The sequence below is a fragment of the Diospyros lotus genome, chromosome 15 (assembly GCF_014633365.1).
Source record: "Diospyros lotus cultivar Yz01 chromosome 15, ASM1463336v1, whole genome shotgun sequence".
In the NCBI taxonomy this organism is placed as follows: Eukaryota; Viridiplantae; Streptophyta; class Magnoliopsida; order Ericales; family Ebenaceae; genus Diospyros; species Diospyros lotus.
In genome coordinates, this window is record NC_068352.1 from 2,485,810 (window position 1) to 2,629,988 (window position 144,179).

Here is a 144,179-nt window from a genome sequence, read left to right on the forward strand (position 1 = left end):
TATTCACCCATCGGGGCGTGGATTCATCTTATTTTTTTTTTTAAAAAAAATAATTTCCTAATCTACTTACTTTAAACAAAAAAAAGATGTTTTTAATTCATTATTTTTAATTTATCAAAACAAAAGAAGTATTTATAAAAAATAAACCAACCGATTATTCTACCATGAAAGGTAATCTACCATGAAAGTGAGGCATGAGTTGGTAGCTCCATTATTTATTTAAAAAATATCTTTCCTCCTTTATCTTTCATGATTTAATAGTGCTAACTCTCTCTATATATAATTTATAAATTTAATACTAAATAAAAATTCGAATCAAAAGAAATGCATAATTTGATAAATTAAAGTAAAGCCAAACTCAAATGAACAAATTTTTGGACAAGCTGATAGTATCCCTCGTCTGTTTCTCCATTTGGTTAAAAAAAATTAAAAAAATACAACTTAATCTCTATGTACCACATTCGATTATTTTTTTAAATTTTATTTAATATAGATTTAAAATATATACACATTAATAAATATCTAAATTCAAATAAAATTAACAACAAGTGCTTACCATTTCATAAACTGACTAATTTCAATTCAAAAATTCACAAAATAAATACAAACTAATTCAATTTATTAATATTTAAATTCCAACCAGTTCAATTTAATCTTAATCTTTATTCAAAGATCACAAATTCAATACAAATTCAATATTAACTTCAACATCTCCAATACAAATTCATAATTAAATATCAACGTTTACAATATAAATTAAATTTATTACAAAAGAGAATATGTAAATATATATAAATATATATATATATGTATATACAATTAGAATCGCCGCCACCAACCACCGTCGGCCGAAACTTTCCACGATTAGAACCTACAATTAGAAACATCAAGTCAAGAGAGTTAACATACAAAAAAATAGAACAAATTTAACGGTTAGATTATTTTAGTAAATCTGATTTTTAATTTTCGGCCAAAGTTAAAAATACACTGCCAGTCACCTCCGGCCACCGTTGCCGGTGGTTTCCGACGATCAGAGGTAACCACCCGATACCCAAGGCTCCATCGACCAACATACCCAAAAACTGATATTTTACTCTTGATAATAAAATAGTGGTTTTGATAATGACTATATAAAAATCAATCTCTAAATCTTTATGAGTAAATATTTATGGATAAGTTTGTGAAAAACAAATCTCCTTGAAGCAAAGTTATGAAAATGTATATAGAAGAAATATTGAGTATGGTTGAGAGTGATTTGAAAAACTTGCTTGTTGAGAGTGATTTGTTTCAAAATATACTTTTGATGATCTCAACTTGCTTTCAAAATAATCAAAATGAGGATTCAAAAGAATCAAATGAGGATTTGATAAATTTTCAATATTTTCAAAAGGATAGTCGACTATGTTTTTCATTCTGTTGACTATGCCTCAAAATAGTCGACTATTTTGGTTGTTCTATCGACTATTCAAGGCATCTGTTGACTATTTTAGCATCTGTCGACTATCGAGTAAGGATAGTCGACTATCCCTTTTGGTCTGTCGACTATTTTTGTTTATAAGTTTCAAAATTTTCTTCACATTTTTGCATCTATCGACTATTGGAATGTGTCTGTCGACTATTGAAAATTTGTGTTATAAGATAGTCGACTATTCGTTTTGTCTATCGACTATTTCTTGCTTTACTTGTAAAAATAGTCAACTATACATTTCTTCTGTCGACTATTTCTTTTTGCAGAAAGCTCCAACGGCTATTTTTTCAAATCCCAACGGCTCCAAACGGCTATATTTCTCTTCAACTTTGTGGGACACTTATATATACATGTCATAGATGATCAAGAGAAGGCTAATGGATGGGAATGAAATTATTTGAGCTTATTGTTATTCTCATTTGTATTTAAAATCGTCTGTGCTTTAATTTTATCTCTTCAAGGCTTCGATCTTCACTTGTAATTATTTACTTCAAGCCTTGTATCATTTTTGAGAGATCATTGTAACTAAGAGTTGTACTCTTAGATTCTCTATTCGATTGTTTGTATTTTTCCTAGCAATAGCTAGAGGACCCATTAAATTGGGAGGTTGTATTTTTCCTAACAGTAGCTAGAGGGCCCATTAAATTGGGAGGTTGTATTTCCTAGCTTGTGTAGCTAGAGGGCCTACTTGTGTAAGTATGAGGTTTTAGTGAATTGGTTTAAAATCCTTAGTGGGAGCTAAGGTAGTGGATTAGGCTTGGTTTAAGCCGAACCACTATAAATCCTTTGTGTCTTTTATTCTTCTTGCTTTACATTTATTATCTCATATGTTCTATGTTTTAAGTCACTAAAACCTCAATTGGGACAAAAAGTTTTCAAGTTTCTACCAAGCTTTTAATAATACCAATTCACCCCCCTCTTGGTGTGTGCCATAGCATCTCCCGTTCTAACAATTGGTATCAGAGCCTAACTCCTTGTTTCAAGGTCTAACAACCTAAGGAGAGATCCATGGCTCTTAAGGAAGGGTATCCTACTAATGTCGCACTTTATTTTGATGGTTCTTATTATGATTTTTGGAGAAAAAAGATTTGTATTTACTTGCAATCTATTGATTTTAATTTGTGGTATATTGTAGAAAAATGATTTGTTTCAAAACCAAAATCCGTTTGGAGTGAAGATGATAAAAACAGTTTTGTTTTAAATTTCAAAGCTATGAAAATTTTGCATCAAGCTTTACTTGAAGATGTTTATGCAAAAATTTCTAAGTACTCTAGTGCTAAAGAGATATTGAGTACTCTTGATTCATTATATCTCTCTGACAAGTCTTGTGAGCATGTTGATGAAAATTTACAGGTTAAAAATCAATTGAATCATCAACAAATAGAGGAGAAAGAAAGTTCCCATACCTCTAGTGAAGAAAGCTCAAACACGTGCCTCATGACAAATGAAGAAGAGGAGGTAACCTCTACTTCTACTGTCGATTTTAATGATTGTAATGATACTGAAAATGATCATGAGTCTGGTTCTTTGAATGCTAAAAATAATGACCATGATTCTTTTACAAATAAAGAGTTGTTGAATGCTTTGAAGGATTTATATAAAAATTTTGAAAAGCTATGTTTGAAAAATAAAACTATTCAAAATAAATTAGACTTATTGTCAAAAGAATTGGAAGTTTTAAAATCTAATAATGAATATTTGATTACTTCCAATACAGAATTTTTAAAGGAAAATTTTTTGGAAGAATTTGAATTGAAATCCTCGAACAGTGCATTAAATGAGAAATCCATTTTAAAAGAGGAGATTTCAAATTCTTGTGATCATGAAATAGGGGTTCAAAATTTTATTAGTCAAAAAGCTAATGTCAAAAGCTCACCTTTACACACCTCTCATGATATTAAATGTTTTTATTGTTGCAAGAAAGGCCACATTGCATTTTGTTGTCCTTTTGAAAGGAAATCAACTAGTGGTCTTAATTTGAAATGGATTCCTAAGGGAACTAAGGTGTTTACTGTTTCCAATATTAAACCTCAAGGATCCGAGCATGTTTTGATACCTAAAAACTCTCATTTTAAGAGGAATGTGCATAAGGATAAGAAGCAAACAATCGTCATAAAAAGGAAACAAAAATCATTTGCTTCACATTCTAGCTATTGGTATCAATTTAGAAACAAAGGCTTTGAAAGAAATAGTCCACATAGGTTTAAACAAATTTGGGTTCCAAAGAGAACCTTCTATGTTAACAATGGTGATCCCAAGGTGGTTTGGGCACCAAAGGCTTGTGGATAGTTATTTGTGCAGGTTGCTTGACATCCAAATGAAATTTAAAGTGAAATCCTTGCGGATGAATCAAGCATGAAAGAAAAGGGGGATGAAGGAGAAAATCAACTCCAATAGATTCTCATTTTACCAACCAAGAGTAAGAGATATTTGAATTTCATCCTTGGTGGTATATTTCTTTCCCTAAACTCTCTGTTTATAAGTTTTGATGATCTTGAGTTATAAGTGTGGCTTTATGATTTTGTTAAAAACTTATATTGATTTCTAAAATTAAGAGAGAATTATAGTGTTGTGATATATGCATTGACTAAGGGGGAGAATAACATTTGTTGATATGTGCTGAAAAATGTGTTTGTGGTAAATGGCCTTAAACATATCTTGATCATTGTTACCGATTATGTGATATGAATCATAATAAATGCATTGATGCTAATTCTTGTAAGGTTACATGCATAAAAACAAATGAGACATACAGTATGCTTTAATGTCAATTTATGTGAAGTATTTTGTCTCAAAACAAAGGAAATAAAGATTATAAGAAACTGGATAGAAATTGTGCATAGACTTATTCTCATCTAGTATAAGAGAAATGCCTAATATCATTCATCTCTCATCTATTTATCTATGGAATAATGAACTAAGTCATGCAAATATAAATATGCTTCTATAATCTATCCAAACATGATCTTGTTGAGAAATTGCCTAAAGCTTAAATATGAAAAATATTTGTGAGGCATGCATGAAAGGCTAACAAATAAGTATATCATTTAAGCCTTCAAATAAAATCTCAACCTCTAGGTCTCTAATCTCAATCTATTTAGATCTTATTGGACCTATGAGAACCCAAAAGCCTAAAGTGAAAAACATTTTATCCGTGTCATTGTAGATGACTATTCTAGGTAACTTGGGAAATATGTCTTGTATCTAAAAGTGAAATATTTAGCCCATTTGAAATATTTTCAAAAGATAAAAGTATGTGTATTTCAAAAATTAGAAAGTGAACATGGGAATATTTTGAAATGAACAATTCAAGCACTATTGTGATGAAAATGGTATTGATAATAATTTTCTAGTGCTAGAACAAAATGAGGTACTTGAAAAGAAAAATAGATCTTTACAAGAAATGGCTAGAATTGTGTTATGTGATAAAATTCTTTTTTAGTCTAAGCCATTAACACCTCATGCTATATGTTGAATATGATTTCAATAAAGCCTATCTTAAAGAAAACCCCTATGAGTTATATAGAGAAAGGAAACCAAATATTTCATATTTTCATGTTTTTGATAGTACATATTTTATGCTTAACAATGGTGAAGATACTCTAGACAAATTTGATGGTAAGAGTGAGCAAGGAATTTTCTTAGGATATTCTACTCAAAATAAAGCATAGAGTATTTAATAATATGACTCTAACGGTAGAAGAATCTATTCCAATTATAGTTAATTATGTAAGTGTTGAATTTCCAAAACCTATGGAAGGTGGTGATGAAGAATTAGGATAAAGATCTGAAAAATTCTTATTAGATCAAAAGGAATCAAATCTATCAAAGGATAATATGCTAATATATCTTATGAAGAAAGAGAATCATCATTTCTAAGAGAAATATGTGCAAGGTAATGAGATCATAGAAGATCTTTTTAAAGAAATAAGAACTAGATCATTTATTTAGAATGAATGTCAATTTGCAACTTTCTTATCTCAAATAGAAACATCATAAACAAAACTTCTATTTCAAAATCTTCTTATCTATATTTCAAAACTTATCTCTATGCATTTCAAATCTAGGTTTATTACTTGCAAAAAGGGATTGTCTTTACACGGTTGATACCTCATCGTGCCATTTCAAGGTCTTGAGGTTTAACAAAGCCGTGGCCTTCACCGGTGACATCCTTTCATTTGAAAAAGAGTTTTTGAAAAAGAGATTTTTATTTTTCCAAATTCAATCCTCTGTTATGGAAATTCTTTTTACTATTCTCACACCAAATGCGTGTTTAGGAACAAAATGGATGAAAGAGGAATAAAGCTAGATTAGTAGTATAGTCAAGTAAAAAGGGGAAGATCAAAATGAAACCTATGCTCCCATAGCAAGACTAGAATCCATAAAAATGTTGTTGGAATTGCATGCCACAAATCCTTTAAGCTACATAAAGAATGTTAAGAGTGCATCTTTAAATGGTTATAAATGAGAAAATGTGTTGCTTTATTTCTCAAATAGAACCCAAGAATATTTAGGAAGCTCTAATGGATGAAAATTGGTTTATGACTATGCAAGAAGGGCTAAATAAATTTGAAAGAAGTGGTGTATGCAATTGGTTCCAAGACCTAAGGATCACCCAATCATACTAACCAAAAGGGTCTTATAAACAAAATTAGAATTAAATCTAGATTAGTAGCTAAAGGGTACAATCAAGAAAAATGAATAAAGTATAATGAGTCTTATGCCCTCATAGCTAAGTTAGAAGCATTGAGAATATTATTGGCATGTGCATGTCATAAGAAGTTTAAGCTATTTCAAATGAATATTAAAAGTGCATTTTTGAACGGTTAAAAATGAGGAAGTATATGTAGATAAATTCTCTTGGTTTTGAGAATTCTCAATGAAAGGATCATATGTTCAAATTTTCAAAGGAAGTATATTGTTTAAAACAAGCCCCTAAGTCATGGTATGGAAGTTCTAGCAAGTTTAGTCTGGAAGAAAAATTTAAAAGAGGTCAAAAAGATATATCATTGCTTCTAAGCTTTATAACAAGAATGTTTTAAGAGTTCAAATCTATGGACATTATGTTTTGGTTCTACAAATAAATCCCTATGGAATCAATTTGTCAATCTAATGCAAAGAGAACTTAAGATATAAAGAAGATGATGCACGGGCAAGAGAGAGACACAATCGGAAGGGGAAGAGGGAAATGGAGCGCGTGAGAGAGAGAGAGAGAGACACACACAGAAAGGAATGAGAGGAAGGGTCAAGAGAATGAGAGGAGTGGGAGAGAAGAAACTGAGAGGGAGGAAAGGTGAATTGAGGGTATATTAGTAATTGATTCAATGGCTAAATTTGTAATTTTCTCTTGGGTGGCACTTCGGATGGCATTGTGATGGGCCGAATAGCATTACTCTTTTGATTCTTTTGTAAATATTTCTGTAATATAAGTTCTGTACAAATAGCATGACTCTTTTGTTCATTCCAGAAGATAAGGTTTCTAGGTACATTGGAATTTGAGCCGCAGGGGAGAAACCATCAGTTGGATAATATGATTCATTATTATTATCAATATATATTACTATGAATTGTAATAGAAAAAAATATTTATTGCATAAACTTATTCACATATTTTGTTGGGAATACAAAAAAAAAAAATCTAAAATAAATAATTACATTAGTAATAATTATTATTATTAATAAAACTTTCTAAAACCATTAATTGACTTTTCCACTTTGAGGATGAGTCAGATCACAAAGACTTAAACTTTGTTTTAAGTCTTCGCGAAGACCCGTCGGGCATAAGACATATTTATATATATTGATGCAGAACCAAGCAGAACATTGATGCAGCACCAAGCAGAGGATTTCCAGAGACAAGGAATAACAAGAAGTGAAATCCACCACCAATTTGGAATAACAACTCAGAATAATTCCATTTAAAGCTGACATTAAATTAATGAAGAGGAGAATATGTTTAAATACTATATATTAGCACTCCTAAAACCCTAAAATAAATATAAAACTGAAAAGATAAAAATGAACATAAATTAAAATACTATTTAACTAATATTATAAAGGTCATTTTGGGTTTGAGCACATATATATATATATATATTCAGAATGTCCTCTTCTCTGCTCTCTTAACATTTCCGCACTCATATAGTCCCTTCGTCCCACAATCATGGCGGTGGCCCATTTCAGTGGAGACGACGCCTGCCCTGCAAGAAACTTGAGGAGCGTCGGCCTTCATGTCCTCACCGGCCGGTGGTTCATGGTCTTCGCGTCCCTTCTCATCATGTTCGTTGCGGGAGCCACCTACACGGTCCGCCTCAACTACAGCCACATCAAATCTTCCTTGGGTTACGACCAGACCACTCTCACTCTCCTCAGTCCTCAGCTTCTTCAAGGACCTCGGCGCCAACGTTGGCCTTCTATCCGGCCTCATCCACGAGGTCACCCCGCCCTGGGTAGTGCTCCTAATCGGCTCCGCCATGAACTTCTCCGGCTACTTCATGATCTGGCTGGCCGTCACCGGAAAACTGGCTAAGCCCAGCGTCTGGCAAATGTGTCTCTACATCTGCGTCAGCGCAAATTCCCTGTCCTTTTTCAACAACGGCGCTTTGGTAACCTGCGTCAAGAACTTCATGGAGGACCGAGGAATAGTTTTGGGCGTCTTGAAAGGCTTCGTCGAACTTGGCAGCGCCATTCTGACGCAGCTTTATCATGCTATCTATGGCGACAATTCCAAGCCCCTAATCTTGCTCATCGCCCGGTTGCCCGCCGCCCTTTCCTTCATTTTCCTTTGGACCATTCGGATCATGGAGACCGTTCCCCAAACGAATGAAGTCATGGTTTTCTACAATCTTCTGTACATCTCTGTCGGCCTCGCTGGGTTCCTTATGCTCAGAATTATCGTTCAGAATAGGGCCAGCTTCTCCAGGATCGAATATAGCGCCAGCTTCGGAGTTGTGCTGGTTCTTCTCTTCGCGCCGCTTCTTGTCGTCGTGCAAGAACAACTCAAGTCATGCAAGGCCAACAAACAAGTGTTGATTGGCTCGAGTTCTCAGGTATACTATAGGTTTAATTCATTCAAAACAATGCTATATATATATATTGTTTTTCCTTCTTATAGTACGTCAATTCTCAGGTACAAGAACACATTGAGAACCCACCGCCACCGGCAGTGGAACCAGAGCTATCGACTAGGCCTGCCGGAGACCTAAAAAGCCCGAAAAAGACGGATTCTTGTCTAAAGGACCGAGGAGAGGACTACACCATCCTACAAGCACTCTTCAGCATCGACATGATAATTCTCTTCGTTGCCACGACATGCGGCGTCGGAGGCACGCTGACAGCGATAGACAACCTCGGCCAAATCGGCCGGGCCCTTGGCTACCCCGCCTCCACTGCCCACCACCTTCATCTCCCTCGTGAGCATATGGAAATATCTCGGTCGGGTCGTCTCCGGCTTCGCCTCCGAAACCTTCCTCTCCAAGTCCAAATTCCCTCGCCCCCGAATGTTCTCTCTCGTGCTCCTCCTCTCTTGCTTCGGCCACCTCCTCATTGCCTTCGGCGTGCCCATTTCTCTCTACGTTGCCTCCGTGATCATTGGCTTCTCCTTCGGAGCTCAATGGTCGCTGCTCTTCGCCATCATATCGGAGATTTTTGGCCTCAAATACTACTCCACTCTGTATAATTTTGGAGCCCTAGCAAGCCCAGTTGGAATGTTCATTCTCAACGTGAAGGTCGCCGGCCAGTTGATTTTTTGATTGCTAAAGTGGTTTTGGGAAAGGTACGTTTTAACGTTGAATATCAGTTCGTATCTGTATCTGTCAAAAAATGGCAGCTGGAAGAAAATAAATAATTGTTCTTTTCCTTAAACTCATCGAATATGTGGCGGCAGGAGAAGCATTCAATATAATTCGGTCCCAGAGAGGATCCAACTAAATAGGAATAACAAGAAGTTCAGTTTCTGTACTTTCATGTTATCCTTTCCTCAGTGCAAGTCTTTGTACTTCGTATCTCACTTTCCTCGTTTCCATATTAGGTTTCAAATTTCTCGTCTTCTTCCCTCGAAGTTTGCCTTTTTGGAGTGAATACTTGTTGTCAATTACCGAGCTAGCGTTGATGCAAAATTGAATTATGTACTTAAAATTTGATTCTTTTTTATATTTTCTTTTTATCAAATAAATAATTATGTGTTAAAATTTGATATATTATTTGCATGCTCCACTTGTTACCATTTTATACGTTGTAGAATTAAAAATCTGATACATTATTTATCTTTACATGTCAAATTTTAATTTCTTTTCACTAGTTCTCCGCATGTAGTTGATATTATTTCATTTCTAGATTGAGAAAATATTTGTTCATTTATCTTTCAAATAATATTTATTTTTTTCTTAATTTTTAAATAACCTTTTTACTTATGGTTTATTCCTCGTTTCAACACACTTAAGGTGTGTTCTCTTTATTATTTTTAAGTCATTTTTAATTTTTATTTTTTTAAAATAATAAAAATACGTTTACTTTGTCATTTTTAAAAATAAGAAAAGAATTTATATAGAAAATTCAAAATAAAAAATGTTTTTTTATTATTTTTAATCAAAATAATCTCTAAATTCAAAATATGAAAAACACAATCTAATTTTCATGTTTTGGCTCTGAAAAAGAAAAGAAAAAAAAAGAAGGAAAAAAAGAAAAAAATTATTCATAAATTTGAAAAAATAAATTTATATATTTATTTAAAATTTTAAGAATATAGTATATCTATATTATAATTAAAAATATAGGATAATATATAATATATTATTAAATATATTACACGTATTATGTATAACAATATTTAATATAAATTATCACTCAAATGTCAGAAATTTATTAATCAAATTTATTATTTATTTTAATAATAAAAATTTATTAAAAAGAGTTAATTTTATTAATTAATAATCAAATTAATTAAATAAAACATCATAAAGTAATTTTTCTTAAAATTCTAAAATAAACACATTTTTAATTTTCTGTTTTAAGAAATAATTTTTTAAAATGATGAAAAGAACACATTCTCAATTTTTTAAAAATAGACTATCAAAATAAAAAATTAAAAATAAATTTAAAAATCAAAACTAAAAATAAAAAATGCAAAGAGAACGCAGTCTTATGATTTAAGTTCCTTTCAGCTTATTAGGCCCATTAGCTGTTTTTAAAACAATTTGGGCCTATCTTAGGCCCAATCCAAATCGTTTAATTCTTATTGGGTTAACATAAAATCAACCTCTCTTTGTAAATATTTTGGGCCTACTAAAGCGCACTAGGCTCATTATAAAACACTTGGACCTATTTTGAAGCCCAATTTATTTCTTAATTATTTTTCAACCTGTTATGCCCACTAACTTTATTTTAAATCTTAAGCCCATTTGGAAACAAAAAAATCTTTTTGGGCCTATCAAGCCCGATTTTCATCATCTAAAACTAAAATTTCTCTAAAACTCTTTTAGCCTTATTTATCATTTTTTCTATGCCTTAACTGATTAGAAGACATCCTTTCCTAACTATAAAAATACTTTTGTACCTAAAGAGCAAGGATATATGAATCGTTATAGCAAGTTAAAGCTTGGGATAATTACGAGGTCGAGGGCATTTCCCCTCAATAGAACTAGATCCGAAGGAACAAAATGCAAGAGGCATCGATTTATCTTGATTCGAATCATCAAAGTAACTGATGATCCTATATATGTCCAGACTGAAAATAGAGGCCAAGAATTCATTATTTTTGAACGATTGATACAAACGGCTCCACACAAGCTTTCTCACATAGATTACAAAGGCTATCAAAACTAGATTTTTCTCTCTTGACTTATACTCGTTTTTTTCCAATGCACAAAAAACGCATAGTGGCGGATTTTACAAAGCACATAACATCTGGTAGTTACCGTTGCTCCTAACTAACGCCTTGAAGCTTTTTCTTGCTTTATTATTTAATTGTAATCATGGTAGGCTTTAGACTAACTTAATGCAAACTTAAACCAACAAAAGTGTAAGGTTTTTTTTTTCTCATGTTTCCTAAGGACATATAATACTAAACAAAACTGTTCAGTTATGTATTCCTTCAGGGCTGAGTTCTACTAGTTTTTGGGATTAATATTTTGGTCTTTGGCTTCTTTCTTTATGCCATTTGTGGATTTTATGGAGGGAGCATAGTGGCAGGTGATGTGAAGGGATTGAATTTAACATTGCTTTGCTTTTTTATAGACAGACCCTATAGGTTTTATAACGTAACCTATTAACCTATTAGTCAGTCAAACAATAGATCAAGTGTAATAAAAAAAAATATAAACAAAAGATTGTAAATACAACTCACACACACAAAATAGCGATATAGCGAGATACGTGTTCGGATCAAAATAGATCATACTCACGGCAGATGCTCCGCCTCTAGTCAATCCACTAATATCTCAAAGTTACAATTGATTATAAGATCTCAAACAGAAGTAAAACAATATTGCATAAACAATAGCTGAAAACATAATCCAAAACAAGAAAAAATATAAATCTGTTCAGACCGATCTCACGATCAAGGTCAAGGATTTGCTCTATTAGTATATCAATCTCTCACGCCTCAGGCGCTTAAACACAATAGAGATTAAAATAACACCTTACTTACCAAACGATCTTACCATAGCAACAAAACAATTGATCGAACGAGAGAAGGATTCACAAGAAGTGTCTCGCTTCAAAGACGTTGATTTAGGGTTTCAGAAAGTGAAAGAATGCGATATATAGAGATTAGGGCATCAGACAACCCTTCTATAGCAGCGACGAATGGGACTAAAATTGAGCTGGGCCAACAACTGATTACAACATAAAAGGCATATGGATCTGGGCTCAGCCCAAAGTTAATCTCAACTCACATAATCAAAAGCCCACACGATATATATATCAACAGAATATATATAATATTTAAATTCAAATAAAAATGAATATAAATGAATCTCAATTTTATATAACGGCATGCAATCATATTTGAAAATCAAAATATAAATGAAAAATCATTTAAGTAATTTTGAATCACACAAATCAATAAATTTCACTTTGATTCAAAAATGAATTAAATAGTGAATTTTTTACTAGTGACCCCTGCATGTCTTACACAACAAATTCCACAATTCCACCTTGAGTTGTTTATTTACACAAGACTGTCAAGTTCCCAAAAATTGAAGTAACGGGTTTATGATTGATGATACACACATACATATACATAGGTATACATATATACATACATATGCACACACGTATACGCATACACAAATATGCACACTTACATGTATACATATATATAACATACACATGCAAACACAAATATACATAGACACACATATATACATGCATATGTACATAGATACATATACATACATCTATACACGTACATTCAGACACCTATACATTAAACCTTAAGGATGTATTTAATTGCAAGGGTGGAATTTAGGTAGAAATAAAATGAATTTCAAGGAATTAAATTGTAAGGAAAATGAATTTCTAAAATTGAAAGTTTAAACTGTTTAATTGGTATAATTTTTTACCTAAAAAATGATATTATTTTCTATCTTTTGGTATTTAATTGGTAATATTTTCTATAAAATTTGGTCATTTTCCTGACATTTCGTATTTGATAGGCATTATTTTTTATGAAAAATGATACATTTTTTCATGAAATTCAATGGTGAAAATGTATTGAAAAACATTGAATCTTGTACAGAAAAATTAAAATAATAACATATTTTAGGTTAATTAAATCATTTTTCCAAAGAAATAAAATCACAAAATTAAAAAATTTTGTTTTCCAAATTTATTAATTTATACATAATTTTTTATTTTTATACATTTGTATTTATTATTTTTTTTAAAAATGTATTATTTTCCAAACCCTCCCTCATTCCCCTGCCCTTCTCCCTTATTCCCCAATCGCCACCCACTCCCCTACCTTCTCCCTCTCTTGCTTCACTCGCTACAGTCGCCCACCCCCTTGCCCTTTCCAGCTTTCTTGCCTCTATTGGACGACTTGAATTGTCGTTGACTCACTCGCCTCGTTCAATCGCTCTTACCTCTGTCTGGCTCCGTCGCTCATCGACGCCGACTTGGCCTTAGCTTCGTTCTTGCCACCTCCCCAGTCGTCCTCCTGGCCTCCTCGCCCTCGGTCGTCGCTCTCCCTCACCGGCTACCGGCTTTCCCCTTAGTCTCTCACTTACTGCTTCTTTGGCTCTCTTGCTCAATAAGTTGGTTGCTTCAATTGCCAACAAAATTCCAACTCCCCCCCCCCCCCCAAGGAATTTGGTTTTCGTGATTTGAAGGAAAATCCAATCATGTGACCATAAATGAGAAAATGAGTTGCTTGAAAAAAATTACTATCAAACGCTACACAAGTAAAAAAGTAGGTGGAAAAAATGCATTTTTCTTGAAAAAAAAATGATTATCAAATTGGGCCTAAGAGTGATGTGCAAGCAATAAAGTAGGTAGATCATTGCCATTTTCAAAACTATAAGGGTATTTTTTTTATTTTTCATTAAACCTTAAGAGTGTTAGGGTGTAATTTGACAAAAATCATAATAAACACACAACATCAATCAATTGTAAAAATTTATTTATACAAAAAAACAAATTGAATGTTTGAATGTTTGATCATAACAATCATACGATTTGATCATAACAATCATGAAAATCAAACATTCAATTTTTCCCTTGAATGATTGTATCACAACTATTTTTATACGTCTGGCAGTGGCCGCGACTTTATCATTTTTCTCAATTCTTCTTCTTCTCAATTTTTTATTTATCCATTGTCACTGGCATCTGCCATTAATCTGCGCAACCGTAGGTCCTCAATCTAACTAATTTCACAACTATGTCTTTTATTCAGCGACTATATTTTCGTCCTCATCATTCCATTTCAAGTGGTAGTCCTGTATATATATATATATTCAACTAACCTATTTTTTGTTTGAACAATCGGTATTGCAGCTATATATATATATATTCATGCATATCTTTTTCTCTACGATCATAACAATCATACGATTTGATTTGGTGAGCGAAAATCGTATCGAACCGCATCGCAAAATGCAATGCGATTCGGTGTGGTTTCCATGATTTATTGAATGTTTGATTTTCACAATTTGACGTGATTTGATTTTCATGGTTCGACACGATTTGGCGTGGATCTAGAAACTCAATTTTTATAAAATTATAGTAATTTATAAATTTTGAACTCTGTGCACATATAGAAATGGGACCTCATGTAACTAAAAGCCAAATATGAATTACATAGAAAAATCTCAACTACAAAAATGTGCATTCGAGTGAGCATGTTTTTTACATATGTCCAGTAGATTGCTCCAAGACTACAAAAATGGAGAGAGAGAGAGAGAGCACAACAAATGCGCCAAATTATATAAGACTCCAGCTAATTGAAGCATAGTAAATAGAAGAAAAGTGGGAGCTCTATTCCTGATCAACTGCAAAAACTAAGATAAATTCCCAAAAATGAAAACCCTAATTCTCGAATTTCCTTCTACATGTACATTTTCCCATTAAATAACCAATCCAATAAATGAATTTCAAGACAAAACCCATTTTTTTCACCCCATTCCCAAACCAAACAGGAATAACACTACAAGAGGTTCGATTTTTTTCGGCAGTTAAAAAATTGCCAGAAAAAATAAAAAAATCGCTTGTAAAAGTTTTATCGGCAATTTTCATAAACCATTGGTAAAAATAATCATTACCGGTGGTTTCTGTAAACCGTCGAAAATTTTCGACGATTTAGGAAAACTGCCGGCAAAAGTATTTACCGATGGTTTAAAAATCGTCGGCAAAGTTATGAATTTGCTGGCGGTTCAAATAAATCGCGGACAAATTCATAACTTTGCCAGCGAATTTCAGAAACCGCCAGTAAAGGTGAACCGCCGACAATATTAAAAAAAAAAGATTTTTAAAAACCATATATATACCTGTATAACATTACTCAAATGTATAACAATCAAAACTTGTATAACAAAAAATCACCAACAATTTTAAAAGATTCACCCACTACACACAATAAGTATAATAATTATATACAATAAATCTATTTAAATACAACACATTTGATCACTTAGAAAGATCGATCTTGTCTCGTCTCATTACACAATACCACTTTTACACATACAAATCAACCCTAAACTAAAACATGTTCAAGTGACCTCAGATAACCCTTGATTACGCCACCATGCTGCTCCAACCAAAATTGCATATCATATTTTTTCAATCTGCATTAAAAAACAATAAATCTATTTAAATATGTACATTAACTATGAAATTGCATAAAACATATTCAAAATTGCATAACAACTGTATACAAAAACACTTACATCATAAACCCTCCATGGTATCGTAGTTTTACTATTATTAGCATCCCTCAAGACACGCATCCCAGAAAATTGTTAAGACAATGGATATAAAGGCTTCAACACTTTTTGAATACTAATTTCAACAAACTCATTACCTGGCTCTACTCCCTCTACAGACTTGGTCGGATCAATGGACACAATAATTGCCTCAGCAACAACGTGGTAAGGTATTCGTCCATTTATCAAGTGAACAAATTCACTAATATGTCATATCATACAGAATAATAAGAATTACTTTTTTTCTTGTATGTAGGAAAAGTGCTTTCACATCTACAAATTGAAAAGAACAAAAAATCCTAAAGTCTATTTCAAAAAGGTAGTTCCTAAAAAAATTATGAGTTTTGGGCTATAAATTCATAAATCTAAATCATAAAAAAGATGAGGGATTAATAATGAGAGTTGAAATAGTTTCTGCACTCTGGCCCTCTCACACGGAAGCAGTAACCTATATACATATCTAATTTCGATTAATTTGAGAGTGCATTTTTATGTATGAAAATGTTCGTAAAATGTGTCAGATGATTATGGAGAAGAAGAGAGGGAGGCCAGTGGTTATCTCTGTTAATTATGTTTATGTATCGAGAAAAGATTTAACTTAAACCTAAATATATAATTTAATTATTGGTTGTTTCTTATCTTCTTTGAGAATAAATTGATTCACAAATTGACAATATCATTTAGATTGTGTAATTACAAAAACCTACCTAAGGTTTTCTATCATTAACTTTCCTGTGTAAGTTAAGTTGTTGTTCGTTAAACTATGTACTGACAGTTTGCATATTCATTTTTTAGCTGGAGTACCAAAGACCCATATAGTAAATGTGGTCATTATGCATTGCTCTTTCATCTAGTAAATGTGGTCATGGTAGGATTCAAATTTTGAACCATGAACGATGAACTGGTTTCAGTTGATTAATTACTTCATTTATTTTATCCATAGTAAAAGTCCTTTATTGTGTCTAAAGTGTGTTAAACATATTTGGTTGTCTTGTTCACTTTTGCTTTCCCTGAAATCACTATATTGCTTTTTCTTTTTTCCTTTTTGGCAGGCATGGCTCACTACAATCTCTCTAGCTATTTGTAAGGTTGGTTTTATAACTTTTTTGTGCTTTATACACGAAATTTTCCATATTGACTATTTTTAGAAGTTCACTACAACCGTTTGCCATGAAATCATGTTATAGGCTTTTGATCTTCTGGAGATGTTAAAGAAAGAAGAAGAGATGCTTTCAGCTATTAAGGAAACGCAACTACAGGTATACTTGCATTTAAGTTGAGGCAGCACAAATTATGTTTATGCACTCTTGTTTTTCCTGATGAGGTACGTTGTTTGTGAATGATGAGGTTCCTTGTCTATTTTGAGCTATTGTCAATGAACAAGAGTCAGTTGTCACCAACTAAACATTACTTTTAGGTTTTTTTAATGAATACAAATAGAAGCCAAGCAGTTCTGGCTTAAGCAAAGATGCCACGAGAATAGGGTTGGAAAATGTTAGACAGTATAATCTAAAAGATTACAAAACCAATTTAACATATTGCAACATGGTTTTGCTTCTGGGGATTCCTTTTGATATTGTTGTTACATTTATTTGTTTCTTGTTTATTGTTGCTCCATCTTTTTTTCTCCACTGTTATTTTTCTGATTTTCTTCTTGAACAGCTTAACAGTCTCTTTCTATGTAATCATGTATACTATTACTAAGTGTTGCAACACTATCTAGAGTTTCAACCTAAACTGACAGAGATCTGCATAGGCTTTCTGCAATCTAAATTATATAAACTTATTAAAGTTGTTTAGAGAGACATAGAGCTAGCAATCTGAATTGCAATGGCATGCTTTGAAGTTAACCTAATTTTAGTCATGGTTTAAATGCTCCAACAACAACGAATCTAAACAATGGATTGGGAATTTCAAATTCCAAATGACAAATGATAGGGTCAAATAACCTTATCCAAACGCAACCTAGCTAGGTTAAATTGAATATACTAGACTTTTCCCACAAAAATTATGAGTTTTGGGCTATAAATTTATAATGAGAGTTAGAAATAGTTTCTGTGCTACCAATGGATCCTCCTTTTTACTTGGTCAAACTTGTTATGTATTTTGAATTGCTAGATGCAAATACTTTTAAATCACGAAATGACATAAACTAAGTTTAAAACAAATACTTAAAAATTAAATGATTTTGAATTTTTAACCTGCATTCAAATAACATAAATTGCTAGATGCATGTGCATAGAATATAAAATAAGTTTGTCTTAATCAGCCCAAAAACGAAAAAAAAAAACAAAGTAATTTATCTTTTTTTTAACAATAGATGTAACATGCAAGTGTAATGATTTTAAAGTATATTAACTATTTGGTGACAAATTACCTCTAAATAATGGCCACATTCTTGTGTCGATAATCCAACGCATTCAGCTTCGGGTGATGGTGTGCTTGCATGTGCGATAGAAGTACTAGTATGTGAGGATGGCTATATTTCAAAATAGTTTAATTAATATATATAGTAAACATATAATTTTAAATCACGAAATGCACTAATAGAACGACATACTTGTCTCGGTTGTGGTGTATTGTCTGGAGCCGGTGGTGTATGTCTCATTGCCTCAAGTATTGCACGAACTTGCATTTGAACTTAACTTTGGATTTGAACTTGAAATTTTTCTTCTAGCTCGGCAATAATTTGCGCACGCATTTGATCATACTGCTCTTGGGCACCTGATACTATTGTCTTTGTCTAACCTTAGTTGGGCATGTTCCAAGTCCTCCCATCCTTACCCTGCCATGTCCATCTTTGCCTAGTATTTGAGTAAAGACATCCTCTAGCGAATCTGGGGTTGTTCATCAGCAAGTATTTGTGACAACCTTTCATCCATTTGTTCCTCAAGAAACATTTCACAAGTTAGTTACATAAGTCGATAAGTAAAAGAAACAAAATATATCTACAACTTTCAAATTTTTGAAATACATACGATTATATATGAAGATGTAGAGTCTATTATCTCTCTGCTCTTTTTGGTGTGTGTCTTTTTAAAAAGCTTGATTCTATCTGGCTCATCTCCACTTTCAATAGTCATCTAAAAACATATATAAGATATGAAATACATTAAATATTTAAAGTTTAGGCATTACTAATTAAATTATCAATAAATATATATAACTAATATCCATTCTATTCTTACCTGGTGTCTAACTTGAGGATGTGATCGCCTACCGCTGGTGTGACCCATCTTTTGCTTATCTCGATTGGCACGATTTGTCGCACTACGTTCCTACTTGTAATATGATATTAGAACTAGGTATAGATAATCCATCTGATATATCTACCATACATAAATCATACATACCTGTGCTTGCTCACATCCTCAATACTCCACAAGAACCTTCCACTGTTCTGGCTCCACCCCAGGTGGTATTTTTGACAGACGAGTCGCATCTGTCTCATGGCAATCATAATGTCTCTTCAAGGTGGCTTTGTACTCTCTCCACTTCTTGGAAGCATGTTGCAAGCAAATTGATCTCCATGTTGTGGGTACATCAGTGTTATCATGCAATGATACACTTATTAGAGTATAAAAGTTTAGGGTCGGATAGCTAAGAATCAGAGACGTTATTTACTCACTAAGACCTCTTGCCAGATGCGCTCCTTATATGGTTCCATCCCTGGCGATCTCCAATTAGTAAATGTAAGGGGAGCAATACTCCTTGCCATCACACCTAGTTGGGTTTCCAACTTAGTTTCCATCTTTCCAACTTGTTGTCCTTCAACATCAAATTCAATATGAATCTTTTTCTTTCCCCACTTTGAAATTTGTCTTAATATTTCTCTTCCTTTCTTGGCAGTAGATGACATGGAGCTTGTACCTGCTAAAACATAATAACACAATAAATTCACATTGAATTAAGAAATAATAGTAATTTATTATTGTTCATATAATTTTTTGGTATTTACCTTGCTGACTATGTGAGTCTTGGGGGTTGGATTGTGAGTGGATCAAGTCCTCTTCAGGATGCTGGGGATGTGACGGGACTGGGTTTGGGGTTGGATGATGGGATGGAACTGATTGTGAATCATTGTGGTGTGAATCTGTACTACGTGACATGAATCCAATTGGTCAACGAGTGTGCCTCTTAGGTGTCATCAGTGTAATTGACTATTATTGATTTAAATGTAAAAAATAATCTGTTAGCATATCAATTTAGATTAAACAAAAATAACAAATCAAAACATAAAAAGCTAAAAACATAAACATATATACATACCATATCATTAAATATTATGCAAGGAAGACATATACATGCCACTTCAATATTAGAAATCATTATCATCACTATGTGCAGTATAAGGAATGGAATTATCGTCGTCATCTGATATATCAACTAGCATACCATCCTCATCAAATTCTCTACAAGAGTAGTCTTCATCAGATTCTCCTAACTCTGCATGTAAGGACTGATCATTGTTGATTTCAACATGATTACTAATTAAAGCATCTTTCTCGTCACAGCTCCCTGCCACATTTCTTTGACCCATGTTATACAAATCTCTAGGTGTCATCTTCACGACAACGTGCCATTCTTCATCAAGAGGATTAGCCACATATCACACTTCTGATGCTTGAGTTGCAAGTATAAAAGGTTCGTCTGTTGGTTTATTCTCTTGATACATTAAACAATTAAAATTTACAGTTATGAAATTCAAACTGTCAACCTTCATCCCTCTGTTATTGTCAACCCAGTCGCACTTAAACAAAACAAATTTGAATTCGTTAGAGTACCGTATCTCGACAACATCTGTTAGAACTCCATAAAAGGTAACATCACCACTGATAGAACGTTTATCTTTTGAACTAGCATAATTTTTAGTATTTACAGTTAATTATACTCCACTGTTTTGAGTCATTCTTCTCCTTTCTCGACGCCTGATGTGGAATTTGAATCCATTTATGATGTACCCAGAATACTTCCATGCCCATGAGTGAGGCCCAACAGCTAATGTTTTCACTTCATTGGGTACATTGTGACCACTTACTTACAATTCATAAAGCTGTTTTGTAATATGTTTATAATTCGTTACGCAAATAAATATATGCAAATTCTAAAATGGTTAAACATGGATGTTTAGGGTGTGGTGGCAGCACTACAAAAAAATTGATTTTTTACGGCGATTCTAAAAACCGCCGCAAAATAAGATTTTTGCGGCTGTTTCTTTAAAATTTTGCGACGGTTTCAAAAAACCGCTGCAAAATTCAGTAAAACATGTTTTTTTGCGGCGGTTTTTAAAAAATCGTCGCTAAATTTAAAAAATAATTAAATAATAAAAAATTAAATTCTTTTTCGCGTTCAAAAATCGCTGCTAAATTAAAAAATAATAATTTAAATTAACATTTGCGGCGATTTTCAAAAACCGCAGCAAAATTAAAAAATAAATAAATTTAGCGGCAGTTTCTAAAAAACTGCCGCTAAATTTTAAAAAAAAAATTAAAATTAAAATTAAATTAACATTTGCGGCGGTTTTCAAAAACCACCGCAAAATTCAAAAGAAAATAAATTTAGCAGCGGTTTTTGAGAAACCGTCGCTAAATTTAAAAAAAATTAAATAATTTAAAATTAAAATTAAATTAACATTTGCGGCGGTTTTCAAAAACTGCCGCAAAATTCAAAAAAAATTAAATTTAGCGGCAGTTTTTGAGAAACTACCGCTAAATTTAAAAAAAATTAAATAATTCAAAATTAAAAATAAATAAAATAAAATAATTCATTAAAAATTAAATTTAGCGACGGTTTTCAAAAATCGCCGCTAAATTGAAAAAAAAAATTAAAATTAAAATTAAATAAAAAATTGAAATATTAAAATTCATTATTTTCATTAAAAAATTAAATTTTCCTTAAGAAAATAATTAAAAATTAAATAAATATAAAATCTTAAAAATAAATATAAAATTGCATTTAAATTAATAGCAAAATTCATTAAAAATATAATTTAAAAAAATAAAAATAAATTTAAAAACATTTTAATATATAAAATTTTAATAATTTTTAAAAATATATAAAATCTTTTTTTTTTTATTTTTAATCAATTAATTTATTTAATTTAACTCAATTAATTTATTTTTAATTTATTCTATTATTCTTTTAAAAATAATCAATTAATAAATATTTTTAATATATATTAAAAAATATAAAATATAATTCTGAAAATTAGTTGTTAGATTAGTATATAATATATATATATGCATATATGTTAAGGATGTCTTCGCAGATCAGGCGGTTCACGCGCGTGCCCGCGCATAAGCGGTCTCGGGTTCGAAACTTGGGGAGAGTATGGCTGGATTTAATTTCTAGCATCACCACGTGGCGCGCAGGGGCGGGGCGAGTTGGGTGTGGAGCGGGCTGGCTTGTGCGGGCCGTAAAAAAATAATATTTTAATTTTAGTGGCAATTTTAAAATCGCCGCTAAAATTAATAATTTAATTTTTTTATTAAATTAAAAATAATATTTTAAAATTAAAATATTATTATTTTTTAAAATTTTAAAAAAAAATTAAAAAAAATTAAAATTTTAATTTTAGCGGCGGTTTTGAAACCGCTGCTAAATGACTTATTTAGCGGCGATTTTTAAAACCGCCGCAAAATTTAAAATTAGCGGCGGTTATTCCAGCGGTTGTTGAAAACCGCCGCTAAACGCTTTGCGACGGCTGATTTAGCAGCGGTTAAAAATCGCCGCTAAATGCTGATTTTTTTGTAGTGCAGCATGTTAAGATATCACTTACATGTTTTTCAAACCATGATGGGAAGTTTTCATGGTGCTTTTGTGTAATTTCACGATTGCTAGCACCTCTTCTTTCCAATCTAATGAATTGTAAGTGTGTACTGCATTGTATGCAAATGATAGGAATTATGAAATTAAAGGACAATTTTTATTTTTTTATTATAAAACAAAATCGATCAACCAGATTAGGTTATAATAATCTTACTCTTGATAAGACGAAATTATACTACAATTTGCTAGCACATAAGATGGGCTTGTTGCAATGAAATCTCATCCAATGTGATTAATTTTTCTTTTTTTGGGATAGGTTGACCATGTACACCCTCATAATTTTGAGCCAGCCTATTAAACTTTATTTTCACATCATCCAAGTACCTTGCACAAAAGGTCAAACACTCTTCTGTCAAGTAACCTTCAGCAATAGATCCTTCTGGATGACTTCTAGTCCTTACATACTTTTTCAATGTCAATAAGAACCTACATGATAAGTTACATTGTCAAGTAAATCCACAATATTTACTTAAAAACGAACAAACAAATTCACAAATAAAAAAAATCATGGCTTAATACACCTCTCGATTGGATACATCCACCGAAACATTACTGGTCCCGTAATTTGGACTTCGTCAGGGAGGTGAACAACTAAATGCTCCATTATATTGAAAAAGCTCGGTAGAAATATTTTCTCGAGGTGACAGAGCACCAATATAATGCGTGACTTTAATTGGTTACACTCGTCTACTGTAATGTTTTTAGAACACAACTGTTTAAAGTAATTGCATAGTTCAATCAAAGTTTTACTGACATATTTCCTCTTGAACGCCCTCCTAATTGCCAATGGGAGCAAATGTTGCATTAATACATGATTGTCATGGCTCTTAAGTCCACTCATTGTGTGTTCTTTGAGTTGGACACGACGTGATATGTTTGATGAGAATCCATCGGGTGATTTTATACTTTTCAATACTTTTAAAAATATATGTTTCTGTTCTCGATTCAACGTGAAAGATGCAGGAGGTAAATACTTCTTCCCACCTAAACGATCTTCAGGATGCAACTTTTTTCTTATCCCTAGTTCTTTCAAATCAAAACGTGCTTTCAGGTTGTCCTTTGTTTTACCTAAAACATTTAATAATGTCCAAATTATGTTGTCACAAATATTTTTCTCAATGTGCATGATGTCAAGATTATGTCGGATCAAATTGTGTTGCCAATATGGAAGCTCAAAGAATATACTATGTTTTTTCCAACCGCCCATTCCTCTTCCAGCACTAACGCCAAAATTCTCACGGTGTCCATACATCTTCTTAACAAATTCAATATCTTTGAATACATCATAGCCAGATAACTGAGGAGAAGTAACACGATTGTCAATAGTTCCATCAAAATTCTTCTTGTCTAACCGAAAAAGATGACTCATGTTTTCCAAGAATCTACGGTGACCCATATAACAAAACTTACCACCATGTGTTTAACCATTTGGACTCTGTCTCTTTCATGCAACAAGGACAAGCAACTCTTCCTCGAGTACTCTATCTAGATAAATTAGTAGACGTTGGAAAATCATTAATCGTCCACAATAATGTTCTATGCATGTGAAACGTTTCTTTTCTTGAAGCATCGTAAGTTTCTATCCTCTCGCTCCATAATTCCTGTAACTCTTGAATCAACAGTTGTAGAAACACATCAATATTGTCTCCTGGTACACGAGGTCCATCAATCAATAAAGAGAAGATAAAGTAAGGTTGTTTCATACACAACCAAGGCGATAGATTATATGGCATTAACACAACTGGCCAAATGCTATAGCTAATGGTCATTGTTCGAAATGGATTAAACCCATCAGAAGCCAAACCAAGTCTAACATTGTGACTATCTTCAGTGAATTTCGGATGTTGTTCATCAAAAGATTGCCAAGCCAATGAATCAGCATGGTGCCTCATTATACCATCCTTTGTTCTACCTTCTTCACGCCACCTCATTAACGATGTTGTTTTATTAGACATAAACAATCTTTGCAATCTTGAAATCAAAGGAAAGTGTCATACTTGTTTAGAAGCTACTTTTTTCACCTTCGTTATATCGTCGTCCACATGCACCTCGTATTCTTTGTACCTTGACTCCCCAGAAAAAGTACATCTATCCAACTTTGATGTATCTTTCTAAAAAAGCATACAATTGTTAGGGCATGCATCGTACTTATAGTACTTAAAACCTAAATCCTCACTCAATTTCTTAGCCTCCCGATACAATCGTGGCAATGACACTCTTTCTGGGAATGCCTCATTCAACAACTCAAGCAACATATTAAATATTTTATCCGACAACCCATCTAATACCTTCAAGTGTTGTAAACGAACAATAAACGGTAATGTCGTGAAGTTTTTACAATCAGGCCATAACTTTGTTTCTGCGTTCTCCAACAATTCATAGAATCTCATAGCTTCTTCACTACTTCCAACATTGTGGCTGGGAATTCCATGTACATCATGTATCATTCCCACCATATCATTTCCAATATTACATTCCTGATTTTGAAATTCTTCTCGACTATGACGAGGCACATATAGCTCTCCATGAACCATCCATATTATGTAATTAGTGTCAAACCTATTCAGAATGAGGTGTTCCTCCACAACATCTCGTTTACAAAAATATCTCTTAACACATTTAATACACGAACAATATATGCTTGCCCCAGGAGCCTTATGTTTATAGGCAAACTGAAGAAAATCCTGAATTCCTTGTTCGTATCGAGGATCTAGCCTATTCGATATGTTAATCCAACTCTTATTCAGCTCCATTAGAATAATTTATATATCAAATTAATCTGATAAGAATAAGGATTCAATTAAATAAGATAAACAACTTGAATTAAGAATAAGGATTAAATTAAAATAACTTGAATAATTTATAAATTATTCAAGTTTAAATGCCCAAGTTTCATTCCTATCTAAAGCTTACAAATACAGTTCACTAATTTCTTCTGCTTGGGCTGAGAAACAAAATCTTAAGCATTTTAATGTGTAGAAAAAGATGAAAGGAAGGAACAAATAATGTAATGCAGAAATTGTGTTTTCTGTAAAAAAAAAATGTAGGATGTTTATGTTAGAAATTAAAATATAAACATGATTCCTGCTTCAAAGTCCTATCCACATTTCTACAACCCTATCAAACCAAAATCTGTTTCAGTTGATGTACGCAAATGATTAGGGCTTAATTTTTTAATTTGTCCAACAATGTGAGATACCATATTTACTTCCTGTTACATCCACTTTTCAAATTTCTGCTTTTGGAGAGAAACTCTCGCATATCTTCCATACATCCTTTAATAGATCGGTGCAAATCTTGAGAAATTAGTGTAGTTTAATAAATATTTAAAATTCGAGTAATATGACAAAAAAGTTCTCAAATGAAAAGGCAAACCTTATTTGGGGAAAATCCCAAATGAGGCTATAAACGAGTCATGTATGAGCCCATAACTGAGTACTTAATATAACTAAATAAACTAGTCTAAATTGAATTAAATCATTCAAAAGAAAGGCTCTTTTGAAGTTACCTCTGCTGCTATAATTTTCAAACACTATAGATGCGTGACCTAAACCACTGCAATGATGGCACACACCAACATTCTTGGATTCACACATCACCCACTTTGTGGTGAAAATGAGTACTGGCAGTCAACTGAATTGGTTTTAAATTCGAAGAGAATTTATTTGATGGCCATTTAACAATGATTGTTTTCAAATCAATTTATTCCAAAGTATCTTACTTTTATGAATTAATGAAACGATCTCTTCACTGTTGTAAAAAATTATTGCAGGAAATATGTATGAAATTAAAAATGTTTTATCAAAGCTTTTAGAATTTTTGGCCCTAACATTATAAAATTAAAAAGAAATTAAAAACGAAAATCGTGTCCTGTTATATCCGGCACCAAATCTACTCCGCTCTTATGTACATGAGAAAATCAAAAACAAAATCATGAAAAGTAGTTATTAATTATCAATCTTTTCGTAATCAGGTTGGAGATCGAATTGAAAATGAGAGTGATTTACTTCGAGGATTGAAAATTAAATTTAGCACAAATAAAAGTTCAAGTTCCAAATTCCCGATAACACAAATAAAAGTTGATAATTCAAACTCCATATACAACCATACATCAACCAATAACATCTAAATTAAAATTTATCTTCAAGACAATCACAGTGAAGTTGCCATACCAAATGGAGCAGCAGGTAGTAGCGATCGAGCGAGACGAGAGCGAGGGCGGCGAGTGAGCAAGAGCGATCGAGAGGCAGTCAGGCAGCGAGGGCGAGCACGATTGAAAGTGAGCAAGCGAGGGCGAGGGCGAAAGCGACTGAGAGTGAGCGAACGAGGGCGAGGGTGGGAGTGACTGAGAGTGAGCGATTGAGAGTGAGTGAGCGAGGGTGAGAATGACTGAGAGTGAGCGAGCGAGGGCAAGAGCGACTGAAAGTGAGCAAGTGAGGGCGAGGGGTAAGAGCGATTGAGAGTGAGCGAGCGAGGGTGAGCGAGGGCGAGGGCGAGCGAAACTCAGCAGCGAGAGCGAGCGAGAGAGACACAGCGAGGCGCAAGCGAGAGAATGTTAGGGTTTGCAGAGGGGAATTTTGGAAGAGAAAGGGTGAGGGGAGGATTTGGGTGCGGGCGGGGGGGAATTTTGGGGGTGTTATATATAAGTCGTATCCCTAGTGGTTTCCAAACCGTCGGGGATGGGTCTACATCACCGGCGATTTTCAAAACCGTCGGGGATGGGTTAACATCACTGGCGGTTTATAAAAACCGCCGAAGATGTATATGCCATAGCCGACGGTTTTCAAAATCACTTGGGATTGTGTTAAATCCCCGGCGATTTTGTAAACCGTCGGGGATTGTGGTGTTTTCCCTACAGTTACTCAAACCACCGAGAAAATTTCACCGGCAATACTGTTTCTTCTTGTAGTGTAACAAGCCAATCAGCCTTCAATTATTTCACTTGCTTTTTCCTATCTTATGGATAATGCTACTTGTAGAGAATGGTGTAGAGAAACGATTACCAAAATAATTAAATTTAATTTTGATTTATTTTTTTAATTTACCCATTTTCTCTCTTTCTCTCTCCCTTATTTTAGCGCTTTCTCTCTCTTTCCCACACACTCTCTTTCTCAAACCCACCATCGCCAAGAGCACAGACCATCGTCCTCCCGCTTACCCTGCTATCGTCGCGAGCACTGCTGTCGCACCCCTCACAACCGCCAACACCTTTCACCGTTTCCCCCCCCCCCCGACGCGAGCACCACCTGCCATCGCCCCTTTCTCTGTCGCTCACACCGTCTCGCCACAGGCCACCGTCGCCCCCTGAGCAAGTCGCCCTCGCCCATCGGTCCCCCATCGTTTCCACTGCCTTCCGTCGCCCCCACTCGTCGGCCCCTCCGAACCACCGTCACTCATAGGTTGCCCCTACTGCCGTTTGCCCCTACCCACCGTTACTTGCACCACACTGCCGTCGCCCCCCTCCCCGAGTCGCACTTACTGTGGCCCCCCTTCCCGACCATTGCACCCGCCTATCAGTATATACTTTGATTAAACTTAGGCTTGCATAGGAATTTGGGTGTTTTCATAAGTTTTTATTTATTTTTTGTTACAGATTTATTAATTGTAAGGAAAGTCCAACTCACTCATTTATTGGAGAAAAGAAAAGATAGGCATCAAATTTTGTTATTTGGGTGTGTAAATTTAATACTTAAAAACTAGAATTCATATAATATAATTAATTTCATATTGTATAATAAAAACTTAATACGTTGTTTTTGTTATGTAAGTTTAGCTGCATATACTATACGCTATAGGGTTTGACTATTTGTAACGTTTTTTATAGAACCACAATCACTTACAATATATATTGTCTCAATAACTATGGCAAATAGAGGTAATAATGTTGGTTTTTTTACATTCCACATTGTTTCTTTTTTCATGGAAAATTAATTTTAGCAAAAGATTTATTAGATTAACACGTAGATGCACTATATAAGAATAAGAACATAAACAAAGATTTAAGATACATTAACAAGAATAGATGGATGAAAGTTAAAAATTTGACTTGGATAAAGCTATTGGATTTGCAATATGTAATAGTTTTGTGTGATTAGCAAGATTTTGGTTTCTTCTACTTTGTTTAACAAGTCATAGAATTGTTTTTTAATTTTTTTGTATCATCTTATCCAGGAAACGTAGTTCATAGTTCTAAAGACGAATGTTTCAAAGTTTGTGACAATTTGCTAGTCACAAAAAATTATGATGTGTGCAATGAAGAAATATTAGTAGAAAATAGTCAAATTGTCTCGGAGGTTGGGATGAAGTTTAAGGATGTTAAGGAAATGTTTAATTTTAACAAAAAATATGCTTATACATAGGCTTTCCAATTAGAAAAAGAAATTCGAAAAAGGGTGATGATGGTATTATGAGATATGTGGCATTTGAATGTAGTCGGGGGGTAGTAGAGTTGGTAACACAAGCACTTCTTTGAAACCCCAACCAACAATCCAGACAGGCTAAAAAGCCAGGATAACAATTTGTTTGGATATCAATGGTCTTTGGCATATTAACAAAGTACATCTTGAGCACAATCATAAAATAAGTCTGTCTAAATCCAAGCTTTATCGGGATTCCCTTACACAAAAGTTTTAACTCGGCTGTTGTTGAAGTTGGTGGATATGACCAGTTGACATGCATATAAAAAGATTGTCAAAATTACGTTGAAAAAGTGAGGCGACTACGACTTGGGGAAAGAGATGCTATTACAATACAAGCCTACTTTTCGAAAATGCAAACAAGTTGTCCTGGTTTCTACTTCAGTATGGATTTGGATGAGGAATGTCAGTTAGAGAATGTATTTTGGGTTGATAACAGGTGCAGACAAGCGTATAAGGAGTTTGGAGATGTTGCAACATTTGATATGATGTACTTGACTAATAAGTTCGACATGCCTTTTGCCCCTTTTATAGGAGTAAATCACCATGGACAGTTATTGACACACATTTTTGTAACACCCTACATCGAGCAATAGGAAGGATCGAGACAACTTACCCTGATGGATCTATGCGAACTTCCTAGAGGGTCACCTATCCTTGAGTCTCCCAAGCTCAATCATGCTTAACATGGGAGTTCTTTGCCTGCATTCAGCCCAAAAAGTATCCAGCTAGTGTTGTTCCTTCCTTACTTGTCCTCGATGTATACTACCCTCTTCTAGGCTCTTAGGGTATTACACATCTTGTCATCATGGGTCCACAGCCACGGATCAACTCTCAACTCTCACCTTTCAAAGGACAAGAACCCCACTGCACTTATGAGCCTCTCAGTCCCTCTGGGCGATCGATGTGGGACGAACCCAGTGCTAACGCACCACCGCCAGAGCCTCATGATAGCCCCCCAGCGTGGTTTCCATAGTGACCCGCATGGATTTCCTTGAGTACCGTCTGGCAATCAGGGTTGTCGAGGCATATTAACAATGGGGTACCTCTCATTCTAGCGCCAAAATGTCGACGTTCAGAAATGGTCAACCAAGATTCGTCGGCCCGTACTGATCTAGTAATCACGAATACGAGGGGAAGAAAACAATTACACCATCAACAAATATTGCGCAAGAGTTTTTTACATGGTTCGACCGGAATGATGCCTAGTTCACGACCGTTCTCTGATTATTTTGGCAGAGTAACAGTATGTATATATTTTTTAATTTGTGTACAATGGCTTTTTATCCCTATTTATAGTGCGGGGTGTTGACAATTTGCACAAAATTCAAAGTAGTGGAGTCACATTGTGAGGGACAATGTGGCCTTATTATCCCCATAAAACAGGGAGTGAAAGTTCCGCACCATGTGGGGTTTGGCTTTCCACAAATAAGGACAGATAGACATCAAATCCAGTTATTCTACTTTGTGGTCTTCTTTGCGAGCTGATCGGGTTGACCAGCTAGCTAGAGCCATCGCCAGGAGCTGGCTTACTATCGTAATCAGAGCTCGCGCTTTAACAATTATGCAACCTCGTAGAATCATTTTCAATCTTGGGCCCATTGGACTCCGAGAGGTTGGGCCTTATCATTGGACCATTCCCAGCCCAAAGCAGTCCTGTCAATAGCCTAAGACAGTTCAAGAAATGCCTGTAACAATAGTCAACTTTGCTCGGTTGTGGTCTATTGTCGAATGAGGATACAGAGACCTTTGTTTGGATTTTTAGGACATGGCTTCAATGTCTACATGATCAGGCTCCTGGTGGAATAATTATTGATCAAGATAGGGCCATGCAAGCAGCAATTGCAATTTTTTTTCCCAATACGAGGCATAGATGGTGTTTATGGCATATACTAAAGAAGTTGCCTGAAAAGTTTGACTCATTCGTGTAAGGGATTGATACTTTCGACAGTACATGATCTAGTGTATGGCTCGCAATGTCAAGAAGAATTTGAGCATGGTTGGATTGCGATGGTTGATGAGTTTGATTTGTATGGAAATAACTAATTGTCCGGATTGTTCGAAAACAGAAGTCGTTGGGTTCTATACTTTTTGAAAACTACTTTCTGGGTAGGGATATCAACAACTCAACGTAGTGAGAATATAAATGCATTTTTTAATGGGTATGTTCATTCCAAAAATTTCCTCAAGCAATTTGTTGAACAATACTAGCAGACACTAACGAGTAAGGTTGAAAAAGAGTTCCAAGCAGATTTCAAATCATTCTCACAAATGGTCCCATGTGCTACTAAGTATCCAATTGAAAAGCAATTTCAGGAAATGTACACAATATCAAAATTTAGCGAATTTCAAGATGAATTTATTGGAAAAGTATATTGTGAAGTTATATCTTCTGATATGGGTTGTCCGGTGCCAAGGTACGATGTACGAGAAGATGTCATGCTCGATGAAGGAGTGAGGAAAAAAATGTTTATAGTTTCATTTCAAACAGAGACTTCTGAATTTGTTTGTAGCTATCATTTATTTGAGTTTAGAGGAATAATGTGCAGGCATGCGATATCAATTTTGCTCCGTAATGATGTTACTGCGCTTCCGGAGAGGTATATCCTCAGGAGGTGGAGGAGAGATGTGAGTAGACGACACACAAGAGTTGCAGTTAATTATGATGGTTTGATCAGTACTCCTCCTCAAGTAAGATTTGACAAAATGTGCACTGCCTTTGCTAAGGTAGCAAACCTGGCGGCCAATGATGAAGACAAAGTTTGTGGGATAATGGAATGGATCGAATTTCAAACAACTCAGCTTTCCATTTCGCAAACCATACATAGCAATGGAAATAATTTCCATTCACAATCAAGTGCACAGGTGGCCCCTGATTCTCAAGCAATAGAATTCGTAGGAAGACGGAATATGTTGGATCCGAAATGCTTGAGACTTAAAGGAGCTCCGAAGAAACTACTAAAAAAAGGTCCATTGGAAAAGATTTCTAAGAAATCCAAGGTATGCAAACCAATTGAATTTGTGATTTGATTTAAATAGCTCAACTATGCTTATGTTTGTTGGTAAATGGTAAATTTAATAGCGAGCACTGGTTGACGTATGGATAGTTCTGAGAACAGATAGAGGCAGAATAAGGGTTCAAAGCAACGCACAACATAGTTCACTATTTAGTGAAGGCACACAACCATCACAGGCCTCATATTCACCTTCACCTTAGTATCCCATATCTTGGAAAGATCAGTCACTGGTAAATTCTAAATCATTATCAACATTTTTACCTAAACATGACATTGTAGCGAAATCTATTAATCTAGAGTTATGAAATTAGGGGCTTATAAAAATACACATTTTTATGGATTTTTTTTTCCAGTTGCAGGTGTAAACTCAAGGGTATACAAGAAGTAGTTTCCAACCATTTGGAGCACCTTACATACATCAACATGTACAATATGTTTAACAGCTATCACCATCACCCCTGAGCCCTACTGTATTTTCCAATATTGCATTTGATGCTTAAGTATTTCAACACTAATTTCAAAAATATGTTATTTCAATGTGACAGGAAGTTGTCCATTAAATTTTTTTTCTTGTATGCAGGTAACGCAGTACAATATGTTAATCAATACTTGCAGGGACTCCCGAGAGCGTGAGTTTTATAAATCTCACTGCTACACCAAGTGCGAAGTTAAAGATCTAACATTTTAGCACCCTTGGAGATTTCATTATTGTACTTTTGATTTTGGAAGTTGTGTACTCAACAATCAGACTAATTTTCCTAAAGAATTTAGTTTTTTAAAACATATTTATTAGACTTTGCAGATTGGTTCAAATTTATTTTAACAATATTTAACTTGCTTGTGTAAAACCTTTATTCATGCAAATGATGGTTGGAGCATTTAGGTACGTGTCGATGTCCATTTTATCTCGTTGCATTTTGGAATTTGATTTTGTTCTATTGTCAGGAAATTTCTATCTTTTCCATATGATGGTTGCTCGACTGGCAGCTAATGCCAAAAACAAGCGTTGAGGGGAGACTTCCAAGACATTGAATTGAATAGAGAATGGAGTAAATGCCTCTTGAGATCATATGATGGCATAAAGTGTCGTCGTAACTTGCAACTATATGTGCTTTAATATTTGACTATGATAATCGTCTCTTATTTCTTTTTCTACGTCGTGAAGAAAAACAAAGCAGGTTCGATAATTGTAATATCTCAATAATAACTGAAACATCGCAGAATTAAGAAAATACCATAATACCTCAACATCTAGAAATCCATAGATTTTGTACAAATACATATGCAATGGAAGCCATAGTAGTTATCACTAACTACTTTATTAAGAATAGCAAATACGTGCCCCAAACTACACAGATACAAAAAAACTCCTTACGCGTACATCAACTTAATACAAACTCACAAAAGATAATGTTCCTTCCTGACCAAGAGAGGGCGATTGGAGGTGGGGAGAAGGCTTCAGCGATGAGTCCGTCCGGGGGTGGCTGACACATGCAAGCACTCCGACGGTCGAGTAAGTAAGAGAGTAAAAAAAGGCAGTGTATCAGTAAGTCAGAGATCAAAACATATCTTGGCTCTGAAGAGAGCTGGTTGATATAAAAGGAGGAGATGTCCTCCTGCATGCATGCGTCGTGCGTTTGCAGGTGATAAAACTAGTTATTTGGCGCTGGTGAAGGTTCCCAAGTGGTAGCATGGTGGCGACAGGACCCTCATTAATATGGATGGGATCCGCCATTAATGAGGACAAAATTTGGGACTGGCACAGGAATATCCAATGAGATAGTAATGATGCTGTGGCAGGTTGGTGTCGGGCCAAGGCAGGGTCCAGAAGGGAGACCAAGATTGGGCCTAAAGAGATGGCCGAGATTGGGCTTAAGGAGAGGGTCGAGATCAGGCCTAAGGAGAGAACCGAGATCAGGCCTAAGGAGAGGGCCGAGATTGGGCTTGGACGGTCCACAGCACCCCAGGTCGGAGGCTCGAGTAACGAGCGTTCGAGCTAGAAAAGGGAAGCCTGAGCGATTTTTATTGTATGTGCTAGTTTTGGAGAGAAGGATTAGGTAGGACCGAGGCAGTCGATCGGGCCAATTTTGTATTTGCTGGGATAGCGATTCTGGAGTCATTTCGAGGTCGGCTCGAGATGACTAAGCAGGGCAATATTCTCTATGCGTCGATCCGTGTCGTGTGTGGCCTCAAGATTCGAGGGCGCTTTTCCTGGAGGGTAAGGGTGATATCTGGGTGGCGCTGGGGTGTGAAGGGCGGCTAGCCACCTTGATTGTGTGTCAACGGGGTCTCATGCCACTGGGGCGCATTCGGGGTATGGTCGAGTTCCTACTCATGTGTCCTGTCTAGGTTTGGGAAGGAAAGGTCGCGCTTTCCCTGGTGAGGTTTTGGATATCTTTCTGGGGTTCTAGCAATAGCTGGACTCCGATTCTCCACGAGGTGGAGATTAACCCTGACAGCGGGGGGAAACTCCTTTAATGCACATATTGCACGGGACTTTGGGATATGGAGCATTACACCAAAAAGGTGCGTCATCGTAGGAGTGCACGACGGGTTCTGATTTCCTTGAGAAACTTAAATGCGTGATAGGGTCATGATAGGTGGCCCGCCTTTATTGCCCTGTTAAGCATCTTATGGCATTTTGCTTTCTTCCGGACACCACATGCGGGACAATATAAAAGGTGTGTTCCCTTGCTTATGTGTTTTTCACTGTTTCTTTCTCAAAGACTCGTTATTTTCCTAATCTCTTTCCTAGGTAGAGGCAGTTCCTTGTTTTTATAGAAGGATGTTGAAGGTTAGCCCTATTGGTCATCGAGGGAATGCTAGCAGCAATACCGAAGAAGGATCTACTTTCCTGATCATCGGTCTGATAACCTTCATTGTTAGGCCCACTCTTTCGAATGCTCATGATGAAAGGCGTCCACTGAATGGGAAGTGTCAGAGAGGTGCCGGGAAGGCTGAGTCATCCACTGGGGTGCCATTTGCGGGTGTGTCCTTCGCCTCTGGGATAGTCAGGCGGTGTACTGCCCAATGGAGCATCGGGTTTTTGGGGTTTTGGCTACCATCAAGCGATCACATCGACAAGAGGTGGAGCGTATCCAAGAGGCGGCGAAGAGCAAGATGAGGGAGAGGGTAGCCAAGGAGATGGCTGACTTGTGTCAGCGATTGGAGGAGTCGTTACCGTGAGGTCATAAGTCGTCTTGGCCGCCAACATGCGGATGCCAGGGCAGCGCTCCGTGATTCAAGGGTGGAGGCTGCTTGTCAACGAGCGGCACTCGGGGCTACCCAATCGATGGCAGAGGCTGGCAGCACTTTGGTGCTGGAGGCCGCGGATGAGTATCTGGAGGGCTATGAGGAAGCTCTTCTGCACGTTCGGACTTTGTTCCCCAGCCTAGACCTTGGTTGCACTCTCACCCCGCAATTAAAACACAAAACAAAACACAATAAAAATTTTATATTTTTTTTCTTTATTTAGGTGAGAGGTTTATACTCGTCAGTGTACGAGTGCAGTTGTAATCCAAATTTAAATTTATACTTTCTGAATGAGTCCAGGTCGTCCACTAAGAGATTTATTTATGGCAAAAGAAAAAGAATGTCACACATACGCACACGCATTTAGACGGATTGGTAACAAGATTTTTTTATGGTTTTTTTAGATAACAGATACTAGAAAATAAAGTAAGGCAGAAGTTGAAATAAATACTGAACGTGAGAATATGAAATTGGATAGTACTTGAGTTAAGACAATTTCAACACCAACCCATTGATTCCCAAATTTTAGTATAAAAGATTAGCAACATTAATTTAATTTCAGATATGAGGGTTTGTTATTAAATGCAATTAGAGATGATGATAGTTCTAGTTTAAGCAATCCCCATACATGATATGCGGGATTCTAATTTAAGCAACTACCATAAATCCAATTGCAATTAATACATAAAATAACTAAATTAATCATCCGGGTTTGGGTATGATAGCGTTTCCAGTTCTAGTAACTCTCATGCGTGACATGAAAGCTCTAAGTTAGGCTTACGCTCCAATCCAAATCTAGTGATTTCTCAATAATTACGACACACTCATACTGAAATTTAAATTAATATTACTCATTTAAAGCGCAACTTTCTTTGGGAATCATTGGCGTAGGACACTGTCCATGCCTTAACTCAAGATTAGATTTAGCTACTTATCTCCATTTGAAAGTTAATTGACAGGAATTTAAACGACGTAATTTAAATAACAGAATTTAAATGACAAAAATTAAAATAGCAGAAATTAACCGGCCATTTAGGCGGTGGATAATTAAAAGACAAGAATTAAAATTACAAAAATTTAAAGGTAGAAATTAACCGGCCATTTAGGCAGTGGATAATAAAGTAACAATAAATGACATAAGAATTTAAAAGAAGAAAGAAAGGAAATAAGATCACAAGTAAAAATAATAGAGAAAATAAGAGAGAACAAAAGCAACTCTCAAATAGAGCATTCTAAGAAAACAACTAAACTTTTATTCAAAAATAATAATCACCCTTACAAATGCAATCAAGTGAGATATTTATAGCCCACAAAATGCAATACAAACCACACAATTTTAATTATTCAACTAGACAAAATTATATCTAATGGGCACTCACACACTTAAAATTAAATAGATTTTAGCTATAATGCACATCTAATGTTAAATGAATTTTAACTAAAATACACATCTAATAAAGCACTCATAAAGTTAAATGGATTTTAGCTATAATACACACCTAATAATTAAATGAATTTTAACTAAAAAACACACTTAATAAAGCACTCATAAAATAAATAAATAAAATAAAAATAAATTTCTACAATTGGGTTTTTGGTCTTCATTAGGATTAAAAAAATGCTTGGGTCTTCTCCAAATGATGTCTTCCATGAGTTGCTCAAGTTGGGCCTTAATTTTTCATAGATTTTAATTCTTCATGGGTTTAATTCTTCATAGGCTTTAATTCCTCATGGGCTTTAATTCTTCATTCTTCAATCCAATTTGAGTCTTCAAGCCCATCTTCTTCATGCCTACAAACAAGCAATTTAGTGTTATTAATAAATTATATATTATATATATATATTACATGCACACATGTGTTGATGTATATGTATTATATATATTTATATATGTATTATTATTATTATTTTTAAATTTTACTTTAGAACTTCATTTCATTTATTTTTCAATTTAAACTTGCATATAACCATAAAATATGTGTTGATATATAATTTAAGCCAATTTTAAAATCAAAAGAAGGGTATAATTATAACAAAATTTTTACAAAATTAACCACTAATCATACCCCCCAACTTAAATATTGCTAGTCCCATAGCAATTAGACTATACACCTGCCAAGATTTATTCACAATAATCGTATGAATGTAAAAATTTTAAATTCGAAATCTAAATGCATAAAATCGAATAAGTAATTTAGTATTTGTAGTGCCATGAATAAAAAATGGGATAAAAGAAAATCAAAAAAAGAAAGAAAATTTAAAGAAAGCTGCCAGCTGGCAGCCTTGCGGCTGCCTCGCAGCCGCAAGGATCAGCAGCCGCGAGGCACAGCAACCTCGCGGTCGCACGCCGTGAGGCCCAGCCTCGCGGCTATTTGCCGCGAGGTGTTTCGCGGCTGTCTGCCTCGAGGAGAACAGCTGCCTTGCGACAGTGTTGGCCGCAAGGCACACTGCCGCGAGGCCCAACTGCCCCGCAGCCACATCGTAGCAGCCTTCCCCATCTTTTTGGATTGGTTCTGACCCATTCAGCGACCGCCACGTGTCGACACCAGCCACCCTTGAGAATCGTGCCCTATAAATACCTAGCTATAGGACATTAATGAGGACTTCCAATTTTCGATAAAATCTGGACACTTTGAATACACTTTTACTGTTTTCGTGAATAGTCATTGGGATCCGAGACTGACTTTGGCATCGGAGGGTCTTCGTTGGAGAAGATTCCTGCGAGCCCTCTAACTCGTTTTCTGAGCATCAACAGGGTTAAAATCCTTGTGGCAAACCTAGCGGGGAAGGCAAAAGCTTGTGGCGAGACCTAGTGGCGAGAGCTAGCGGCAAAAGCTAGTGGCAAGAGCTAGTAGCGAGAGCTAATGGCAAGACCTTGTGGCGAGACCTAGTGGCAAGAGCTAGTGGCAAGAGTTAGTGGCGAGAGCTAGTGGCAAGAGCTAGTGGCGAGAGCTAGTGGCAAAAGCTAGTGGCAAGAGCTTGTGGCAAGAGCTAGTGGCGAGAGCTAGTGGCAAAAGCTAGTGGCAAGAGCTAGTGGCAAAACCTTGTGGCGAGACCTAGTGGCGAGAGCTAGCGCCAAAAGCTAGTGGCAAGAGCTTGTGGCAAGAGCTAGTGGCGAAAGCTAGTGGCAAGACCTTGTGGCGAGACCTAGTGGCGAGAGCTAGCGGCAAAAGCTAGTGGCAAGACCTTGTGGCGAGACCTTGTGGCAAGATTTTGTGGCGAGACCTAGTGGCGAGAGCTAGCGGCAAAAGCTAGTGGTAAGAGCTTGTGGCAAGAACTAGTGGCGAGAGCTAGTGGCAAGACCTTGTGGCGAGACCTAGTGGCGAGAGCTAGCGGCAAAAGCTAGTGGCAAGACCTTGTAGCGAGACCTTGTGACGAGAGCTAGTGGCAAATCCTTGCGGCGAGCATCCTAATGGCAATCTCCCTTGAAGCGACATCTCTTACGACAACCTAACCTCACCCGACAACAAGCTCAAGTGGACCCCACATCATAAATTTTAATTGTTGTATTTTGGCAACAACAATTTGGCACCGTCTGTGGGAAACGCAACAAATAGCCAGTTTCAGCACAAAATGCCGAGAGAGACAAGATCAGCCAGTTGGACAAGCCCGCCTAACCCCACCCGAAGGAGCGCTCGTACCAGGACGGGAGCCACGGAAAGCTCCCACCAGGTGCACTCTACAGTACTAGAATTTTCAATAGATCACCCTAACAACGAAGTGCATTCCGAGAACTTTCCTGTGCTCGAATGCAACCATACCACCGAACTAGGGGGCATGGAGCATTCAGAGCAAGGAGAAGCACACATAGCAGGATTGAGGAGATACGCGACAGGGCGAGAGGAACAAGTCCCCATGCAGTGCCCACCAGTCAGGAACCACGCTCATTTGGATAATCTTCAATTCCAAATGGAAACCTCGTGGGAACTTTAAGAATAGCTCCACCCATGGTCTTACTCTCAGATTATGAACTATTGCGGAAGAATTTTGAGGAGCTGAAGAAATAGAATGACGAACTCAAAATGTCCAATGAGGAGAATATGAGAAGACTATAGGAAGTCATTGCTTTGTTACGTGAATTAAGGCCGGACATTCACATTCCCCACATGGGACAAATTGATACAAGGGTAGAACATCGGAGATCCCAAGGAAACCCTTCAAGAGCCCCTTGACAGGGGATAAGAATCAGAATTTCAGGGCTGAATAGTCAAGTCCCAGAAGTAACGGACTCGAGAAGAAAAAATAACAGGAGGGCAAGAAAAGCTCCCACATATAGAGAGACAATAGAAAATACCTACTCGGGAGCGCCTTATGACCCATCTCTCGGCCTAAATGAAGGGAAGCAAGAAACACTTAGCGTGTCCTACATTAAACGCCTCATAGAAAAAGTGCTAGAACAGAAACAGGTAATGATGATACCAAAGGTAACTCCCTCGAAAGGGTTCCCTCTATCTGAGGAACTCCAAAGGCGACCAATGCAACCAGGGTTCGAGCTGCCGCACCTTTAGATATACTCAGGAAGGGAAGACCCCAAGAAACATTTACAACATTTTGTCGCAGTAGCTGTGCTACATGGATGGAATGAGGTCACGAGGTGCAGGGCATTCCCACTCTCCCTTATAGGACAAGCTCAACAGTGGTTCACCGAATTACCAGCAGGGCATATACAATCATTCAAACAGTTGAAGAAAGAATTCTTAAATGCATTCTCCGTCTATCTCCCGAAGAAGAAGAATGCAATATATTTAATGAGCTTACAGCAAAAACCAAATGAATCCCTGAAGCAATACATCGAGCGATTTAGAGCTACGACGCAGGAAGTAAGGGATCTCCCAGTCGGGTTAGCGGTGTCAGCCCTTCTAAACGGAACTACATACGCCCTGCTTAGAAGATCCTTAGCTTTCTCCGAGCCAAATTCAGTGACTGAGTTGTTCAACTGAGCAGAATAGTTTGTCACCCAAATGGAAATTTTGGATGCAGGAGAAGGCAATAGAAGAGGAAGGGAAACCCAACCTGAAGTGCGAAGGACCTCACAAAATCCAGAAGATGATAAACCCCAACAGGTACACACTATCAACGCCACAAAGCGAGGCGATAGGAAAAGCTTAGAACACCGTGCACCTCGAGAGGTACTTCCCGGCTTTAGCCCCAGAGGAAGGGACAAAGCACGAGACATAGAGTCAAGCCTATCATCAGAAGCGTTACTTGACCCGATTAGAGGGCGGAATTGTCTTTAAATTTTCCATTGTAATAACATCCCTCGATAAATAAAAGAATATATCCCATGTATTCCCATGGAGTAGGCAAAAACTGTAAGCCGAACCACGTAAAATCTGCAAGAGCCTAAATTATTTGTATGTGTCTTGCAGGTATAGCGGCTCAAGCACAGCTCGCTTCCAATAGATCAAGTCGCCTAGCGGCAATCTGGTGCCGACGACCACGGGTTGGCCCGGGATTACCAGAACATCTGACGCCTATGCCCGCAGACTCACCCGGATCCCTCGTTTGAGTTCAGTGCTATGCATTTTTGACTAGACCCCACTCCTTGGTTGATCTGGCACCTAGGTCTCCCGGTAAACTCGAATGTCTGGTAGGAATCCCGTGTTGGACCACTGGCCAAACCTAGATTCCCTAAGGTAGACTAGCCCTAGGAAGGAGGAAAAGAAGTGAAGTGATCACCTGATAGCTCCAGCATAAGACCGCTCCCGAAGATCAAGTTGCCTAGTGGCAATCTGGTGCCGATGACCACGAGCTGGCCCGGGATCACTAGAGGATCCGATGCCCATGCCCGCAGACTCACCCGGATCCCTCGTTTGAGTTCGGTGATATGCCTTTTTGGTTAGACCCGACTCCTTGGTTGATCTGGCGCCTAGGTCTCCCGGCAAACTCGGATGCCTGGTAGGAATCCCGCACCGGGCCACTGGCCAAACCCAGATCCCCTGAGGTAGACTGGCCCAAGGAAGGCATGAAAGGACAACAACCATGTGACAATTCTGCCATGACCCCGCTTATGGGAGTTGAGTCATCCAGTTGCAATCTGGTGCCTATGACCACGAGTCGGGATTACCAGAACATCCGATGCCTATGCTCGCAGACTCACCCGGATCCCTCGTTTGAGTTCGGTGCTATGCCTTTTTAGCTAGACTCGAATCCTTGGTTGATCCGGTGCCTAGGTCTTCCGGCAAACTCAGATGTCTGGTAGAAATCCCGTGCTGGATCACTGGCCAAATCCAGATTCCCTGAGATAGGCTAACCCCGAAAGACGGACATGGAGAACACAATAGCCAGAGTGCTATGATCCATCATGGGATCACCAGATGCTCCGGAGACTGTGCCCATAGGCTCGTCGAAATCCATTGGTTGAGTCCGATGCTATGCTCCCGAGCTAGACCCGACTCCTTAGCTGATCTGGCACCTAGACCTCTCAGCAAGCTCGGACACTCGACAAGAATTCTGCAGTGGAATCTACCTATCAAGGGTATGGATGCCTAAAGATAATCCGGTACCTATAGCCCTTGGCTGGCGTTAGATCTTGGGGCATCATGGAATCTTTGGTTGAGTCAAGGTGCTAAACCCGACTCCTTGGTTAAATATTTTACTCTTCAATTTTGTTTAAAGACAAAACAAAAGAGTAGGGGGCAATTGTAGTGCCATGAATAAAAAAGGGGATAAAAGAAAATCAAAAAAAGAAAGAAAATTTAAAGAAAGCTGGCGGCAATTGTTGCCGCCAGCTGGCAGCCTTGCGGCTGCCTCGCAGCCGCAAGGATCAGCAGCCGCGAGGCACGACTGCCTCGCGGCTCGTGCAGCCTCGCGGCTACATGCCGCAAGGCACAGCAGCCTCGCGGCGGCACGCCGCAAGGCCCAGCCTCGCGGCTATTTGCCGCGCGGTGCCTCGCGGCTGTCTGCCGCGAGAACAGCTGCCTTGCGACAGTGTTGGCCGCAAGGCACACTGCCGCGAGGCCCAGCTGCCCCACGGCCACATCGTAGCAGCCTCCCCCACCTTTTTGGATTGGTTCTGACCCATTCAGCGACCGCCACGTGTCGACACCAGCCACCCTTGAGAATCGTGCCCTATAAATACCTAGCTACAGGATATTAATGAGGACTTCCAATTTTCGATAAAATCTAAACACTTTGAATACATTTTTACTGTTTTCGTAAATAGTCATTGGGATCCGAGACTAACTTTGGCATCGGAGGGTCTTTGCGGGAGAAGATTCTCGCGAGCCCTCTAACTTGTTCTCTGAGCATCAATAGAGTCAAAATCCTTGTGGCAAACCTAGCGGCGAAGGCAAAAGCTTGTGGCGAGCCTATTGGCGAAGACAAGAGCTTGCTGCGAACCTAGTGGCAAAGGCAAGAGCTAGTGGCGAGAGCTAGTGGCAAGACCTTGTGGGGAGACCTAGTGGCGAGAGCTAGCGGCAAAAGCTAGTGGCAAGAGCTTGTGGCAAGAGCTAGTGGCAAGACCTTGTGGCGAGACCTAGTGGCAAGAGCTTGTGGCAAGAGCTAGTGGCAAGAGCTAGTGGCGAGAGCTAGTGGCGAAAGCTAGTGGCAAGAGCTTGTGGCAAGAGCTAGTGGCGAGAACTAGTGGCAAGACCTTGTGGCGAGAGCTAGCGGCAAGAGCTTGTGGCAAGAGCTAGTGGCAAGACCTTGTGGCAAGACCTAGTGGCGAGAGCTAGCGGCAAAAGCTAGTGGAGAGACCTTGTGGTAAGACCTTGTGACGAGAGCTAGTGGCAAATCCTTGCAGCGAGCATCTTAACGGCAATCTCCCTTGAAGTGACATCTCTTATGGCAACCTAACCTCACCCAACAACAAGCTCGAGTGGACCCCACATCATAAATTTTAATTGTTGTATTTTGGCAACAACAGCATTCTAAATCAGATTTTTGGTTAAAGGTCATACAATCTCAGGAATGGAAATTAGGATAACCAACACACAGACTTATTTGCTCGAAGTTTTAACTTTAAACCTTACTATGGATTTTTCCTCCAATAAAAAGGATTCCTCAGGTGTACACACAAGGGGGTGCACCGTTATAAGATTAAATGCAAAATAAGTTCAAAACTCGGTGTCATCCCAAATACAAGGAACGTATTTTCAAGAAAAAATAGGGAAATTGACATAATTTCATGACTGGAATAATGCCATAAATGAATAGCTTCTGAATTTAAACATGATTCCCTACTCCAAATTTGAATTCTGAGATCACATGATTTATAGCATCAAGAGGGACCAGATTGGGTTGTAATGGGGTTATGAGGTTAATACGGGTTGTCAAAGAAAAGATAGAGTGTGCAAAGGATGTGTCGGGATTTTTTTTTTTTTTAGTATTTATTTTGAAATAATTGTGCTGAATAGCTAAGAGAATTTCCCATTTTTTTCACTAATTTTTTTTTAAATATGAAAATAGCTAGATAGACTAATTTCCAAAATCACACCAGGTTGGACAAAATTCATATGATTATGGGTTAAATGAGGATAACGAAAGAAGTTGTACTACAATTGGCTCAAATGGGCTAACAAGGGAAGTTAATGTAAAGAAAGAAAAAAAAGTTAATAAGCCCAAAATGAAATAAATTGATCCCCCTATCATATTTCTACAAAACGATGTTACTCAGTCATCTAATTCAAAATTTGAAATCAGTCAAATTCATCCGCTATCATACTAGACATTCAAAGCGAATTGATGTTTTGAAGCCATTAAAAAGATAAGATAAACAATAAACTATATTTAGAGTAAGTGTTATTTCACTCAGAATTAACGGTTATTAGGCTCAAACACTCACTTGGGTAATAGTCTCCACTTCTGTTGAGGGATCATACAGTGTACTAATCATCTAATTACTATTACTTTTAACTTTATGACCGATAACCAATTTCTAATTTTGAATACCCGATGAATGCAAATTACTTGTTCTAATGCATATACGTTTTCAAATAAGAAATCAATACATTCATGTTTCATATTGCAAACTTAACCGACTATCAGTGCATAACTCTAAAGCTTTAGGAATAACGTTATTTAAAACACACAATTTTTTTTTAATAAGAGCAGATAAAGATAATCAATTCACACAAGACTACAAGCAAGTAATAGCAAACGCACAGTTAAACATGAACTAGATAATTCATAACTAGACCTTACACCCCTCAACCTGAATTACAATCATAAAATAGAGTTGTTAGGAATACTTAAAACTCCACAAGTCCATAGATTTATTGTGAACTGCTAAAACTCAAACAAACAAATGAGCATATCATATAGATATGTATTTATATTTTCACAACAAAATAAAAATTTCATGTAAGTAATAAGATAAACAAAATGCATCTCAAGATTACAAAAAGTACTCCTTACTCAGCCATCATAGACTTGCCTAACAACATTCCACAGTTTTTTCTCTTTTTTTTCTAATTAATTAATTTTTTTTTTAGGAACACAATCAAGAAAAAATCCTACAAATTGTACAATAATTAGATGTGTCTCAAGAGTACAAAAAGTAATCCTTAATCAGCCATCTTAACAAAGAGCACTCTTCACAGTGATAAATCTAAATTAATCAGACCCCTTTGGCGCTTGTTACTGATTGCCTTAGACCAGTCTATCCGAGACTCATGAGGATCGTACTGTGGAACATAAGCGTATAATTTCTCTAGCAGCTCTTCAATGGTGGATGCGGAAATGAGAATCTTTCTTGCTGAAAGAGAAATGAACTTTTGGTCCACAGCCTGATCAAGAAAAGAGAGCAACCCATCAAAAAAATTATTAACATTTAAAAGTCCAATGAGTTTTGCATGGAGATTACTCTTGGCCTAGGAGATTATACAAAAGATTTCTTCAACTATTCCAAAACCTCTTGGTAAAGCAATGAAGGCGACTAACTGATAAATCTTACAAGCCATGCGCTCAGACATAGAAGTCGTTTCTATAAGTTGACCGCGTGTAATCTCAGAAATATGTGGTTCAGCCAAAGGGATTGGCATTACACCTACCACATATGAATTTCTAAGATGTGCAACTTGTAAAACATAACTATTCAATCCACGACTTGCCCCTCCATATACCAAATTAATTTTTTTCTCTCCTATTTTTTTGCCTAGTTCGCTTGCTGCAAGTGCGTAATAAATATCGCTCCCAAGTTGAGAGCCACAAACTACACATATGGTATTGATTCGAAGAACCAACTTGCCTTCCATATTTGTTCCTTTTGTATGCCCTGGAAAGAGGTTTGTCGATCAAAAGTAACTATACAAGAATTCAACAAGAAATAAATACAAACAAAAATCATGCATATGTACAAGTAGTTGTGATTGTGGCTCACATCTTCCTCTGATTTTATGTCCAGAAACGGCTTAAACACTTTCTATGAAGTGGGGATAGGCTTCCTATCCAATTTTCTTATAGATTGGCAAACAGGGTCATTTTTAGTCAGATTCCCAAAACTATAGTGTTGGTGGTCACTTATGAACTGGATCCATAAAGCAAAAAGTTCTCTTTGTACTATTCCACATGGATGCGTCTCAAGAGTCAATCGGATATCATCCAAAGATTCCTTACTCAGTCCATCATTTATGAAACTAATTTTATCTTCTTGATTTACGGATGTGAACCCCACAGATTTGCATCGTGTGTTACAAGTCCATCGAGCACATTTGTAACAACCATTCACTCTTTTCGCTCTTCATTTCTTCGCAAAACTACTCTTTCCCAAGCCTAGAAAGTGCTTAAAATTAGGTGAAATTTCGCCAGCTAATCGAACTTTTGCTTCGATCTGCCAACGAATATCTTCAGGGATGTTATTACGCATCAACAGCCTAAGTCTTTCACACCTACCGGCATAAATTTTTTTAAAATCATTCTGCTTGAGAGATGGATAATACTTGCGAATTTTTGAGAGATAAAGATCCATTTTTTTTTTTAAAGACAACTATAATAAAAAAGTAAACAACTATAAACTTTACAAAAGGGATGAGAGTACCTGATCGGAGAATAACACAAAGGAGAGAAGACTGAGCTCAAGAAGGATGGTTTGCCTCATACAGATATTGAGTCTCTTATAGAGCAATGGGCATCACTATTCTACACTCGACTCGAGGCATGTCATAATTGCACCGTCAGGCTTGGCATTGTCTAGCGTCTCATTTTTCAACATTTAGCAGTGTGCCTCTTTTTTCAATGCTTGGCGCCTCCTTTTTCAATATTTGGCAGTATGCCTCTTTCTTTATAGGGCAGTGTTATTGTACTACCCAAGAAAAATGGCTACTACCAATGTTAAGTCTATCTCCCTCTTTTCTCTATCTTTTATATATATATATATATATATATATTTATTTTAAAAAATAAATTTTTATTTTATTATATATTTTTATTTTTTTTTAGAGTTTCTTTTTTTTTTTTTTTTCTTCTAGTTAAGGATCAAATGAGTGGTTGCCCACCTAATCATATAATAATTCCCATTCATTACATCACTTTTAAAGTTATTTTCAAAATTATGTAAATTGATTTTTCTCATGAATGCACATACATATTTTGAAAATATATCATCCGGAGGTGTTGGTTTTATTACATCAGAGTATGGCACATTAATTCGTACAAACACCTCACACATGTTTGGTTTAATTTGATCCCCAATAATATAGACTAGCCTAAAAGATTGAAATTTAGGCTTAAATGTGGATAGACATATAGCATCTTCACATTTTGGCTCTCGAATTTTATCCTCTTCTTCCTCCCAAGTTTCTTCTTTTCTCACATCATTTTGGTCCAATTTTTCTGCTATGATTGCTTGTACCATCCTAGGTTCATCAGGTCCTTCAATTGGCTCATCATTCCTAAGGATGGATGTAAATTGGATCAACTCTTGACCTATGGGTGCATTGAATGACGATTCTCCCCCTTCGAAATTTTGATCGGGTTGGTTTGGAAACTCGCCAGACTCACTCACGCTCGAGGTCTGTGTAAACTCGATCAATTGTTCTAAATTGTCACCCATGGCCCTAGTGGTTTGTTCTTGAAATTCGGCCACTTGTGCATTAAAACTCATTTGACCTTGCATAAACTCCTGAAGGATGTCCTCTAAAAAATTTTCATACTGAGGTTGATAAGTTTCAAATCTAACCCCTTGTTCTAACTCGAATTGATGAGATACTGGAGAGAAAGGTTCATGAGATTGGAACAAAGAGTCATCGTTCCAAGGATAATTCCAATGGCCATAGAAACTGGGGTAATTAGTGTAAAAATCCGGATCGTAACCTGACAGATAAGAATTCTCCCTCTGACTCTAGTTAAAAGAAAACCTCCCCTCATTGGATCGGGATGACCAATTGCATTAGAAGACACATAAATGCTAAAATACTAAGACATAAAGAATATGAAAATGACAATTCAACGATAGATAATGATGCTAATGAATCAATTAATGTTTCAATAATCATACCTGACCATAGTCTCTTGCACTGTTTAGTAACTAATAGTTATCTAAATATATTTTTTATTTAATTTTTTAATTTATAATTTTTTTCTTTTGTGTTTGCCTCAATCTTCCCGGCAATGGCGCTAAAATTTGGCTGCACTCTCACCCTGCAATTAAATCACAAAACAAAACACAATAAAAATTTTATATTTTTTTCTTTATTTAGGTGAGAGGTTTATACTCGTCAGTATACGAGTGCAGTTGTAGTCCAAATTTAAATTTATACTTTCTGAATGAGTCCAGATCGTCCACTGAGAGATTTATTTATGGAAAAAGAAAAAGAATATCACACACACGCACACGCATTTAGATGGATTGGTAACAAGATTGTTTTATGATTTTTTTAGATAACGGATACTAAAAAATAAAGCAAGGTAGAAGTTGAAATAAATACTGAACGTGAGAATATGAAATTGGATAGTACTTGAGTTAAGACAATTTTAGCACTAACACGTTGATTCCCAAATTTTAGTATAAAAGATTAGCAACATTAATTTAATTTCATATATGAGGATTTGTTATTAAATGCAATTAGAGATTATGATAGTTCTAGTTTAAGCAATCCCCATACATGATATGCGGGATTCTAATTTAAACAACTACCATAAATCCAATTGCAATTAATACACAAAATAACTAAATTAATCATCCGGGTTTTGGTATGATAGCGTTTCTAGTTCTAGTAACTCACATGCGTGACATGAAAGCTCTAAGTTAGGTTTACGCTCCAATCCAAACCTAGTGATTTCTCAATAATTAAGACACACTCATACTGAAATTTAAATTAATATTACTCATTTAAAGCGCAGCTTTCTTTGGGAATCATTGGCGTTGGACACTGTCCTTGCCTTAACCCAATATTAGATTTAACTACTCATCTCCATTTGAAAGTTAATTGACAGGAATTTAAATGACGTAATTTAAATAGCATAATTTAAATGACAGGAATTAAAATAGCATAAACTAACCGGCCATTTAGGCGGTGGATAATTAAAAGACAAGAATTAAAATTGCAAAAATTTAAAGGCAGAAATTAACCGGCTATTTGGGAGGTGGATAATAAAGTAATAATAAATAACATAAGAATTTAAAAGAATAAATAAATGAAATAAGATCACAAGTGAAAACAAGAGAAAAATAAGAGAGAACAAAAGCAACTCTCAAACAGAGAATTCTAAGGAAACAACTAAACTTATATTCAAGAATAATAATCACCCTTACAAATGCAATCAAGTGAGTTATTTATAGCCCACAAGATGTAATACAAATCACACAATTTTAATTATTCAACTAGACATAATTATATCTAATGGGCACTCACACACTTAAAGTTAAATGGATTTTAGCTATAATACACACCTAATGTTAAATAGATTTTAGCTATAATACACACCTAATAATTAAATGAATTTTAGCTAAAAAAACACACCTAATAAAGCACTCATAAAACAAATAAATGAAATAAAATAAAATAAAAATAAATTTCTACAATTGGGTTTTTGATCTTCATTATGATTAAAAAAAATGCTTGGGCTTTCTCCAAATGATGTCTTTTATGGGTTGCTCAAGTTGGGCCTTAATTCTTTTAATTCTTCATAGGTTTTAATTTTTCATGGGCTTTAATTCTTCATTCTTCAATCCAATTTGAGTCTCCAATCCCACCTTCTTTATGCCTACAAACAAGCAATTTAATGTTATTAATAAATTATATTATATATATATGTATTACACATGGCACATATATATATATTAGATTATATTATATATATATATATATATTACATGCACGCATGTATTGATGTATATGTATTATATATATTTATATATGTATTATTATTTTTAAATTTTACTTTAGAACTTCATTTCATTCATTTTTCAATTTAAACTTGCATATAACCATAAAATATGTGTTAATATCTAATTTAAGCCAATTTTAAGATCAAAAGAATGGTATAATTATAACAAAATTTTTACGAAATTAACCATTAATCAGACCTGCAGCCCTGTAAGCCGTATATGAGGGTCGAGGGCGGCCGTCTTGTGGACCCAATCGAAGGGACGTGGGTTAGGACTTCAAGGGATACTCCAAAGGTGGGTCGAGCTGGGAGGGTGCTGCCGATGATGCTGAATCCCTAGCTGAGCTGGGCTAATTCGCTCATTCATTGCAGTAGTGTAGGTTTTTAGTAATATTTTCTTGATTTTGTTTGGTCTTGTGTTATTATGACTTTTCATTGTCTTTTGACTTGCCATTCATGATGGAATGTTTCATTTCTCTTTCCGCAAGGTACCCTCTTTGTTTTTGTTATGTCGTACTCTTTTTTTTTTTTTTTTTGGTTAAGCTAGGGCGCTTGATTGTAGACCATGTGGCTCTTTGAGTTGGATGGTTGGTGCCCAATTCTAGGACTTGGGGTGCCAACTCCATGAGTTTGGCAAAGGGTTGGAGGGGTTGCGCGTGCAGCTCAAGCTTCGAGGTTATAAATGAGGCGACATTTCGGTGCCGAATGTATTATTTTTTAGCGGAATGCTTTGTCCTTTGGGCGTTTTTATTAACACGCGGGGGCGTTGATTGGTCAGGGTGGGAGTGGTGTGGTTTTTTGTTTTCCGTGGTAGGGATATGATTGTATTGATGGCGTGATTTTTCAGAGCCTGACTGTATTTAATTTTTTGGGAGATGGTGGGGGGTCTTCTAATCGTTAGGCGATCGTGCTTATAAAAGGGGAAAGGAAAGCTATGGATTTCTTTCCATACTATCCTTGCTTGTTTGCATCTTCGTTCTAAGAGACTAAGGAAATGTGGTTAGTGTTTGACGGAGGGAATTTTGCACCCAAGTGTGGTGCTTTTGTTGATGACCCTGCGAGTGGCAACTTCCTTAATGGTACAGCGGGGACCAAGAGGTCTGTGGTTGAGTGTGTTGGGACGAGGGAAGTACTAGGATGGGTGATCCATGTCGTGTCTAGAATAGATCATGTGGTTTGTCGGAGTTCAACTCTGGTGGAAGTATCGTGTTCCGGCATCCGAGGGTTGGGGCCATTAATGTCGATATTATCAGGCTGGGGTTAGGGATCGTCTGCCAGCTCCAAGGTTGAAAGTTGGAAATGTCGGGATCACCTAGGTGGCAGGTTGTCCTGTATTTTCATTAGGATCAGCGGCCATGTTGGCAAAATTCGACCCCTTTGAGGGTAGGATGTCAGGCAGTACAAAAAGGGTTCCATCCATTCTTAAGCGGTTTATGGGGAAAGCGATTGCTAATGATCTAGAGAAGTGCATTCGACAGCGACTGTCGTTTAGCCTTTCTTTACCCATTTGCCTATCTTCTGTTAGGTCTCCAAGCATTTGTATAGCGTGGCAGTTGTAATGTGATAGGCAAGTGTAACGTAAAAGTGTTGCAGATATGAGGCTTGTAATCAGATGTAAAATTTTGTAATGAAAAGTAAGTATCTTCTGGGTACCTTGTTTTCTGTTGTGTCCTAATGTAAGATATTCTGGGGTTGGATCGAGGGAAGCCCGAGGTCCCGTGTGCCTGTTTGTTATGAGGTATGACTTTGAGGTCAGACTGATGGGAGCTCGAGGTCCGACGTGCCTATTTGTTTCAAGGCACGACTTTGAGGTCGGACCGAGGGGAGCTCAAGGTCTGGGGTGCCTGTTTGTTTCAAGTCACGACTTCGAGGTCGGACCGAGGGCAACTTGAGGTCCAGCGTGCCTGTTTATTATAAGGCACAATTTCAAGGTCGGACCGAGGGAAGCTCGAGGTCCAGCATGTCTGTTTGTTTCAAGGCACGACTTTAAGGTCAGACCGAGGGGAGCTCGAGGTCCTATGCGCCTGTCTAATAGAAGGCGTGGCTCGATAGTGTAACGCCCAGCTTTCCCGGGCGTGTTAATTCTTGGGACAATTCTAGGACGATAAATTTTTTTTTCCTTTCGAACTAATACTAAATCGCATCATTCCTCGCATCCATCCCAAAATTTTCCTGCGTTAATTTTATCTCTAAAGAGAGACATCATATACATACCTCAATTGCGGAAGCTAGAATCGAACGTGACATCTTACTTTAACGTAAATCATAAATCAAATCTTTATATCATCGTTTCTCGAACTTAATCCTCACCACAAGGCTATTCATCAATGACTTAAAACATAACATAAGTCTCAACTAACATCAACACATACCATACGTTCTTACTAACAAGAACCCTAAATGGGGTTATACATCATCGTCATTAACCACACGGTTATACATCATCGTTCATCAAACATCAATCATAACTCACATCTTACATCATGGTCTTTCAAATCGTTCAGATTTCAAAGTAGCAGGACTTAAACACATGGGCTACATTACATACATTCATCTTATCATTCATTCATCGTGCACTTTGCTAAGTGTCATTTCATGCCTCATTCATCCTCGTACCTGCTACAATCTCTATCTGGAACGTTTGAATATTCCAGAGGCAAGGCCCAAGTTAAATGATGAATCATCTAAGTGACAGCATAATAAATCATTTTTCGTGCATGAATGCAAAATGTCTTTCCTTTCATTTCGATTTGAGCCGACCGTTCCTTATGCTACTTTCCATTTTTACAGCCTCCTTCCCAGGGCGAGGTGTATGGGTGCACCCTTGAAAAAGCAGCGGCCCCGGCCCGTACTCCCAAACCCTTATGCGGATGCATGTTCAATAATCTCATCGTGTACATATGCACATCTTATCATAACATGTAATGCAATCTAGGTGATGCATAGCATATTAAGGCATGTCAACATGGTATAAAATCATTTTCATGAAAATCAAGCTTAGGGTAGAAATGCTCGTAGTAAATCCAGTCCTAAAAAAATTATCACATTTACCAAGGTTTAAAAATCAAGACACACATATTGAATCAAGTCTTTGGTATGAACTACGCACCTTTGACGAATTAGATTTTCCTCGAAATAAGCTTCACCTCGATTTACGTGCAAATCCTCGAAACTCGAACCAACACCCAAATTCAAGCCGTAAGGCACCCTTAACTTAGCCTCAGAGGCTACCTCAGTATATGTGCCCTAAATCTCGAAATATGTGATCGACCTCGATTGTCGTGCAAACTCTCAATTAATACGCACTACCTCAATTTTTGTGCATGTCTCAAAATACGTACCCGACCCATTTTTCTGGCAAAAAAACTCTGAAATATTAATAAGACTTCTTTTCCTTTTTTTTGGGGGGGGGGGGGGATTTTGGGGAGCTTCCTCACAATTTTCCCTTATTTTCTTTCTTTTATTTTCTTTTCTTATTTTTCTTTTTCTTTTCTATTTTTCTTTTTCTTCTCTCCTATTCACTCATCTTCTTCACGCAGCCCCTGCAACGCCCGAACTGCCATGCTCCCTCAGCCATGCCCGAGCTGCCGCCGACGCTTGCAGCTCTGCCCTTCGCCATCCTCGCTGCTACCGGCTCCGCCATCGCCGGCACCACCAACCGCACCGCGCCTCCAGGCGCTGCCATCGCGATCGGCCAGCTTCCCCTGCCCCGTTCGTCACTGCCCGCGGCCATTGCCGCACCTGGTTGCTGCAACAGTAGCCTTGCGGCTGCTATGGCCGCGACCCCGGTCGTCTCTGCCACTGCTCCGGCCTCCACCGCTCTCTTCTTCTTCACCCAAGACCTGCGCATAGCGCGCCAACCACCTGCTTCTTATGAGCTTGCGGCCATGGCAGCTTGGAGCTTGCGGCTATGGCCGCTTGCCCCTCTCAGCATTGCTCTCTTCCCCCACTCTCTGATTTGGCCCTCTCCCAAGCCCTCTTCTCTCTTTCATTCGAACACTCTCTCCCTCTCTCATCTCTTATCTTCTCTGTTTCGGCTACTACAACTCCCTTCATTCTTTCTTTTCTTCATTTCCCCTCCTTCTTCTCTCCCTCCCTCTATACATATATCCAAGGAAACTTGGGCGCCAATCTCCCTCTCGACAATTCTCTAAAAATTCCTTAACCCAAAATCTCAATTGAAGAACCATGATAAAGGCTAATTCCCACGCCTCCCTTACGCGTGCATTGACAAAATCTGGAAATTCCCAAAACCCCTCACGCCTATACACGCATGCTCCCCCCTGCCATGCGCAAAAAAAGAAGTCTTGAAGCCTTCCACGCGTGCACCTTTATACATTATATAATATATATATATATCCTATATTCATATTACACAATTAATCCCCATAATCCCAGCTTATTACACTTAGAAAATTTCTTAAATTGCCTATACACCCCCAATGACCAATTAAAATTGCATTACGATTATTAAAACCCATAATTAATAACTTCAATTATACTCGATAAGGACGATTCTGCTCCCGAGTCCTTACTGGGCCCTTGATTCATCCCGCAACCATTAAAAAGTTGACCCTTACGAAAAACCGAACCCCCCTCAGGGTTCCGTTGGCTTCCCGGACGTCCTATACAATAATTCAGTATTTCAGTTTAAAACGAAGCTGTATTTTAGCTGTACCGAAAATCATCTCAATTCCAATTTCTTTTACTTCCATAAATCTTATCTTGGAACGCTCATCGAGATTATACCATTTTTCATAGTCAATTACACTTCGGGGCATTCCTTCCAATCGATTCGGTGATTTATTTTACTATCAAGCCCATTTTCGGTATTCAAATCTTGCTTAAATGACGTGGCGACCTTACGCCGAAATAGGGTTTTACAAATAAGGCTGAGATGAGCTCGAGATGCCTAGAGCAATGACGGGACTGTGCTCGAGGTCCGTGCTTGCATTACAAAAAATTAGAGTTTTAGCGACAGAAATTTTCGTCACTAAAACATTAAAATTTGTCGCTAAATTTTTTAGCGATGGGGGCCTACCCATAGCTAAAGTTGGCGTCGCTAAAATTCAGCGACTAAATATAGCGACAGAGGCGTTTTGCGACGGATTCAGCGACGAGAAGAAAGCCCGTCGCTGATCAGTGACGGACCTCACACCTGTCACTAGTCAGCGACGGGCCTGATACCCGTCGCTGATCAGCTATTTTTCTGAAAAAAATAAATTGCGACGGGTTGTTTAGTCGTCGCTGATGCACTGTAAAAAAAAAAAAATTAAACGTAAATAAAAATTTTAAAATTATTAATAATTTATATAAATACAAAATTTTAAAATGTTAAAAAAAATTAAATTATTTTATATAATAATTTTAAAAGATAAAATAAAAATAAAATTTTTAACATAAATTAAAAATAAAATTATAAAAATTTACAATAAATAAAAATATATTTATAAAAGAATTCATATTTAATTATTATTCAATTTTTTTATATTTTATATTTATTTAAAATAAAATTTATATATATATGAAATTAATGATAATTAACAATTTATTTTAATTAATTATTATAAATTAAAAATATATTATTTAAAAAAATTAAAATTCATATTAATTATTAAAATAACAAAATTGAATTTGTAAGTCAAACTGATTAATTTATAAATATTCAGTTACAATCATTATCATTTTGTTCCTCATCATCAAAAAATTGATTACTCGGTCCTGATTGAATCGACGGTCCAGGTTGCTGATAAGACGAGCCAGGTTGTTATAACGCCATCATTTGTCTATTCATCTGCTCTTGCCATGCTATTATCTGTTACTGCCACTGACGCAGCTGCACATTCTCATTTCTCACCTCTGTCACCTCGGTTCGAGCATAATGCAACTCCGCATTGATCCGAGACTCGGTGGATTGTAGCTGATTTTCCACCTCGACGACCTTGGTTTGAGCAGAATGTAACTCCTCGTTCATCTGGGTGACCCTCAATCTCATTTGTTCTAATTCTGACCACAAACCATATGAACCACTGGAACTGCTATCGGATCTAACCAGGAAGGACTCCTTACCTTGAGAGTCGAGACCGTAGACACGACCCTTCTTGTTCCTACTAGAGACAGCTTGATAAAAAATCTGACGTTCATCGATTGTAGGTGGAGAGGACGACTCACTACTACCGGCTGATGCTAAAGATGCCTCTGCACTTAATCTCTCAAACGCCTCCTATATGAATTAAAATATTGACGTTGTCAATTAATAAAAAAAATCGTTAAATTGTAATGTTAATTAAATTGTACAAAATACAATTACCGCGACAACCTTTGATCTATTATCAACCCACACTTCTTGTCCTTGATTATTCTTTCTAGTGTGAGTTCTCCTAAAAATCTCAAATTCATTGAGCTCACGGTCTAATTCCTTTGCCTAAATTTATAAAATTTATATTTAATTAGTAGAAAAACTAATTACCATCCTTCTTAGGTTCTCTGTGAAAGGAATGGATCCATCTGTGTGGACTGACCCACCAGTCTCGGATACACGATTCTTTTTGTTTTATTCTACTCTCTTCTTTTATTCATCTTCATCCCACTTGGTCTGTAATACTCACCACAGCATCGGATCCATTCATTCCCCCTTATCTGCACCTTCTTTAATTTTGGTCAAATTATTTCTAAAACTTCTCCGACTAGATTTATTCCAAGTGATCCATATACGATCACTCTCATCGGGTTGCCACTTAAACTCCTTCTACAAGAAATTAAAAATGAATAAATATGTATACAATTTTAAATTAAAACTTTCTATAATTAAGAATTGCAATTAAACTTACGTTAAATTCATCTAGCCACATCCATCATGTTAATTTAGGCACATCATCCCAATGACGCCAAGCTTCAGTGTACCGTCTCTTCCAAATCTTGGACTATAGACCAACCTCAGGGAAAAAACTGTAAAACCAATATTTATCATGTAAGAAATTGCATTTATATGTAACACAATAACAAATAATTAATTAAAAATAATATATATAAGATACTTATTGATCACAGTTCTGATTGCAGGATAACTCTACTCGGTGATTAGCTCGGTCGGTATTAATTGGCTTAAATAGAGTCGGGTCAACATTCTGCGCAGGAAAATATGTCGAAGGATATGCATGTGGTGTCGACATAAATGAGTATGGATATAAACCTCCTATGGGATGAAAAGTAGACCCAAAATAAGGGATAGAATGTGGTGCAGTCTTAGGTGGGTGGGATGTGGGCAAAACTATAGTATAACCCATATGATATAGCATAGAGGGGAATGGTTGTTGGAACTGAGGCATGGAAACGAAAGCATGTGGATGTGATAGCTGAGGATATAAAGGAGTAAATGGAATAGCATATGTGGAGACAGAATGAGAAGACTGTGAACCAGCATTACTAGGATCTAGGGAATGTGTGTCCCTATAAGATCGACATCTTCCTCTACCCCTACTACCCCTACCCCTGCTTGGTTTGAGAGATGAATGTCCTGACATCTGTTTTTGAAATTACACGAAACAAAAAAACACGATAAAACGTACAAGGTCACAGACATTAAAAAATACAAAAGATATTATATCATAATATATATATATATATATATTAAATTCACATGTATTCATAAAAATATCAATCTTCTTCTACAAATTCATCACTATTTATGTCATCAGACAATAATCTTTCTTCGTCGTCTTCTGATATAGATTCTTCCTTTGCATCATCATCTTCTTCTTCTTGTTGAATAATATTTGAAACATCTATTTTCTCGACCATCCCATCTAAATCTTGTAAACTACTTCTAAGGTCATCATTTTGATCAATTTGCAGGAGTTCTAGTATTTCATTCTCCTAAAAATGTTCTTCCATATTAGCCACAAGAGCCGTTATTGTAGGTCGTGCCTTTGTTTTAATAACAACCATCCAATCATGTTTATCACGACAAGTGATGGGGTACGACGCGTAATACACTTGTTCAGCTTGTTGAACAAAAATGAAAGGATTACATTTCTTATACCTTCTTGATGATCGAACCTCGATAATACCATACTTTTCATAGATTTTGGTTCCCTTAGGACTTGGATTGTACCATTTATATTTGAACATAACTACCCTTTTGATTGGTAGGCCTGCATATTCCAATTCAATAATATCTAAAATTTTTCCGTAATAATAGGTCTCTGGGGATCCAACCCCTATCCCAAGCACGCAAACACCAAAATTTTCAGTAGATCTACTAGTACTCCATTCAACTGTATGAAATTTATATTCATTCACGAAATACATTAGCCAATATTGCACGTTTGGAGTCGGTCCCCATCTTATATTTTGAATTAATGGATCTGTAACCACTTGAGTATTCGAATTAACTTGAGAAAATATTTGAATCACTTAATGTATTTTTAAATTTTAATTAAAAAATAATCTAATATGAAGTAACATACTTGATGATGGAATCACTTAGGAAAATGTTTCTCGATTTTTTTGTTTATTTCTGCGTCAGTGATATTTGAATATAGCTGACGCAATAGATTGGTGTACATGCTGAAAAATTTAAATGATATATCAATCATTCAATATGAACAAAGAATAAACTTATAAATATATTTATTTAAATTTTAATTCTTATTCGATATAAAGTTCGACCTTTGGAGTATTCAACAAGACATATAATTTGGCGGTTTCAAACTCTTTCTCATCCATCCACCTGATTTTCATTGCTCCCGCAGTACGACCTGGATAATTGAATACGAAAATTTATGGATATGAAGAATCTCCCCCATCGTCATTTCTAGGGACTCTCGTTCTTCTTGATGAAACATTTGGTGCAAAATAATATGAACCAAATGTGGACGTCTGCTCAATTAAATATGCCTCATATATAAATCCTTCCACTACAAAAAAAAAGAGTTTTAACGAGGGGAAAAGTGGTCATTAAAAGTCAATTTCCCTTCGTTAAAGAGTTTTAACGACGGGAAAAATTCCGTCGTCGCCCTTCGTTAAAGCTTCCGCCGTTAAAAGTATTAACGATGGAAAAAAAATATCGTTGTTAATTTAAATAATGAGGGGCATAAGTCCCATCGTTAAAACTCATAATAACGACGAATATTCCCGTCGCTATAACAATGTGTGTGATGGTTGATAATAATATATATTTACCAATCACTAAATATAATATCAACGATAGATATTCCCGTCGTTATTGCAATGTTTACCGGTCACTAAATATAATATCAACGATAAATATTCCCGTTGTTATTCCAATATTTACCAGTCATTAAATATAATATCAACGATGAATATTCTCGTCGTTATTACAATATTCACTCGTCACTAAACATATACTACAAAAGATTTCCACTGTAAAGAATCAGTTGGATGCCTCATTATTCCATCATCTACTCTTTTGTCATGGTGCCATCTCATAAAGGACGCTATCTTACTGGACATGAATAGCCTTTGAAGCCTCGGCTTTAAAGGGAAGTACCGTAATATTTTTACGGGTTTTCTTTTGTCATTCCTTCCAACTTTGATTTCTCCATTACAATTATCATTTTTCCATCTTGAAGCTCCACATATACTACAAAAGTCAGACTTCTCATCTTTCTTCCAATATAACATACAATTATTGACACATGCATCTATCTTCTTGTACGAGAGTCCAAGATCTTGGATAATCTTCTTTGCCTCATAATATGAATTTGGCAAAGTCGAACCATCAGGGAGTAATTCATCTTGTAATATTTGTAATAACATAGTAAATGACTCATTACTCCAGCGACCAAGGCTCTTGATATGTAATAGCTTGATTATAGTAGATAATTTTGAACTCTTAGAACCTTCATATAATGGTTGCTCCAAATCTGTCAATAGCCTATAAAATTTCTTTGCTTCATCATTAGGATCCTCTTTTTGCACATTATGGCTTGAGCCACCAAAATCTGCTCTATTTTTGTTCAAAGCATCTAAAGTAGGAAAGAAGTCCCTCATAATTCCATGAATCTCTTCCTCTCCTATGATTTCTAATACATCATCTTCTTCACCCTCGCATTCAGATTCACCTTTCCTTTCTCCATGATGATACCAAAATGTATAATTTTAGACTATGCCATAAACTGTTATATGGGTTTCAACCACTTCATGACTTCTTTCATAAGTGTTATTACACTTGACACATGGACATCGAATTTCACAATCTCCCAACTTTTTTGAAGCATATCTTAAAAATTCCTTAATGCCAAACTGATATGTTTCACTTAGTCGATCATTAACAAGATTCATCCACTGCTTATCGGGTGCCATTGCAAATATCAACAATGATAGTAAACTGAGAGTTCCAACATCAAACAAAAACATAATGAGTTTTAATATATCAATAAGAATCAAATGTGTATATAAGTATGTCTAATTCAAATATGCCAGCAATCTAAAAAAATAGTGTTTTCACTAATTTATATTCAATTCCAGAAAGCAGAAACCTTTTAGTATGGGAATGTACGTACATACGGGCACATGGTTATAGATGCATAAAGAAAGAAAGAAAAGGACAGGTAGAGATGATCATGATTCATGCTCGGTTCAAATTGAAATTTTTCTACTGTAACGCTGCTTTCATTCATTTATTCACATTTAATGCCTCAAAACTATTTAAAAACGTATATCACACTAATATTTTATATTATTATTAATAGCAATATATATATGCCATAGTATAGTATCATGCATGTAATATTCAGAATATTAACAAACAAACAGTAGATATTAATGTCAACACTATAATGTTCATTATGATAATCTATCTAATAAAAGGTTAAAATTAAAAACACAAAAGGAAATTAAAGAGCTAAAACAGAATGTTACAATATTGGTATTAGACTAACATTTTGAGCCTTACACCTAACAACAAAATCCTTCAGATTGTCCGCCATCTCTAGCTTTTTTTTTTTTTACCAATATTTTATAACATATTATAGCAACCAACTTCTCTTTCACCCATCATCATCTTACATTATATATATATATATTATTGTGTATGAGTACATTACTGGGTTGCACATGGAACGGCAGGAAAGAAGAATGGAGAAAGAGGCTCTATCATTACAATATATTATATATATTCTAGACACATCTCACAGCCTCCATCTTCCCTTTACTTACATTCACATACAAATATCTTATTCCATATATGTATTTACTAAAGCAATAAAATCCAATATTATATATATATATATATATATATATTGCATTCGCCAATCCTCACTCACCCACTTTTCCATTCCAATTGCAATTCCTCTGCAATGCTATTTATTTATTTATATATATATATAATATCGGCAATGCTATTTATTTGTACATGAAACAAAAACATTCTGCACATACAACATAGCACTTTGACACGATACATACACTTTTTCCTTTAATATTCACACCATTTGCGGCGCTATATATGCAATTTAAACCATTCAAAAATGCAACGAAGATGAAATAAACGAAAGTAAATATATATATAAATACCTCTATTATTTTTCAAAACTTTTGTTTCCTTTAAAAAAAACAGAAAATAAATAGCCAACATTCTTTATCATTTCCATAATTTTGAAACAAAAAATAGAAACTAAAATCAAAGGTGCAACCAAACACCCTTCTCGACACTTAAATTATACCGCTTCAGACCTATGGGTAGAGTAATCAAGACTCGCAAAGTCTTTATCCAGCTGCAAAACAAATGTTATCACTGTCAACCTCACAAGCAAGTTAAAGAATATTACTACGAACTGAGAGCAAGCACCTATTAAAGCATAAAGCTTAAAGGCAAAGAGAATGGCCTCATCACCCCAAATCTGCTTCAATTACTGTAAAATTGAAGATACATCGAATAGCTGTGTAGAACAGGGAAAAACTATGTCCATGGCTGACGAACTCTATGGTCAAAAGCAAGCTAAAACTGAAAAATAAGTTTAGTTTCTCAGGATCTAAAATTAACAGAGTGCAGAATAGTATAGACTTTAGGTATCTTATTTTCCCAGCAACCAAACAGAGAGCATAGGAAGTGAAAGCAACAGAGAGCGGAAATGAAACTTCTTATGATGAAGTCGCCAAATATGGAAATAAATCAAAACGAATCTAGGAAGCAATATATATTTCAGGATCCAATGGATAGCCCCGCCAAAAAAAAAAAAAAAAAAAATCTCGAAATCACCTTCAATCGAAACCTCCAAAACAAGAAAACTTTTCTCAAATTCTTCAAGAACAAAAACACACCAGAGATCCACTATTAAACACAAATCTGATAACAAATCTTAGTTATTATGCTCTTATGATATAAATACTTCAAAAGTAAATCACGAAACGTGATTACAAATGCAATCCGATTGACGTTAACCACAAGAGAGTTCAATACATCCAAAACAATTTTAAATTTCTCAAATGCAAGACTTCAGATTATAATAGAACATCGTTGAACCTTAGGTCAAGAAGAATTCATAAAAATATATAAATATGCATTGATGTAAATAAACAGCTCGAAATGTACCTACCTGGAAGAGAAAAGAGTTCAACCCTTCGCCTTCGATTTGAATATTTGTCAAAATTTCTGTGTCTCCGTAAATACGAGAGAGTGGCTGTTGAATCGCTGGCCTGGTAATAGTTTGAAGCTCAAAGAAATAGGCAAATTTGGATTGACAGGAGAGGCAACTTCAGATTTGGATTTGGTAGCTAGGGATTTGGTAGCAAGGGAAAAGATGTGGGGATTAGGACACAGGAAGAGGCTGTGAAGGAAGATTTTTAACGTAATGAAGATTATGAAAAAAGAATATTAAGTGCAAAGAGAAAAATTAATAAAAAATATTATCTAATTAGAACTATATATATATTTGGAGGGAAATATTTTTGTTGATTTTTTAAACTCAATAACGACTGGATTTTTAATTACTAGTGAGAAATTCAGAAAATTGTTGTTAAAAAATTAATTTTACACCACATTTAGCGAGAGTGTAACTAAGTTCTCGTTATAATTATGAAAATTATGCTTTTAACGACGGGGTATTTGTCCTCTTGCTAATTTTCTCTCGTTAAAAGCCTTTTTTTTGTAGTGTTCTACATGAGCTTTATTGCGGACCTTCTTCTTTAAAGTGTTGAGAAACCTAAATTATTCGAAAATCTCCTCAATATAAAATAATTTTATTATCTTTAAAAATTAATGATTCAAATTATATCAGACATACCTTTCAAATGAATACATTCATCTGTATTATACTAGTTCCCCCACCTTTGCTTCGTAAACTAAGTGCACTAGGAGATGCTCCATTGGGTTAAACCATCCGGGAGGAAATACACGCTCTAATTTGCATAAAATGATGGGTATATTTTGTTCCATGACATTTAGGTGTTCAATCCTTAATATTGTTGAGCAAATATATTTGAAAAACTGGCATAATTTAGTGACCGGATTCCAAATTCGATCTGGTAATGCTGCAAATGTTGTTGAAAGTAATCACTCCATGAGAACATGGCAATCATGACTTTTCAACCCAAATAACTTTGTGTTTCTCATATCAACGCACTTACCTAATCTGGAAACATATCCATCAGGGAGCTTAAGTTCTTTTATCCACGTAAAAACACTTAACTTTTGTTTCCTTGTAAACGTGTATTGGGCCTTAGGTTTCCAATATTTGCCCCCGCCACGGTCTATTAGTTCAAGTTCTTTGCGCCTACAATATTTTTTAAGGTCTATTCTAATCTTGGTATTATCTTTAGTTTTTACCTTTCAAATCCATAATTGTATTGAAAAGATTGTCAAAAACATTTTTCTCAATATGCATGACATCTAAGTTATGTCGGATCAGATTATCTTTCTGATATGGCAATTCCCAAAAAATCCTTCGTTTTGTCCAATTGTGCTCAACACGATACCCAAGCATCGCACAGTTTTGTAACTGGATGATAGAAGAAAAATTACAGACTCTCTGAAAAATGGTATCTCCAGTTAACTGTGGTGGTGGAGAAGAATTATTGACTCTATTTTTTCTAAATGCACTTATATTTCTCCGGAATGCGTGATCCATAGGCAAGAATTGTCTATAACAATCAAAAAATGACGTCTTTCCACCATACTTTGAGGTTGAAAGTTTTAGTTTTCTCCATAAAATATGGACATGCTAATCGATCTGATGTTATCCAACCAGATAACATTCCATAGGCAAGAAAATCATTGACGGTCCACAATAGAGCAGCCGTCATGAAAAAAATTATTTTTAATTGATATATCATAAGTCAGTACACCTTCATACCACAACAATTTTAGTTCATCAATTAAAGGCTGTAAAAACACATTTATCTTGTTTTTCGAATTTGATAGATCTGGAATAATAGAAGTCAAAAAAAGAAACTCTTTTTTCAAACATAATTCAAGAGACAAGTTATATGGCGTCACAATAACCGGCCAACAAGAATACGGCCGACCTGAATTACAATATGGAGTGAATCCATCTACACAAAGACCAAGCCTCACATTTCTAGATCGGCGGAGAAGTTAGGATATTTCTAATCAAAATGTTTCCATGCTTCCCTATCAGACGGGTGAGACAAGACACTAGGCTCCCTCCGACTTTCATGATGCCATCTCATGCTCGCAACTGTAACCGTAGAAGCATATATTCTCTGCAGTCTTGGTATAAGAGGCAAATACCATAATTTTTTATAAGAAATTTGTTTAAATTTTCCTTTTCCACTTCTTACAGGTTTAAAACGAGAATGGCCGCAAAACTTACAACTCATCTCAGATTCATCATCCTTGTAATACAACATACACCCATTTGAACAACAATCAATCTTCTGATTACCGAGACCAAGCTGGGAAACCAAATTCTTGGTATGATAAAAATCAGTTGGCACCCAATTACAAGTTGGCATTGTTTGATGCATGATTTCACTATATCCACCTTCGGGAATGTTGTAATCAGACTTTATACTCAACATCCTAACTGGAGCAGAAAGTTCACTTTCTACTTCACAGTTTGAATACAATGGAGCTTGTGCAGTAGATAACATGTCATAAAATGCTTGTGCATTTTTATTCGGTGATTCATTTACATTGTAAGTCTGATAACCACTTCCAGTACCAGTCTCTTGCATTATATATGGCGCATTTGATGGCTCAGTTGCATCCATTACCATCTGTTCATAGGAATTAAACTGATATCTAAAATTGTCTTCTCTATAATATTCATTTTCAACAACCGAATAAGGCACAATGGGCACTTCTTCACCATCGTAAATTGAATGAACTCATCGACACCCTCATAAAATTCTCTAGTAATCCCACCCCTTCTTGGGTTACACCTATTATCAATCCACTTACGATGCAACGGAATTTCTATTTTAAATTAAATAATATGTATGACAAAAAAAACTATCCTGAAAATTCACAAAACCATCATTTAGTACGTAATTTATAATTGCACTTTCAAACATACACTACTTTAAATTTTTTACTAAATAACAAAAGTTTAACCAAATAATAACATTATATTTGTAGTTATAATTTTAAAATTGTATTAAATAAATAACTAACTCGACAACTATATTATCGGACATTCAACTGTTATATTTAAACATATTATTTATCTTTAAATTAATCATTTTTTACAATTAAACTAAACTAGACCACAAGTTTTTATTTATTTCAATTATGTATTATTGTATAATTTTGTTAAAATTAGTCTTCATTAAACCTAAAGTTAAACTCTGCTTAAATCTTGAAACCCACCAATTATTATTAAAAAATTAAAAACATATATTTAATATTTTAAATTTATAATATATAATTAATAAAATTAAAAAATTAAATTATTTTAATTTCTAATAAGAGATTTAATAAAAAATAAAGTTAGAAAATTAGGCTCTATTCTTAAGAACAAAACTAATACACAATTTTTTTTTTTGTGAATAATTATTTTAATTAAAATTAAAGTCAAAATATCAAAATTAATTAAGAAAATATTGATTTGGCCCTAAAAAAATTATTTAACAACCAAATTTGTAGTAATATTAATAACTTAATAAAAATTTAATATAAATTATTTTACAAATTTAAATTTTATTCCAAATTTATAATTAACCAAACTCCTGTGAACCAAAGCCCTAGCCACACCACCTTTAAAACCCTAATTTTGATTATTATTAATTTAATTAAAATTATATATTATTATCTTATTTTATTAAGATTATACATTTAAAACCTCCATTGTGCAAAATAATTTTATTTAATCCTACTAAAATTATTTAACTATATTATTAATATTAATAAGATAAAAATTTATAATTAAAATTTTATTTAAAATTTATTTTTAAAACACTCACCCATCTGAACCCTTAACCGGCCCCATTTTATTATTTAATTATAATTTTTAATAATTAAAATTAAATTTATAATTTAAATTTAACATTAATTAAATCTCATATATCTTATATATCCCAAAACATGAGACATGTAAGAAAATTATATAACTCTTCAAACTTTGCCATTAATTTTTGGCATCGCAATTCATTAGCATTGAAAAATATTGAGTATGAGATAAATTAATTTGATACCTCATAACCTTCACAGTCACATGTCAAACATAAATAAAACTTCACAACTAATGTCAAATATAAATTAATTTATGAATTTTCTGCAAGCAATTGCAATTATAATGGGATCAATATGAAATATTCCATAGAATTATTTCATGTTTGATTCCAATGCTTGTCGTGCCAGTGGCTAGAGCATTGAATTGAATGATCACATCACAAATTAAATCATTTTTCAGTTACAAATTAAAACACATCATAAATTTTAAATTAAAACATTTAAGAATCCACTCATTTAATGTTTTCATTTTAGTTCTAATGTTTAATATTTTGATTTCTCTTTAATTCTAATTTGCCCAAATAATATTGATTAAACTTTCAACGAGTTAAAAACTAAACAAAATCACATAATATACATATATTATTAAAAATTAAAAGTCCTATTCTTATTATTCATTCTATGTGTCAAAAAAATGAAATTAAAAATAGTTTCATCCACAAAAAAATTTAAGATAAAAAAAAATCTGTTTTAACTTGGAAACAAAATAAAATTTCAGACGAAATTTTACTAAAAATTTTAATTTTTTTAAATTTGTTTAAAATCATTATAAAATTTATATCTATTTTTAGATTGAATAATTATTTTTGATATTAAAAATAATAATTAAAAAAACTCTTATATTTTTTGATTTACAATTTTTTTTATCTATTTAAAATATTATCTACCTATTTTTATTCATTTCTCATCTTCCTTATAATCTAAAATCTAACGTATAAAAGGCACAGAAAGAAGAAACTCTAATTTTTCCTCAGTTAAAACTCTTACTAATTATTTAAATTCTTATATTAAAACTCCTATTTTTATTCATTTATCTTATTTTTAATCATTTCACTAATTATTTAATATAATATTTTTTATATTAAACTTCTATTTTTAATTTAACCCCCACTGCCCGTCCCCCACAGTCACTAAGTTTTTAACTATATATTATTCTAAATTTAATTTATTTATTCAAATCACAGAATACATAATAATAATTTAAACAAAATATATCATAACCCCCGCCTAACAGCTACCCCACCCCCCACACAGTCACTAAGTTTTTAACTATATATTATTTTAAATTTAATTTATTTATTTAAATCACATAATACATAATAATAATTTATACAGAATAATATCATAATATATATAATATATAACAATAATAAACATTCAATATTGTAATTTACTACTTAACATAAATAACAGAAATAAATAACAATAATTAATATTATAATACCAGTTAATTAATATTATAATAAATATTAACATTAATGGTTAACAAAAATATTAACGTTAACAACATTAATAGAAATATTAATATTAATAACTATTTACAACTTAACAATTAATCAAATAGTAGCTATTATGTAAACAGTTAAAAAAAATATTAACATTAACAATATTAAGAAAAATGTTAACATTAACAACTATTTACAACTTAACAATTAATCAAATAGTACATATTATGTAAGAAACATTCAATATTGTAATTTAAATTTTAAATAATTAACAACTAAAAATAAAAAATACCTTCAAATCTTGATGAGTTTCGAATGTAAATCACACTAAAATAAAACCACTATCGCGATTTCAATGAGAGTTAGAGTGGGAGAATGAGAAACGGAGAAGAGATAAAGCAAGAGGAAATGAAATTAGGAGGAAAAGATCACACTTGGAAGAAATTGCAGAGAAGAGATGGAAAGGATTGGAGGGAGAGGGGGAAGTGATGTTCTACCCTTGTGTTTAGTTTTGATGATAAAAAATAATACCTTGTTTTATCCTTAAGTCATGAGTCAAGTCTATGGTTTTCAACAAAAATCAATTTCAAGTACTTTGTTAAAATGAAATCCAAAAGATTTATGATTTTCTATAATTAGTTGGAAATTTGCAAAGTCAATTATTTAGTCTTAAAAGAATATCTTAAAATGATTTTCAAATTAGCTTTGAAGTCGTTGGTCAACATAGAGCTAAAATTGTTCTAAGGCAAAAAACCAACTTGAACATAAATGTGTTTGATGAAAATCCAATCTTAAGTATGAAAAATCATTTATGTTAATCTCATACTTCAAAATAAGCTTTCATATTTTGAAACGTGTATGAAAGGTTTTGCCTTGAAACTTAATCGTATGAAAAATCATTTAGTTCATGCATCATGTCTTGAAACTCATTTTGATAACGTTTCAATATTTTTTCTAAGTCTGGAAGACTAGCACCTTATAAGGAGACATATATGAAAATGTTTTAGTTTTAGAAAACTAACTCCCGATAATTCAATAGTTAACATTCATTAGTGATAAAATGATTTTTAACAATTTTTTCAAGAAATAGAAAGTGTAATACCCCGAGAGCCCAGAAAAGTTAGAATATATCGAGGATAGTATAAGAAAGGAAACAATACCAGCTGGATACCTTTTGGGCTGAATGTTGGCAAAGAACTCCCAAGTTAAGCGTGCTTGACTTGGGGCAATCCATGGATGAGTGACCCCCCTGGGAAGTTCGTGTAGGCCCATCAGGGTAAGTTGTTCCGGTCCTTCCTATCGCTCGAACGGGATGTTACAAGTGGTATCAGAGCCGACCCTTGGTGAAGGCGGTCCAATGAGGGCGGGGAGTGGCGCCGGGGCTTGAGGGCCTGTACAAGGAGCGGCTTCTGGCAGGCTTCTAGGATGGCAGCCCCCAAGGGGAGAAGGTCTGGGACCAGTTGTAAGGTCGCATGACGAGGACGTCATGTGCTTAAGGGGGGGAGAATGTAATACCCCGAGAGCCCAGAAAAGTTAGAATATATCGAGGATAGTATAAGAAAGGAAACAATACCAGCTGGATACCTTTTGGGCTGAATGTTGGCAAAGAACTCCCAAGTTAAGCGTGCTTGACTTGGGGCAATCCATGGATGGGTGACCCCCCTGGGAAGTTCGTGTAGGCCCATCAGGGTAAGTTGTTCCGGTCCTTCCTATCGCTCGAACGGGATGTTACAGAAAGTGTATATCTTAGAGGTGGTAAAATCACAAAATCCTAAGTTCCTACTAAAATCCAAATTCTACTTTTTTATTCTTATGGATTTTGATTTTTTTGATATTTTTATTGAATCCAAATGGGGGGTACTTTCTTATTTACATTTATGTATTAAAGTAAATGGAAGGTAAAATATAAATTAAACAAAATGAGGACATTTACTTAAACTAAAGAGTAAATATGTGGTGATGTTTTGTATTAATCAAGTGTGCTTCTATATGTTATCTGTTAAGTTTCTAGATTTTCCAAGAAGATAGTCGACTATGTTGTTTAGTGCTGTCGACTATGCATAAGGATAGTCGACTATGCTTGTTTAATCTGTCGACTATATATGGCCTCTGTCGACTATATTTCATTCTGTCGACTATTGTGTAAGGATAGTCGACTATACTATTTCATCTGTCGACTATGTTTGTTCATGAATTTCAAAATTTTCTTTGTAATTTTTGATCTGTCGACTATGTAAAAGGATCTGTCGACTATGAGAGGTTTTGGTTGAGAAATAGTCGACTATGCTTTTCTGTCTGTCGACTATGACTAGTTTTATTTGATAAAATAGTCGATTAACCTATTTTCTCTGTCGACTATGTGTTTCACAGAAACTTACAATGGCTAGTTTTTTTAATCTCGAACGACTAGTTTCTCATTCTCCAACAGTCACAAACGGCTTCATTTCTCTTCAATCTTGTGGGAAGCTTATAAATACAAGTCATGGATAACCAAGAGAAGGCTAATGGACGGGAACAAATTGATTTGAGCTTACATTTTATATTCATTTGTATTTACAGTGTTCTGTGCTTTCATTGTTATACTTTTCTCTCCAAGGCTTCGTTCTATTATTGTTAATACATTCATTTAAGCCTTGTTTAATCTTGAGAGACATTGTAACTAAGAGATTCATCTCTTAGATTCTCTCTCATTCTATATTTCTTATGCTTCCTAGCTTGTGTAGCTAGAGGGCCCATTTTGAGTGTGAGGTTTTGTATTTCCTAACTAGGTGCTAGAGGGCTTGCTTGTATAAACAAGAGGTTGTAATTTCTAGTCTTGGACTAGAGGATCTACTTGGTTTAAGTAGGGGGTTTTAGTGGATGGTTTGAAAAATCCTTAGTGAGGAGCTAAGGTAGTGGATTAGGCTTGGTTAAGCCGAACCACTATAAATCCTTGTGTTTTCTTATGCTTGTGTTCTTTGATATATTTATCTTTCCAAACATTTCATTATTCCTCACTCGGTTCTCATATTTATCTTTGTTCATTTGTCATTTTTATGGTTTACGCTTTAAAACTCTAAAATCTCAATCTGTATCAAAAAGTTTTTATTTTAAGTTCTATCATTTAAGTTTTTAAAATAACCAATTCACCCCCCTCTTGGTGTGTGCCATAGAACCTATTTGTTCTAACAGGAAGGGGAAGCTTTAAAGGGAGAGGGGGGATGGGTGGGGGCAGTGCCCGTCGCTGACTCTAACGGGCACCTGTGCCTTCTTTGCCTAAGACGCCTTGGGCAAAAAGGGTGCGGTGCCCCAGAATTAGCGACTTGCATTGCCCGTCGCTAATTAGCGGCGAGCAATGCCCGTCGCTAATATATATATATTTATAAATAAATATATATTAATAAATCATTTTAAATTAATATATATTATTTTAAAATTAATATATATTTTTAAAAAAATATATATATTTTTTAAATACTTTAAAATATAATTAATTTATAGTTATTTAATTTTACAACATTAAACTAATCAGGAAAAAAATATTTTACAATCAAGAGAGAAGAAAAATTTAAAAAATTTAATAAAAATAAATTAATTAAAATTATTTAAAGAATAATGACCAAAAAATAAATAAAATATTTTTTAAGAATTTGTAAATTTATTATTAATTGTAGAAGAAGAGATAAAAATGTATTTTTTATTTTTTAAATGATTAATAATATTTATGTTATAAATAAATATAATTTTATAAAATATTTTACTAATTAATTTAAATTAAAAATTACATATATTTTGTAAACTAAAAATCATAAATATTTTGAGAGAAAACTAAAATCAACAATCATCTGCGACGAACAGTCACCAATCGCAAATGGAAAATTAGTGTCGGGTGATTGTTCGTCGCTGGATACTAAATTTTTAAAAATTAATATATATTTTTTTAACTAATAAAATTAATATAGTTCACATTAATTAAAAAAATAAGTATAAAAAACTAAAGAAAAAAATAATAGAAATAAAATACTAAAGAGTAATTATTTATTCCAAGTGCATTTAATGCAACTCAACCGTCTTCAATAGTTCAACTGTCAATTATAAATACTTGGATGGTGCAGCATTAATTAATTATGGGGTTAGAAAACATTCCTTACAAGTGTTCAAATGTTCTAATTTACGAGTTCTTATATTTTATCTCTAATACTTTAAATTGATACAATTTTTCAATTGCTATTTGTTGCATTCATTATTATATGTTTATTTTGTAAGCCTTCAATCAATTGAGAAATATTGTCACTAAGAAGTTTAATTCTCATATTAATTATCTCAATCGAGAAATATTGCATTTTCAAATCAAATTTTAAATTTAATTTAAATATTTTATAAATTTCACATTAAATTCTTATTAATATTTTGTTAAAGGTTAATTTCAGCAACATTACTAAATTCCTGAATTATATAGCATGACATCATATAGTTAATGATAAAATTTAAAACAAGTTAAACGTATCATCTAAATATCGTGGTTATTATTTTTATTTTATTTGCATATTATTCATTTAAAAAAACAGGTATTCGCTAAAGGATAACATATTACTCAATAATGAAGATCAATATCTTTAAAAAATGTATATGTATATAGGGCACATTTAGATTTTAATTTATGTACTATTACATTTTTTTTGTACAGTCATTTTAATATTTTGTTTTTTAATTACCCTTATTTATTTATATTTTTAAGTTAAATTTATTTTTATATATGTATTTTTAATTTAATTTAACCACTTTACTTTAATGTGTAAAAAAATAAGAAAATAAATACAAGTAAATAGATGTAATCAAAATAACGTAATATATCAGTTATCACAATTAAAAATTTATATTTAAATAAATTGCGTCAACAATATAAATTTAATTACTAAAATGTGAAATTAAAGTTTGAATTTCACATTTTATAAATTTTTTAAAAATATTTACACATTTTTTAAAGCGTAAAAATTATGTTTTGAAATTACAAGTTTTTTATTTTATTTTCTTTTTTTCTTGCGACATATTTATTCCATTGCTAAAGTTTTTAATTTTTTTATTTTTTTAGCGACGAATTCATTTGCTAAATTCAATGTATGCCCCAAAATTTAACGCGTGCCAGGTCCTACCCTCCCCTCATGAGCTCGTCGCGTGGCAGCGCTGGGATATGAATCCCAACAATAATTAAAAGTGTTGCATATTGGAATCGAACTACCAAAGTTTTGCGACAGATGCGTTCCTGTTGCTAAAGTTTTGTATTTTAAATTTATATTTTTTTTCTTTTTTTTGCGACGGATGCATTCTCGTTGCTAATTTTTAATTTTAAATTTATATTTTTTGTCCTTTTTTAACAGATCTGCTAGCCACATGGCAGCACTGGAATATTATTCACAACTATTATCTCAAATTCTTTATTGGATTCAAACCTCCAACCTCTCATGATCAAGTTTCGCGCGCGATGTAACGACCCGTTAATGGGTCTAGGAGTTATTAATATTCTATTTATGAGAATCGAGAAATTTGTCCTATTAAATTAAATATGAGTAATATTTTATGTGGCAAATATATGTAAATAAATGTATGTGTTTAAATTAAATGGAAGTGGGCTTGGGCTAAGTGTTTAAGGCCAATGGAAGTGATGGGTTTAGAGAAAACCCATGGGCCTAAAATGGAAGTGGGTCATTTTATTTAATTGAGCCTAAGTCCATGTGTATTGTGATATGTTTAATTAAATTGAAATGGAATGGGTTGTGTCCCAAGTTGAAAGAATACCCATTGGGCCTAAGAATGTGTTGGGCTATTGATTTGGGCTTAAGCCCATGTGTATAATGGTTGTTTTTAAATAAATGGAATTATATATATGTATTTTATGTAATATGTTGATTAAAAGAAAAGAAGAAAGAAAATGTAAAATGCAAAGTGACCAAATGGTCCTTGCTTTATTGATAAAGGTGAGGGTAATTAGGGAATTTCATAATGGGGTTGAATAAAGAAAATGGGAAAGAAAAAATATAATATGGAAAAAGTCTAAAATGGGTATGAGATGTTTTGGTTTTGTGTGTGCATTTGAGGATGTTTTGGTAATTTTTGTGGGGAGAGTGGTTGGCATCATGCTTATTCTTCATTTTCTCCTTCTCTCGGCGCATCCTTCTTCACTTTTGCATCTTCTTCCTTCTTCTTCTTCTATTCTCATTTTTCTTCTTCCATTTATCTCCATGTTTGGAGCTTCAAGAAGTGGGGAGATTTTAAAGCTCTTGGAGTGCTTTTCTTCCCTTGGTTTTCAATCAAAAAGGCAAGCATCCCTCTTCTTTCCTATCTTTTAATGCATGGCTATGTCTTCATGTGTAGCTCGATTGTATTTTTGCATCTCAATGGTGTTTAAAGAGTTTGAGTTAAGTGAGTTATTTTTTATGTTTTCCTAAAGTTGTGGGTCTTTTCTTTAATCATTATGGTGTCCCCTTGATGGTTTCGTTGGGGCTTGATCACCCCATATTTTCTTTTATGGAATGACATTGTGGGTTAGGAAGCTAGAATAAGAGTTTTGGGGGGTTTGGTGGCCATTTTGAGTGGTTTTGGTAGGTTTTTGGCCTTTTTTGCTCATTCTCGACCAAGTTGACTCGTCTAGCAGGTCAAGTCGACTCAGCCCAAGTCAACTCGATTTTGGGCAAGTCGACTCGGCAGCAACTTGACTACTCTGTGCACGTCTCGCTGTTTTGGCCATAACTTTTGATGTAGAACTCGAATTTGCGATCCGTTTGAAGTGTCATAAACTAGACTTCGAGGGATTTGATTTGATATGTAATATGATATATTTTTTATATGATTTGAATGGGTTAAGGCTTTTCTTAATCCAAAGAAAGTAAGATGGCTAATGTAAAGTGTTTTAAAATGCTTCCTTTGGCATCCCTCAATTCCTTATAATGATAAAATATGGTTGAAGACACCTATATGTATATTCGTGGGGTTCATGAGATAAAAATGCAATTGAGTTATATGAGGAAGCATGATGATAATCATTTGGGAAGTTAAATAAAAGTGATCTTGGGTGGCATGTCCATGGCAACTCATGCTTGATGCATGACTATCATTATATGAATAATTGCCCTTAATCAATATAAAATGTGTAGAAGAGCCAAGAGCTCTAATGGGAAATCAAGTGAGGATGTAAGAATGCCATTAATCATAGCATTGTTGGTAGTTGTGTTGCATGGCATTGTGTTTCTATATTGCCTCACTTTGTGATGTTGGATCATGGGTTGTATTCATTGGGGGGTCATGCTTTGTATGTGATGGGAGCGTGAGCATTGGCATGACACGGTTGGCCTATGAGTGCTGGCTTGTGTATGTTAGGCGAGCATATGCATTAGGGCATTCATGTGTGTGTGGATTCTTATGTGGGCGTAGCATAGCCTGATGCTTGGCTTATGAGGGCCTAGTCACCGCGTTAATGCTGCAAGAGCCATTGCATTCCTTATATACTGCATTACATGGTCCTTTTGCACGCGGTGGTGATGGATGTGAGATGAGAGCTTTGAGCTCACGTTCTTATTTTGGTAGCCTACCCTTGGCTACAACAGGTTTGTATATAGGGTCTTGGGCGCTATTATGTGCATTTTCTTATATGGGCCCCAATGACCATATATGTGCATTATGTGTGCATCCATGTATATATTGATGCTATGACTGGGTAACGTGCGATATAACTATATGACATTGATTGTGTGTCACTTATGCTTTTAGGATTGGTGTGTGTCACTTATGCTTTTAGGATTGGTGTGTGTCCATATGTGGTATGATATGAATAATGTTCAGGAAAGTCTGGTCATATCCAGTTTTCTTTGGTTTATACACTTGCCGAGCCTTAGGGCTCACTTTGAGAAATGGGTTTTGATGAAATATAATGAATTATAAATCCTTGGGAGATGATGTTGTCAAGCGTAGAAGACATGGATTCAAGTGAAGTTTATTTGTTGGGATTGTAATTTTTCCTTAGCACTGAATGGTTCATGCCTTCAGATATTATCCTGTTGATACTTCCCTTTGTTATATGCTTGCTGAGTCTCGTGGCTCACCCTTGTTTCTTGTCATTCCAGGTAAATGGAAGATAATTAATTGGGGCGAGTCTTGGATAAATGTGTACAGAGATGTCCCGGGCTCGAAAATCCATGGGTGTAGTTGGAGGGCATGATTAGAGGGTTTAGTTTTGTATTTAAAGCATTGATGCCCTTTAATTTTTTTTTTAAATGTATGGGTTGTAAACCCGAGTTTATGATGTAAAGAATGAGGTATAATGTTTATTTTGGCTCCTATTGATAGTGAGCAAATATGGAAATGAAAGAATTTTTTGGCAATTATTAAGTGATGTTTGTATCTGTAACCATTTTGAATGGATCTTCTCTTAGATTTCTTATGCTAGCGAGTAATCCGGGAGCGGGCCCTGACATGCAAGCTACCAATTTGGAAGTCTTCTTGTTTATTGATGTATATAAAATATATTTATAGTATTCTCTTCTATATATTTCAGAATTATATTTATACACCAAAATTTTTTGAACTTATTTAATGATATTAATTTTAATATTAATGTTAGTAAAGGGAAATGAATATTAATTTTAATTTTATTTAATTATTAATTCAAATAAAACTTTATTAATTATTATATTAGCATTAAAGAATTATGTTATGTTTAAATGTAAAGTTTTTAATTAAATTTTTAACTTTTTTTACTTTTTAGCGATGGGGTTAACTCGATCGCTAAATTTTAATTTTATTTATATGTTTTAGCGATGAGCTTGTTTCCATCGTTAAATTTGAATTATTTATATTATGTTTGCTAAATTTGATATTTTTTATTTAATTTCTTTTATTTTTTAGCAACTGGTTTTGCAAGTCACTAAATTTGGAATTTTTTTTTAATTTCTTTTATTTTTTTTAGCAACGAGGTGGCCCGTCGCTAAATTTGAATTTTTTTTTAATTTCTTTAATTTTTTAGTGACAAGTTTGGCCCCATCACTCAATTTAATTTTTTTTTAATTTCTTTTATTTGTTAGCGACGGATTTTGTCCATCGCTAAATTTGAATTTTTTTTTATTTTTTAGTGATGGGTTTGGCTCCGTCGCTAAATTTTATTTTATTTTTTAATTTCTTTTATTTTTTAGCGATGGGCTTTGCTCGTCGCTAAATTTGAATTTTTTTTTAATTTCTTTTATTTTTTAGCAACGAGTTTGGCCCCATCGCTAAATTTTTATTTTTTTTTTAATTTCTCTTATTTGTTAGCGACGAGTTTTGCCTGTCGCTAAATTTGAATTTTTTTTAATTTCTTTTATTTTTTAGCAATGGGTTTGTCCGTATCGCTAAATTTGAATTTTTTTTAATTTATTTTATTTTTTAGCGACGGGTTTGTCCCCGTCGCTAAATTTTAATTTTTTTATTTAATTTCTTTTATTTTTTAGTGACGAGGCTAGCCATTGCCAATTCCGTCGCTAAATTTAATGACAGGTTATTCGTCGCTAATTCCGTTACTAAATTAAAAAATATATATATTTAAAAAATTAGCAACGGAATAATTCCGTCACTAAATTCCGTCGCTAAACACTAATTTTCTTGTAGTGTTGTACCTGTTTTTGAATTTGCTTTGTAAAATGTGGAGTTTTTGGCATACCTTGTTATTTCAGCGCGCTTCGATAACGGCTCACCCGAGCATGTCTTTGTTTGGGATATGCGCTATGTGGGCTGAGGTTGCAAGTGACTTACTCTCGCATTTAATTGATTAGGCAAGGCTGGTTAGGGTGGTCTCAGGTCGGTGGAGAAAAAGTGGGATTATACCGGGGCTTATTGGGGAGTGCCGAAGAAAAGTCTGTGTTTCTGCTTTTTGTGAAGTTATGACAAGTAATAAGTGGAAGCGACCGTCTTTATTTAGCCAGGAATATTGTAACAATGAGCCCCTACGAGCGTGGTTGCTTGGTTAAGGTGCGCCCTTGCTTTGTCTTGCTACGGATTCAACTAGGTGGCAGGCTTTACTACTGATATTGGCCCTGGTGCGACGCTCGTGCTACAGATAGCTTGTTCAAGGCAGGAGTCTAGTTCTTCGAGGTGGAGCTCTATCTTAGGTCGACGTTAGTCATCTGCTGATTGGTTTTGTTTTTCTAATTCAGTCATGTGCACACTAGAGTGCGGAGCTTGGCCATTTGTTCTTGTCGCTTGACCATTGTTCCCGGGAGGGCCGTTTCCTCTACTATCCTTATCGGGCTCGGGGTTTCGAATCCTGAGACTATTGTGGTAACATTGCCGAGCCTCTTTTTGGTCGACGTGAATGGTTCTGACCTTGGTGTCTGTTATTGGGAACTTCATGGTTAGATGAGAGGTGGACACTATTGCGCCTAATTTGTTGAGAGAAGGGCGATTGAGCAGCGCGTTGTATGGTGTTTGACAGTCAACGACTAGGTATCGGATGTAGATTGTCTTGAAGAGGATAGCTATCCCGAATGAAGTTAGCAAGTCGATGTAGTCCTTGACTCCTACATGTTCTCCTGAAAAACCAATCAGATTTCCCTTGAATGGTCTTAGTTCCCCTTCGGGGATTCTCATCTTCTTCAAGGTTGATAAGTACATTAGGTCGGCCGAGCTGCCCTGATCCACGAGGACTTTCTTCACCAAGAAGTTGGCAGCGACAATTGAGATTACCACAGGATCGTCAAGGTTTTTGTTGATATCTTCAAAATCCTCTTCGGTAAAGGAGATGGCGGAATGGTGGGGAATTTTCCTTGGTCTCTTTTTGGCGTTATCTATTGACATTACCACCCGGAGATGTCATTTTCTTGTCGAGCTTGACTTCTCTTCGCCTGCGAAGCCTCCAGAGATGGTGTCAATAACCCCAACTACCGGGTTTCTTAGAGATGGTCCGGCATTTTGTTTGTTGCTTACTTGGTGTCGCCTCTGAGGGTTGCGACTCCTTTGCCTTCTCGGGTTTCCCTAGGGGGATCGCCTCTAATCTGGCTGGTAAACGTATTGACGGAGGTAGCCTTCCTTTACCAACCGCTCTATTTGGTCTTTTAGGGCGGTGCAACCTTCGGTCGTGTGCCTGAACATGCGGTGGTTATCACACCGCTTGCTAGTGTCAATGTTGCCGCGATGGGGTCATTGTTCACTGATATCTGGGAGGGGGATGATCCTGGCATTGTAAACTTCTCAAAAAATTTGGTCCCATCTTGTTGTGAGGGGGATGTACGTGTTGTAGTGTAATTGGGGTGGCTCAAGGGCCCAAGGTGGTTCTCTTCACCCTTTGCTGTGATCCCGGTCTTCCAGGTTTCGGTGAGCGTCCCTCATGTGGCTGTGTTGGTGCCGGGAAGGAGGTCCCAGTTGGGGGGCCAGTTGCAGTTGTATTTGCAGCTCAGCTTCCTTGCGTCGAGCGACTGAGACTTCTTTCATGTTGATGTACCTTGCCAAACGTGTTCTAAGGCCAGGGTGGCTGGGGCCTTCAAGCCAGCGAATTAGTGAAGGGACCTGCTCTTAATCCAGCCGTAATGGCTTGTAGGGACATCGCAAGGTTGAGATCTTTGATCTGGAGTGCTTCTTGAAAGAACCTATTCATGAACGCCCGTAGTGGCTCGTGTTCGCCCTATTTCAGGTTGATGAGATTGGTTAAGGTCCTGCGATGGGCTCGACTAGTAAAGAAATGAGTTAGTAAGTGAGTGGCTAGCTCGGAAAAGTCATGGATAGAGTTCAGCTCTAAGGACGAGAACCATAACATGGATGATTTTCTCAGGGTGCTAGGAAAGGTCCAGCACATGATCGGGTCTGAGCTTCCACTTATCAGCATGGCGACGCTGAAGGTGGTGAGGTGGTCCTGAGGGTCAGTGGTGCCGTCATAGGGTTCTAAGGCGTAGGGAGAATGGAAGCCGTCGAGTAGGGGAACAATCATGATGAACTCGGAGAAGGGATGGCTGTGGCAGTACAGGGACACGGAAGGTGAGGGAATTGGGGTATGGGTAGCCTGGTGGTGTTGGTGGCGATTGCCTTCTACATCAGAGTCAGTTCGCTCGTTGGGTTGATCATGTTGCTGGTTTTGTGTTAATTCGGCAACTCAATTCTAGAGCTGCTCGACTGTCTGGAAAAGGACTTCTATGATGCTGGATTTTGTGGGGGGTGATTGTGGTTATTTGGCTTTTGCGCGGAGGCGCTTCTGGTTCTTACCATGGTGTGGCTGCGGGGATGTTGGTTTGAAAGGCTTTTTGTGAGCTTATGGGGTAGATAAGTTTTACTGAGGCCTCAAAGTGGGCGCCAGATATTCCTTCCTGACCAAAAGAGGACGATCGGAGGCAGAGCGGGAGCTTTGACGATGAGTCCGCCCGGGGGGCGGCTGGCACCTGCAAGCACTCCAATGGTCGAGTGAGTAAGAGAGTAAGAAGAGACAGTGTGTCAGTAGGTCTGAGATCAGAACATACCTTAGCTCTGAAGAGAGTTAGTTGATATAGAATGAAATGTCCACCTGCATGCATGCATCGTACGTTTGCAGGTGATGAGACTAGCTATCTAGTGACGATGGAGGTTCCCAGGTGGTAGCATGGTGGCGATGGGACCCTTATTAATGTGGATGTGATCCGCCATTAATGAGGGTAGGATCTGGGGCTACTGCATGGATATCAGTGAGATTGCGATGATGCCGTGGCAGGTTGGTGCTGGGCCTAAATTGGGCTTAAAGAGATAGTCGAGATTGGGCTTGAGAACAGGACCGAGATCGGGCTTAAGAAAAGGGCCGAAATTGGGCCTGGACAATCCACAACAATCTCTAAACAACAGCAGTAATGCCAAGTATAAGGTGGTGTTTTCACTTTATTATGATTGTTTTAGTTAATTTATTAAGATAGGATTTGTTAAAATGAGTAATATGAGGTTGTATTAAAATAAGATTGAGATGTTTTTTTGATAAAATATGAATTAAAAAGTATTTTAAAAATTTTATTAAATTATTTATTAAATTTTTTAAAATATACTAAGAATTGCATGATGAGAGAATATAAGTTATTTTTTTATTTATAAAATTTTAGATAATTTTTTTTCTTAGATAAATTAATTTATAAAATTAGAGATAAAAAATCATGTAATTTTTTTAATGAATTATTAGATAAATTTAATAAATATAATAAAAAATATATTAAGCCTACTAGTGATATATTGTTTAACAAATATTTTCTAAAAGGAGTCCGTCTTTAGGGTAGAAGTAAGCCCACTAGTGGTGCTACGTGTTAAACAAATTTATTTAATAAAAAACAAAAAAAATTAAGCATATTCGCTTATAGAGAAGCGTGGTGACTGGTGAGAAAATATTACCCCCTTGGTTAGCTTTAGGAGATGGGAGTCGGGAGAGAGAGGGGGTGGGGTGTGTGGACCCTTTGGACGACTGATTCATTGGAGAGAGAGAGAGAGAGAGATGATGAGTCAGAAGAGACTCAATGGCAAATTTGGAATATTGTCGAGGAATTTGACTCTTCCATAGTGTCCGATTAGATCTCGTACATTTGACTCCTCTCAGAGCCGGCCCCACTACTAGATTTCGTATTGTCGAGAAATTTGACTCCTCAGAGCCGGCCGAACGAGTTTGGGGCGAAAAATTTTATCTAGATTCTTTTAAGAATATTAATTTATTTTTATAAAAAAAATAAATAATATATTTGTTTTCAAAAAAATATCATCATTTTATCAAATTAAAAAAAATAAATTAAATCAACTACAAAATGTAATAATCTCTCAATGATTATGAATTTTTAACTAAGATATAATATTTTAAAAATTAAAAAAAATTAAATAATCTACTATAATAAATAAAATAAAATAAAATTAATTTTTGTTAAAACTTTAAGAAAATTAGTGCAAGTTGAGTAAAAAATTATACGTTCTTGACTTTTTAATTTTTATTGAGAAGAAAGACTCAAGTTTTAAGTTTAGATTATATATTGTATTTTAATTTTTTAATAAAATATTTATTATTAAAAAATAAAAAAATATATATATAAATTATGACTTTTCAAGCTCAAGTCGAGCCTAGCTCGAGGTCTAAATAAATAAACCGAGCCAAGCCTAAGCTATGCTAAGCTCAGCTTTGTCCAATTCAATTATAACCCTAAAAAACCAAAGTAGAACAGTAGCACTACAAAAACATTAATAGAATAACGCTAATTTATTCCACCGAATACGTTGAATGGTACGGATGGCATAAGAATTCCAAAGCCGGCTTCTTGGCAAAGCCCCTTCTTTGTTTTGTTTTTTGGTCGAAAGGTAAATCTTTAAAGAACTAAGGCAACGCCCTTTTGGTCTGGCCAAAGGGGCATTTCCAGGCAATCCAACCGAACCCAACCCCCACGACCCCTCTCTCTCTCTCTCTCTCTACGCTTCCACTCTTAATTCCCCCCATGTGCGCGCACACACGCAACCCCCCCTCTCTCTCTCTACGCTTCCACTCTTAATTCCCTCCTGGTCAAAACAGCGCCTCCACCTCGTCGCCGCCATGTGTCCCCGTCACCCCCCTCTGCTGCGCGCGCGCACACACAACCCCCCCCCCCCCCCCCTCCCTCTCTCTCTCTCTCTCTCTACACTTCCACTCTTAATTCCCTCCCGGTCAAAACAGCGCCACCACCTCGTTGCCGCCACGTGTCCTCTTCACCCCCTCTCTCTCTCTCTCTACACTTCCACTCTTAATTCCCTCCCAGTCAAAACAGCGCCTCCACCTCGTCGCCGCCACGTGTCCCCTTCACCCCCCTCTCTCTTCTCTCTCTCTACACTTCCACTCTTAATTCCCTCCCAGTCAAAACAGCGCCTCCACCACCTCCACCTCATCGCCGCCACGTGTCCCCTTCACCCCCTCTGCTGCGCGAGCGCACACACAATCCCCCCTCTCTCTCTTTCTCTACGCTTCCACTCTTAATTCCCTCCCGGTCAAAACAGCGCCTCCACCTCGTTGCTGCCACGTGTCCCCTTCACCCCCCTCTGCTGTGCGCGCGCACACACAACCCCCCCTCTCTCTCTCTACGCTTCCACTCTTAATTCCCTCCTGGTCAAAACAGCGCTTCCACGGCTCCACCTTGTCGCCACCATGTGTCCCCGTCACCCTCTCTACTGCGCGTGCGCACACACAACCCCCCCCCCCCCCCCTCTCTCCGCTTCCACTCTTAATTCCCTCCGGGTCAAAACAGCGCCTCCTCCTCGTCGCCGCCACTTGTCCCCGTCACCCCCCCTCTCTCGCTCTCTCTCTCTCTACGCTTCCACTCTTAATTCCCTTTGGTCAAAACAGCGCCTCCACCTTGTGGCCGCCACGTGTCCCCCTCACCCCCCTCTGCTGCGCGCGCGCACACACAACCCCCCCCTCCTGGGTCACTGTTGATGATGTATATTATTTTGGTGATATGATAATTTCTTATTGGTGGACAGCCAAGGACACCATTTGGGGACAGTAGATCTGGGCCCTTGGTTTTGATTTTGGTTTTGGTTTTAGAAGAGAGAGAGAGGGGGCGGTGTGAAGCGGAGGGGGACACGGTGGTGACGAAAAGGCGAAGGAGCTGTTTGACCGTGACTAGGAGGGAAGAGTGGAAGCGTAGAGAGAGAGAGAGAGAGAGACAGGCGGTGGGGGTATGTTTGGGTTGACTAAAAGCTCTTCCCTCTGGCCACTTCTCTCCATATAATGAAAGCTCTCCCAGGGCTCCGATCATTGAACTCAGTGGCGAGCTTAATTAGAGCGTTTCACAGAGAGGAATTAGCAAGGCGGAGATCAATGCAATGGCTTCTGCAACCGGGGTAACGGTCGTCTCTCTAATATTAATTTCCTTTGTGTGTGTGCCCCGATTCAGTGCTTTTTATTCTTTCTAACGATTTATACTCTCCAGTACGTATAATCTTACTGTGGAACTTGTCTGATGATTAGTTAACTAATGTTATTGTTTGTGTAGTGATTCATAGTAAAGATTGTCAAAGGGTTGCACCGATCTCTGGGTTTTTATGTTTTGTTTCTGCTAAGTGATCTCTGGGTAGTTTATGAATCAGTTCTTGGTTGATGTGGTGCATGCATGCAGCCGGCCTTGGCCCAGGGCTACAGCTCGACGCCCACAACTGATGGTGGCACAATGATTAGAAAAAATTTAATAAAATATATATTATATTTATTTTTACCCTCTATTCTCTCACCCCCCTCCCACAACTCAAAAGTTGGCTCTCATACTCTACAATTTGTCTCCAACTATTTCCTCCAGTTTCACAAAATTAATTTTTTTATTCCCTCACTATTCTCTCTCCTCCCTCACCCCATCTCCTTCACGGCAAAAATTTGAAACCCAACTCTTTCTCTTTATTTGTCTTCCTTTAATTTTCTCTTAATAATATATTAATATCTCTTAATAATATATTAATAAACCATTAATTTTGTAAAATCTAACCATTTGATCTTCGATTTGATCGTATTTTTACCGTAAAAATGGTCTCGATCTATAAGAAGGTAAGTTTTTTAAAAGTTTCAGCAATTATTTTTAATTTTCAATACAGATTCATGATATATATTTTAAGTTTTAGTTATGTACTTTATATTAGACTATTAGGACGTCAGTTACATAATAAACAATACTTATTGCTAAACCAGTGAGGTACAATAGACTCTAGTCAAATTACACTGTTATGCCAAATTAGGGAATTTGTCATTTTTTTGTTTTAGGAAATTTTTGTCCCGAAAATTTGTAAATTTTAATACATATCTTTATTAACTTTTTCTTCTTTATTATTTGATTCAAATTGAAAACTTGATTGGGATTCTTGTTCTTTATAATTGGAAGTTTCAAGTGGAAGAAAATATGCTCAAAATTCAAGTTTTATTGTTCTTTGTTAATTAGTTTTATTTTTTTTATTGTGTTGGGTTTATTATAAAAATAAAAAAATGTTTCTTAAGAAACAACTTTTCAGAAATCTCAAGAGATAAAAAAGAAAAAAAAAAAGAAGAAATTGCTCAAAGTTTAAGAGGATGTTTGAATAAATATTTTGTTAAGCAAACCAATGCTTCACTTCATGAAAATTTAGATAAAGATTTATCAAATGAATGTGAACAACCAATTCAATTGAAAGAATTAGTAGAAAATGAGAATGAAGTGAATAAAGAAATTGTTGATCTAGATGAAAATGAAAATATTGATGAACCTTTCCTATAGATGAAAATGAATGTAGAATCAAATATGTAGTTTTCATTTAATAATGTAATGTTTACAATGCGAGGTACTCTTTTTCCTTCGTTTGGGGTTTTGTCCCATTTGAATTTTCCCAAACAAGATTTTAATGAGTTGCCAAAATATTTTTCCTTATTTTTTGTAAATTTTTATAATTTTAATAAAATTAATTAGTTGATAACTTTTATTTTTTTATTTAATTTATATTAAGGGGTACACTTGATAAAATTTGTCCTGCACCTTAGAAAATCCAAGACCAACTCTACATGCATGGGATGGAACTAGCAGAACTTTCACGGGAGGGATTTTCTTGTTTGTTTACTCACTCATATATTTTATTTATTATGATAATTAAGAAGAATTGGGGGCAAAATTCATTAGCACTCTTGAATTTTCTGTGCAAAGTATGAAGGGGTACGTGTTCAGGAAGGAAATAAATGAAGTAGTGGAAGACATTAAATTCTTTCAAATTTTATTTCATTGAGGAAACTACTCATGCAGGGAATATGGTATATATATCACAAATCTTCCTCCCTAGCTATATAGAGAATGTTTATTTTTCCGTCACTAACAAAGTTTATACTTCAAGCCAAGAAACTAGTGTTTAATGGCTCGAGTTCTCAGTCTCAGGTGTAATATTGATTTAATTCATTCAAAACAATGCTATATATATATATATATATATATTGTTCTTCCTTCTTATACTACGTCAATTCTTAGGTACAACTAGTCATTGACAACACATCGCCACCGGCGGCCGGAGACCTAAAAAGCCCGAAAAAGACGGCTTCTTGTTGGAGCAATGCATTCCGTATGCCGGACTACCGAGGCGAGGACTACACCATCCTACAAGCACTCTTCAGCATCGACATGATAATTCTCTTCGTTGCCTCGACATGTGGTATCGGGGGCACGCTGACAGCGATAAACAACCTCGGCCAAATTAGCCGGGCCCTGGGCTACCCCTCCTCCACCGCCACTACCTTCATCTCCCTAGTCAGCATATGGAGCTATCTCGGTCAGGTCGCCTCCGGCTTTGAAACCTTCCTCTCCAAGTACAAATTCCCTCGCCCCCTGATGTTCTCTCTCGTGCTCCTCCTCTCTTGCTTCGGCCACCTTCTCATCGCCTTCGGCGTGCCCAATTCACTATTCGTTGCCCCTGTGATCATTGGCTTCTCCTTTGGAGCTCAATGGCGGTTGCTCTTCACCATAATATCGGAGATTTTCGGCCTCAAATACTACTCCACTCTGTATAATTTTGGCGCCCTGGCAAGCCCGGTTGGAATCTACATTCTCAACATGAATGTCGCCGGCCGATTTTACAACCAGGAAGCTCTGAAGCAAATGGAGGCCAAGGGGCTGAAAGGGCTCGCCGGAGAGGAGCTGGCGTGCACTGGAGTGGAGTGTTACAAGAAGGCTTTCATTGTCATCACTGCTGTCACACTGTTTGGGTGCTTTGTCTCTCTGGTTTTGGTGCTTAGAACGAGAAAGTTTTACAAAGAGCAGGCCGAGGCGGCGGCGGCGGCGGAGGAGGGGGTAAACGGGGTAGTGCAGCCAATGGAGGAGGCTTCCGGCAGCACCGTGGCTGGCTCTGCAAGTACAAGTTCTGATGGCGCCACTGCCGGAATCACGTATACCACCGCCGCCATGCACCAAGAATTTTATTAATTTATGGGAAATGGTTTATCAAATTTATGTGGGGATTAGCAATTTGTGTTTGAAACAAATTCTCGTATGCTTGTGCTTGCTAGGGCATTTCTATTTGGTTTAGAGCATAAAAAATTAACAAATTAGTTGTACCGAGAGAGCTTTGCCATATTACAACTATCTATATAATAAAACACAATAATTTTTTAAAATGTCTACATTTTAATGGCTTTGATTAATTTTTTTTAGATCAATGGCTCAAATCAATTTTCTTTTATTTTTTCCCGCCCAGTCACTTCCCCCTAGAGATGGCAAAATGGGCCCGGCCCGACGGGCTGGCCCGTTGGGGCCCAGCCCGGGACCGGGCTAGGGCCAGCAGTTTGCTGGCCCATTTAAGGCCGGGCCGATTTGGCCCGGCCCGCTTGGCCCGGCGGGCCAAATGGTGGCGGGCCAGGCTGGCCCGCTTGGCCCGCCGGCCCGTTAATCGTCGCGGCCCACAAAACCCCCCCACCCTCAGCCTCGCCTCTCTCTCGCCCTCGCCTTAACCCTAACCCTAACCCTCGCCCTCGCCTTCACCCTCGTCTCGCCCTCTGTTATTCTCGCCCTCGCCCCTGGCTCTCGCCCTTGCCCTAGCCCTCGCCCTCGTCTCGCCCTCTGTCATTCTCACCCTCGCCCTCGCCCCTCGCCCCTCGCCCTCGCCCTCGCCCGCCCTCTGTCTCGCTCTCGCCCTCGTTCGCCCTCTGTCTCGCCCTCGCCCTAGCCATCGCCCTCGCCCTCGCCTTCGCCTGCGCCCTTGTCTCGCCCTAACCCTCGCTCGCCCTCGCTCTCGCCCGCGCCCGCGCCCTCGCCCTCGCCCGCGCTCGCCCTCTGTCTCGCCCTCGCCCGCGCTCGCCCTCTGTCTCGCCCTCGCCCGCGCTCGCCCTCTGTCTCGCCCTCGCCCTTGCCCTCGCTCGCGCTCGCCCTCTGTCTCGCCCTCGCCCGCGCCCGAGCCCCTGGCCCGCGCCTCTTGCTCTCGCCCTCGCTCCTCAGTCGCCCGCGCCCCTCGCCATCTCTTGCTCACTGCCTCGCTCACGCTGCTTGTCTCTAACTCTCTATTGCCTTGCTTTAGCTAGGTAAGTTAAGTGTTTTTTTGTTAATTATTTGCTTACCTAAAGTTTTGTGTTAATTATTTAAAATGAATTATTTTAATTATTTACAGTGAGGATTCTTCTGTTAGAAATTTAGAATGGATGGTGATGATCAAATTTCAAGAGAAATCCCTAGTAATGTTAATGAGGAATTCATCTCACAATCACAATCAAAAAAGCCTAAGATTTTAACCTCTGATGTGTGGAACCATTTTGTGAAAATTGGTGTTGGTAGTGAAGGCAAACCAAGGTGTAAATGTAAGGGGTGTGGTAAGGAATATTCATGTCCATCTAAATCAGGAACCTCTCATTTAAGTCGTCATATTCCTAAATGTATGATGATTTCTAAGTATAATGATGCGGGAGATATGCTTATTGATTATGAAGGAAAGTTGAAGAGAAAAAAATTTGACCCTAAAGTAAATCGTGAACTTATTGCTCAGATGATTATTTCACATGGTGCTCCCTTTAATATGGTTGAGTGAAAGGGGTTTAGAAATTATCAAAAGTTTCTGAATGAACATTGTAAGTTCATTTGTAGAAATACTGCTAAAGCGGATGTCTTGAGAACATATGAAATAGAGAAAGAGAAGTTAAAACAACAATTGGCCCAAATTTCTGGTAGAGTTTGTTTGACTTCTGATGTTTGGACTGCATGCACTAATCATGGATTTATTTCTCTTACTGTTCATTATGTTGATGGCAATTGGAAGTTAAATAGTAAGATATTGTCATTTGCTCATATGAAGCCACCACATAGTGGACATGAATTATCATTGAAGGTGTTGGAATTTTTAAAGGATTGGGGATTGGAGAAAAAAAAATTTTCCCTCACTTTGGACAATGCCACTTCAAATGACAACATGCAAAATATATTGAAAGAACATTTAAATTTGTCGAATACTTTGTTGCTTAATGGAGAGTTCTTTCACATTAGATGTTGTGCTCATATACTGAACCTTATTATTCAAGATGGTTTGAAGGTAGCTAGTGAGGCATTGCATAAAATAAGACAAAGTGTTCATTATGTGAGGGGTTCAGAAGCTAGGATGAGACAATTTTATCAATGTATTGAGCAAGTTGGTGGAATTGATACAGGAATTGGGTTGAGACCGGATGTTGTCACTAGATGGAACTCCACCTACATAATGCTTGAGAGTGCACTCAAGTATCGTCGTGCATTTCATAGTTTAAGCTTATGTGATAAAAATTATAGGTGGTGTCCATCAAGTGATGAGTGGACAAGAGGGGAGATAATTTGTGAATTCTTGAAGCCATTTTATACTATCACTAATTTGATTTCTGGATCCTCTTACCCTACATCTAATTTGTATTTTGGGGAAATTTGGAGGATAGAGTGTCTCTTGACATCCAACTTGGAAAATGATGATGAGTTGATTGCAAGTATGAGTGCAAGGATGAAAGAAAAATTTGATAAGTATTGGAGTGATTATAGAGTGGTTCTTGCATTTGGGGCAATTCTTGATCCAACCAAGAAGTTTAACTTTTTGAGGTACACTTATTCAAAGCTCAATCCTTATAACTATGAAGAGAAGTTGGAAAGGGTGAAGACGGCTTTGTATAGGCTTTATGGTGAATATGTTAACAATGGTTTATCAAGTTCAAGTTCAATGCCTTCCTCAAATTTTAGTGGATCACAAATTTCCATTGGAGGTGAACAAGCAAAGAAGTCAAAAAATATATATGATGTAAGTCTATATTTTTTTAAAACACTTGTTCATATATAATTGATATAAATATTTGGTTGACTATTTTTTTGATTATTTGATAGGATTTTGAAGCATTTGATTGCCAAGTTTCTAACGATGCCGGAAAATCCCAACTTGATCTTTATTTGGAAGAGCCAAGGATTCCAATATCGGGAGCATTTGATGTCTTGGCATATTGGAGAGAGCGAGCTAATAGAGGGAAAATTATTGCAAAGATGGCTTGTGATATATTGAGTATTCCGATAACAACCGTAGCATCGGAGTCCGCTTTTAGCATTGGATCTCGTATTTTGAACAAGTATAGAAGTCGTTTGCATGATGAAACAGTTCAAGCTCTCTTGTGCACACGGAGTTGGTTACATGGTTTTGGAGGTAATTTTTTTTAAACTTTCTAATATCTAGGATTTAACATAATATTAAACATTTCTCTTATATGATAAATAATTAACATATGTAATTTTTTATTATAGATGATGAGGAGGAGGAGGAGTCAAGCATTGATGATATAAGACTTTCTAAACAAGACTCAAATGTTGTTGTTGATGAAAAGGATGGAGATTAGAGGTATAATTTTTAATTATTTTTTTTTTTCTTATTTGTAATTTGGCCTCCAGAAATGACTTTTTAAGCAAGTTGTTTTTCTTCAAAGTGGACTAAATGGCCAAATATGATATCAAAAAAAAAAAAAAAAAATTGGCGGGCCCGTTTGGCCCGCTTGGCCCGCGGGCCCGTGGCGGGCCGGGCTAGGGCCAGCAATCTGCTGGCCCGTTTTTAAGCGGGCTGATTTGGCCCGGCCCGCTTGGCCCGCGGGCCACTTGGTGGCGGGCCGGCCCGGCCCGTTTGCCATTTCTACTTCCCCCCCCCCTCTCTCTCTCTCTCCTTGTCCCGCCCAGCCACTTCCCCCCCCCTCTCTCTCTCTCTCCGTCCTGTCACTTCCCCTCTGCTTCTCTCTTTCTATCCCGCTCTCCCTCTTTCTCTTTCTTTCTCCCACCCACCCGCCTCCCTCACTCACTGCCTCTCTCTCTCTCTCTCTCTCTCTCTCTCTCCCTCCCACCCACCTCGCGGGCAGCTCTCCATCGCGGCCGGCCGCCTAAAGCTCTCCATCGCCATCTCCCCGCTGCCCCGCCGCCTCCAACTCCATCGCCTCCGTGTGTACGCCTCCAGCTCCATCATTGTGTGCGTGTGTATGTATTTACATTCTGCTGTGTGTGTATTTACATTATGCCGTGTGTATATATCTATATGTATATTATGTCTATGAGCGAGCCGTGGCGAAAGCTTCTTTAACAGAGCTTTATGAAATTTTGTGTAAAGGTTTGATTTTAACAAAGCTTCTTTAACAAATGCTGTGTGTATATATCTATATGTATGTTATGTCCATTGGCTAAGATCAATGGAAGAGCGAGCTGTGGCGGAAGCTCTGTTAAGAAAAACAGTCAAAGAAATCCCCAAGTTAAGAAAAACTCACAGTTCATTCTCGATTACATTGGAGGAATTTGTCGTGCTTGCATATATATATGTATATGTATGTATATAATAATCTATATATTATAAAGATTAAAGAAGCAAGGCAACATTCTGTCGTGCTTGCATATATATATGTAAGATGTATGTATATTATAATAAGAAGCACAGTGTGAGTCTTCTTCCTCCAATTTCAGAAGTGCGCTGCAGTCAATTTATATATTTGAGAAGTGCACTGTAGGGCTCTCTCTCCAGTTTCTCTGTGTGTGTATTTACATTCTGTTTGCGCTGTAGTCAATTTGTGTACATTCTGTTGTGTGTGCGTGTGTATTTTGTGTGTATGTATTTAGTGTGTGTGCGTGTAACTGCTGTATAAAATGTGTAACTATTATAAAATGTGTATACGCGCTGTAGCAAAATGCTGTAACTGCTGTATAGATGTGTATATTATACACATTATAATTTTAACAAAAGAAATATTATACGCGCTGTAGCAAAATTTTTAGGGTATGTATATGCGCTGTGTGTATCTAATGCAAAATTTTGTACCCATTTTATGTGTCTGTGTATACGCCCTGTAGCAACATTACTTACATTAGATATTTATTTGTGTGTATGTATACATGGTGTATATTTTTAGTCATTCAATTGTAGCCATTATAAAAAAAAAAAAAGGCCCTCATTGAAGGCAATTAAATCTCACTGGAAACAAAGATTAATTTGTAGTCACTGGAAACAAAGTATAACGGTCCATTATTAAGCATAGGAAATTATGTTTCATGTATATGTGTGTATTTTGTAGTCATTTTATATGTATTTTGTATATTTTATATGTATGTTGTGCATTTTTTAAAATGAGTGTGCTTTACTCTAAAGACATTTTATATGTATTTTTAGATTTTTTAATATAATTATAAAGAGACTCAAACAAAGTGGTTTTTGAAAATATCTAAGAAATATTTTGATCTTATGACTGAAATAAATTTTAAATATTAATTAATAATTGAGATCAAATACCAACATACCCCGCACCCCCCAACCATCCCATCCTCTCTTTTTTCTCTTGCAAACTCACCCACCCATCTCTCCCCCCTCCCTTTTTTCTCCCCCCCAATCCCATCTTCTCTTTTTTCTCGCAAGCTCGCCCACCCATTCCCTCACTCACCCTCTCTCTCTCATAGAGACCCACCCACACACACATACACATACGCATACATATATATACACACATATGAGCATACTTATATATATACACAAGTATATACACACAGATACGCATATATACATAGAGACAAAATAAATTAGAACTAGGAGAAAAAAGAAAACGGGAAAGAAAAAGAAAAAAAAAGAATAAAAATAAAATAAAATATAAAATATAGAAAAAAAGGGTTTCAACCTTAACATGAAGGAGAAGCAAGAGCAAGAAGATGATGGGAAGTAAAAAAATAAAATAAAGAAAGAAAATAAAAAATAAAAATATGAATAAAAAATAAGAAAAAAATAAGAAAAAATGACATTGTTGATGGGCAAGTGACGCAAGAGAGACAATCAAAGAGGCAATACGGGTGTGAGCATTTGTTGGATTTCTCTTCATTAATTGATGTAAAAATAATTATTTTTGAATTATTTAAACCTTTGGTTGGCATTGTTTTGAAATTGTTGATGGGTGAGTTTTGCAGGTTGGTCCATTTTCGTTGTTTTTTTTTTTTTTGTGAAAATTTTTTTAGATAAAATATTTAAAGTTAAAAACATTAATCGATATTTAAAGTTTAAAATAAAATTAAAAACATTACACTTATAATATTTTTAGATAAAATATTTAAAGTTAGAAACATTAATAGAAAGTAAAATAAAAAAAGAAGATAAAATTACCTTAATCGATATTTAAGAATATAAATAGACACTTATAATTTGTGTTTATTTATATATGCATGTTAATAAGATAAAATTATAATTATAATTTGTGTCTATTGACCACTCTAAAATAAAGAGTATCATAGATTATGATTTTTTTTTTAATTTTTCTAAAAGAGTATCATTGTAAATATTATAATTTTAAAAGCATTTAATACTTAATTTTTAAGTATTTTAAATATTAACAGTGTAAGTTTTGAAATATCATATAAGTTTTAAATAAAAAAAACTAACAATGTAAGTTTTAATGTATAAAAATTTGATATTTAGAATTTGACATGAATGATCTAAAAGAAATAAAAATATTTTTTTTAAATCATTGATAATCAAATATTGTTTTTAATATAAAATTTTATTCAAAGTAGGAAGTTTAATTCAAAATTTAATATTTTTATTTTTAGGTGTTGAATCTTTAATATTTAAAGAAATATAAAATTAGTTAATCTATTCTTGAGTTACTCAAAAAGAATTTTTTTTATTAATTTTATTTTTTAATTTTTTTAAATTAAAATAATACAAAAATTAAATAATTCCTGATCACGCATGGTCGAAGAACACAAGGTTTGGGAACACAAGGGTTCTCGACCACTCACGGTCAGGAATCCAAGGTTCTCCAATCTCGAACCAGGGTCCCCCTGTTGATGGCCGCGACCATGGCAATTGGAGACGGTTGATGTGTATTATTTGATATTTAATTTTTAATTTAATTTATTTAAATTATAAGCATCGATATACTTTATTAAATAGATTTAGTATTTTATTATTATTATAAAATTTTAATAAGTATATAATAATTTTAATTTTAATTTTTTATTCAATGTTTACAATTTTTTTTATTTGCTCTTATATTATAATTTGTAATATTAGTGAGCATTATAAATCTTATATGTTTGAGTTTTGTAGAACGTTTAATGTAAATAAAATTATTATAATATAAAATATATAAATTATAATTATATTTTAATCTTAATATTATTTATATCGTGTCGTTCGGATATACACTAATAAATATATATAAAATAAAATAGAGAACAACTTTGAATGTTTTCGAAGCAATGATTTATTTAATTAATACTAAAATTATGACTGCTACGGAAAATAAAGAACGTGGGTGGGACATGAAGAGAAATGCTCCTCCACAAGTGACGCCCAATATTATATTAATATACCCTCAATTGATTGACGTAAAATTGATTCCCGGCCCAATATACCCTTTATTTCGCTATCTGCTCTCTCTCTCCCTCGTACTGCTCTGTTTCCCTCTTTCGTTATCTCCAAGACCAGCTCTGTAAATTATTGATTTTGTAAAATTCAATTGCCTGATTTTCAATTCGAGCATATTTTTAGCATGAAAGTGATCTTGATTTACAAAAAGATAAGTTTTTTAATTTTATCAATAATTATTTTTAATATAGATTTATGATATATACGTGTATATTAGTCGTCGAAAGTTTAACTTTAGATTTATGAAGATTTGATCGTTGGATTTTATTGATTTTTTGATATGTTGGTCAATAAAAATAAAGGTGTCGGGTGGTTGTCTCTGATCGCTGAAAATCACTGGACATGGTGGCCGATGGCAACTGCCAGTGTGTTTTTCTTTTTTGGTTAAAAATTAAAAATTAGATTTACAAAAATTTAGCTGTTAAATTTGGCCCACTTTTGTGTATGTTAACCCCATTGACTTGATGTTTCTAATGGTAGAGTCTGATCAAAGGAATCTCTAACTAGCAATGGTCATTGGCGACTGCTGGCGACGATAATCTCTCTCTCAACCGTGTTAGATCTACAAAAATTTATATATTTCTCTTTCTTCTACTTTTGTTTTTCTGTTTGCTTTTGTTGTTTTTTTTATGATGATGATGATTATGATTTGAGTTGTTGAGATGGAAATTAAATAACATGATTTATTTCTTTTTAATATATTGTGCGTGCATCCAGATATTGAGCAGTTTGGGGCCTTGTTTGCAAAGGAGAGGCGAATCGGGCCTATATGATAGGTTGGGTAACGAAATTCACCCGCTGGTGAAGGCAGTGCAGTGGGGAAAAGGGCTGAAGATGGAAAATAAATTTGAATGGTCGCAAATAACTCATCATAAGAGCAGGGCGGATCCAGAAATTTATGTAGAGGGAGGCTAAAATTTTTTTTTGAGGTATAAAATTACATATCACAAATTTTGAGGTGGACTGAAATTTTTTTGACTGAATTAGTAGTAAAATTTATTATTTTTTATATTAAAAAAATATTTTTAATTGTGAAGCCCAGCTCGCTCACGTATGCATCCGCCCCTGAATTAAGGAGTCTGCTTTCCGACCTTTCATGTTTCCAGATTAGGTTTCAATTTCTCGTCTTCATGCCTCAAAGTTTGCCCATTTGGGTTTTTGCCTGCCTTAAAATGAACATTCCTTCTTGTTTCCATTACTAAAGAAGAACCAAAATTGGAGTGAATACTACTTGTTTATTATTAAGCTAGTGTTGATGCAAAATTAGATTATCTTCTTAGAATCTGATTACTTTTGCGTTTTCGTCTTATCAAATAAATAATTCTGGATTACAGTTAATTTGATACATATTTCATTTATTACCATTTTATATATTTGATTGTAGAGTTAAAAGTTGTCCCCTTTACTATCAAATTTCAAAATTTTTTCACTACTTCTTCACATATGCAGTTGATATTATTTTATTTTACCAAAATATTTTTTCATTTATTTTTTAAATGATATTTTTTCCTTTTTTCTTGGTTTTTTAAATGTCCCTTTTACTTACTGTTTATATCCAGCTTAACCACTTACCGTCTGGGCTCCTTTCGAGTTATTGGACCCATTAGCAGTCTTTAAAATAATTTGAGTTTATCTTAGACCCAACTCAAACCTTTTAATTCTAATCATGTCTAACATAAAATCAACCCCTCTTTGTAGGTATTTTGGGCCAATTGAAGCCCACCAGGCTCATTATAAAATACTTGGACCTATTTTGGAGCCCAGTTCATCTTAATTATTTTTGGGCCTTTTAAGTCCACTAGCCTTATTTTAAACCTTAAGCCTATTTGGAAAAAAAAAAATCCTTTTGGGCCTATGAAGCCCAATTTTCATCCTTTAAAACTAAAATTTCCCTAAAACTCCCTTAGCCCTATTTACTATTTTTTTCTATGCCTTAACTAATTAAAGGACATTTTTTCTTACGAATCATGTTACATGTACATCACTTTTGTATATTTTGAGCTACATAAAGAGATATTATGACCAAAATACCTCTCGTCTCACATGCGCCTCACGCGTCTCTATGTGCCTCATGAGGAATTTTTTTGTCATTGGTACATCTTTATGTAACTCAAAATGTACACAAAATTATACCAATAATATTTTTCTTTTTCCTACATGCAACCCAATAAGCCACTCACAATTAGGACACAATTAATCCCACTTTTGTTCCTCGGTGGGTGTTAGACGTACTGTATGAGGTTTAACTTACTATAACCCCTTGGTGTATTGAGTATGAAAGTATTTTTCTCTCAAAAATATATAGTGGCCAAGAGATAACCAACGGGATTTGAAAAACACTTAAATTACATGTTTAGCTGTTTGGTAAGATTGTTAATTGAACTTGTTCTACATGGTATCACTGAATTATCTTTTAGTTCATTTTGTTAATTGAACTTGTTCTACTTGGTGCATTTGAATTTGACGCAGGTGGAGCTATTTTGGTGCTATAGCTGCATCATAAATGATTTTCATAATAAATTTGCGTTTATCTCTGTTTCTAGAAAAGAGAGTTATTTAATGATTTGGCTCCGTTGCTATGGTGGTCATTTGGTACTCTTTGCAGAAATTCTCAAATAATTTTCTCATTTCTGTTTATGTTTCTATAAAAATAAAATATTATTATGATAATATTATTACAATAATAGTGATATAGCACAGATAATTCGAAGGTATTAAGTATTTATTTATAAATCTATCACTCATCTATAAATTTAAAAGGGGTAGCTATTAAATAAATGAGTCATTGACAAAAAAAATGGAGTAACCACCGTGTTCTTTTGGGCATATCAAGCCCAATTTTCATCCTTTAAAACTAAAATTTCTGTAAAACTCTCTTAGCCCTATTTACTATTTTTTCTATGCGTTAACTAATTAAAGGACATTTTTTCCTACATACAACCCAATAAGTCACTCACAATTAGGACACAATTAATCCCTATTTTTGTTCCTGAATGGGTGTTAGACTCTTGAAATGAAAGCAGAGAAAAGGTAATTTGATAAATGCTTCCTTGACCTACTGTGGGGCCTCAGCTGCTCTTTAAATATGCCTAAAAACTAATACAATACAATATGCTAAAACGTCACCGCTCAATTCACTACATAAAGAAATTCTAATACAGCAACTAAAAATACAGCAACAACTAAAGAATACAAAACAGAATGAAAGTCTAATACGCCCCCTTAAGATGGACTGTGGATATTCATAACAGCCATCTTGGACAGTAAATGGGACAATTGAGGTGCGGGCAATGGCTTGGTGAATAGATCTGCTAATTGATGAGCAGAACGTATGGGCAGCAATTTGAAGACACCGGCAGCCAGCTTATCCCGAACAAAATGGCAGTCCAACTCGATGTGTTTTGTCCGCTCATGGAAGACCGGGTTCGAAGTAATGTGAACGGCAGCCTGGTTATCACAAAATAAAAGAGCAAGAGTGAGAGAAGAAACCTGAAAATCAGCAAGAAAGATACAAAAACCTGTAACTGAGCGCCGAGTATCTAAGCAAGAACCCCAATCGGCATTAGAGAACGCCCTGATTTGCAAAGAAGATGAAGTAGAAAAGAACAAACCTTGTCCAGGGGAAGATTTTATATACCTCAACAAATGATGGACAGCATCAAGATGTGGCTTACGAGGCTGTGAGACATATTGGCTTAGCTTGTGAACAGTGTAAGTAATGTCAGGGCGTGAGATAGTAAGGTAAAGTAGGCGACCTAGAAGTCGTCTGTACGCTGAAGCATCTTCTTGTAAATCACCATCAGCAGCAGTAAGTTTAACATTTGGAATCATTGGAACCAAAGCAGGTTTGCTAGACAAAAAACCTGTATCCTCAAGGATCTGGAGGGCATAATGACGCTGAGACAAGTAAAGACCTCTAGAAGACCGAGCAATTTCAAGACCAATGAAATATTTCAGACGCCCAAGGTCTTTGAGTTTAAATTGACTATTAAGAAAATCCTTAAGGGAGGCAATAGCTTCAGAATCAGACCCAGTAAGGATAATATCGTCAACATAAACCAGCAATGCAACAAAAGAAGAACCAGTACCCATTGTAAAAAGGGAATAATTAGACTTAGATTGGAGAAAACCATACTGGATAAGAGCATTAGAAAATTTGGCAAACCATTGCCTAGAAGCTTGCTTTAACCCATAAATGGACTTATGAAGCTTACACGCTAGTCTTGCCCCTGGAGGAGCAGCAGTTACCTTAGGCTGATACCCAAGTGGAAGATCCATATAAACTTCTTCAAAAAGATCCCCATGAAGAAAAGCATTATTGACATCAAGCTGAATAAGGGGCCAACTGTGGACAGCAGCTAGAGCTAAGAGAACCTTGACAGTAACCAACTTAGCAACTGGGGAAAAAGTATCAAAAAAATCTAACCCCTCTTGTTGAGTATATCCCTTTGCTACCAAATGAGCCTTATACCGTTCTATGGAACCATCAGATTTATACTTGATCTTATACACCCACTTACACCCAATGGTATGTTTGTCTTGAGGTAAAGGAATAACAGACCAAGTATGAGTAGAATGCATAGCATCCAATTCTGCATTCATGGCATCCCGCCAATGAGCATGGGCACTGCCTGATGATAAAATTGAGGCTCAAAATTGGAGGAGATATTGAGAATATACTGTCGATGAGAAGAAGACAATGCAGAATAAGAAATAAAATTGTCTAAGGGATAGGAAGAAGGAGTAGGAGGTGTAGGAATTTGAGTGAGCAAATGACAATGGTAATTCTGAAGATAGGAAGGAGGCCGAGTGACCCTGGTAGATTTGCGAACAGCAGGTTCAAAAGAAATAGAATCAGGTATAGAAGAACCAGAAACCAAGGAAGGAGGAGAAAGAACATCATGTCCAGGCTGGGGTAAAACCAAATCTGGGAAGGGGTCCACAATGATAGGAGAAGGATCAAGAGAGTGGAAAGGAAAAACCTGTTCATGGAAGACAACATCCCTAGAGAAAAAAAATTTCTTAGAGGCAATGTCATAAAGTTTGTAACCTTTAACCCCAGGAGGATAGCCCAAGAATATACAAGCAGTAGCCCTTGGTGTAAATTTGGATCTATGAGAAGGTAGAGTGGAGGCAAAACAAGGACAACCAAACACTCTAAAATAGGAGTAATCGACATGTGACTGATATAGAAGCTGATAAGGAGATTGATATCCCAATAAAGAGGCTGGTGTCCTATTTATCAAGAAAGCAGTAGTGAGGATGCATTCTCCCCAAAACTGAATAGGAACTTTAGAATGGAAAAGTAATGCCCTAGCAAAACTAAGAAGGTGTTGATGCTTACGTTCTACCACTGAATTCTGTTCAGGTCGTTCAACAAAAGAAAATTGATGCACCACCCCCCTTTCATTGAAGAAATCATGAAAACTTAACTCTGGGGCAGTATCTGATCTAAACTTCTTTACCTTCTTATTAAATTGAGTTTCAACCATAGAAAAGAATCTTGGAATAATATTCTTAGCTTCTGATTTATGTCTCATCAAGAATACCCAAGTGAAGCGTGTGCAATCATCAACAATAGTAAGGAAATACTTGTAACCAGCATGAGTGGGCACATGATAAGGTCCCCATGTATCACAATGAATTAGATCAAAAGCATGCTGAGAAAGATTATTATTAGAGACAAAAGATAGTCTTCTTTGTTTAGCCAAGGGACACATAGAACAAGGCACATTTTCAGCATCTTTATATTTCAACAAACTCTTCAGTTTATCTAGTTTTTGAAAAGAAACATGGCCAAGCCGACTATGCCAAGTATGTTTACTTACAATATGAGCCACAATGGCATGAGAAGTAGAAGAACAATTCAAAAAAGTTGCATCAAGCACATATAATCCCCCATGTAGGCTAGCCCTGCCAATCATCTTCGAAAGGTGGACATCCTGAATGTCACATGAATTAGAGAAGAAATGAAGACGCACATTAGCCATTTTGACCAATGCACTTACAGATATCAAGTTAAACTTAAACTGGGGCACATACATAACGTTTTCCAATATTATATGATCACTTAATCGCACAGTACCTATATAAGGGACTGATAATCGAGATTGATCCGGAAGGGTAACAAATATATCCTTGATAGGTCTCATTTCATGAAAACATGATCTATTAAAACAGACATGACTGGTGGCCCCTGAATCTATAATCCAATATTGTGACTGGCCAATTAAAGGATTAAGAGAAAGACTGAGACAAATACCGGATGCTTGATTTTGATGAACATCAGATTCAGCTCTATCTTTAGATGCACCAATGTGGTCATTCAACATACCCAAGAGCTGCTGGTACTGAACAGAACTCAAAGATTGCACAAAATCTCCCACGCCTGGAGTACTTGTAGTATTCTCAGAGACCTGACTTACAATGTTATGACTGGATTGATTAGTAGACTTCAAGAAATATTGTCCATTAGGATTCTTTGATTTCACTTTATACCCCGGGGGATACCCATGTAGTTTATAGCATTTCTCAACTGTGTGTCCGTGTAACCCACAATGTGTGCACAATGGCTTATCCTTTTTCTGGAACCTACCTTGACTAGCATTATTGTAGTCATGTTTAACATGAAACAAAATTGGATCTCCCATATTTTTCATTACAATCCGTTGTTTCTCCTCTTGTGAGATTAATGCAAACACCTTATTTATAGGGGGAAGGGGGTCCATCAATAACAATTGACCTCTTACTTGAGATAAGGAATCATGTAAGCCCATAAGAAAAGACATAACATATTCAACTTGATGAAAATCAGTAAGAGCCCTAGCACCACCACAAGTACAGGTATTGCAAGTACAGACAGGTCTATAGTTTTCCAATTCATCCCATACAGACTTTAATTTGGTGAAGTAGGCACTTACTGATAGCGAACCTTGAGTAAGGTTCATTAACTCACGCCTCAATTGAAAGATTCGCGGCCCATTACCTTGCTGAAATCTCTCCTTTAAGTCATTCCAAACATCTTGGGCCGATTCAAAGTAAATGATGCTAGCCGAGATTTCCTTAGAAACAGCATTAAGAATCCAAGAGATAACCATATTGTTATTTCTAATCCAAGCACTTAGAAGAGAGACATCACCTGATGGACGCTGAATCGCGCCATCTATAAACCCTAACTTGTTCTTCACAGATAAGGCAATCATCATCGATCGACTCCAAGAGGCGTAATTATCGCCCGTCAAAGGCTGAGAAACCAAAGAGAGACCAGAACTATCTGAATGATGTAAAAAAAATGGACTCGAACCATCATCGATGGCGGATTTAATCCTCGATGAAGTTGAAGAGAAATTTTCTGTCGCCATAGATCGAAAATTTGTAAGCAACAAATTGAAACGCGAAACAGGAAGAGATCGAATAATGAACAATCACACAAAGAAAAATCGCAAGATTAATTGTGACTAGAAACAACAAATCGATCACGGTTTGTCGAACGAAGAGAATCGCCAATGAATGAAAGAAATCAGCAAATCTCTGAACAAGAAGAGATTTGCACCATCACTGAGGAAGAAACACACACGGCGACAAGATCAATGGATAACACCAATAGAAGCAGACGTAGAAGCGATAAGAAACCCTAGGGTGCTCTGATACCATCTTGAAATGAAAGCAGAGAAAAGGTAATTTGATAAATGCTTCCTTGACCTACTGTGGGGCCTCAGCTACTCTTTAAATATGCCTAAAAACTAATACAATACAATATGCTAAAACGTCACCATTCAGTTCACTACATAAAGAAATTCTAATACAGCAACAACTAAAGAATACAAAACAGAATGAAAGTCTAATATAGACGTACTGTACAAGGTTTAACTTGCTATAACCCCTTGGTGGTCATTTGTCACTGTAACTGTATTATTGCGAGTATACTAACGCTCTTCGCAGAAATTCTCAAATAATTTTTTTACCTCTGTTTATGTTTCTATTTTCACTGGCTCATATCCTTCTGCTTGTTGGAGCACTTCGATTAATTTTTTACGGATTTAGGATAAAGAATAAAGCATAATCAAACCATCAAACATATAAATGAATACAAAAGATTTATGTAGAAACTCAAATTGAGAAAAATCATGAATAGAAAAAATAAAATATTATTATGATAATATTGTTACAATAATAGTGATATAGGTGCAATAATTTAAATGTATTTGATATTTATTTATAGATTTATTCCTCATCTATAGACTTATACGTTGTGTATAGATGTATACAAAAAAGAATATATATATATATATTATAACAAAACAGCCGTCAAAATTTTTTCCATCCATTTCCAGTTACTATTTTGATATTTAATTATGTTTTTTTAATTTTTTTTGCTTACCCGAAATAGAATTTATATAAGTCATTAATTAAGTCTAGATTTGTGAAAAAAGTGTAGTTCTTGGAACATGTAAATGGTTTTTTTCATGGTTAAATAGTGTTTGGAGAATGTGTAAGCATGCTAGTATATGAAGAGTCAAGATCTAATTCATATTATTAATTTTTAAATATTAACATAAAATTTTAATTGAAATAAATTACAAAAAAATGAAATTTTTTTAAATCGAGAGAAATTTTGAGATATCAAGTAATACCGTCGAATATTGACTGCCAAGTAAATTTTTTATTTTATTTTTATTTTATATATAGTTTAATTAATTTAAATTTATTTTTTTATAAATTTAAATATTATAATTTTATATATAACTTAAATATTATATTTTTATTTTTTAACTTTATTTTTTTTGTTACTTTCTTAAAAATGTGACCTATCTTAAATGTGATAATTGATTTCTAGGAAGAATATGTAAAGTCACGGATAATCAATTTTAAAATTTTGATTATTATTATTTATATAATTAATTGATTAATTAAATTATTTTTATTTTATATATAGTTTAATTATTTTAAATTTATTTTTTTATAATTTTAAATGTTATAATTTTATATATAACTTAAATGTTATAATTTTATTTTTCAACTTTATTTTTTTTGTTGCTTTCTTAAAAGTTTGATATATCTTAAATATGATAATTGATTGTCAAGAAAAATATGTAAAATCATGTATGGATAATCAATTTTAAAAATTTGATTATTATTATTATTTATATAATTAATTTATTATTTAAATTATCTTTATTTTATATATAGTTTAATTAATTTAAATTTATTTTCTTATAATTTTAAATATTATAATTTTATATATAACTTAAATGTTATAATTTTATTTTTTTAACTTTTTTCTTTTTTTTTACTTCCTTAAAAATTTGACATGTTTTAAATGTGGTAATTAATTGTTAGAAGAAATATGTAAAGTCATATATGGATAATCAATTTTTGAAAATTTAATTATTATTATTTATATAATTAATTGATTATTTAAATTATTTTTATTTTACATACAATTTAATTAATTTAAATTTATTTTTTATAATTTTAAATGTCATAATTTTATTTTTCAACTTAATTGATTATTGTCGTTTATTTAATTCTTCTTTTTCCCATTAAATGCAAATTAAATTTGTGTTTTGAAAATTATGTTAAGTGAGTAAGATTCGAATTGTGTGGCAAAAGTAGGGGAAAAGAGAGAAACTTAATGGTGGCATGTGATTTGATAAATTGAGAGAAATAGAAAAATTTGAAAGAAGAAAAATTAATAAAAGAAAGCAAATATCTCTCTCTTCTTCCTTTCCATTCCGTTCGACCCTTCCATTTCCTCTCTTCTCCTTTCTCGATTCTTCTTCTCAAATTTTTATTTTTTTTTACTTTTATTTAGTAAATTTAACTGTATTTTTTTACCTAATTTGGTCTTCTGGTGTAACATAGCACCACTATTATGTCAAGTGAGTGATGTAAATGCAACTAAGAAAAATTAGGCCTTGAGGGTTCATGTGGTACGCACATATGAGACAAACACACGTGAAAATCTAAAAAAAAAACTTCTACCCTTGAATACACATTTCAGAATAAAGATGTTGGTTATCATTTATTCTTTTTTTTTTTTCCTATTATTGTGTAATTTTTGTATTTTTTTACGCATTACTTATTGTATTACATGTTAATTTAAGTTTATTTTTTACATAGTTTCTGGATAGAGTTATGTACTTTTAATTGTTCGTCTACCCTTAAATGCATATAAGGAAATATTTCAAAATCTATAATTCTTTTGTTGTATTTTCATAATTGTAATACGATTATTTTATTTATTTATTTACTTCTTTATTATGATTTTTATTTATTGTAACTACTAAATTATATAACTTTCACTTTAACAATTTTTTTTTTTTTTTTACGATATCCATGCATTGCATGGGTGATCCACTAGTTAACATGTATAAATCTATATCCTGATCAAAGATGAGCTACGAAGATAAATCTTAATAAGCCATGAAGTTATATTTTTAATTATATATAATGTCTCAATTACAGTCAAATTTAAAATTTCAAATCACAATTATAACAAATTTGTTTCTAGCTGCCATATTTCCTTGTTTGGCTTGTTTCCTCGAAGTTTCATACTACATTTGGCTTATCTTGGGATGATCACCCTTGTGTGGCCCTTTGTGCACATGCCTTCGATTACGTAAGAAGAAGTAAATTTCAGATTGAGCTTTTGGCTCTTGCGTAGGGAAGAAATCGAACTCACGACCCACAAGATCACACCAACATATTGCTTGCCTTTTTGTCATTCGACCTATGTCTGGGGGCTACATTTGGCTTATTTTGGCGGATATGATTGTGGAGAACATAAAAAAATTTGGACTCACTTGTGAAATAAATGAGTAAAAGACAAAGAGAAGGAGTAAGCATCATGTTCTTTTCAAACAAAATTAAACGTTCGTGATTTTACTGATTTTGGAAATGGAATGATTAATGAAATAATTTTTTTTTATTTGAACTAATAAGAAATATCTATATAGGTTGAAATTAATATAATAAAAGTAGCAAGATGATCGAATCTCGGGGCAAAGAGATGGTGATTGGACCTCATGGTCGAAAAGGAGCGAACGGGTGGAAGAGAAAGTTTTGCAAAGAGAGGGAGAGATGACAATTATGGAGGGATATGAGGAGATGGAGGTTGAAGAGGGAGGGAGAAGTAGTGAATAGAGAGGGAGCTGAAGAGGGAGGGAGAAGTAGTGAATAGAGAGGGAGCTGAAGAAACTTTTGTCATTGGGGAGAAGCAGGGTAGCGAGAGAGAGAGAGTTGAGGAGATGAGGATAGGTCGCCAATGGTAGTGATAGAGAGGTAGCAATAAAACACTAGTGATTTGTGACAGATAACCACAAAGAGAGATAGAGAGCTGAGGAGATACAATCAAAAAGAAAAACTATTGAGGAGACATAACAAGAGAAAGAGATGGAGTTGACTAGATGCATCGGAGTTGACATGAGACAAATAAATTTACATGGTTATACAATATAAATTACAGTTCAAATGCCTTAAAATAGCAAGTCTTGGTAGGAATAATGAAGTTGCTCACTTTTTATAGAAAGATCTTGAGTTTGAATTTTGTCAGGAACCTAATGTTTGTAATAAGGGTTTCTTGGTATTTTTAGCATGGTAGTTACAGCAGTTGTTCTGTAACAACCTGTTCAAAGTTCTACTTTGTATTGGCAGCCTTATTGCCGCCAAACTAATACTGCCCGAATTAGTATAAAAAGCTAGTCCAGCTGAATGAAAGATCATCGAAGCATTTTTCGAGAAATTCTCTATTTCTCTCTCTCGATCTTGCTTTCTCTCTCGCCTACTTCTGTTTTTCTCTCTTTCTCTGAATCTTCCTCACGTTTCTCCATAAGTTCTGACTTAATTCTCTCAATCAGCCGAGAATTGACCTTGTCAGATTTGAGAACCTAACAAGTTTGAGTTGTGGAAATAGTCTCTTAGGAAAGTAAGGTAAGGTTGTACACAAAGAAGAGCTTATCCTGAACCTTTCAAAGTGAAGAGTTTCATCCACTGGGGATGACCTTTTATCATTTGGTTTCAAATCATAAATTTAGCAATTGAAAACAATTCCTGTACATTCTCCAAAGTTTAGTTGGTTGGAGGTTCTTCTCAGGAGCAGAAAAATCAAACAGGATAAATTTGTATCTACAAATAGTAAAGTTTTCAGGGGGGGGGGGGGGGAAATAGTCATCATAATGCAATTTTACATGATTAATTTGTAGTAAAAATGACTATTTATGATATTAAAAGTCTAATTATTTTATGAAAATTACTTTTGCAGTACCCACTACCCAGTACTCAAAATAAATCCACAATTCTAACCAGGTAACATATTTTAGAACCTATCATGATTAGGATCTTGTTGATCATGCCAACAATCTGCATTTCTTATAACATTAGGTTGAAACTGATAACATTTATCTCTTGCTTTTTGGAGTAGTCAACAAAAAATAACATAATTTCGCAAGTGATATAGGGCATGTTAAAATTTTATCCTTCCTAAAGCAAGGAATACTTGGAATATTGCTCATACTCTTACACAATTAATTAGAAATTTATCAAATGGAGTAAATCAGAAATCACAATCTCAAGTGATTGTTGTTGTCATGTTTATTATTATTTTTTATCAAATTACATCCCAACACTTCTAAGATTTAACGAAAACTATTAATTTTCCATTAGTAAGTATCAATGAAAAAAAAATTAAACTTTGAAAAAAGCCCCTAATCTATAAAATGTCAATTAAACCCTCAAATATAATGATTATTTTGCCTCTTTCAATTATAGAATGTGTGGGTGGGAAAGTTGGAAGACATTGATTGCCAATTGTAAGAGACAAATGAATGTTGGGGATTAACAGACAAATGACGAATGAGCTTTGGGGAGAAGCAAAAGACGAAGCAAATAGTGGGGAAAATGTGCATTAATTAGTTAAGGCATAGAAAAAATGGTAAATAAGGGTAAGAGAGCTTTAGAAAAATTTTAGTTTTAGAGGATCAAAATTGGGCTTGCTAGGCCCAAAAGGATTTTTTTTTCCAAATGGGCTTAGGGTTTAAAATAAGGCTAGTGGACTTAAAAGGCCCCAAAAGAATGAAGAAATAAATTGGGCTTCAAAATAGGTCCAAGTGTGTTAAAATGAGTCTAGTAGGCTTCAGTAGGCCCAAAATATTTACAAACATGGGTTGATTTTAAGTTAGACCCAAGAATTAAAGGATTTGGATTGAGCCTAAATTGTTTTTAAGACTACTATTAGACTCAATAGGCCGAAAGGCACCCAAATTGAAAGTGGTTGAACAGGTGTGATTTGGGCAGTCTAAGCCCTTTTTATTATACCTAATTATATGTGTAATTTTTTTTATTACTCCAAATTATATGGTTTAATTTGGTCTTTATAAATCGCATGAAACCATATGGTGCGGTTGAGTGCGGTTTTTCCAATTGTTTGAGTGAGTATTTTATTGGACTTGTAGATTAACAAATTGGGCCTAAAACTTTTTGCTTGATCATTTTAACATATTTTGAGTTTTTCACTTCAAAATTAAATTTTTTACAAGAAAAAAATAAAAATTATATTAGTAAATAGTTTAAATAAATTACAACTTGATCAAAAATTAAAATGCAACTTTAAACATATATTCCAAAACATACCATAACTATTAAAGTCCAAACACCAAACATAATCAACTTACTACTAATTACTAATTACCAAACACCAAGCATCACCATTCCATATTGTTAAGACTCTTAATAAATTAATTTATTCACTTAAAATAAATTTATTAAAAAAATATTTTGACAAAGAAAAAACATTTATTAAAATAAATTTATTGCATAAACTTATTCACTTATTTTGTTGGGAATACAAGAAAAGAAACAAAATAAGTGAATAAGTTTATGCAATAAATTTATTTTTATAAATATCTTTTTATAACAATTTCATAATAATATATATTTTGATACTCCAAGTATCACAATTACTCCCAGTTTTCCCAGGTCACAAAACCTAGTTTGCTCCTAGTTTTGGCGCATTCGCTTTTCCAAGCGAATGTTCGTGGCGCATTGGCTTCTAGTTTGCTCCTAGTTTTGGCGCATTCGCTTTTCCAAACAAATGCCCATGGCGCATTCGCTTCTAGTTTGGGTGCATTCGCTCTTCCAAGGTCACAAATCACAAATTGTGTCACAAAACTGGGATTGCCCAAGTGGCCTGACGTAGGCAAATTGAGAGGGAAGGCACGAGTCTTATGGGGATGTGGCTTATTGGCAACGTAACAAGGCGTGGGTCCTATGGAGATGTGATCTGTCGACAACATAACAAGCCTCTCCCAAGTCACAATCACAATTTGTGATTAGTGAAAAACTTGGAAAAATTAAAAAACACATTTACAAACACTCAAATTTGTTTGAAAATAACACACTTTACACCGACTTTTGTCTAAAGTGGGCCTATATATTCATGCATCATGCATATGGTGTTGATCATGTTATTGCTTATTTTGTGTTCCCATTCAATTTTCAATTCGATTTGATTATTATAATTTAAATTTCAATTAATTCGATTTGTTGGAGTTAGTCGATTGGTTCGATTAGATTAATATATATGATTTGATTTGATTTGGTTCATGACTTTTGGTGAGTTTGATTAAGTTATAAGCGATTGCAAACTCATGAGAAATAATAAATAAAAGAGTTATTTAAAAAATAAGAAAAAAAATATTTAAAAAAATAAATGAACAATTATTTTTTAAAAAATAATATTTAAAAATAAATAAATATTAGTATATATAATATAATACCTAAACCTGAATAATTTTTTCTTTTTTTTTTCAAAACATCTTTATATAAATAAACACATATATACATTTATGTTCATGTATATAAATACATACATATATATATATATGCATACACATGCACACACGTATATGTATACATAAGTATGCACATTTATATATATACACATGCATGCAAACACAAATATACATACACACACATATATACATGGGCATGTACACAGATATAAATATATACATATGTACACGCACATGCAGACACATATACATACTTATACATATAATTCTTCTTCTTGCTATCAAACGCACCCTAAGATTAAATTGAAGTGAATATTTCTTATAAATTATCAAGTTAGTGTTGATGTAAAATTGGATTATGTTCTTAAAATCGGATTTTTTTTTTATGTTTGTCTTTTATCAAACAAATAATTTTGCATTAAAGTTTGAAATATTGTTCATATCTTCCATTTATTATCATTTCATACGTTTGATTGTAGAGTTGAAGTTTGATAGGTTATTCGTTTTTACAAGTCAAATTTCAAATTCTTTTCACTAGTTCTTCGCATGCGGTTGATATTATTTTATTTTTAAATTGCAAAAATATTTTTTCATTTAATTTTCTTAAATAATATTTTCTTTTTTCTTGTTTTTTTAAATAACCTTTTTACTTACAGTTTATTTCTAGTTTAAACTGTAAATAAAAGGGTTATTTACATATTTTACTCTAAGTATTTGCACATTTTTTTTATTTAAATACTTAATTTTTTTATTACTTTAATTACACCTCTGAATTATACAATTTCAAATTAATTGTACCTTTAAATTTTTTATTATTTTAATTATATCCTTGGCATTACTACCTTTGCATGGTCTTGGTCCCCACTATTTGTATCCTCGATTTCGACAGATGAGATAAATTACAGGTGAAAACTTTTTTTCACTATACAGGGCAAAGAATCAAACTCAAAACGTGTGAATCTCAATTTATCATGGTACCACTTGATCTGTATCCTAAGAACTATTTTAATTATACTCTTGAACTATATAATTTCAAGTCAACTACACAGCTCAACAAATGCATAATTAAGATGTGTAATTGAAATAATAAAAAGTTCAAGAGTACAATTGACTTGAAATTATATAGTTCAAATGTGTAATTAAAATAACAAAAAATTTAAATATTTAAATAAAAATTAATATATATATATATTGCCGTCTTTTAATTATGACATTCTATAATGTGTATTTTAATATATTTTACATACACAAATTCCCTATTTCACACCTTCTTTAGAACATCTCCAATGTTGGGCATCAAATTTGACACCATTATGGTGTCAAATAGTGGTTTACACCAAATTTTTCAACACCAAATTAGTGTTGTCTTCAACTTGCTCAACACCAAAAGGTATCTTTAAAAAATATTTTATAAATAATTATTTAATTAATATTAATTAATTTATTTAAATTAGCATAATATTATTAAAAATAATTAGTCACATTTTATAAAAAAAATTAATAATTACTCTCATAAGTTTTTTAAATTTTTCACAAAATTTTACAGAGGAATGCGAATTCCATAAAAAATCCAATAGTATGTGATGTTGTTCGAAGTGAACAAATGAAAATTTATGAAAAAGGGGCCCGTAAACAACAATTTTAAAGAAAAAATAGATCACCAAATTCATTTGACTAGTATTTTGGTGGTTATGGAGGAAATAAGGATCACCTTCCGAATTTTTAAATGGTAGTTTAGAATTAAGAATAGAAAATATTTTTTTTTTAACTCATGTTTTTTTATTTTATTTTATTTTTCTATTTTCATCATGTATTTTAATTTAAGTTGATGGAAATGTTATTATATTTTATTATATTATTGAGTTTTTGCATTAAGAATATTTTCTTTCTATCGGTAATTATTGAAATAAAAAATTTTCATGTACATAAATAAAGTTATTCATTTTATATTATGATATTTATAAAATATATTAAAATATATTCATTATTATACTCATTTTATAGATCTTAATAAAATATTTACATCGTTATAAATTTTTTATAATAATTTAATTTATATTTTTAATTATTAATTAAAATATATAAATATAATAAAAGTAATAAAGAATATAAAGAGAATAATTTGTTTTGAAATTATAACAAGGTAAAATTGAAAATAAAATTAAAAAGCAAATTTATTATTGGTAAATAGTGTAATACCAGATTTAGCGTTGTATTATTCACTCAATAGCAAATTTAATGCTGTATTTGTCTTTCATTAGAAAACAAATGAGATTGACTGTCTTTTAATCATAAATTAAAAGAAAATAAATTACAAACACAATAAATTAAATCATCTAATTATAGTGTTTGGTTAAATAACACAATAAATTGACTGAAACAAATGAGTTGACTGTCTTTTCATACTGACATTCTATCTACTCATAAATTAAATCATATGATAGTACCCCCACCCGAGTCCCATCTGCTTCGATTGATTGATTTCTTTTCTTAACTGCCGCGTACGTACGTTTCCCAAACTGCTTACTATTTCTTGGGTGAAAAATAACGAAATCAGGTCATGTCACCCCGTTAAAGGGGGTGAACAAAATCGCACTCATCCCTCTCCCTTATTTACACAAACTTCAAGACTTAAAATAATTCTTTAACTCTTTCGGCCTTCCATCAGATCCCATACACACACCAAACTCCATTTTTGAATAATCTGCCTATAATAATCAGATTTGAAATTGAGTAGAATTCGTATGATTCTTTACAATTTTAATCTTATTAATATTAATTAGAATGTGGTAACAAGGGAATGTGTAAAAAAAAAATAAAAAATTGACGTGATTTGTTAGCTCAATGATCTAAATATGTCGACAAATCAATTATTAAGTCAAATAAAACGAAACTAATTAACTAACTTCTTCAAGGCTTACAATAATTGATCAGTTCACACATCCGGGCCCACCCTACTTATCACACACAATCAAAATAACTTATTTATATTTATCTCACAATTTATTGACTTGGTCTATATATCAACAATTAAATTAGGATTTCACCATTAGGGAAATCAGAGTGACGCAGCTCACCTTTATGTGTCAACTTGGTCCAAAAAATTTAGGTGTGTTCTTTTTGTTATTTTTAAGTTATTTTTAATTTTTAATTTTCTAAAATAATGAAAATATATTTTCTTTATTGTTTTTAAAAATATATTTTTGAAAATAAAAAAAATATTATAAAGAAAACTCAAAATAACAAAAAATTATTTTGAGTGTTTTCATCCAAAACAAACTCTAAACTCAAAATATATTTATTTATTTATATTTTATTATTGTAATGAAAAAAATATTACAAAATTTATTAACTTAAAAATGTATATATTTTTTAATAATATATTAACATTAAATATTTTTAATTTACTAAATAATCAAATTTATTGAATAAAATATTATTAAAAAATTATTTTCAAAATTTCAAAAAGAACGTGTTTTTTAATTTTTTAAAAATAGACTTCAAAAATAGAAAATTGAAAATGAATTCAAAACTCAAAACTCAAAACTAAAAATTAAAAAACAAAGAGAACACAGCATTAGGTTGCGTTTTCTTTACTTTTTAATTTTCAATTTTGAATTTTGAATTCATTTTCAGTTTTCTATTTTGATAGTCTGTTTTTAGAAAATTAAAAATGTTTGCTTTTTGTTATTTTGAAAAATTATTTCTCAAAACAGAAAATTAGAAAATGCGTTCTCTTTGAAATTTTGAAAATAGTTTTTTAATGATATTTTAGTCAATAAATTTGATTATTCGGTAAATTAGAAATATTTAATGTTAATATATTATTAAAAAAATATATACAATTTTATAATATTTTTCTCATTACAATAATAAAATATGAATAAATAAATAAATAAACGTGTTTTGAGTTTAGAGTTTGTTTTGGACAAAAACATTCAAAATAATTTTTTTTTTGTTTTGAGTTTTATTTATAATTTTTTTTTATTTTCAAAAATACATTTTTAAAAACAGTAAAGAAAACGTATTTTCATTATTTAAAAAAATTTAAAACTAAAAATGACTTAAAAATAATAAAGAGAACACAGTTTTACCTTTTGAGGAACAACATTCTTGTGTCTCAATGAGAGGCGACACATCCCAAAAAAATGTACAACAAATATATATAACCTTAGTAATGTGTGAAGGAGAGAGGAAAAATAATGTGATAAAGAAAACAAGAAAATTAATTGGACATCTCAAAAAACAAAATATAAATTCTTCTCCGATCAGTGATTGGCATCAAAGAAAGCAAATAATAGCATTTTTAAAGTTATATGGTCTCAATTTGGATCCATTTCTTGTCAAAGTTATGAGGGAGTGGCATTGCTTCTTTTGCTCCCGCTTCCCACAGGAGAGGTTTTTCCTATAGGCCCCCACGAGCATAGTACAGATGGTTCACAGGGTAAAAGATTGCACCCAAGAATACAGGTTCGAGTCATGATAGTTGCAGTGTGAGAATTTCATCCTCTTATGGGAGTGGTTCCTTGTAGGCCTTATACACTGTGCCTCCTACCTTCGGAGCCGTTGTGTTCCGCGATTAATCTCCCCCACGTGCGTGGGATAGTGTGTGGCGGACCTTTAAGGCGAGGAATTTCACCTTTATGCACCCAAGGTTTCTCCTACAGCACTGATATGTTCCCCCCCCGCCCCCAACACGCACAGGCAGTATCCCACGTACACACACATATATACATGACACACATTATCCCACGTACATACACATATAAAAATAATTTTATATTTTTTTAAAAGTTGTTATAAATTATTAGTTCTGATTTTTCAATTAAAATTACACTTATAATTACAGTTATTTTAATAATTATAACTAATAATTTATTTATTTTTTAATCATAATAGAATTTATACTCATTTTATATATTTTTTAATCATGTTTGTCGATTGTAATTGAATCAATTAAATTATTCAAAGAGACTGATTTAATTAGGCGTAGGCGGAGGCAAAATGAGGGATCTAATTGGATGAGCGTTTTAAGTCTGTTATTATCTAGACTACATTAGTGTCAGATAATAGAAATGGTTTAATATTTTTAATTTTTTTTATTTTTTAATCTGTTTGATTTGAGCATCTATTTGATCGAGTTGGTTCCATTTAAAAAAAAAATTGGTCTATTTAATTTGAATAATTTGATTAATTTAGTTACATCCAATCATTTATATTGTCCGACAGTGACGCAACCCAAACAATATCAAAGTAAAAATCTCTCCAATTAAACCTTCATTTCGCACCCCCTAATAGAGTTAGAACCTTTTCCAATTAAATCTCTCATTTTGGGCTCCCAATTAAATCATGACAGCCCCTCTAAATAATTTGATAGACTCAATATATATCCCTTATTTGATAGACACGATTAAAAAAATATATAAAGTGAGTAAAAAATTTATTATGATTAAAAAAATAAAAAAATATTAATTATAGTTATAGTTATAGGGGATGGGGAAGGGGGTGAAATGTTTTTTTGGGGAGAGGGTCGCGTTGGGTAACATATCAGTGGTTGATACACGTGTGAGTTGTCCTAAGTTGAAACGCAGGGAAGAAGGGGGGAAGGGGTCGCGTTGGGTAACATATCAGTGGTCGATACACGTGTGAGTTGTCCTAGGTTGAAACGCAAGGAAGTCCACTATTAAAATTACTTTTTAATGTTAAAAAAATAATTAAAATTAATTTTTTAGTGTAAAAAAATAATTTTTAATAATAATTCAACAAAAAAAATTACAGCGCACTCTAAAATTTGTGATGTGTAGCTTTACATCTCAAAAAAAAAAAAAAAATTCAACCTCCCCCATATAGATTTCTAGATTCATCACTGGACGGTAAAATATATTTTTTAATTTTATATTTAAATATTTTTTATTAAAATATTTAAATTTTTTTGTTATTTTAATTACACATTTGAATTATATAATTTTGAGTCAATTATACTGTTTAAACTGTTTGTTATTTTAATTATATCTCTTAACTATGCATATGTTGAGATGCGCAATTAACTCGAAATTGTATAGTTTAAGAGTTTAATTGAAATAATAAAAAATTTAAAAATACAATTATCTCGAAATTATATAGTTTGGAGGTGTAATTAAAGTAATAAAAAATAAAAATATTTAAATGTAAAAAATGTACATATACATGAAGTAAAATATGTAAATAACCCTTTTATTTACCGCTTAAACCAGGGTATAAATTGTAAGTAAAAAGGTTATTTAAAAAAAAGAAAATACTATTTAAAAAAATAAATGAACAAATATTTTCACAATCTAAAAATAAAATAATATCAACTGCACGTGGAGAACTGGTGAAAAGAAACAATCGGATGCATAAAATGATAACAAATGGAATATACGAACAACATTTCAAAGTTTAATGCAAAATTATTTATTTGATAATCCAATTTTACATCATCCAATTATTTATTTGATAATTTACAAGAAATATTCACTTCAATTTTGTTTCATCTTTAGTACCGGAAACAAAAACTTCAATTTTGGCGCAATAATTACGCCAATTGCATGTGCCAAAACTTAAAAAAAAAAAAAAAGAATTGTTTTTAGTGCTAAAGACTTGTGCAAGCGGCCAAATGTCAATTCTGGTACTAAAGTCTTGATAAATGATATTATATATTAGTAAAACAGTGTCACGTGTCAACTGCTGTAATATTCATTAAAAAATGTAACACCCTTATCAATGCTCGTGCCAATTTCTCCTTCAACGTGCATCAGAATTCATTTAACAAATTGGCTTTGTAAATTAAAATTTACCATATTACATGCACTGTTACTCTATCAATATTTAATAATACTTTTTCTTTCAACTAATTACAGGCTTCAATTTAATCTTAGATACAAAGATTAAAGAATTCATTGTTGGTTTTAAAATATAAGGGATAGTCTGTGTTATTAAAACAAATTTTAATTAAGGATGTGTTATATGTATTTCCTGTATCATCTCGCATGGGCCAAACTCGATTCGATGGACCGACCCAATCACCCGAGGCCTAGAGGACCTCATCAAGAAAAATCCAGCCACTATCGAAATCCAGAGCTCGTAAAGCGAGCATTTGGCGAGCTCCCGATAAGCCCCTCAACGAGCTCCCAGTAATCGACTAACGAGCTCTTGAAAATATTCTCTAGATCGCTAGACCATCCAGGTCGCTGGTCTAAAATATAAGAGATAGTCTGTGTTATTAAAACAAACTTTAATTAAGGATGGTTATTGTAATTTACTTTAGAATAACATTAGTAAGGTGGCCCGTGATATATATGTACAAATAATAGAAGTTTAATTTTATTGCATGGGTATAGTAAAAAATAAAGAACTAATTTTATTTTATCAAATTTAAACTAAATAAATATGAAAAAACTAAATAAATAACAAATTAGTAGCAATATTATCTAACTTTAAAGAAATATTTATATGAATAAATTTTAAAAAATAATTATCCTTGTCGTGTTTATTATAATTTTTGCCAAATTATACTCTTAATATAAGGTTTTAAATGAATTAATTCTACCGGGGGACAACATGGAAGAAAGATGGGTTAAGTGGCAGGTACGGGGGCCCGCGGGGCAACTTGCTGGAGAGACCGACGTGGGTGCGGCCGTCCATGTCAAATCACTGTCCCTTTATCATAGGGAAATTCTATCGGGAACTCGAAAAATTACTCTTCATAATTCACGTCTTATCAAAATTTCTAATAATTTTAAAATACCTATTTTATCCCCCCACAGCCCACAGCCAACCCTTTTCTCCGATCACCTCTCATCGCCGACCATCATCTCGCATCTCTCTTTCCCTCCTACATCATATACACACACAAACACATACACATATATATATATATATATATATACAGAGTATGGCCACGGCCATGCAACTAGCAAGCGCACACACACACCCATATATATATATATATATACACAGCAACCCAGCACACAGACAGATATATATATATACACCCATCACAAACACATACACATATATATATATATATATACACACACACAAAAGCATGGTCGCGGCCATGGCAGCCGTAGCCATAAAAACCTCTGCACCTCGCGATGCGGAGGTTTTCAGCAACCCCCGCACCGCGAGGTGCAGAGATTGCTAAAATCCCCGACTGCCAGCAGTTGGGAAAGCCAGGTTTCCCCGACTGCCAGCAGTCGAGAAGACTTTTTATATTTTTATATTTTTATTTTAATTAAAATTTTTATTATAATAAAATAAAATTAAAAAATAATAGAAATAAATAATTTTTAAATTTCTGCATTTTAAGTAATTATAATTTAACTAATTTTAAATTTTAAATCATGGTGTTGAATTTTTAATACTTAAAAGAATTTAAAATTAATTAATTTATCTTATTAAATTACTTGAAGATACACATATCTAAAAATTCTATCATCATTTAAAATATATATTTTTTATAATTACATATATTTAAAAAGAATATATTTTAAATGATGATAGGATTTTTAAATTTATCTTATTGAATTAGGTAAAGATATATATATTTAAAAAAAATATTTTAAATGATGATAGGATTTTTAGATATGCGTATTTTTAAGTAATTCAATAAAATAAATTTTAAATTTTTTTAAGTATTAAAAATTCAACACTTAATTACAATGATTTAAAATTTAAAATTAGTTAATTTATAATTACTTAAAATACAGATATTTAGAATTTATTTATTTATATTATTTCTTATTTTATTTTATTATAATAAAATAAATTTAATTAAAATAAAATAAAACAAAATTAATTAAAATAAAACAAATTTAATCAAGCCTTCCCAGTAGTCGGGGAAGGCTTGATTCCCCGCACCGTGAGGTGCGGAGATTTTAGAAATCCCCACACCTCGCGGTGCAGGGATTTCAAAAACTCTCGCACCTCGCGATGAGGGGATTGCAGAAACCCCCGCACCGCGAGGTGCGGGAGTTTCCATGGCTGCGGCTGTTATGGCTACGGCCATGAAACTTGTATATATATATATGTGTGTGTGTATACATATATTTATATAGGTGTGTGAGTGTATATATGTGTGTGTGCTGGGTTGCATGGTCGCGGCTGCCATGGCCGCGGCTATGCTGTGTGTGTATATATATATATAAGTGTGTGTGAGTGCGTATTTATATATTTAGGTGATGGATGGGGATGAGAGGTGATCGGAGGAGAGAGTTTGTTGTGGGTTGTGGGGGTAAAAGAGGTATATTAAGATTATTGAAAATTTTGATGGGACGTGGGTTTTGAAGAGTAAATTTTCGGGTTCTGAATAGAATTTCCCTTTATCATATTATAGTGAGTATTTACTCATACATATTAGTATTGTGTGTGAGTAAATTCTCACTATAATATGTATTAATAATTTATGTATAGATAATTTATAGTGAATATTTACTCATATATATTACCATTACGTGTGATAAATTCTCATTATAATATATATAAATAATTTACGTATGACTAATTTATAATGAGTATTTACTTATACATATTACTATTATATGTGAATAAATTCTCAATATAATATGTATGAATAATTTATGTGTAGGTACATCTTTCAAATTCTTTTACGGTTTAAAGTCAACCTGTCAATTGTTAATGACCACATCGCCTACCACTGTATATGTTTTCCGTTAGAGGATTGGATTGCTTGAATATATCCACTATTCATAGCCTGTTTGGCTTAGCGATTTAACTGCGTATAAGCTATTTAAAAGCTGATAAGCTATATAGCTTTTGAAGGTAAAGTATTTGGCAAAAATTTTAAGTGTAAAAATTGCCCAGAGTAAAAGCTATTATACTAGCATTTTTCATAAGTTGATACCCCCAGCTTTGCCCAAAAGCACTACTAGGTTGACAAATTAAAATACCAAAATGCTCTCATATATTTTTCATATTTACAGTATAACCTTCATAACCATTGCATCTTCTCCCAAATCTCTTTTTTCCATCATCTTCTCCCAAGTTTTGCTCTACCATAATTGCTGCCGCAACTGTTACCCCTCCTCCATACCGTTGTCAAAGTCGTCGTAGTCCAGCTGGGTCGCGGCATCGCTGCATAACTAGGTTGCGCCATCGCTGCAACCAGGTTCCAGATCTACTGTAGCCGTCGCCGAGCACCATCGACTCTCCTCTGTTATCGCCGTCACCATCAGGTGCTGCCTCCAACCTCGATCGCGGCCTCCTCCTTCATTGCCGATGGCGTCCCCGACTTATAACAGAGTATATACAATATATATATATATATATTACACTTGTAAGTATATATATATTGTATATATATATATATATTAATAGTAATATTTAAAAAAATAAAAGATGTATATATATATTATAATAATATATTTTTTAATAAGTATGTATAATTTATCTAATATTTAGAAATAAATTTATAATTTTTTTATAAAAAATAATTTTTTTATAAATTTTATTTGAATTATTTAACATCATGTCTATTTTAGTCTTTTTGTCAGTTTTGATAACTTATTAACTTTTACAAATCAAATATATAATTATTAATTGACAATTTAAAAGTATATTTATCTAAATATATTATCAACTTAAACACTATAAAATTTTTATTCTAACCGTTATTTAACTTAAAAGCTGGCATTGAAAAGGGTAAGCCAAACAGCATCGGAATTAGAAATAACGTCTAATAGAAGGGAAGCAAGCGCATTTTATATCAGGACTGATATGCTGTCTGCGTCCCGTCGGGCAACTTATTCCTCGTCACAGACAAAAACAAATAATTTTATATTATATAAGTGTCGAAGTCCTAATTTTATATTGGAATAGGCTATTTGGGACTCATATGTGTCGAAGAACCGGACGCGTGATGGTTTGAGACACCACCCACCCACCCAATGAGGTGCTGCCACCTCACTACCACGCCACCGAATGAGGTGCTACCACCTCACCGCCACGCCACCCAATGAGGTGCTGCCACCTCACTCTCACTGATGACAGTCATGACAGACAGCATTATTCTTTCCTAAACTATTGTCAATGAGCCATAGGTCATAAATAAATGTATCATCTGAAAATTTATTGTACAGTTTCTTGAATCTAAACAAGAAAACTTCATCTTCGCCAACTTTGAACAATAGTGATCCTTTCCTTGCTTTATAAAAGGACGCCAATCGTCTATATCCGTTCGTTGTACAATCACAAGTGTGCCTATGTGCAGAGAGAGAGAAAGAGAGAGAGTAGGCTAGTGTCAAGACGCGTTCATCGTTTAGATGATCATGAAGAGCTTCGGCCTCCATGTCCTCACCGGCCGGTGGTTCATGGTCTTCGCCTCCCTCCTCATCATGTCCGTCGCGGGAGCCACCCACACGGTCCGCCTCAACTCCAGCCACATCAAATCTTCCTTGGGCTACGACCAGACCACTCTCAATCTTCCTTGGGCTACGACCAGACCACTCTCAATCTTTCTTTTACTGTTTAAAGTCAACCTGTCAATTGTCAATGACCACATCGCCTACCACCATATATGTTTTCCGTTAGAGGATATACCCACTGTGGAATTAGAAATGACGTCTAATAGAAGGCGAGCAAGCGCATTTTATATCAGGACCGATATGCTGTCCGCGTCCCGTCGGGAAACTTTTTCCTCATCACAGACAAAAAAAAAAATAATTTTATATTATATAAGTGTCGAAGTCCTAATTTTATATTGGAATAAGCTATTTGGGACTCATATGTGTCGAAGAACCGGACGCATGATGGTTTGAGACACCACCCACCCACCCAATGAGGTCCTGCCACCTCAATGAGCCATAGGTCATAAATAAATGTATCATCTGAAAATTTATGGTTTGAGACACCACCCACCCACCCAATGAGATGCTGCCACCTCAATGAGCCATAGGTCGTAAATAAATGTATCGTCTGAAAATTTATTGTACAATTTCTTGAATTTAAATAAGAAAAAATTATATTAGATGTATATTATTTTTATATATTTTAAGCTACACAAATGAGTATTTTGATCAAAATATTCTTCGTCTTTATGCGTTTCACGCGTCTTTATGCGCCTCATAACAGATATTTTTGTCATTGATACATCTTTGTGTAGCCAAAGTATTTACAAAGGTATAATAATGGCATTATTCAACAAGAAACTTCATCTTCGCCAACTTTGAACAATAGTGATCCTTTCCTTGCTTTATAAAAGGACGCCAATCATCTATATACGTTTGTTGTACAATCACAAGTGTGTCTACGTGGAGTGAGAGAGAGAGAAAGAGAGGGAGTAGGCTAGTGTCAAGACGCGTTCATTGTTTAGATGACCATGAAGAGCTTCGGCCTCCATGTCCTCACCGGCCGGTGGTTCATGGTCTTCGCCTCCCTCCTCATCATGTCCGTCGCAGGAGCCACCTACACGGTCCGCCTCAACTCCAGCCACATCAAATCTTCCTTGGGCTACGACCAGACCACTCTCAATCTCCTCAGCTTCTTCAAGGACCTCGGCGGCAACCTTGGCCTTCTATCCGGCCTCATCCACGAGGTCACCCCGCCCTGGGTAGTGCTCCTCATCGGCGCCGCCATGAACTTCTCCGGCTACTTCATGATCTGGCTCGTCGTCTCCGGCAAACTGGCCAAGCCCAGCGTCTGGAAAATGTGTCTCTACATCTGGGTCGGCGCAAATTCCCACTCCTTTTTCAACAACGGCGCTTTGGTCACCTGCGTCAAGAACTTCCCGGAGAGCCAAGAAATCGTTTTGGGCCCCTTGAAAAGCTTCGTCGAACTTAGCGGCGCCATTCTGACGCTGCTTTATCATGCTATCTATGGCGACAATTCTAAGTCCCTAATCTTGTGATCGCCTGGCTGCCCGCCGCCGTTTCCTTCATTTTCCTTTCGACAATTCGGATTATGAAGACCGTTCGCCAAACGAATGAAGTCACCGTTTTCTACAATCTTCAGTATATCTCTGTCGGCCTCGCCGGGCTCCTCATGCTCATAATTATCGTTCAAAATAGGGCCAACTTCTCCAGGATCGAATATGGCGCCAGCGCTGGAGTTGTGCTGGTTCTTCTCTTCGCGCCGCCTCTTGTCGTCGTACAAGAACAACTCAAGTCATGGAAGGCCAAGAAACAAGAGTTGAATGGCTCGAGTTCTCAGGTATAGTAGAGGTTTAAATTGAAGATAATTAAAATCGAAATTTTAAGTGGGATTAAAAAGAATTCATAAAATTAGATTATAAAATTGAATGGTAAAATTTAAGATTTTAGAGATAATTAAAAATATTTTTTAATTTTTATAATTATATATTTAGAATAACATAATTTTATAAAAAATAAATTAATATCATTAAATAACCTTATTATAGTTCAAAAGATGGTATTTTTAAAATATAACTAAAAAACTAGCATATTGATATAGACAATTTAGAGGTAAAATATAGATAATTTATAGGTAAAATATAGATTAAAATTTTTTAAAAGATCTTTCCAACGTCTTCAATCATATTTAAATTACAATTTGTACTTGATTTAATCAAAAACTTGACTTAGAATTGGGTGATCCATTAATTAATTACATGATTGTCTTAATTTATAATCAATGTTAAATCAAGTAAATTAAGTAAAAATTATAATTTAAATCAAATAAATTGGAACTTATGCAATCAATGCTAGATGTTATGTGACATTAGAATTTATGCAACTAATGTTAAATCAAATTCCAATTTAAAAGCAAAATATAACAATTCTTTACATAAGTTCTAATATTAGATGTTATGTGATATTCAGACGTTGGGAAGCATCTTCTAAATTGTAATTTAAATTAATGAAAGTTTTTGAATCATAAAATCGTTTGGAGATCTTTGAAACCTAAAATCGAAATTTTATAAGATTTTACCCTGAATTAAATTTTATATGAGATTTGAATTGTTTGAGTGACTTCAAAGTGTAAAATACTTAAAATCCGGATTTTAACAATGGGTTTAATTCATTCAAAACAATGCTATATATATATATATTGTTTTTCAATCTTATATTATTTCAATTCTCAGGTCGAAGGAGTTACTGAGAACCCACCGCCACCGACAATGGAACTAGAGCGACCGACTCCGCCTGCCAGAGACCTAAAAAGCCCGAGAATGGGGGATTGTTGCTGGAGTAATGCATTCCGTCCGCTGGACCGAGGCGAGGACTACAGCATCCGACAAGCACTCTTCAGCCTAGACATGATAATTCTCTTCGTTGCCACGACATGTGGCGTCGGAGGCACGCTGACAGCGATAGACAACCTCGGCCAGATCTGCAGGGCCCTGGGCTACCCCGCCTCCACCGCCACCACCTTCATCTCCCTCGTGAGCATGTGGAAATATCTCGGTCGGGTCGTCTCCGGCTTCGCCTCCGAAACCTTCCTCTCCAAGTATAAATTCCCGCGCCCCCTGATGTTCTCTCTCATGCTCCTCCTCTCTTGCTTCGGCCACTTCCTCATCGCCTTCGGCGTGCCCAATTCGCTCTACGTTGCCTCCTTGATCATTGGCTTCTCCTTCGGAGCTCAATGGTCGCTGCTTTTCGCCATCATATCGGAGATTTTCGGCCTCAAATACTACTCCACTCTCTATAATTTTGGTGCCCTGGCAAGCCCGGTTGGAATGTACATTCTCAACGTGAATGTCGCCGGCCGGCTTTACGACCAGGAAGCTCTGAGGCAAATGGAGGCCAAGGGGCTGAAAAGGCTCGCCGGAGAGGACCTGACGTGCACTGGCGTGGAGTGTTACAAGAAGGCTTTCATTGTCATAACTGCTGTCACACTGTTTGGGTTCGTTGTCTCGCTGGTTTTGGTGCTTAGAACGAGGAAGTTTTACAGAGGTGATATATACAGGAAGTTCAGAGAGCAGGCCGAGCGAGCGGGGGCAAATGGGGTAGTGCAGCTAAGGGAGGTGGCTTAGGGCAGCACCGTGGCTGGCTTTGCAAGTACAAACTCTGACGGCGCCACTGCCGGAATCACGTATACCACCGCCATGTACCACGAAAGAAACTGACGACGAAAAGTTTCACAGTTTATATATGTATCTGTCAAAAACGGCTGTCGGAAGGCCAGTTTAGGTTTCCAGATTAGGTTTCCGTTTCTCAAAGTTTGCCCTTTTGGTTTTTGCTTGCCTTGAAATGAACTTGACATGTTCATGTTGTTTCCATTACTAAGGAAGAACCAAAATTGGAGTGAATACCTGTTGATGCAAAATTGGATTATGTTCTTGTAATTTGATTTCTTTTATGTTTTTTTTATCAAATAAATAATTTTGCTTTAAAATTTTATGTTCTATTTGTTACCATTTTATATGTTCCATTGTAGAGTTAAAAGTTTGATAAATAGTTCGTCTTCACACGTCAAATTTCAAATTCTTTTTATCAGTTATCCGCTTGTGGTTGATATTTTTTATTTCTAGATTGTGAAAATATTTGTTCATTTATTTTTTTTAAATAATACCTTTTTAAATAACCCTTTTAGTTACAATTTAACCACTTTCGATATAAGGCTCTTTTCGACTGATTGGGCCTATTGGCAGTCTTTAAAATAATTTGGGCCTATCTTAGGCCCAACCCAGATCTTTTAATTCTTACTTGGTCGACCTTAAAACCAACCCTTCTTTGTAAATATTTAGAGGCCTATTGAAGCCTACTAGACTCATTTTAAAACACTTAGACCTATTTTGAAGTCAAATTTATTTTTTAATTATTTTTGAGCATTTTAAGCCCACAAAACTTATTTTACACCTTAAGCCCAATTGGGAAAAAAAAATCCTTTTGGGCCTATCAAGCCCAATTTTTATATTCTAAATTAAAATTTCTCTAAAGCTCACTGTTTACCATCTTTTCTATGTCTTCACCAATTAAAGGACATTCTTTCCCAACTGTCACCCAATAAGTCACTCACAATCAAGACACAATTAATCCCTATTTTTGTTTATGGGTGTGGGTCTCTTAATCAATATATGAGTTGAAAAAATCAAATTATGAGATGTATCCAAAATTTTTATATTTTTTAATATGTTTGTTAAATTTATCTGACCATTATTTAAAAAATTATTAATGACCTCTTATCTTGATTTTTCAAGATATACATATCTCTCATCCCCTCAAGATAAATATATTTTGATCTCTATATATAAAAAAAAAAATGACGTCTATGTCTTCTAATGCACTTCAAAAAATTTAACAAATAATATAAAAATCTTATAATGCTTCCTAACTTTATCTTGACCATTCCATATCTTGGTCCGAAAACAATTCGAGCTTATCTTGATACTCTCTTATCTTGCTCATTTTAACAAATGCTACCTAAGTATATTGGGTACAAAAGTATTTTTCTGAAACAGAATCTAAAAAATACCTAAATTACATATTTAGATGTTTAGCAAGATTGTTAATTGAGATCTTTCAGTTCATTTTGTGTTGTGTATAAAGCATTTTGAATCCAGATAAATTTAGACAAAAGAGTTGAATGTTACCTAAGAATCTGGTAACTGTGTATGAATTTGAGACGGATGGAGTTGTGTTGATACTATAACTGCATCATAAATGATTTTCGTAACAAATCTGTGTCTGTCATTTGGTACTATAACTGTACTACTAGGTATACTCTTTAACACTTTTTTGCAGAAATTCTCAAATAATTTTCTCACTTTTGTTTATGTTTCTATTTTCAATGACTCATATGCTTGTGCTTGTTGGAGCACTTCGATTGATTTTGTAAGCATTTAAGATTTAAAACAAACCACAATCAAACTATCAAACATACAAGCGAATATAAAATATTTACGTGAAAAATTCAAATCGAGAAAAATCATGAGTAGAAAAAATAAAATATTACTATAAAAATATTGCTACAATAATAGTGATACAGTTGTGACAATTGAAATGTATTAGGTATCTATTTATAAATTTATCACTTATTTATAGATATATACAAAAAAATAATTAACATGTATAAATTTATATCTTGATTAAAAGATAAGCCCTTAAGATAAATCTTCAATTGTAGATGACGTCATAATCACAAATAAATTTAAAATTTCAATCACAGTCAATTCAAATTCTAAATCACAATTATAACATATTTCTTTCTAACTACCACGTTTCCTAATTGACTTACTTTCTCAAAGCTTCATAGTACATTTGGCTTATCTTGGTTCATATGGTTGTGGAGAATATAAAAATTTTTGGACTCACTTGTGAAATAAAAGAGACAAAGAGTGGGAGTAAGCACTCTCTTCTTTTCAAACAAAATTAAGCGCTTATGATTTTATTAATTTTGGAAATGGAATGATTAATGAAATAATTTCTTTTTTCTTTTTGTTATTTGAACCAATAAGAAATATCCATATAAGATAAAATTAATATAATATAAGTACTAAGATGATTGAATCTTGTGGCCAAAGAGATGGTGATCGGACCTCATGGTCGGAGAAGGGCGAATGTGGGAAAGAGAAAGTTCAGCAAAGAGATGGAGAGACTACAATTATGGAGGGATATGAGAAGATGGTGTTTGGAGAGAGAGGGAGAAACGGTGAACAAAGAGAGAGTTGAGAGACTTCTCGCTAGAGAGAGGTGGTGTGAAGAAAGAAAAGAAATGATAAGTCGCGAATGATTATAGAGAGGAAGCCATGAGAGAGAGAAAGCTTATGAGAACGTCATTTTATGAAGATTATTTATGAATATAACATTTCCATTATTTTAACTATTTTGAGATTTGTAATTTTGAGTAATTTTATTTGTGAAATGAAAATTTGATTTTCTCCTAATTTATCAAGCATATGGCTCCGTTGCGTTAGTGTTGAGTGACATCCGTTGTCCCAGTTGATGGCATCCCTGGTCCAACAGTTGCTAGCTCGACTGCATCATGCACTCAACCAGAAATATAAAAAACCAAAAACTAAAACTTTTTAAATGTCAAAAAGCGGATCATATTTAAGCGGAGGTTAACATTTGTTTTTCTTAAAAAAGATTATTTCTACAACTCAAACTCATAACCTACACCTATGTTGATTTGGTTCGTACCTAACTTCATTGTTACACTGATGAGGAGTTAATTTTTTTAAATCTTAATAAATTATATCTCTATTTTTTATCTTATATTAATATTTAATTTGAATAATTATGCACATTATGTATTATTGTCAGGATGATATGAAGAAATTGACATTTATCGAGTAATTGAAGATATTAAATAGTCAATCGGATGGCCAACGTTACTACTCAAAATCTAGTGCAATTGGGTTAACTATTTAATCGAGTCCAACCAAAGAAGGCCCAAGCATTTTAATTCCAAAAAAGGCCCAAACATTTTAATTCCAAGGAAGTCCCAAATCCAACATAAAGAAGACCCAAAACCCAACTTGTAAAAATCTATTTTTTTTTATTTTTTTTAAATATTTATTTTATGAGTGCTTCTTTATGTGTCTTTTAGCTAAAATTAATTTAACTTTAGATGTGTGAATACTCATTAGATATAATTATGTCTAGTTGAATAATTGAAATTGTGTGGTTTGTATTGTATCTTGTGGGCTATAAATAGTTCATTTGGTTGCACTTGTAAGTGTGATTATTATTCTTGAATCAAAATTTAGTTATTTTCTTAGATTTTCTTTTTAAGAATTGCTCTTGTTCTCTCTTCTTTTCTTTATTGTCTTTTCTTGTGATCTTACTTTCTTTCTTTCTTTCTTCTCTTGAATTCTTATGTCATTTATTGTTACTTTATTATCCACCACCTAAATAGCGGGTTAATTTTTGTCTTTAAATTTTTTCAATTTTAATTCACGTCTTTTTATTATCCATTGCCTAAATGATCGGTTAATTTTTGCTATTTTAATTCATGTCATTTAAATTCTATTATTTAAATTACACCATTTAAATTCCTGTCAATTAACTTTCAAATGGAGATGAGTAGCTAAATCCAATCTTGGGTTAAGGCAACTTAGGCAAAAACAGTGTCCAACGCCAATGATTCCCAAAGAAAGTTGCGCTTTAAATGAGTGACATTAATTTAAATTTCAGTATGAGTGTGTATTAATTATTGAGAAATTATTAGATTTGGATTGGAGCGTAAGTCTAACTTAGAGCTTTCATGTCACGCATGGGAGTTAACAGAATTGGAAACGCTATCATACTCAAACTTGGATGATTAATTTAGTTGTTTTGTGTTTTAATTGCAATTGAATTTATGGTAGTTGCTTAAATTAGAATCCCGCATATCATGTATGAAGATTGCTTAAACTAGAACTATCATCACCTCTAATTGCATTTAATAACAAACCCTCATATCTGAAATTAAATTAATGGTGCTAATCTTTTCTGCTAAAAATTGGGAATCAACGGGTTGATGCTGAAATTGTCTTAAGTCAAGTGCTATCCAATTTCATATTATCACATTTAGCATTTATTTCAACTTCTGCTTGCTTTATTTCCTAGTATTTGTTATCTAAAAATCTATAAAAATTTTTGTTGCCAATTCGTCCAAATGCATATGCACGTGTGTGACATTTTTTTCTTTTTGCCATAAATAAATCTCTCAGCGAATGATCTGGACTCATCCAGAAAATAAAAATTTAAATTTGGACTACAACTGCACTCGTATACTGATGAGTATAAACCTCTCACCAAAATAAGGAAAAAAATATAAAAATTTTATTATATTTTATTTATTATGTTTTAATTGCAGGGTGAGAGTGCAGCCATATACCCATGCTGATTTGGTCTTAGTTTAACCACTTATGATTTGGGTTCCTTTCGGATTATTGGGCTCATCAGCAGTCTTTAAAACATTCTGGGCCTAACTTAGGCCCAATTCAAATCTTTTAATTCTTACTCGGTCTATCATAAAATCAACCCCTCTTTGTAAATATTTTGGGCCTACTGAAGCTCACTACACTCATTATAAAACACTTGGACCTATTTTGAAGCCTAATTCATTTCTTAATTATATTTGGGCCTTTAAGCCCACTAGACTTATTTTAAACCTTAGCCCATTTGGAAACAAAAAAAAACCTTTTGGGCCTATCAAGCCCAATTTTCAACCTCTAAAATTAAAATTTCTCTAAAACTCCTGTAACACTATCTACCAGTTTTTTTATGCCTTAACTAATTAAAGGACATTTTTTCCTAACTGCAAACAAAAAAGTCACTCATAATTAGGACACAATTGATCTCTACTTTTGTCTTAGGGTGGGTGTTAGATGTATTGCATAAGTTTTAACTTATTATAACGGTTTAGATACCCTTGGTGTATTGGGTACATAAGTATTTTTCTCTCCAAAATGTATAGTGGCCATGAGACAACAAACGAGGTCTAAAAAACACCTAATTTACATGTTTAGATGTTTGGTAAGGTTGTTAATTGAACTTGTACTACTGCAGGTATATTCTTTGCTCTTTACAAAAATTCTCAAATACTCACCTTCGTTTATGTTTCTATTTTCGTTGGCTCATATCTTTGTGCTTGCTGGAGCACTTCGATTGATTTTGTTAGGATTTAGAATCGAAAACAAATCACAATCAAACCATTAAACATACGAATGAACATAAAAAATTTATGTGAAAAATTCAAATTGAGAAAAATCATGGGTAAAAAAAAATAAAATATAAGAAATATCTATATAGGTTAAAAATTAACATAATATAAGCACTAAGATGATCGGATTTCATGGCCAGAGAGATGGCGGTTGAACTGATAGTGATGTGCCCTAATGCTATATTTAAATGATGTTTAGTGGGCTTGTAATTAATACATTTGATGTATCTTTGTATCTAATTAATAAAAGACAAGTTTATCATCACTCATAAAATCTTCAATTTGTTATATGAATGAATTCCTAGATCTCCTATTTGAGAATCTGATTCTTAATATGTTAAGAATATGTGACATGATTTTCTGGTGACATGATTCTATGTGGTAGTCCATACTCGACTAATCGAAGTCCCCATCTGATAAATCTAAGGATCATGAATTATTTAAGAAATATGAGTTACTAATAGTAAGGGATGATAAGTCACATGTCATATGACATGGAGATGTCTCTAATAAACTTGTGGGTGGTTGTTAGAAAACAACTTACTGAATGTGATGCCGATGACTGATCATATGGCATTGTGGACAATAGTCTTGTCGTTAAGTTGCGATAGTGTAATTGATCCTTGGATTTGAACTAATTAATACAGTTGTCTTGTGTATTGATGTACAAGATTTGCCAATGTGTTGAATCATCTAATTGTAAGATAGAGAGGTTTATCTATGTGGTTCCATATTATTGGTATATGAAGGCAGATGTTTAGGGATAAGATCTGTCACCCTTGTCATTACTGATGGGGTGAACATCCTATGTGATCTACTACTAGTGTGACGGGAAAGTCTTGGTGAAAGCAGTATGATTAATTAGGGAAGTGTTTCCTAAAGTGTCATCTAGTCACACTAATAAGATTAGACACATAGTTACTGAATTTGTGAGTTTATCATTCCATGACTCTCGTTCAGTTAAGATGTTAGGTGATGAAAGGATTATAACACACAATAATCGTCAACTGTAATAGGTTTACTAGAAATGAGACTTCACCATCTTCTATATTGTCTTGAACATCTGTTAGGCGCTTCTCAGGACCTCTCGGATCATCATCGGGATATAAAAAAATTCTTATGATGGGTCAAGGTGTTTTGGCCAGTGACAAACATGTTTTGGTGTTATCTATTTACTAATGGGGTAGTAAGCCTAAAAAGTCACACATTATATAGTGTAGTACTTGATATCGGCACTATGTACTTATTGTGTTTCGGACATCATTAATAGTTGATGATAGTTTTGGATGTGTCATTAAGTGTTAATGACATTGGTTTGTTGATAGTTAATGAGCCGGTACATCGTAGAGTTGACTGCTTCATTTAGATAGTTGACTACCATGAGAGTCGACTCCTTGAGACTATTAGTCGACTCGACAATTGACTCCCAATAGCGACAGTCAACCCCTTGGAACCCATAGTCGACTCCCACACTGCCCCAGCCAATTTTGAGTGTGGTTCACGTTGAACAAAAATGGAAGGGTGGTGGGGGTGGCTTCTAGAAGAAAATTGGACTAGAAAAATTGGAACATAAGTGTTCTTGGTCGCTTTTGCTTCTTTGTTCCTCTTTTTTTTTTTGTCTTCTTGCATTTCTGCTTCTGATTAATTTCAGGTGCATGAGTGTCACATGTGGTGAGACACACAAGTGTCGAGGGTCACAGGTGCCAGTGAATCAAAACCCTCAAGCTAGCAAGGGACGAGGGTCACGTAGTGGTAACGGGAAGCTCACTAAGTGTGGATGGACTAGGCCTACCACAACTTGAGGTAGAATCGATCTTAGTATAAAAACAATTACTATACTCCAACCTGACATCAGGTTACAGATATGTCATTTATTATATTTCATAAGATGAAATAACGTATTCTTAAATACCCAATTTGTGTGTGGGGTGTGTATTTATGTATTCTACTGCGTATATTTGATGTGTAAATTTTTTTTAATTTACCTGCACCACCATAAATGTAATCCAACACGAACCTCATGGTTGGAGAGAAGCAACCGGGGGAAGAAAAAGTTTTGCAAAGAGAAGGAGAGACGATGATTACTGAGGGATATAAGGAGATGGTGGTCGAAGAGACTGGAGAAGCAGTGAATAAAGAGGGAGCTAAGGAGACTTTTTGTAGCTGGAGAGAGGCAGCATGAAGACAAAGGGAGGAAGCCGAGGAGATGAGGATAGCTGTGAATGGTGACAGAGATGCAAAGATGAGACACTAGTGATTGTTGACAAATAGCTAGAGAAAGAGAGAGAGAGAGAGCTGAGAAGATGCAACCATAAATAGAGAGGTAATTGATGAGACACAGCTAGAGAAAGAGGAGTTGAGTAGATGCTGGAATTGACCGGAGACAACATTGAATCTGAGAAAACACAACTAGAGAAAAAGTAAGAGTTAAGGAAACACAGTCAGAGAGAGATAGGGAGCTGAGAAGATGCCAAAGTTGACTAGAGAAAGAAATGGGGAGCTGAGAAGATGCAGAGAGCTAGAGATGGAGGGAGCATGGAAGTTTTGAAATTTATGTATTAATTAAAACATTTTACAGTAGTTGTATGTGTGTATATGTATTAAATGGTTAGAACTTATCTTAAATGGTGCTCTTTGCCACATATGACATGACGCCTTCTTATTGGCTTGGTCCATGAGTGGGGTCATGGATCAAGTTTAACATAAAACTTCTCTTTTTGACGTGCACTAGGAAGAAGGAGGAAATGAGTGCTATTCTATGCTAAACCTAATCCACCAACCCCACTTGTGGACTGGGCCAATAGGGGAGCGCCACGTCTCTTGTGGCAAAAAACCCTTACCCCATTTGCTCTTCCTATGCTTATATATATATATATATATATTTCTAAAAAAAATATTGTGGTAGATAACACCATTTAATTTTTCATAGTTGCAAAAAATTTTCAAACACTGAGATTCCTCCACTTTCTCTTTCTCTTTTCAGTGTCTCATGCATTTGTCTGGATCTCTTTCAGCTTTTCCTATGCATTCTCTAACATCTTTTGTCTCTATTTGACATCTCCTACATCTTTTTCGGTATCTCCTATCTCTATCAGGCATCGCTTGCGTCTCCTTCAGTATCCATCCTCAACTACATCCCTTCGTTTTCCTAGTTAATCATTCTTGGATTCTTTCTGCCAACATTGTTGTCTATTACAAGGAAAATAGAATTTTGATTCAAGGGGTAATTTTCTTCATTTTCTAGTACCTCTGCTAATATTGATTTTTAGTAGGCATATTAAATTCAAAGTATCAAACTTCAAGTTGTGAAGATGTCATTTGCCATGATAGTGATGAACATAAAAATGTGGATATAGAAAATAATTAAAAATGTGATGAAGATAGAAATGTGAATGAGGTAAGGTGTCAAAGTCACATATTGTTTGTTAATAAGGTAATGGGGATTATTGATGATTTGATTTCACTTAGTTAGCAAGGTGAAGAGGGAAGAGATATTGTGTTAGGGCCACTTCAAGAAGGCATGTGAAAGTAGAGGAGTATTTAAGTTCCTTATACATAAATGCTTATTCCTTTATTGAAGATAATTAAGGCAAAAGAGTATCATGTAGTGGTATAGTTGAAGAAGATAATATTTTAGTTGAACAAGACAATATTTTATCTGAAGAGCCTATTATGAACCCTTGCAAAATAAAAATAAAAGGTGCACCAAATCAAAAGTCAAATAGTCATTGGGAGAAGTGACAAAACAAGACATTAACTACAACTCATTAAAGTATATGTTTTGTTGAATTTCTTTTTTCAATATGTTTACATCTAAACTATTCATTTATCTCAGGGCCGAACCTTTTATGAGGCCTGTGAGGCAGTTGCCTCAGGGCCCATGAAAATTTATGTATTTGGGGGCCCATATATTGGAACCCCCATTTTTTGCTAAAGGCCCAGCCGCCTAGCCCCGTCGCCACGGTTTACCCCCTCCCCCTCAAAGCTTCGCGGTCGCCCCTGCCCTTCTTCCTTCTCGTTCTCGTTTTCGCTACCTTCTCTCTCTCAATCGCTTTGTAACTCCCACCGTCGTCCTCATCTTCATGCCTCCCCTTCGCCGGCTTGTCCTCGCCATCGATCAGTGGCTCGCCTTCGGTCTCGCCTCTCGCTGCTTCTTTCTCATTTCGCTGCTCCGTCAGATCGTCGCCCTTCGCCCTCGCTTCTTTCTCGCCTCTTGCTACTCTGTAATATCCCAAAATTTTGGAAATGATAATAAATATCAATTTCGGTATTTGAGGATTTAAGGTAATCAAATAATAGTAAAAATAATAATAATGGTAATAGTCATAATAATAACAATAATAGGGATAATGCTAATAATAATAAATGTGTAAATTATGTTAACTTAACTTAAATTAATGAATTAATATATAAATACATATATATATTACTAATGATAATAGAGATAATAATATAATCATAATAATAATAAAAGAGTTAAGAAAATTAACTTAAATTAAATTAAATTAATTAATATTGTTATATTTTTGTGGTTGTGCGCGAGTGCTTGGGGGTTAAGTTTTGGGGAAATTCTATTTGCAATCATAAGTTTTGCTCTCCGCAACCCACTTTTAATATTCCTAAAATACCCTGAGATAAAATCTCATATTTACCCTTCATTTAAATCTTTACACTCAACCACCCACCATTACTCTTTCAAGCGCGTGCACGTACTTTCTCACCCACCATCGCCATAGCTCACCACACCTGAACACCTTTACTCACCCACACTGCGCAACCATTATTATTCAATATCAAGTATTGCACAACAACTATTATTCAACATCGAAGATTGCTAAGCACATTTCTGCTCGTCATAGGCAAGTTAAGCATGGAAGATTATTATAGACAAATGTTTACAGAGTTTTACAAAGAAAATAATAACTATTCCTGTTCCAACGAGAAACAAGATGATGAAATCCATGAGGTATTTGAAAATTTGTTGTATTTCTAATTTTATTTATCATCAACAGGCGAGAACTAGGAGTTGAGACACTTGGAGTGTCTACCAGAGAAGGATCCCCTGAATCCTTGGATTCAAGGGAGTTGATACCTCCCGAATTGAAGGATTCGGGGACTCCTTTAGTATCCTAACCGAAGGATTCGGGAACTCGAGGATGCCTCGAATCCTTTGGTTCGGGGGAGTCAAGTAGTCCCGAATCCAACGATTCAGGATATTTCATTGCTTCAAATTATTTATGTTTTTTATTTACATATTTTTATTCATTTCAATAGTTGTTTGATGCTATTGAACCATTTACTAACAATCAGGTATCATATATTATTCAACTTTCATTTAATTATTATTTGAACAATGTTTTCAAATTGTTTATGTTTTTTATTTACATAATTTTTTTTTTCATTTCAACAGTCATTTAATGTTATTCAACTGTTTACTACAAATGAGGTAACGTAAATTATTAATATTTCTAAAACACACAAATTATTAATATTTCTAAAACACAAATTCTCATTATTTATCTGGACAATTACACTAAACACACACAAATTATTAATATTTTTTAAAAACAAATTCTCATAGGTTGCATTATTTAGGATTAATTAAAAAATTAAGATAATACACAATTTGTGTTTAATATTAATTAAAAAATAATAATATAGCGGTCTGAACCTCGCGATTCGGGAAACCCTTAATCCCCCAAACAACGAGATTCGGGGGGTTAGGGGTTCCTCGAACCTCGTTGTTCGGGGGATAAGTGGTTCCCTGAACCCCACGGTTCGGGGAACCCCTAATTCCCCGAACAATGAGATTCGGGGGGTTAGGGGTTCCCCGAACCTCGTTATTTGGGGGGTGAGGGGTTCCCCGAACCCAGCAGTTCGAGGAACCCCTCACCCCCAAAACAACAAGTTTCGGGGGGTTTGAGGTTCCCCGAACTCAGGGTTAATCCATAAATTCGAAAAAAATTAATTCTCCCGAACCCATGAATTCAGAAAAAATCAATTCTCCCGAACCTATAAATTCGCGTGGTAACCACCCTATAAATTATATTTTATTAATGGGTTTATTGTTAATGGATTGAGTTAAACAGTGAAGTCATAGTGTCGTTCATTTCGACCATCACAGAGCTTCGTATCGCTCCGCTTCCCTTAAGAATGATGCCGAACCCGTTGGAGCTAGGTTCTTAGAAAATGATATGGTTTAGATTATAGAAATATGATAAGAGTTTGTTTTGCATGTTGAGATGGTTTTATGAAAATTAGAAGAAATGAGATCAGGTATGGTATATTAATGGTTATGTTACGAGTGGATGAGATGTCATGGGAATAGCTTAATAAATGTTAAGTTGGAAGTGTATAAGTTTGATGTTGTCAGTAAGTGTGTCTAAGGGTATGGGGTACAAAGCCACTGACTGTCGACCATGGGTCGTGGCAGTTGATGGCTGGATGTATGAACGTCAGTCATCGGTTGTTACGATAAGCGCTAGACGGCTAGAAGAACTGGTACTCCAAATTCCCGCATTAGTTTGTGCATAGCATGATGTGTGTGCTACAGGGGGCTGGGTTGCATTCACTTGGGGACATGCTTTGTGTGTGATGGGATGTGTGAGTATTTGCACGACCCGGTTGGTTTAAGAGCCAATTTGGGTACTCTAGATGAACATGTGCATTTAGAGCATGTCGCATGTGTGTATTTTTATGTGGGTGTAGCAGGGCCTGATGCTTGGTTTATGGGGGTCTTGTCATCGCGTTTATGCTACAGAAGCCATTGCATTTTATATGTGTGCAATGCATGGTTCTATTGTTACTGCTATTCTGAGCGGGAGTATCGTGCCAGGTGTCGGGAGTATCGACTCAGTGAGCTTCGGCTCGGCTTAGATATTAGCTCGGGGTTAGCCTAAGGGAAGATCAAGATCGCAGAAGTATATGACAATGTGATGAATGACAAGAAGAACATATGAGGGTATGATGGGTATCGGGAAAAGCATATAATGAGTATCAGGAAAAGCTGACTAATGTCAGGAAAAGGCAAGTCTTTATGGATAATGATATGGTAGCCTATGTTAGATGCAATAGGTTTGTATGCTGGACCTGGGTGCCAATGTGTGACTTATGTAGGCCCCTGGTTCCTTATGTGTTGTTAACCTTATGTTATGCATGTAGAGGTAAGGCAGGTATGGATCATGACATGGCATGAATTGCATGGGGTGTCATGGGAAGAGTCCTATCCTAAACCCTTAGCCTTTCTTTCTAAAGCTTGCTGAGTCTTGTGACTCATGTTTGCTTTCCATCATTCCAGGTAAGAGAAACGCTTGTGATATCAGGTACGTTTAGCGGGGTTTTGGTCTATGCCGTCGTGTCATGGTAGCAAGTGTAGGGCTCTCTCGAAACTAGATCCTGAGTGTCATTGTAGTTGTGTTAAGGTTAATGTTTACGTTTTTTTGAGATTGATGTATGTTATGTAAGCCCAGGTAGGCCCAAGTGATGAATAGTTTTGTAAAGACGATTATGAGATGTTATAATTAAAGAAAGATTATGATTTATATAAGGGTTGCTTGTGAGTTGTAGTTGTGTTATTGTTTGGTATCATTTTAGTAATGACCCTCTCACGGATCCTCTATGCTAACAGGGGCTCCAAGAGGCGGGCTGTTACATGCTCGGTCGGCAGTTGCTAGCCTTCGTGGCTAGTCACCGGTGGCTCGTTGCCTCGCTCTCTCTCAATTGCTCCAGGTGGCTCGCCTTCGCTCTCGCCTCTTGCTGCTTTTCTCTTCTTTCGCTGCTTCGTGACGTCGGATCGTCGCCCTTCACCCTCGCTTTCTCGCTTTTTTCTACTCAGTCGGCGATCGCTCGCCCTCGTGGCCGGTCACCGGTGGCTCGCTGCCTTGCTCTCAGTCGCTCCAGCCTCCAGATCTTGCTGCCTCAGATTCGATCCTTGAAGCAGATATGCTTCTCTAGAATCTAGGTCTACTTAGTGCTTAGCTTCAACTGGTTAGTTTCTCATTCATAAATCATTTTCATTTTGTTTCGTATGTGATAAATTGGGAGATTTGGATTATTTGATAGGTTGCCTATGTATATTTTATTGATGTTGGCTGAATCTGGTAAAAGAAAATTTAATTTTATTGATGTCTCATTTTGTTTATATACATGATAATTGTTTTATTCTTAGAAATTGTAATTAGAGTATAAAGATGCCTGGTTCATTTTATTCTTCTTCTTATTATTACAAGTCTAGATAAAAATTAAGTTTAACATTATTATTGCTTAAGTGTGTCGTGTAATGTCATAATATTTTTTTCCTTTTGACTTTTGTTAGGTTTAGGCAATAGTCACAAATTATGCCTCCCAAACATATGTCTGAAGCTCAAAAAAGAAAAAGGAAACAGAAGGAAGAAGCATTAGTTCAACATCAAGCTGGTGATATGTTTAAATACTTTAATAGCAGTAAAATAACACAGAGAAAAGAAATAGTTGAAAACTTAGATGAAACTTCAGTAAAGGAACAAGAAACTTGGAATGATAACGTCAATGAACAAGGAGACTTAGTTGATGAATTGAATGGAGACAAAGATGATTACGTTGATGTCAATGAATTAAACGAGAAAGAAGAAGACAATATTCAACATAAAGATTCATTGATTAATTTTTATGATCTAGGGTGTTGGGATAAAATTGACCAAAATATGAGAGATTTGTTAGTAGAGAGGGGTCCAAAAAGAGTTGATGGAGTCTTATTTCCTAAAGATAGTAGTGGTAGGCATTTTGAATTATCACAATATAAGCGAGTATTGCTCAATGAAGAAACAAATGATAGGAGATGCCTAGTATATTCAGTTCATTTGGACAAGATTTTTTGCTTTTGCTGTAAGTTGTTCAAGACTCAAAAAACAATGAGTAAAATTGGTCCGTTGGGAAATGAAGGATTCAGAGATTGGCATAATATGGGTCGGGGTCTTAAAAATCATGAAGCAAGTAAGGAGCATATAGATTACATGACTAGGTTGATTGAATTAGAAACAAGACTGAGTAAAAATAAAACAATTGATCAAAGTATGCAGATTGAAATCAATAAAGAAAGAGAACACTGGAGACAAGTGTTGAAAAGGATAATAGCTGTTGTGCAAAGATTGGAAAAAAATAACTTGGCATTTCGAGAAGATTGTGAGAAGCTTTATGTGGAAAATAATGGTCTTTTTTTGCAAATGATTGAAATGATTGCTGAGTTTGATCCGATTATGAAAGAGCACATTCGACTTATTCAAGCACATGAGACTCATTATACATATTTGGGCCCCAAAATTCAAAATGAATTGATACAAATGTTGGCAAATGAGGTAAAAAGTTCAATTCTTAGAAAAGTTAAACAAGCAAAATATTTTTTGGTCATATTAGATTGTATGCCAGATGCTAGTCATGAGGAGCAAATGTCTCTTGTAATACGATGTGTGGATTATTTAGCAAACTCTGTAATGGTAGAAGAATATTAGATAGAATTTTTGAAAGTTGATGATACATCAGAGCTTAGACTTTTTATTGAGCTTAAAAACATGTTGACCAATCTTGAGCTGAACATTGATGATATAAGAGGTCAGGGGTATGACAATGGGTCTAATATGAAAGGGAAGCATAAAGGTGTACATACAAGATTACTTGAAATAAATCCGAGAGCTTTTTATACTTCGTGTGGTTGTCATAGTCTTAATTTGACTTTATTTGATATGACAAATTGTTGTCCTAAAGCTATGTCATTTTTTGGAGTGATACAACGCATCTATACATCGTTTTCTTCATCTACCAAGCGATGAAAAATTTTCAAAGATCGTGTGAAATGTCTTACACTTAAGCCATTGTCACAAATACGTTGGGAAAGTCATGTTGAAAGTGTTGGGCCTATAAAAGAGCAAACTGTACAAATAATAGATGCTTTATGACTTGGTAGATACTAATAAAGATCTTAAAACAAAGAGCGAAGTTGAGTCTTTAGCAACATATGAACTTCAGAATTTTGAGTTCTTGCTTGGCATGGTAATTTGGTACAAGTTATTGCGTGCAATCAACACTGTAAGTAAATTCCTTCAAGCTGAAAATATGGATATTGATGTTGCTATCAATCTTTTAGAATGACTTCTTTTGTTTCTTGATAACTATAGAGAATCTGGGTTTGATAAGGCCATGATTGAAGTGAAACAAATAGCAAATGAAATGGGAGTTGAAGCTGTATTTCGAAAAAAACGCATGATTTGAATAAAGAAACAGTTTGATGAGGATGGCAGTGATGAGATAACACAATCAACAGAAGATTCTTTTAGAGTAAATTATTTTCTCTTCATAATTGATCGAGCTCGTTCTTCATTTCAAACTAGATTTGAACAATTTAAAAAATATGAGGAAACATTTGGATTTCTGTTTAATTTGGAGAGTTTGAAGTGTGCTGATGATGATACTTTATTGGGGTCTTATAAGAATCTTGAAAACTCCTTAACGCATAATGATCATTCTAATATTGATGGAGATGATTTGTTTTTGGAGTTGACAATCTTGAAATACTCTTTACCTAAAGAAACAAAAAAAAACAATTGATGTGGTGAACTATTTGAAGAGAATGGATGGGTGTTTCCCAAATACTTGTGTAGTCTACAGAATTTTGTTAATTATACCAGTTACAGTTGCATCTGGAGAAAGAAGTTTCTATAACTTGAAGTTGATCAAAACTTATCTCTGCTCAACTATGTCACAAGACAGATTGAATGGATTGACTATGTTGTCTACTGAGAAAAAAATGCTCGAACAACTTGATTATGTAAACTTAATTGATATTTTTGTCTCCAAAACTACAAGGAGAGTAGTTTTTAATTGATAATTTAGAAAATTTTTAATTTTATTCTTTGATATGGTATAAATATTTATTTATTTATTTATTTTATATTTTATTATAAAAAATAAAATTTAAATGTACTCTACAATTCGGGGGCCATTTTTGCATTTCGCCTTAGGGCCCCAAATCTTAGGTATGGCACTGATTTATCTCATATGATACTTTAGTGTTTTTATTTTTTGAGTTATATAAATCTTATGTATATGATATAATTTACATACTTCTTGTAGGAAAACATAAAAATATAAGTAGAAGGCTACTCCTAGTGGTATAAGTAAAATCCTGTATCCACCAGTTTATATACAGGATGATAACAATCCTTATAACTATGTGGATCCTCAGGTGTCTTATTTTGGCTCACAAGTTCAGGTAAATTATATTTTTTATACTATTGTTAATAATCAGGTAGGAGATAAAAGTATCAATAGTTTATTTATTTATTTTATGGTCATCAAAGGGGGCAAATCAGGTTGCCGGTGCATTATTTATTTCCATCCAACGTGTCATTTTCAAGCATGTTTTGGGATGTTCAAGCCAACTATAAATGGGATGTAGTTATGTTTATTATATGACCGTGGCTATTAAATTGTATTAATTTTAACTTAATTAATTTTAAGATTTTTTAATAGTCTTTTTTGTTAACATTTGCTAGATGGCACCTCTATATCCATTATTTCCTAGTATGAATCGGTTTGATAATAGTGAAGGAACGCATGCGAATGAAAATTCTAACTATTACTAATTTTGAGTAAAATTATTACAAATGTGTACGTGTCATGTTATTTTATGAAAATTATTTATGAATATAACATTTTAGTTGTTTTAACTATTTTGAGATTTCTAATTTTGAGTAATTTTATTTGTGAAATGATAGTTTGATTTCTTTCCTAATTTATATCAAACATGTGGCTTGATTGCATTCTCGTTGGGTGACATCCGTTGTCCTGATTGAGTTCATCAGTAGCCAGCTCGACTGCATCATGAACTCAACTATAAATATAAAAAATCAAAAACTAAGGTTCAGTTCTATTTATTGTTTTTAAGTTATTTTTAATTTTTAATTTTTTAAAATAATAAAAATACGTTCTCCTTATTATTTTTAAAAATGTATTTTTGAAAACAAAAAAAATATTATAAAGAAAACTCAAAATAATAAAAAATTATTTTGAGTGTTTTCATTCAAAATAAACTTTAAATTCAAAATATATTTATTTATTTATTTATTCACATCTTATTATTATAATGAAAAAAATATTACAAAATTCATTAACTTTAAATATATATATATTTTTAATAATATGTTAACATTAAATATTTAATAATCAAATTTATTAAATAAAATATTATTAAAAAAATATTTCCAAAAGTTAAAAGAGAACAAGTTTTCTAATTTTTTTATTTTGAAAAATAATTTTTCAAAATAACAAAGAGAACGCGTTTTTAATATTCTAAAAACAGACTACCAAAATAGAAAATTGAAAATAAATTCAAAATTCAAAATTAAAAAGTAAAGAGAACAAAACCTAAAACTTTTTAAATGTCAAAGAGCGGGTCATATTTAAACACAAACTAGTCTTTGTTTTTCTGTAAAAAGATTATTTCTACGACTCAAACTCATAACTTACACCCATATTGATTCGGTTCGTACCTAACTTCATTATTACGACAGGTTTACACTTTGTCAGAACAACCCAATTAAAACTGCAAGAAGTATCCCCCACCTAAATCTACAGACAATGGAAGAACATTTATTGTTTCTTATTTGAATACTCTCTGGCTCCGAATATGGTCGATCCAACTCCTACATTGGTACTTCCCATCTCAATCTGAAGGGATTGAAGACAAAATCTTCAGAACAAGACATTGCTTCTTATTTCCATAAGGTATATAATAATCATGAATAAAAAGACTTCAAAAAGCTTTTATTGCCACAAAACATTCCATTCTTTTTTTTTTTAAAAAAAGAAGGAAATTATAAGAGTATAAAAAAGAAAAATTATTTATTTTCTGCCAACAGGCATTTTGACGCATACAATTAACTGATATTCAATGTTAAAATGCACCACTAAATGCACAAGACTCACCGCTTTGCGAGAATTAGGAGAGAGCCATATTTGTATGTACTTTTTTCTTGTCTTTTTTTTTTTTGTAAAAATGTTGTTTTCATAACTCAAATCCATGACTCTTTGGTCATAAAGGAGTAACTTTATCGTTGCTAGTAGGTCTAGACCTCTCAAAACTTCCTTAGCAAACAACAAATATCACGTGATAGTTATTGTTAGAGCTTGTTCTTGGATTTTTCCATTAGCATAAGAAGTCTGAGAGAAAATAAATCCATTGAAAATGGATACGTATACTCAAAATTTTCAAATAAATTGTTTTTCTGAATTTGCCCACTAATAATAGGAGCCAAAATAAATTATACACATTCATTACATCATCATCTTGGCTTTTCGCCCAAACATTTCTAAAATAAAAAGGGCATTAAGACTTTAAATACAAAATAAAACTCTCTAGCCATGCCCTCAAACTACAACCATGGATCTTTAAGACCGGGACATCTCTGTACACATCTAACCAGAACTTGCCCCAAATATCTATATTCCATTTCCTGGAATGACAAAAGAAACAAAGTGAGCCACAAGACTCAGCAAGTATATAGCAAAGGGAGATATCCATAGAACGATATATGAAGGCATGAATAACTTAGAGGCAAAAGAAAATCGTTACCTGACATCTAGACCACCATTGGGTTCATGCCTTCTAGACTGGACAACAACATCCTCAAAGAAATACACTTTTTTATGGTAATCAAAACCCATATTTCAAAGTGAGCCATAAGGTTTAGCGAGTATACACATAATAACGGAAACAAGAATGAAGGGATGGATAACAGAAATAGAGTACACATAACTTCCCGATACAATTTAAACCCATCATCATTATGGATTTATGCAACATTTCCTTTCCCCAAAAAAAAAACCACATAAACCTCCTTACATCGCATTGGCTCACACGACCTTCCATATACATGGATCACCTCGTCTCTCAAAGCCATTTATTCACATGCATGCATGAATACATACATACATACATATATATATATATATATAAATCAATTTGCCACTCATTGGCATGAGCATCGCCTACCAGGCTATGTGGCCACCTCACCCGCGTCAGGCGCTCCATAAGATATCATTTTCTCACTCGTGGAACATAGCCACCTCGCCGAAATAATAATAATAGGGCGTAAATAATAATGCCATGCAATGCCCATGAGATCTCACATAAGTATAACAAACATATGCTCCATTATAGAAATGTACACATCATGAACATCATACACATTTAAACATTTCAATAATATATTAATTCATGAGCCCATGTATGTACATATGTATATGACTCCAATCACATCCTAGCATTTTGGAGGATTGAGTGATGCTAGAGGAAGCAATTTATAACAACTTAGAGCAATAATCATGCTCAATTTGGATTTAGAAAAATCTTAAACAACTCAAATCATAACTAAAGTATATGATATTATATATCAAATTGACGCCCTCAAAGTCTAATTTATAATGCTTCAAATGAATCTCAATTCCAACTTCTACATCAAAAGTTATGGGCAAAATAGTACAACATGCGCAGTACTAACATAATTCATATCACTAAGTCGACTTAAGGAGAAAATAAGTTGACTTATTTGATAATAGGGAGAAAAATTACTGCAATGACAAGCCTCGACCGAGTCGAATTAACCCATAGATAAGTCAACTCGACACAACCAAAAACATACGAAATAAGCACCAAACACACCAAAACCCCTTCATCTAGCTTCCTAACCCACCAAAGTCACTCCTTGAATGAAAAATGGGGTGAACAAGCCCCAACAAAACTAACACCAAGACCCAACAAAAGTTTTGACATAACATACGATTGGAAGAAAATATAAAATCGATACCAAAAAATACTTTTAACCATGAGAAGATAAAGAACCATGAAGTATTTCGACATCACAATGAACAAGAAGGAAAAACTTGCACACAAGAAAACAAAAGTGCAAGGAGAACTTGCT

At 34.7% G+C, this 144,179-nt stretch overlaps 2 pseudogenes; both read left to right on the forward strand.

Annotated features, from left to right (window-relative positions):
- The first annotated feature begins 7,631 nt into the window (after nucleotides 1-7,631).
- Nucleotides 7,632-86,415, forward strand: LOC127792288 (uncharacterized; annotated as a pseudogene).
- A 34,582-nt stretch (nucleotides 86,416-120,997) lies between these two features.
- LOC127792289 (uncharacterized) lies at nucleotides 120,998-123,610 on the forward strand (annotated as a pseudogene).
- Nucleotides 123,611-144,179: the final 20,569 nt, after the last annotated feature.